This window comes from Tyto alba, unplaced genomic scaffold (assembly GCF_018691265.1).
Source record: "Tyto alba isolate M040663 unplaced genomic scaffold, T.alba_DEE_v4.0 Super-Scaffold_18, whole genome shotgun sequence".
Classification (NCBI taxonomy): Eukaryota; Metazoa; Chordata; class Aves; order Strigiformes; family Tytonidae; genus Tyto; species Tyto alba.
Genome location: NW_024881280.1, coordinates 32,528,384 through 32,650,279, shown reverse-complemented (window position 1 = coordinate 32,650,279; position 121,896 = coordinate 32,528,384). Strand labels below are relative to the sequence as shown.

Sequence of the window (121,896 nt, the reverse complement as noted above, 5' to 3'; positions counted from 1 at the left end):
ACGGGGAAAGCTGTAATTCGGTACGTTATTACTTGGTCTGTTGTGGATTTTAGTTAGTTGGGGTTTTCTATTCTTCTCATCCAACAGCCTGTTTGCTTTGGTGTTGCGTGGTTTTTACCAAACACCGACTGCCAAGCAGTTTGAAGTACGTGGAATTTCTTAGCATTTTGTATCACATTGATGACTTCATCTTAGTTTAAAAATCTTTGTAAGAAATCTCCGAAATCAACATGATTTTTTTATCTGGGCTTAAACTCTGAAAGTTAGCTGTCATTAAAAAAAAAGCATATGATGTAAAATATCCATTTTTTACAATGGAGACAGGATAGTGGTGATAGAATAATAAGGAATAGCACAAATTTTATCTGAACTGTGCTTTTAAATCAAAAACTCCTGTCAACAGGCAGGCTCAAGGAGGAAGTAGCTGTGGAGAAAGACACCCTTTTTTTATACGAAAATAACTTCCAGAATTCTCCTGGCATTCATGTGTTTTGTTTTCTGTGTTTTAAGTACTCTGCTTGACTTCTCTTTAAACCTACTTGAATTGGATAAAATACATTATTTAATCATAGTCTGCAGAGGATTAAGGAGGGTTCCTTTCTGCTCTATTTTACGTTAGAAATAGTCAAGAATGCCAATTTCCTTCAGTACTTCAGCTAAAATTGGAAAAATAGACCCATATGTTCTGACAGCTCCCACTGGATAAGACTCAACAGCTGCTCCTCTTCCTAAGCTTTTGTCACGGGATATAATTATTCTTCCATCCATAAAAAACAGAAGGATGCTCTTTCAAGGCTATAAAAATACCTAACACTGTAATATTTGACAACATGGGAATTACAGATGTGTTCTAAATAGCAACAGAGGTTCAAGAAAACAATTTGCAAACAGCTTAGGCCTCTATATCACTTTTAATCTGAAAAAAATTTGACTAAGGTTGATTTCAAAGAATTTGAGAGTGCTCCAGTTAGGTTTTTCTTCTTACACTGATTTTGTGGGCACAGTCACATTGAGGAAGATGGTTAAGTGCCTGCTAGAGTGCAGATGGAACGAGGGAGGCTGGACCTCCAGTGACAGACCTTCAGCTGCACACACACTGCCCTGGGCACAACTGAACAGGGAGTGGCTGGCCAGAAGTGGCTTCCCACGGCATGTACAGTCCTTGTTGTCTTTTATTAAGCAACGAGGACCATCTCCTTGTGCAAGTACATGTGATCCTAGGAGACTCTAACTTGGTCACCTGGCCTAACCCAAGTGTAACTGGTTCTGCACCTGCACACCTTGCAGGGGTTTGCAACAGGGCAAACAGGATCTGCGAAATACAGCACACAACCAAATCCGTCCACCACGGATTGAGGTGCCGGGAGGAGGCAGAATGGGGCCAGCAATGTATATTTACATTAATGATTTCCTTCCACAAGAGTGACCACATTGCCCACACATGGATGGAACTTTACATTTTTGGTGTGGTGATTCGTATGAGCAGGCAGTCCTCAGATCTGACCACTCATTAGCATTACAGGTATTCCTGTTCTGAGCTTTAAGTGTGTGTACCCCATCACAATGGGAAATTATGATTAAATGTTTGTTGTTTTTTTTTTTTTTTTTTTCCTTGCACAAAAAGTAAGAAAACTACTGAAAAGTAAGAGAGCTTTTGGAGATGTGTATGGGTAGAGGACAAGGAGGAAGAGTTCAGCTTGAAAACTGAATTGTGCATTTAGCAGTTCATATGACACCAAAGCAAACTGGGGTCCCTAATTGTAAAGGTTTTTGCCACTTACGCCCATCTTTTGGCAGAATTTTTTCCATGCTCAGAAAAAAAAAAAACAAAACAAAAAAACCCCCAAACCAACCCACAACCAAACACTTACTTGTTGATCAGCAATTTAATTTCTCTATAATGTAAATGAAACCCTGAGAAGAAGAGCAATCAAGGTAAAAAGGATGAGCTATTAACTCCATGCAAAGTAACAGGGTAATCTGAACAGCTGAACACTGACACTGGCAAATATTCACTGGCATTACAAAAGATGAGTGCAATGTGTTAGAGAACAGGTACGGTTGCAGCTTTTTCGTGGTCACTTCCAGACACAGCTCTGCAGGAGCGAAGCACCAATTTTGTGCTCCACCACTATTGTAATTGATGACTAGATATTCAGCAGGATAATTCCTCTCTGGTTCCAGAAAACTGCCATTTATTTGGGGATGTGACCAGGCCAAAGTGGGATGTGATTATTGCCTTCAGCTGACAATCCATCGGGACCTACACTAAGCCAAGGGACTTTCAAACTCCAAATATGAATTTACAAGAGCCACCCATTTCATTACTTGCCCTGAGCATCTATCTGATCCAGGCTGTGGCTACAGATCTAAGTCACGCAGTCATCGAGCCTGGAGGTTTGGTTATTAGCTACGTCTCCATGAGGAAGGTTCGGTCTCCTCACCAGTCGCAAAGAGACTGGTGCTGTCAGGCGATGCCATGGGAGGTGGGATGAGGGAATTAAAATTAACAGATATTGGAATTATAATAAACTGTGAGGTAGCTCCCAATGTGCTAGTTGTTGTAAATGGATTCATTCCAGTCCTATGTCCTACCTTAGTGACCAGTTATTGACACTCACAACTGAACCTTCTCCTACATCAGACATTCTATAGCAGGTAACTTGCTCAGAGCTTTCTCATTGTCTTACGTTTCCCCCCAATTTTCCAAGGACACAGCTTAGAGATTTTTACGTCAAATGTGATACAAATAAAAGCTGGAAAACAGCTGCGTGTGAGGCACAAGAAAAATTGCATTCGGTGTTTCAGCACCACACATTTCCCTTTGGTTCTTCATCTGTGGCTTAAGGATTTTGATGGTGGAAAAGAGTTACCCTGTATCAGCTGTTTCATCCAAGATATTTCAGAGCACTTTAAAAAAAATTTAGTAGTAACCAGTAACATCACTCAAGTGAGTGTTGACAAGAAATCAGAGCAAGACCAGCTGTCCAGCTGGTGAATAATCTGCCTTAAGCAATGGCAAAAGGAGATGCTGCCTAGGGAGTACACATAAACCCAACCAACTCCAGTAGTCCTTTCTTCTTCTGGGCCTAGGACCAACAAGGTCTGAGGGTGCCAGCTCCCTCATCGAAACGCAGCACTTTGCCTTTGGCAGGAAGGACGCTCCTGATAGAAACGACCGTCTCTGTGTGTGGAATGGTGGGACTTCGCTACAGCGCGATCAGAGAGCGCAGCGCTGTTCTGCCCACACGCTGCCAAAAGGATCACGTTTCTCCCGGGTCTTGCCCGGAGCCGCACGACAGTTGGGACAACCCCGTTCCCTCAGAGCCGTCTCTCCATGACCGGTCTTGTCTCAGTGGGAAGATCGGCGCCCCGGAGGGAGGCCTCGACAGCTCCTCTCCCCCCCACCACCAGCCGCCGCCCGCCTCCACACCCCCCGCGCAAAATGGCGGGCGCCGCCCTCGCCTCAGCGCCGCCGCCCGCCGCGCGCGCGAGACCCGCCCATGCGCGTGCGCGGGGGAGGGGCGCCGGGGGCCGAGCGCCGCGCAGTCCTCCGGCGGCGGGGGAGGGGAGCGCGCACACACACGTGAGCCCTTGGACCACCCGGCGGCTCCCCGGCGGCTGCCGTATCCCGCCGTCGCATTGGCTGCCTTGTGAACCTTTCACCTTTTACCCGGCTTCCGCCGCCAATCGCCTGGCTCCTTTCATGGCGTGGGAATGTGGAGCGTGTGAGCTGCGCAGGGTGGAATTCTCGGAGCGGGCTTGCGTTGCGGGCGTTGGGCGGCCCCCGTTGGTATGGGTGGGAGGGGTGGGGGAGGTGCTCCGTTTGCGTAGTGCCGGCAGCGCAGGGGGAAGGGAGGGGGAGGAGGCTGTCCCGGGCCCAGGTGAATGGAGGAACCTGACAGTTGGGGGGAGTGAGGCGGCGGCGGCGGGGAAATGGCGGCGGCGGCACAATGAGACGCGGCCTGTAGTGGGGGGAAGCGCCGGGCCGGGTCCCGTCCGAGCAGGTAGGAGATGGCGGCGCGGGCGCGCCTGCCCCTCGCCCCGGGAGCCGTATGGCGGCCGAGCGCGGCTGTGGGAGCCCGCTGCCCGCGCCGCCCCGAGCCTCCCGCAGCCCCGGCGCCGCCGCCGAGGGGGGGGGGCCTCCCGCCGCTGAGGCTCGGTTATGTCTGCCCCGCCTCCGTCCCTGGCCCCGGGGGGGGGGGGGGCCGCCCGTCGCGACCTCCGGGGCCGCGGGATCGGCCTCGGCAGCTTCCCGCGGGGCCGCGGCGTGGGCAGGGGCCGGGCCCCGCCCGTGGGGCGGCGGCGGGGGCCGCGCTCCGGCCCCTCGCGGCTTTGTCTCCGCTGGCTCCGCGCCCCCCCCCCCCCCGGGGGCCTGCCGGGCGGCTCGGGAGCCCGGCCGGGCCGGGGTGGGCTTGGGGGGAGGCGGCGTGCGGTGGTACCGGAGTTTCCACTCTGAAGTGCTAGTGCTAACGGCGGTACGAGAAACTCTGGGCTCTCCGCTTCCTTTCCGTCCTCTTCCAGTTTAAACGAGGGCAGTGTGTGGAGTGAAAAAAAAAAAAAAATAAAACGTAGTGGCAGCGTGGTTAAGGCAGACCTTGTGCTGTGTGATCTTAAGCTAAAAGGTTGAAAAGATAAGTGTTTTTGCGCTAGAGTTTGTTGCTGCGTTAGGTAATTGAAAAAAAAAAAAAAAACCAACCCGAATGAGTATCAAATGGATGGTGATACATCTGAAAAAAAAAAAAAAAAAAGGGGGTATTTTTCGTGTAGTATTATTAACTGGAAATTGTTATTTCAAAAAGGTGAATCTTAGGGGTTCAGTTAACTTCAACTGCTGAAAGTCGGGAGGATGTTTGGCACGTCAGATGATCACGAGAATTTTTGATGTTAAGATATTGAGCTTCGAATGATGCGGTGGGCTTAAGTGGTGACACGTTCAGAGAAACAGAACAAAATGGAAAATCAAAACAGCTGACTTTGCAGACGCTCAGTTTACATTCTGTTTTACACTTTCTTAATAAGCCATTTTGGATGCACTGTTGAAGCGCACGTTCTGGAGGTTGGCTGGTGCTTGTATTAACAAGTTGATATAGACTGAAATTGATCTCTATTATGCCATAATTATTCTCCTAAATCCTTCTTTTAAGAGGGTCTTTCCCATTGTCTGTCTCTGCAAGATACACTGTAGGCTGTTTAAAAGTTTTGCAGATGCTGCTAGAAGTTTTCAGCTGGAAGGTACTTTTACATGTATAATCATTGGATTGTTGCTTTATTATTTATTAATCCGTAGGATTAAAAAATATTCAGCAGTGCTGAACTCTGGATTGGCTACTGCTGTTCGTGAAAGCATCTTGGTGATACAGTTCTGTGAAAGTGGCAGATCAGTACTTGGTAGTCAAAAAGTGAATAATGCTGGAATTAGCAATTAATTGAGAAGAAAATGGCATCGGTATGCCATTGTGTAAATCCTTTCTGGGGCCGTACATTTAATACTAAATGCAGTTTGAGATGTTTTCCCATTATCTTCTACCTCAAAAAAGGTTGTATTAGGCTAAGAGAAAGGTAGATTGAAAATTGGTTAGGGCTTTTCACCCAGGGAAAGATACCAGTGGAGGGATAAGAGACATGAAACTCAGTTGTGAAAAAAGTGGATAGGAAGCTGTTGGTTTGTTGTTTTTTTTTTGTTTGTTTGTTTATTTGTTTGTTTGTTCCCCCCCCCCACCCCCGATTCTGAAAGATTTCTGTATTCTACAGATTCAAAGCAAATGAGATACTCCTTTACACCATGTGTAGCTAAAAGACCTGGTGCAGCTAGCAGCATGTTGGGAATGCTAAAAGTTAACAAGGAAGTTGAAACAATTAATTGGTGGGGAAAATCATCAGCGACTATCACAGGAGTATCTTCTCAGACAACATCAAGGTGACTGGTCAATGGAAGGTATTCCTGCTTGCCCTGCTACTTACACTCCTTCATACATGTTCTCCATTGGTTGCTGGTAGAGGCAAGGCAACAAGCTAGAAAGCTATTTTGCCCGATGTTGATGTTACACTAATGTTTTTATAGAAGTTAAACCTTTTTTTTTTTTGGTAAATACTTTGATCTTGTCTAGCCTATAAGAAGAAAAAAAGCAGAACCTGCAGTTCAAAAAACCTTGTCGTGGTTTTTGTGTACTCTATAGATATTTCTTATTTCCCACTTCAAAAATTTGTACAGTACTTTTCCCATTTTTCAGAAAAGTTAATTAATTGCACAAAGGTGCTTTAACACAGATGATCAGAGTCTGAGTATCATTACTTCACCCACGTACACTTCTAGTATGAACTGACTAAGTATACATCGATCTGTAACTAAATGAAAATTACTGGCAAAACCAAAGACAAGCACATATATCCCTCTTAGAAGAGCAAGGAGCCATTTAGTAAAATGGATATGGTAAAATTGGAGTTGCAATACTCTTGATTTTTCTTTGGATGTGCTGTAGAATATAAGGGAGAGCAAGAGTTTCAGGAAGATTTTGGAAGAGGTTGTACGCTTTAGGGGTGATGAGCGTTGTAGTAAGTGCTAAGACTACAGTCAGGAGTTTTATTTCAGGGCATAATCTAATCTGTCAGGCAGCAGGTAGAACATCAGAACATTCTTTGAGATGGGTTGTTCCATTATTCCATAATTCTTTGTGAGGAAATCCAGGTGTTTTTTTTTTTCCTTTCATGTAGATGGTACAAACTAGGGAGTATACTGAGCTTGATAGATTGTTGGCAGAACAGTGAGATGGTTCCTGTGTCCTAATGCCTAGCTGTGTAACCACTGACCATCTGTATCCCATCACCTTCATATGTTCAACAGTAATTTCTTCAGACTGATAGCACAGAAGTTTGATTTCTTTTTTTTTTTTTTTCCAAGAAGTGGTTCCCTTTAAAGAAAGTAAAAGTATAATTATAGTATTGTACAGAACAGGAGCCTCTGTAATTGTGTGTAATAGGCGTTTAGAATGCTGAAGGCTAAGCATGATTAGAGTAGAGGAGAAGCATGATTTTTCTTCACACCAGCCAGATGTATTTCTTCATCCTTTAGCCTTTCATGATTTCCATATGTATCGTGATAAACCAGAAGAGAAGAAACCTGATATATAGTAAAAATGAAAAGTTCGATTTTTTTTTTTTTTTTTTTTTTTTTTTTTTTAGCTGAAGTTACTGACGTCTTTAGTTGGGATTTCAAGGTTTGGTGTTCAAACTGTGGTGATCGTTTGGCTGGGTGGCAGACGTAGGAATGTAATTAAAATAACCATTCTAAAAGACTTAATGTACAGCACAAAGTAGTGCCCACTTTAACGCATGCCATGATATTATACCAGGTGAATTCTTGGTTTTGGTAGTTCTTGCATGACTTACCTGATAAAGTCATAATTTTCCAAGTTTGAATGTTGAGCACTATATCTTCAATTCCCTTGTTATTTCTGCTCTACATTGCAGACTGCATTAGGTAAGTAAATTTTCCCTGACGTTTGTCACCTTCAAATTCCTGCAGCTTTTGGAGTCATGAATCAGAGAACTGAAACAAGTACTGAGGAATTAACTAGCATTGTTGCACAGCTGGAGGTGTTGCAATGCCCTTCTATCCTGGGAAAGGAAGGAAGAGCAATATTCTCCAGCTTCTCCTTGCATAAATGTTCTTGAATCCAAGAGACTTTAGTACCACTTCTTGTGGCTTTTACTGAAGTGCCACACACTCTTGAATCGGTGATCCTTGCTTTGGCTGGCACAGGTGTTACTTTTGGGTCTCTTCTTACCAAGGGAAAAGAACCAGAAGTGCACTTTCTTGATCCTTGCTCTTACATGATAGTATTGAGAAAAAAGGCAGAACAAAACAAGGTTTTCTGCTTTATGTCTGTGGCTCAGTACTTGTGCTACACAAGGCGGCATGATCAGCTTTTGCTCGTGTTTGGCATCTTCTATTACTCTTTATAAAGCATCCTTTCCTTTGGGTTCACCTAAGAAGTGTGCATTTGTGTCTGAGATGCAACAGAATGGCTGCTGACTTGAGGGACTGGTTGGTGGAAACACAGGTGGTCAGGTTGGGCATCGGGATTTTTATTTTCTTTTGTTTTAAATTGCTCATCAGTATTCTCATGTCTTTTCATACAGAAAAACAAAACAAAAAAAAACACACAAAAAAAAACCCCAAACCACTCAACAACAACCCTTACTGTTAATTATTAAAACCTGGTTTCCAGTGCCTGTCTTTTGGAATCTGATTCCTTGTAAATTGTCAAGCCGTGTAGTGGCCTTTTCTTCAGCAGAGATGCTAATAAGTAGCTGGGTAGTGGTAAAAAAAGTCTGCTTCATTGAAAACTTCAGAATTTCGGAATTGTTTTCTTTAATCTTTCTGAAAACTTCAAAATTTTTGAAAACTCATTTGGCGTTTTAGACCTGCCCACTTAACTGATAGCATAAATTCCCTTTCCTTAGGAAGCGAGGCAAACACAGTGTGCTTTTTGAAGTTAATTTGCTTGACTCGATGGAGATGATTCGGCTATGCAGGCATGTCTGGGCTGGCTTAACTTTGCAATTCATGTTTCTCTTTTGTTTGCAAAGTCTGCTTTGTTTCTGATCTAGATCAAGTTTCTTAACAGCTTTCTTGCAACTGTTACTGGCATTTTGTGATGACTTTGGCTCTATGTTTTCTTATTCAAGAAGAAATGAACAAGGCTTACTTCCCTAAAGGTGAAGTTGCTTCCTAGATAATAGTAAAAACTAGAGGTCATCTAGTGATTAGGATGTTGTCTAGGATTCAGAAGACCTAACTTCTTACTGACTCACAAGTTTTAGCAAGTTAATTGAGGTATTTCTCTCTTCACTCCCTCCTTTGAGTTTAACTTTCAAGTGCTTAAATCAAAGATAGTTTTTAGATATTCTGCCTCTGTACGTTATGACATTTAGGTGTATTTAAGCTGATTTATTAATTGTGGTCTTATGAATTCATAATAATCATTGATTATATCTGATCAGGGTATGAGTGCCTGGGATCAATCTCAAGTAAGACTTTTAGTTCCTCACTTAAGCTTTGTATTTCTGAGCAAACCTGTCTGCCTTGCTACCTTCGTGGTCAGTGGCTAGGAGGTTTTCCTTTTTGGAAGAGAACATAAAATGAAAGAAAGTGCATACCATACAACTAAAAGCTTTGGCCTCTCATGCTTTCTGACCCACATCCTTTTGCCGTCTTTCCACTGAAGTTAAATGTCTATGTTGGCAATTTGCTATGTGAACTTTTAAAGAACTGAGATGAGGTCTGTGAAATTTTTTTTGGGGAACAGACGTGCCCCTCTCCCTGCCCTAGTTACTGAAGATCATTTTTTGTTACTTTTACTGTCTAACATTGTGGTGGCTCAATGATCTCCAAGACTTTAAAAACCAAATTACTATTGGAGGGGGATAATGGGCATGAAAAAGTACACTACTAAAAAAAAAAAAAAGAACCTCTGTTTCTGCTGCATATTCTATGAGTCCTCAGGCAGATGTGTGCATATTCTTCATTTATTCTTGCTACTTATGCTTTCCTGTTTCTGTAGGGCAAAATAAGAGGAAAATTGACCCTTCTAAATGAGTATTTTCTACCAGTGAACAGAATCAGCATGAATGGCAGAGACTGTATGAGGAAAATGACAGAAGCATGTTACTAAGAGCCGTGGGATTATCCTTCTCTCTTTCTCATTAGTTCTACAGTTATTGTAAGCAAGGTCTGCATTTTCCATTAGCTTGTGAAAACTTAACAAAATCCAGTGGACTGCCTTATAATTTGTTTACTACTTGCGAAGGGGAGAGGGGAAGGTTTTTTTAATTTCTTCATTGTTTCCAAAGAATATTGAACTCTTGTCAGCATCAGCCTCCTGAGTTGTATTATTTTGTCACTAAAGAAGCAGTAATCTGTAACTGAAAAGGCAAGAAGCAGCTGTCTGTCTGTATACTTTCAAAGATCATAAATAAAAATTTAAGGAACGTATACCCAGGCATTCAAATTCATAGTTTTATATGCTGAATAGATCAGTTGATTAGTTTACTGTGCAATCAGAAAGACTATGATTTAGTGAAATCCTCCTCTGAAGAAGTGTGGATGTACCACCTACTGAAGGATTTGAGGGGAGGGAGTTTGAGCTCTAACAGGTGACAAAGCTCTGGAGGAGGACATGTAGATTTTTATTAAGGTAATGGGCAAGGTAGGCCAGCATTTTTACCTTGAAGTAGTTCATTGAAAAAGGACTGGAAGAATGCCAGAAACATTTGTGAGCTCCCTGGGTCTTCGAAAGACTTACGATCAACTTCCAGGAGATGAGTAATTTTCCCTTGGTAATCTCTGCATAGTTAACGCTCTGCTGTGTTGAAGTTGAGAAGTGAAGCCTGCCTTGATTAATACTAAATTGTCTGGAAAATGGTCTTCTCAAGACTTTGCGTTGCCTAAACTGAACAGAAGATGAGTTTTCAGTGACAAAATTTGTGATTTGTTAAAACTGTCTATGGACCGGTGGTTATATCTAGATGAGTATCTACAAGGAATTACTGGATGATTTTAGGGTATGTAGTGACTGGCATAATGATGAAGCAGGTGCTGATTTCTAGCAAGCATTTCGAATAGCATGCCAATAATGCTACTAATGTATACATTGACTGCCAACTATTAGCAGTTGTTAAAATCTTTTATGGGTTCATCCTGTTATTCCCGTCCACTGCCACTAGGAGTTTCCTTTTGCTGCACTCAGTTCTGGACTAGACAGCAGTAAGTTTTGTTTCTGGAATTTTTAGGTTTATTGTCATTAGTGGAGCACGGTTCAGCAGCAGTTGCCGATAGAGAAGCTGGTGTCTGGTTTTGAGTGACAGTCAAAAACCTATTGAATCCAATTTGCTTGTTTTCTGTAGTGTGGGCAGTCTGTGGTGGCTGTCAAAGTGGGTGACAACTGTCTCCTCATGCCGGCTCTAATGCTCATCTGATCCCCATCAACTACTTAATTCAGCTTGCAGAACTAGCAGAAAACTTGCCTAGGTTAAGGGGGAAAAAAAAAAAAATACCCAACAAAATCACTTGGTTAGTGTGCTGAACATTTTTTTTTTTTCCCCAGAGTCAGACAAGTGTCAAAGCTGTTCAGAGAAGGGAAGGAGCAGTCTGCGGGTGGGGTTGCTTCATCTAGTACTTGGTTGGTGTGGGTTTGGATCTTTAGTCTCATGAAATAGAATATCAACATACTACTTTCCATGATACTGTCTTCCTTTATGAATACTGATTTATCTTCTCGCCTATTAATTAAAATAATTGTTTCATATTTTTCTCAACCTTCTACTTTCTCACTTATTGTTAATAGCTGCTATTATAAACAGGTGTATTATTACAGTAAATTTGTGTCTTTGTATATGAAAATCAGATGTAGTAATTCCAGAATATGAACCAAAGTAGGGGGAAAAGCTAATGGTCCGTTATGAAAACGGAATAAAAATGCAATTGGATTTAACTACATTTCTTTAGTGAGTACTATTCTGAGGTTTTAACAGCTTTTTTATAAATGCAACGGTCATCAGAAAGTGCAGTAATCAACACTGAAACACTTAGACTATAGCTATTAGCTTGGAAATCCAGATCTGAAGTTATGTCTGGTTTAAAACATCTCACTTTTATCTAGTGGTAGTTTGTAGTCGTGACTCCATAATTAGGGAGCTGTTCAAGAAACTGCTTAAAATTTTAGGACATATTTGGCAGTTTTCCTGAAATGTAGTGATTATGTATTCCAAGTTACTAATATATTCAAATGGAAATCAAAGCCTAATAACCTAAAAAAATGTATGTTTTCCTCTATACAGTTTTCCATTCTTCTGAAAGTGATGGGGGTTTTTTTGGTGTTTTTTTTTTTTTGCTGTGGTTTTTTTTTTTTTTTTTTTTTTTTGGAATGGTGTGTTCTCAGGCATACGTTGATTAGCTTTAAAAACTCCTGAAAGCAGGGTGGTTAGGCTTCAGTGAAGGAAGAGCAAATCATTGTCCTAATTTAAAAAAACAAAAAAAACCCAAGCCCAACCAACCCCCTCCCCACAAACAAACCCCCGAACAAATAAGCAACTCACTGGTTTACCACCAACATAGTGGAGATTTGTTATCCTTAATTTGAAATCAAAGTTTTGAGGCCTCACACTATCCACAACAGAAACCTAAATTATGTGGGAAGTTCAAAAGTAACAGGTTGGACTAGTTGAGAGAGAAGTCACCTTTGTAAATCAGGCAAACTTTGTGATTTTTCCATTTTTTTCCCCAAATTGAGTAAGGCTCTTTTTTTCCCCATCCCATAAATTTGCCTTCAGAGTAAAACTGGGAGTTGAGTTAGGCTGTACAAATTTTCCAGACCATGCTTTTTTTTCAATAGGCTAAACCCGGTTTTATGGTGAAAATTGACTGCAGTTTTTGTTAAATATGTAATTGAATGGTGGTAGTACTGTTAAGATACATTAAATCTTTGAGCAAGAATATCCAAAATGTATACAATGTGCCTTTCTATGTAAGGAGTTCAGCACTTAGTGTGGGCTAAACTTTTGTATCTCATTGGATTTATGGGATAAACAGTATTTACAAGTTCCAGTTTGCAGGCATGATTCTAAGAATATTCATTGTGACTGTAAGTGTAATTTTCATACGAAATAATAGCCAATACTTAATGCAGGAGTATTTGCCATTGATATTGTGATACTACATAGAGGGTTAATTAAAAAGACAAAAGCAGAAAAGTTTAAAGTAAAATATACATATTCTTTAGAAGTTTGCATTCTAGGTAGGGGATCATGGAGGTACTAGTCAAAGCAGTAAATCCTTTTTCCTGTTAGGCATCTGAGGTGCATAGGCTGATCTCAGGCTGCAGTTTGATCTGCATTTTAGATGGCATGTCCACATAGAAAGAAAATACCTGTGTGTCCCCAGGTAGTGGTATTTATTGTTACGTTTCAGTGGTGCAGGCATTTCTGAAGTTGTATGGTAGGGTGGATTAAGGAGACGAAATCATCTAAGAACGAATTATTCTGTGTGATTTCTTTAGTCTGTTATGGTCTGTCTCTGTGTGGTCACAAGTTACCTGGAAACAGTTGTGCCAGCATAAGAGAGGGTTGGAAGAAGCATGTGGGTTGAAAAATAAGTAAGCATTATGTTCTTGTATGTATAGCAGTGCTATATTAAATGCATGTTAAGCTGTGATTTGGGAGCCTTTGTCATGCAACATTTTTGTTTCGCTGCTGAGTAAAAAGGAAAGAAAAGTGGTAGAATACAAAGTGACTTTCCTGTATTTCGTCTACACCAGAGATACCATATTTCTTCTGTGATTCTTTTAGAAAAGTTTGACTGTACAACCGGACACAGATTTTTATTAACATATCTGAGAGAGCTAAAATGAAATACCAATATGGTGAAATTATGGTATGTTAAACCTCTGCATGCACTCTGTGTTTAATCCTACTAGTAGAGGAGTAATAAGGTCACTCTTCTCAGTGACAGCTTGCCCATAAGGATTTAACACACTTCTACTTTTTGAATGAACTTCATTGCCGTAGCTGATTAGTCTTGGTTTCTCTAAACTCTTGTCTGTGCAGCAAAGTCAAACTTCTAAAAATTATATACCTTTAAAATTTAATTTCAAGACTATTTTTATATTACAAGTCTTAAAGGCCTAGATTTATAGCCTTGGATTTTTTTTTTTTGTTTCTATTTTTTTTTTCTCACCAGTTAGTTTTAGTATGTGTTTGAAAGACGCTGAAGTATCTTGAATTGTAAATTCTGATCATAGCTATTTTTTAATGAGTTAGATGTAGTCATGGAGAAAAAGTTTTTGAATGTTGGAATTGTATCCTACCTTCAGTAAGTATCTGTCTATTCAGTCTTTAAAATGGTTGAAGCTAACTGCATTTTCCTAAATAATGCTACTTTTGAGTTTTGTTGTGCAAGAAATGTGTTGTAATTCATCTGAGAGATTTCCAGTTGTTCAGGGTTAAGAAAGCAATGCTGAGGAAGAAGGGGGAAATCTTTCAAATCTCCATTGAAAATTAGGCACGTAATCTGCTTAAATCATTCTGAAAGTCATACCAATCCATTATCTGCCTCTTTAGGCATCTTAGTGCATCTGTTTATACCTACTCAACTTCAGCTCATTAGCTGATAAAAGCAAATGATTAGTCGATGAAATTGAAAGCCAGTAGTATTTAAATATTAATTTTGCATAATTTAAAGTTTTATAGTTATTATTAGAACTTTAAGATATGTTTGCATTAAGGGAGTTGTAAATTATTTCCAAATACATTGTAATATGCATAACAGGTGGGGGGGAAAAATTGTTCAACATAATGGAATATACCACTTAACAAGCTGAATGATGTGATTACTTGAATGTTAATGATGGCTGTGACACTACCCTCCTAATTAATCAGTTGCCTGTATTTGATAGTTGCAAATCTAGGTAAATAGTATCAATAGGGAAGCACCTGTTTTTCAAGAAAACTACAAAACCAAAATAAGTTTCTAACTGATCAGAAGGTTAGTTATATAAGAAACCTTATATGTAAGGTTTCCCAATATAAATCCAGAATAAATTAAGGGGATGTTAATGCCTTCAGTTTATTCAGACTTGCTGTATTGGGATGTTAATGGTGGATTAATTTACCTTAAAATACTTGATTATTCCACTGCTTTTAAACCAAATTATTTTGTATTTTAAGGCTTTTTTAGTAAGGTGTGGGAGTTGTTTGGTGTTTTTTTAAGCAGAAATACCTCTGCTTTTCCAATTGATTTTGATTGCATGAATGTTGTTCTGGTTTGCTTCTGGAAACTTGCTCCTTTCCTTTGATTCCCTCATAACTAGCTTGAGTTCTTTGTCATTTAAATGATGGCAGTGTTTCTTCTGATCCTACCGAAAAGGTTACATACTCATTTTGGCTGCTCTGTTCTCCATCCCCTTCAGTGCTGCTTCATGGATGTCTTCAGAGAGTCTGGGTTTGATTGACCTCTGGAGAATTTAAGTAGTCAGTCTGAGCTGCTGGAATTGGTCATCTGCAGGGTACTGTAAGTCCTAATCCAGTACCCACAGCTAAGTGAAAATACTGAAGTGTTTGCAGGGTTGCCCGCATTGGAAGAACGGTATGGTGATAACTGAAAAGTTTGTGTGTGAATCTGTGTTTTCTTTTCCCGAATTCAAAGTGGTGGAGTTGTATTCTGCTGCTTAGTTGATTCTCCTGTCATCTCCCAGTCTTTTCTTGTCAATCACCAGGATTGCAGCAGTGAAATGTGCCTGCCAGGCTGTCACTTTTTTTTTTTTTTTTTTTGTTACATCTTAATGTATCCAGAGTAGAAGCTTAGGACACCGGCAGAAAGGGGCTCTGCTGATGTAGCTGTCAGGTAGACCTCACAGAATTTGGCTACGTTTTTTCTGAAAACTCAGAACTAATGAAATGGTAAAACACCTCAGAGTTTTTGCTCGTGGTTGCTTGTGTTGGCTGCTTAATGTTGTTGCAATCAAGCAACATGTAAAATGTCTGCTATTAGACTTCTGGAAATTAGATGATACTGGGCATAATGATGCGTAGTTTGACAACTTCCATGCAAACTACAACTGATGTGGTAAGAATGGGACAGAATTCTTTATTTTGCTTCATATTTTATATTTTTTGATACTACTGTTACTTGATAACCAGCACTGTGGAGCTGGTAATCAGTTCCAGGTAAAGCAAAATCTGCAGTGGTATTTTTAGAAAAGAGGCTCAACTGAAACTAGTATATTTGTGTTCTGCCCTGAAAACACCGTTCACAACTGATTGAATTACAGGATTGTATTTTAGTGTTACAGAAGAGGCGAATTCGCTTTCACTGATGGCTTTGCACCAGGATCTTGTAGGTATGTCTGTCTTCCCAGTGCAATAGCGGGCCAGTTATTCAGACATGGTTTGGAATTGAAAGAATGTAGGAATATATTAATTCTGAGTTGTGCTCAGCAGAAGAGTTAATTGGCAGCTGCAGTGCTGTATTAATTTAGTTATATTGCTTCCAGAACCCAAACTAGTGTCCGAAACCCTCGACTGCACCATTTGCAGGGTTTTAACTCCTTTAAAACATTATTTCTCAGCCCTGAGTGGTTTTAGAGAATACAGAAAAGCAGAATTGTTTAGCAATATTCTATTACCTTTCCTTCCTAACCTACCTCAATAATTATTAAATGAGTAATGCTGTATTCAGTAAACCACAACTGCTTTGATGTCTGGAACCATCCTTTCATTTGCATAGCTAGGAATGCTTTTACTTACATGCAGGAATAACTTTCATTCCATACTGAGAAATGAAGAGTACAAAATTATTTTATCTCTCCCTCCCCTGTTTTTTGTTTATTTGTGGGTTTTTCATGTTGGTTTTTTGTTTTTTGGGTTGTTTTTTTTTTTTTTAGATGGTGGCTCAAGCAAAACAGCTTATTTCAGGTTTTTGAAGCTTTTTTTTATCATTCAATAAGGAGGAGCAACTTGGATACTTTTTTTTTAGCCACATAGTATGAGTATCCATATATAGTGTGAAAAACTGGAATTACGCTGTGCTGGTCTGAAATTGCGCTGTACTTGGCATTAGGTAAAGATACCTACTCATACAGATTCAGAGAAATCTCTCAAGAATACCTGTTTTATTTCCAATTATTCTTCTTCATCTTGCATTTGTTCTGCTACTGTGAAAGATTGACAGACGGTTGAATTGGGAACGGGTCTGTTTTCTGATTTGTGTCGTGCACTGAAAGTGTTACTGGTATACCAATATTGGAGCTAAGGGACCCTTATGAACCGGTTACTTCACAACGCAAACATGGTAGGCTGTTTAACTGACCTTGTGCTAGCTTTCATAGTTGATTAGAATGTGAAAAGCTTTCAAACGAGGAAAATAAAGCAGCATTATGTTTTAAAGCTTCTCAGTCAATGTTTAGATGCCTATGATCTAGCTGTGTATTGTGGATCATTAATATTTTTATTTTTCAAAGTCAATCATGATTCTGTATTTACTTTTAAACCTAAGGCTTCCTTTTAAAGTGGCTGTTCAAAATGGTGAAGTCCTCAAATCTTTGCAAACAGTTCCAGTTTTTCTTACCGGTAGCTCAGCACTCAGAATACACAAAACAAGCATGTCTGATCACATACTGTTATTTTTTGCCACTTTGCCTCAGATAAGAACTTCAGCACTCCCATCACTACCTTTTCACTGAGTAAATTCTTGAAAATATCTGAATCGGTTTCAATATCATGTCAGTTGTTCTTGAAGCCTCTGCCTTAAAGATGACAGTTCTCTGTAGTTTGACTCCAATAGAAAGCATTAATTACTACTGGTATGTTAAAGGCTACAATAAAGAGAATATTCAGAATACCTGCAATCTCTGTAAAGTGCTTCATGGTGCACAAAGTTTTTAAGCACTGGAACGTTAATGCTGCAGGACGCAATACACTTGTTGATTTATCACCACACAGAGAATTAACACTGGCCTGGTTGATTCTCAGCTCTTAAAACAAGAAATGGCTCAACATAAAAGCCTTTTCCTGCTGCTCTGCACAGTAAGCTGGTTAGCCAGATATGTAGCGTAAGATGTTAAGAATTTCCTTTTCTAATTACATTTTCAATTTTGGAATTGATTCAGATAATTTTAGTCAGGCACATGTATTCTTTTCTTGCAATCGTAACATGGGAAATTCTGTTCGTCATCTTGTGTGAGAGCCCTTGCAACACTGTATCCCACAGAGCATTTTCATCTATACCTTTAGATATTCTTACATATTCTGAAAAATTTTGGTGGACCTATGGAAATATCTTACCAATGTTTCAGTTTTTTCTTTAATAAAATGAACAAATAAATGGTGTGGTTTGGGGTTTTCTGTTTGGTTGGTTGTTTTTTTTCCCCTCTGGTGTTATTCCTCTGGAGATGGGGTTCTGTGGCATCTCAGCAACTCTGAATATCTTCTGAATTTGGGAGCAAAAATAGTGTCTTTATAGGACATATTTTTATGAACTTAATATTGACTTCATCCTAGCTGCACATAAAAGAAAACTCTAGTACTGTGCCCACAATTTCTTTGCAGGGAAAGAACATGTGCAAACACATGGTGTAACTGGTGGGAAGCCTTTCTATTTTAGGAAGACAGATTAAAAACTATAAAGCCTAAAATGTAATTGGAGTAAATAATATGCTAATCAGTACGTAACACTTCCGTATGTTAAGGTTGTATTAGGATGAGTTAGTTTGATGCATCGTTAATAATAAATACGTTCTTTCTTGAAACTAAGCCTATCATTTCTACACTGATTCTTGGGTGTTAATTACATTGGTATGATCAACTATGGGAGATTTGAACTCTCCTTTTAGACTTGCTGGAAATTATAAAGGATGACTTAAAACCCAAATATCTGGAGGTCTTGCATCATAGAATTACTGAGTTCATAAAAAGCCTTTGGTAATGTAAGACTCTTAGTATTTTTGGCTGTTCTGACACTAGAGATAACAGGAAAGTGTTGAGGAGCTTGACTTTTTTGCCACATGGAGAGAAAGGATTTATGTTTATGCAAATAATGGGATTGAAATCCCCACATGGGGTTATATTCAGGGGGCAGCTGCTGTTTTTACTTATCATAAGCAAGAATAATTGATGCTTTGAAACTGTATTTGCCTCACAGCTTGCCTGCAGATTGGGGAAGAGAGAAATCCCTACCCTAATGTCTGCTTAATTGCCTTTCTGTCGAAAGACATAGGTGCCTGAAAGGCTTGAACATAACCTTCAGATAAACTAAATAATCACAAGTACATAATTTGGTACCCAAGTAAAGGACTAAATGTTAAATAAATTCAGAGATATGGTCAATTATCCCTTCTTGTGTTATTGATATAATAATAGTGTAGCCACCTACATAAATTAGGCTCTACAAACTTAGCTGTGATTTTTCTGCGGGTTAGTTTTTAAGCAGCAGCTTAAAAAAATAGAATTAAATATTGCATGGAATAATTTAATTCTAATTGCCATTAAATCTATTAATTGTGTTTCAGAATGTTCATATAGCTCAGATGCTTTTTATTTGGAGATGTGCCCGGATGTAGAGATGTGTCTTTTTTTTTTTTTTTCCCCCTGACTTCCTCGGAGAAGGCTGAGTTGCTTGGATGCTAAGAGTATTTTGTATCAGAGTTAATCTGAGGCTGTAGGGAGTTTTTACTGTGGTTTCTGACTAACTTTATTGTTTGTACCATAATAAACCAAATTGGAAATACAAGGTTGCTGGAATAACATGGAAGAGAAGGATGAGTTCTGTTTTACAGTCGCCCCTTCTCCCCCCGCGGCCAGCATCTGTGACCAGCAGTAATTATAGAGAGACAAGATGCCAGACCAGATGGACTTTTTCCTCCCAATCACAATAGTAGTTTTTACCTTACACCCTCTGATGCTGCAGGACTTCGATTCACGCTGGAATGAATTGGTATTTGCATGAAGATAATTTCCTTCATCATAGCTCTGTTGTGAGCTTAAGAGTCCAGTTGCATATATCTTCTTGCAAGATAAGAACTTCATTTTCAAGTTATTAACATTTTGAATAATGGTTTAATTAAATATTAAGATCATTATTGGGTTGGAGGGAATAGTTGTTTAGTTTCAAACTGCAGAAGATCTTCAAGAGCAAGAACACTGATAGTGTGAGTTTCAGATTCGGCCTGTTGCCTGTAGTGTGTCAGTAGGTCTTTTCCTATAAATTTCAGTCCTCCTTTTTCTGACAGTCTTTTTTTAATAGCAACAATTACATATATTAACATGATTATTTTCAAATATTGAATTGCAAACTCAGGAAATAAAAATAGAACCTGTTAACATATTCTTCTGTATACTCTTTGATACTTGTTTTTTTATATTAGCAAATATTTAAGTAGCAGATAGCTGAGATACTTGAAGATGCTGGCTGAGATTTGCAGAAGTAACTAGGGTTGCTTGTAGATACCTAGAGCACTGGAGATTTGCAGAAGTGACTGGTGTGTCCCTTCTTGGATGCTTCTCTTGATGTCTTTATAGGGACTGGAGGTTTTGGGTGGTTTTTGTTGTTCGTCTTCTTTTTTTTTTTTTTCCTTTCCCCTAATGTTGTTGCTATATTATTTGAGTATTTGATGTTTGGTGTGTCTAGCTAGACATTGCAAATGGCTAGTTATCTGGGAACTCTTGCCTTCTACCTTTAGATAAAATACATGAACGTTGAGCTCTTAAGAGAAACGTGGGTTGTTTTTTTTTGTTTGTTTGTTTGTTTTTTAATAATGATGGTGTTACTCTTCAATAGAAGACGTTCTAGAAATCTGATTTTTAGTAATGTGATTAATTTTTCCTTTCTGTCCCTTTTGCTTTCTTTTTTTTTTTTACAAGTTCCCCAGTCACTGTAGAGCGTGTGTGTGTGTGTATATATATTTTTTTTTTAAATGTGGTGAAAAAAACCTTGTCAGATTGGACTCCAATGTTATAGTTAATAAATGCTGGAGGGTTTGGTTATGTTACTTGTGGTGGTAACCCCTAGCTGTGTCCATTGTGTGGCTGGGACCATTGGCAAGCTGCAGATGCCTTTGGCCTGCAGACAGGAAGGATTGGCCGTCTACCGCAACAAGCTTTTGTCTAAGTGGGTGCACCAACACCATTTAGATGCTAATGTGATATAAGCTCGCTGTTTTGTACTAGAACTTGACTGCATCTCAGGAATGTGGCCTGTCTGGTTTTACGTTGGCTTCGGCATTAAAAGGACCTACTGTAATTCACGTCTGCCAATCGATTAAAGCTGCAATCTTCTGTTTTATGGCTTCGATATGCCAAAGGCAATTGTTGGGATTGGTGGAGAATTACAAACTTTTTTTGGTTCTTGCAGATCTTACCTGTTGATCTGTATGCTTTTTGCTTGCCATCTACAATTAGGGAATAAAGTAAATTTGCGGCGTGAGGCCATATATGGCATTAGTTTTACTGACAGATTTGAAGCTTTTTTTTTTTTTCTTCCCTTGTTCATGTTTGTTATATGTTGGGGTAACTAAATGCTATCTTGTTCATTTTTACTTTTCTTACAACTATAAAGTGGAATATATTTCTGTCTATTTCCCAGAGATGTGACAGTTTTCTGTTATTAGGCTCTTCTGTTTCAGTGGAATACTTCCTCTGGTCGGTGTTTTAGAGGTGGTGAATAAATGAAGTAACCTAAGCAGAACTCAGATATGTTATCATAAATTTAAGTTCTAGTCACTGTGTCTTAGCAGCAATTTGCTGTATTTTGTGCAGATAAAAAGGATGTATATGGTACGAACACGAATTTAAAAAGTAGCCCTGGGAATAAAATTTTTGTAGCTCTATTTTGTACACGAACACAGTACTCATCAGATTTTCTGTGCTGTGCTCCCTACACAGTTTCATTGTAAAATAAAACAATAGCTGTTCATTTACGTTATTTTCTTGAAAAACGTACGTTCTTTAAGATTTTTTTTTTTTTAATGTGTTAAATGATAAGTTTCTTCAAGTTTTCACTACTTCATTAGATGAAACATGCATGGAGGGAGCACAGGGGAGGAAAGCTGTAAATTTAGTTGGACTCAGCTAGCAATTACTTTAGCAGATAAAACAAAATATGCAAATATCTCCTGAGCACTCTAAGGCTGATCTTTCAGACATTGACTGTCTGTATCCCCCAGCCAGAAAAGGACATATGATAATTAGATTTTGAAGGACCATGTGCTGTTGCTACAGAGCTAAATATTAAAATGCAAGAAAGCAGACTACCACATGGCACAATCGATTTTTATGGCAGTTCATGTTAAAATGCTCTCTTTTTATATTGCCTTTTAGGTTACCTAGGGTGAAACAAAATTACAGGCTTGGAGACTCTGGAAAAGCTCAGCATCAGCATTTGAGGTAAAAAATGAACATACTGAAGTAATCTTGAGAGCGTCCTTCTTGTTCACTTTATGGAACTGATTGGAGTAGAAATTTTCATCAAGACCCATTTTGCATTTAAGTTTTCAGTATTGATTTTTTAAAAATTGACTTAAAAATCTCTTTTTAGACCTGGGAACACTCATACTTTAGGTGAAGATATCGTGTGAATTTTTTTCATTTTAAAGCTTTGAGAATACTGTAGATCTGCTTAGATATGGTATTTTTCTTTTAAGGTATAGTTTTATGGAATGGCTAATATATCTATGACATTCTTTGTCCTTTTTAATTTTACTTGTATAGCTAAATGTATTTTTATGCAAATCACCATCTTAATTGCACAATAATTGTACTTTTATTAAAAAACACGTGTTAACGTACTTAGGAAGAAATTGTTGCTTTTCATGAGTACTGTGTCAATTGCGACTTCAAATGGAAATACTTGAAGTTTTGAATTCAGTCCTTTTTTTTTTTTTTCAACGTTTAACTCAAGTGAAATGAAAATAGATGTGCATGGAGAAAGGAGTACAATTATACAGAACATAGTAAAATTATGTAGAACGTACCTCTAGTGTGTTTCTCACATGAACCAGTTATTAACATTAATCATAGTAACCTGTAGATAGGATTAGGGAAGTACACTTTCCTTGCACATTTCAACTACCAAAAATTAGCTTTTAAATCACTATTCGAAATTTTCATTTCTCATACTAAACTAAAATAATTCATGTTCAGGGTGGACTTAAATAGTTAATTTTATGTCCCCAAGTTATAGTGTAGGGTTGATACATTTAAGTGTTTATAAGCAACTGAATTGCCACGATCAACCCTGCTATTGTAGTTCCCTTTTCGAACCATTTTTATAGTTCATAGGTTTTGTTGTTGTTCTTTTTAAGAGCCGAAGCTTGAAAATTATGTGATTAGTCTACAAGCTGATATCATGATGTCAAAATGCAGTTCGGGGAGCATAAACACAGAGACTGCGGAAATTAAAACGGTAAGACTGTGCTTTGTAGTATGGGAGAAGCAGGATTTTATGTATCACTTCACTGTATTCTCCTATCTTATATTTAAAGTTTCTTCAGGACCTTAGAGTAAAGTAACTTCTGTGTGTGAGGTTATAGACAATTACTGTGAATTTATTTGGGAAGAATAATGAAAGTAGCTACTTTATCCATAGGTGGTTAGATACAGCAGTGGCATAGATAAAAAAGATGTTTGTCATGAGACACATGCTTTGATATTTCCTCTAAAGATGAATATGATTAGAAATGTATTCATTTTTTTTTTTGAAGGGGGCATGTGTGCTTAAATATTTCTTGTGGATTTTATATTCAGATGTGGTTGTGTTGGTGAAATACAATCAATTAAAAAAAAAAAGTGGGAAAAGGGGAGATGGGAAGAGTTGGAATTAGAATTTAATTTTTATGTTGTTCCATGTGGGAGGTACAAAGTAAATGGTAAGGAAAGTAAATGACAGGTAAATCATTAAGGCCTTAGTTTCAATAGCATGTTTCAGGTTGAATTATTATGAGTTCAACAAAAACAGGAAAAGGGGCTATCCGATTAAAGCTATATAGAAGAAAAATGGATAAGTAGTTTGATAGCATAGGGAAGACAGAAACGTATCTAGTTTCATTGGTCCTCACCTTGCTTTGCATCTTAGGTGCCACACACTTCACAATTTGCCTTTTGTCCTCTGTGTTAAGGAGGTAAAAGAGGAGGAATCTGCATAGCACCTCTTCTGCACCATTGGTAGAGCAACTGTGTAGTTAGGACTGTTGCACAGGGGCTTATAGAGATCACTTTTAAAAATTAAATAGCTTGTTCCAGAGTCTGGCTGCATGTCTGTGTTTGTTAAAGGGCAAACATCCCCCTTCCTAAATTTTTATTCTGAATCCCTTACGTGCTGCTGTCATTATAGATATACCAGAAAACTGATTTTTGTTTTCATATTTTATTTCTGTACTGGTAAATGCCCGTGTATGTTATGCTGATGTATAGTGGTGTAATCCTTTTGCTTTAGAGACTGTTACAATGTACAGCAGCATAATTTGTTGGTGTGAGCTGTGTCTTGCTGGCTCTGCTGATAGAGCTAGATTAATTGCAACAGAAGGTGTTTATTAGTCTTCTGCCTCAAATCCAGGTTTGGTCATACTGGTGACTGAACACTAGGTGAAGGACTTAAGGGGCTGTGTGTTTTTCTGAGTCTGCTACATGTCATTTTGTACTCCATTTCTCTCCTATATGAAGACATTTAGGAGGAGTCTGCCAGGAATTCCAGCCGTTAATTATACTGTATTGCTCATAGAAACGCTTCAGAAGCAGCTCATTCAAATGTAGAGCCTCAGTGTAATCTTGATTTGATAATCTCTTCAATGAAACTTTCCTGAAAAACAGAAACAGAAAAACAGTCTTTGCTACTTTTGTGTGTCGGGCCATGCTATTAGAGAGCAACATTCTGCTTGTGCTGTTAGACTGGTTCTGTGTTGGAAAAATACAACAAATATAATTCTTTTAGTTCAAGATGAACGTTCACAATAAATATTGATGATTATGCTGGGGAAATGAGGGAAGCTGGTTCTTGCAGTAATGCTTATGTTTGAGCTTTGTAAGCAGTTGTGCATTCTGTTTGCCCTTCTTGAAAGGGAACAGATCTGAAATATGGGGTTTTTTGTTGTTGTTTTGGTGGTGTGTGTCATCACCCCCCCGCCCCTTTAAGAATATTGTAAGACCAAATAGAAAAATAGCTGTTAGGCAAATGCATGTCATGAAGGTCTTTGAAGGATAACAGAGGAGTCTCGTGCAGCTGTGTTGTATGTTAAAGATAGCATAATATAAAAGAGCTTTTGGATTCATCTAATATTGTTTGACAGTATTGCCATACTTAAGACCTTCTGGGACACGAATGATGTCGGTTGCAAACTTTGGATTTTGAGTTGGGAGCACAAGTCTCAATGCTTCCGTTTCAAAATATCCTAGATGTTGTCTGCTAAATGAAGGGGAAAAAACCCTTTTCCCAGGAAAATGAAACTTTTTCACTTGTTTCTGAGATGTTTGAGTTTTGGCCTTTTTTTTTTTTCTCCCAAATAAAAACTGGGTGTGTTTGTTTTGGTCTTTGTAAGTTCTCTAAGAGAACTGAAGTTACAGGAGTAATATTTACAAAATACACTTTTGTAATACTTTAGAATATAACAGGAAAAACCAAACCCTTTTAGAAAGGAGACTTTTACAAGCAGGTTTAGAAACCAGATGATACAGGAATCTTGTATCTAGACCTTCACTTGAGCAAAACCAATTCTTGCCACTGAATGCTTACAGTGTAAGCAGAAGTCACTTCACTGCAGGCTTCTGCAGTGGTTGCTATAGAACATCTTAAGTGAATATTTTACATTTTATAAATTAACATTTACACTAATTTTCTACTCTGTATTTTATATTTGTAATAGTTTATGGTTTTCTTTTTATCTGTTCCTCCATTACCCAAGTAAGAATTTTCTGTGTTAGATCTGTTCCAACTTGAAGCAGTCCCTTGGTGCACAAAAAAAATTTCAAGGAAATACCAGGGAATACAAACCAAACCAAGCAGAGCACTCACCTGGAATAAGACATCCTGGATCTAGTCCTGCTCCAAAGATTGTTTAAAACACTTACAGAATGACACTCTAAAGTAAACAGAGAAGAGACCAGAGTCCTTGGGATGCATCTTTTAAGTTTTTACCATCGTTTGTGTGCACAGGATGTGTTATATTGGTACTAAGTTAATGCAAAACTACATCTATCTCTTATTAACAACAAAAGCATATTACTGCAGTGTATTTCATCTGCTTTCTTTACTAACATTAACTCTGGTCCCTTCTCTAGATCTACATGGTTGTAGACTGGGAGAAACTGTTAGTAAATGTTGCTGGCTGTTCATTCATGCCCTTCTGAAATAAAGTTCTTTAAATGGTACAACAGGGGGTTAGTTTTATCTCCGCAGTTCACTGTTCACATAAAGGTACATTAAGGACATAAAGTTTTGGATTTTGCTATTAAAACTGGCCATAAAACTGGACCTTTCAGTATTGTTTTAATAGAACGGATAAGCTTGGGCACTGTGCTGCTTTGTCCAGCTTCTGTAACCTAGTCTAAAGCCACGGGAAGCTGGGCTCGGTTCCTGTTTTTTCTCTCTCCAGATTTGGCTTCAGCAAGTTCTTAGTTTCTTGTTCTATCAGTTTTCAAAATAACGCAGTGGATATAGATGGAACATCTTGGCAGGTATCTTTGTTACTCACAGTGGCTGAGCTGGACTGGTTTGTTTTTTTCTGCTCTTCTGTTAACTAGTTTGTTAGCTAAGTTCAGTCCACAAATTCTGAACATATGTACTTACATCTCAGATGTTTTCAATTTAAAACCTGTTCTTCAAGTAGATGTGTTTTCTCATGTTTTATTTCTAGATGGTCCTGTGCTGCTTTTCTTTTATTGAGGAGCTTGATGTTTTTCCTTGCTGTTGAAATAGAGACTTAGAATGATACAATTACTTCATTATTCTGGCTTACTCCTGTAATAACGTTGACATTGATCTTGTCAGATCTTATATACTTCCAAAACAAATAATACAAATGAGGGCCAGGGCTAGGAGACTTCAGCACGGCAGGAAGTAGCATTGATGGTTTAGGGAGGAGAACTTTTTCTTTTTACCTGAGTTAGCGTACAGTGGGAGGGAGCTTAAGCTATTTCCAGTGTGTTCTGCCTCATGAGAACTTAACTCTGTTATTTTGCTAATTAACCGTGCAGTTTATCATAGTTAAATTACCTTTTTTCTTTTTTTGTTAGATTGCAGAGTAATAATGATACGGTGAGCAGTGGCAGGCAATTCTGGTTTGCTTGTGCTTCCTTTTCAAGTTACAAATATGAGTGTACTTCTTCCTTTGCACTTCAGAGGGGTTTTTTGAGAATGCCTTTTGATCTCAATGAGATGATTGTACTTGAGGGCAGGGCTTTCCTGAAGATACACAGAAACAGAAATTGTAGGTTAGAGTATATGTTGTTTCACAGCTCTTTCAGATCAAGCGGGAACGATGCATAAGTATAAAGCCCCTTGTTTCTTGCAGTGGGGTAGCTAAACTAGTATCACTGTCATGAAGCATGTAGCATTTCAACAAAACACTGGAGTCATGATAAAGAGTTTTGTGTTCTTCAAAGGATTTTTTTTTTGTGTGTGTTACCAACTCGCATGATACTTACTGGAATATAAAAAGAGAAGCTAGACATTGAAGGGGAGCTTCATTTATAAGCCTGCATCCTGGGGATGACACACCTCTCCCTATGTTTTCTCAATTCTCTTCTGCTCTCATACACCTAAACTGTCAGTTCATACAAAAGCTGCACTTAGGTTATCAATGCCCAAAGTTTCCAGATGCTTTCTACCAGTGGCTGGGGGAAGATTGTATGTCATGCTACTGTCCTTGACCTGTGACTGAGTTAGTTTGATTAGTCACATACTGATTAACGGCAGTACATTTGATGTGCAAATGCTCAGTAGATGAGGATGTCAAGGACAATCATCTTCCCTACACGCAGCTGTGTAGCACATACACATCTTTCCTGCTGGTTTTCTCCCATCACCCGGAGCTGTGGAGTCCCAGTGGAGGAAGAGCCATGAAACCACTAGGTCCAGAGAGGGATCGAACCAAAACATCTTTAGTTTTGCCAGATTTGAACCCTCTATAAAGTGGAATTCTTAGAAGAGAACCTGGATGTGCTTGTATGTGTTGTTTGAAATTAATAAAAACAATTTTGAAAAAATCTATATCAGTCTTTTTCTATTATAACTGAAATGAATAACAGTGTATTACAGATTTTACGATGTTTGTAGACTATGTTGTTTTCTATCTGCAGATAAATAAAGCAGTACCGATCCATTTTATCTATTTATATAATATGAAAGGCTCAGGCTGAAAGGGTAGCTTAGGTTACGGAACTGAAAAAGTAAATGAGAAGATATGCATGTTTCAAGATTCATTCAAAAGCAAATGAAAAAAAAAATCGGATAAAATATCAAGAGCATTCTTTAGTATGTCCTGTGAAAATGTACATTCATTCCTTTTTTAAAAAAAAAAAAACTTTTGACTATACCTTTTCTGGAGTCTTCTCACCCTGACAGTTTCTGTGAAGATGAAATTAAAATATGAGACAAAATTCCAGCAATATCAACACAGTTCTTTTAGTAAAGAAATACTGTTTTTGATGGAGAGGGAAGTACACTGATTGCTAAGCCAAAGACCATGAAGTTACATTTACTCTCTTCCACTAAGTGCTATTTACTCCTGAATGTTTGTCTTCAGAAGAGAAGTAATTCTTTATAATGAAACAGAACAAAGGTACTTGAACTTAACCCGTTGTCCTTCAGGGCCCCCCCTGTGTCTTTGGAAAAAACAGACACAAAGCTTTACCGATGACTGCTTTCTCTCAAGTGGCATTACTTCATGAATCTGCAAGAGAAGTGATCATGTAGTTCAGTGTATTGCCTTCTCCTTATTTCAGAGATATACCTGAGATCGAAAACTAGAGAGAATTGGTTTGATCTCTTTTGTCTGAGCTTCCCATAGTTATTTAATATTAGTGAAGTTAGAATATAAATCAGTGTTTATGCATGGCCCGAATTATAATATTCACCTTAAAAATGTGAATATACAACAAAGAACAAAAATGTTTTATTAGCTGAAGACTATGTTAAATAAAATAAAATTTCATCTTGGTACAAAAATAAATACCTTTTTTTTTTAATTATACTGCTTTATTTGTAAACTCTCAAAGCAGTTATTTCTCATAACCATTAGTGGTTAATATTTTCTCTTAGATACCATATCATACTTTTCTCAGTTTTTTTCTTCCCTACTGCACATTTGCAAAAGTTAACCAAATTTCCTGTTACATAGAAAAGCAAGGACATTTCTGTGCTGTAGGCTGATAATTAGCTTTTCCTCATGTATATCTAATGAATAATTAAATTAGAAAGCATTGTCAATTTTATGCATTTCTGGTTTTGAGACTGATGCTAAAATGAATATAGAGCATCTAGGAATTGTGAGGGAAACTAACTTGAAAATACTGTTTTGTTGAATGGGGTGTGTATCTGATTTAGGGGGGGAGTACTCAGAATTTCTTAGATTTGATGCAATAAGTTTGTATTATACTATAGCAATATTTTCCTATATCATCAGACCTTAATCAGTTTTGCTGGGTAAAGTAGAACTGATTTTTAGTTTGTGGGTTTGTTTTTTTTTTTTTTTTAACATTGATCAGCAAACATTTTTAAAAACCCCCAATGAGGACGATTTTGTAGCCGTAGTAGGAAAGTGTTTTCCAGTGCATAATTGTCATCAAGTTGTGAATGGTTTGTTTGTTTATCAATTAGAATATCTTTCTGGAAATGGTGGTTAGCCTGATAAGGCTCCCTTTCTTCATCAGTCCTTATCAGAGTCATCAGCAATTATTTATAATACTTCTGCTAGTTCCTTAAACAGATAACCTTTTCAGACTATGTTGATTTGAAAGTACTGAGGTTCTTATGTAGTTTCTGTTCTTTTCCCACTGATTAGAATAAAGTTCCTGTTGCATGTGTGTATGTAAAGTTTCAACTGCTCGGAGGGACTTTCTGGTTGGAAAGAAAAATGGAAAATGTGATACTTATTTATGCCTGTGCTCTAGAAAATAAATCTTCTTTCTTTCTTGAAGCTAAACCAGATTTATTTCTTAAAATTTGTTCTTAAAGACATTTTAAGTGGGATTCTGTCAGAACATAAATGGAACTTTGTGCGCAAATCCAAATGCCTAGAATGAATTTTGCCCCATGAAGTACAGCTCCTTTTGAATTGCTTTGGTGCTTTGATAAACAGGTATCTTTAAGCGGCAAAGTGGCTGTAAATTTAAAATTAACACTTTCTGCCGAAAACAGTATGACATATAGCACTTTGTGGAAGTAAAATCAAGTTGTGTCCTTAGGATAAATTTTCTCTTGCTTTATATTGTGGCTGTATCTAATACTGTTTTTTTTTTTTCCTCAAAGTAGGCTGTGCTGGAACAAAAAATGCAATGAAAGAAACACTGGATGAATGAATGAAAAGCCCTGCTTTGCAATCCCTCAGCATGGCGGGACTGCAGCTCATGACCCCTGCTTCCTCCCCAATGGGTCCATTTTTTGGACTACCATGGCAACAAGAAGCAATTCATGATAACATTTACACGCCAAGAAAATATCAGGTACTAGTGATAATCCTAATACAGTAATGTCAGAAAAAAGTACAATTAAAGCCATTAACTTAATAGACTAATAACCAGAGCAGCTGGAGAATGTGCAGGGTTGCACAGTCTAGGCAGGTGTCTCTCTCAGCTCCACCTGTTGGGGGTCAATTGTGTCTCTCTTTCTTCAGCATGGCTGTGTTCTACATTTGTAATATCCCCCATTCCCTCTTCTCAGTTTGCTCTAATGAGCAGAACAACTTTTATGCTGAGTATTCTCTTGCTGCTCTCTGCAAGATGCTGTTAGGGACAAATACAGTATACACTACACCGTGCATCTCAGTTGTATGCATACAATCATGTCTCCTTCCCCCTCTGACCTTCTGTCTTCTACATGGTAAATACTGATTTTTGTTTCACATATGGTTGAAACAGCTCAGTAATGTCAGAAACCCCATCAGGGCACTCTGATTTTCATTTTTTTAAGGAAAGCTATTTCCGAGTTCTCGAATTTCAGTTCTTTCTGCACTGCAGAGGTGGGTGAAAGCTAGCATTTGGTTAGTATTACTGAAAAGCTTAGATCACCTTGAGTTAATATACTTGCTTGTTTGGCCAAATTGATGTATACAGTTCGATTTAAAAGCCCTAACTTTTTTCTTCACACAATGTATCTAGCAACAGAATCATCTATTAAAAAGAGTTAGAAAGCTACTTAAAATAGCAGCAAATTATGATTCTACAGGATATTAGATTTAGAAGATAGTTTATATATAGTGTATATTAATTTTAGTTTTAAAGACTATGACAGTACATTGTTATGAAAGAGGTGTATTCTGTGGCACTGGAAGGATCTCTAGAGACACTACTGACTTGTCTGTAGTTTATTTACCACTGTTATTTTTTTGTCATCTTTTTCACTGCGTTGCTGCAAGTAAGGAAATCACTGTTTTTTAAACCTAGGTTGAGCTGCTTGAAGCAGCTTTGGATCATAATACAATAGTCTGCTTAAACACTGGCTCAGGGAAGACTTTTATTGCAGTACTACTCACTAAAGAGCTGTCCTATCAGATCAGGGGAGATTTCAACAAAAATGGAAAAAGAACTGTGTTCTTGGTCAACTCAGGTAAGAGGCAAAGTATATTAAGTTCCTCAGTATGCTACTAATATTTTCGTGGAATATTCCTTAATAGAAGTTGTGCGAAAGCAAAGCTGGGAGAAACTTTTACATAGTCTTCAACAGCAAGGATGCTAAACTGATTAAAGAATGTGATACCTTTCATCTTTTGCTTGTATTCCATTTAATACAACCTGTTTATGACATGGTCTGTTTCTGAGTTTAAAATTAAGACATTGAATCTGAAGTGCAATTTAGTTACCAGTCTTGTTTCCTTGCGGTGGTTTTACATGGAGGCAGTTGCCGTGTACGCGTGGTTTAACATTAGTCTAAGCTAAAGATCATGTTATAGAACACAGTGCCAGGTAACCCGACACACATTTTGAAAATCAATGTATGAAAAGACCTTTACATGATCGAGATTTTTTTTTTTTTTGTGTTTTTTTCTTAAGCAAATCAAGTTGCTCAACAAGTGTCAGCTGTCAGGACACATTCAGATCTTAAAGTGGGAGAGTATTCAAGTTTAGAGGTAACTGAATCATGGACAAAAGAGAAGTGGAGTCAGGAATTCTCTAAGCATCAGGTAATGTATTAAGTATAAACTATAAATCTAAGCAGTCTACAATAAGTTAGGCTCGATCAGAAGTGATAATTTGTCTCAATTATACGTTAACTTTTTTCTAACAGAATTCTGTGTATTGATATTCTTTGTATATTGATTTTGAGGCAAAACATGCATAAGGCTTCTCATGTTGTTTTTAAAAAGCTGTCCTTTTATTCCTTCGTTTTCAGTCTCCCTGACTTGTTCATCATGATTATGATTGCAGAAGAAATTTTGAGTGTGCATGGTGTACTTTAAATGCCATTAAAAGATGTTTAAATATTAGGTAATAAAAAAAGATTATAAAATTGAATGTTCTTTGTGGATGAAGCACATTGTCTTTGGCATGCATTTTATTTCTGCCTTTTTGCATACACTGTGTCTGTACAGTTCTCTTTTTAGATGGCAAATCATTAGGGTCTGTGGTAACATTTTCCTTGGTTGTTCTTGGACCCTTTCTGTTACAATTTTTTCCATGCTGACCTAAGTATCTTGCAGTAATGCAAATATTTGTAATTTCTGGGGTTTTCTCTCCAGCATTTATTAGTGGCTGATGAAATACTGCCCGAGGAACTCTGACAAGTGAAAATGTTACAATGCTTAGTGGAGTTCAAAGTTAGCATAAAAATGGTGCACAATTTTATCAAGAAACTCAACTTTTTATCCGTGATAATGTACAAGAAGTGAGTTTTCCTTTAAAAATAATTGAGATATCATCCTGCTTTTCTGTTACATCTGCAGGCGGGTATGAGTTTATGAAGAATTATCTTTGTCAGAGACATGATAATGGGACACATGAGGGACACTAACTTGTTCTGGATTTAATGACATTTGTTCTTTGTAGTCAGGCTGGTGTGGCTATATGTTTGTATAATTTTTTTCTTTTTCTAGGCATGTGACTGGAGATATATATATAAAACCTTCAGACAGATTACTTTCTCAAGTAGGAAGTGTTTTATTCTCTTTTATCCGTACCTGATGTATGTAGATTAATAGGAGTCAATATTTGCTAATACTGTCTAGCAAGACTTGCGGAAGGATTTCCAATTTCACCTTGACCTAAGACAGTTTGCACTTTTCTTACATTGACACTTTTTGTTCTTTGTTCCAATCTAGGTTCTGGTTATGACATGTCATGTTGCTCTGACTGTTTTGCGAAATGAATATTTATCCCTGTCAAATATTAATCTTCTGGTGTTTGATGAGTGCCATCTTGCAATCCAGGATCACCCATACCGTGAAATTATGAAGGTGGGCCTCAGCTGTATGAATGCTCTAATACTTAGTTGAGGAGGAGGAGTCAGCTGGGAGGGCTGGAGAAGTGGGAACTGTTCAAGGCAGCTTTTGCTACCAACTTAAAATATCAGTGGAACCACATTTTAGCATGTTCTGGGACTGTGAAATTATTGCAGTGAATTAAGACTTCAGTGATACGATGAGGTAGAAAAATAATATATTTACTGTAATACACAGTAGAGATTAAAGAAAAATCTGGCATTAACAGAAAATCTATATTTATGGAATTAGGGGAATGTTGTAAATTCATTGATAAAATACTTGAGTTTGGGAATGGGATGTACCTAACCGGTTTTTATTCTTTTTAAAATACTGATTTTCAAAGATGCTTGTAGAGCTCTTTTGCGATATTCTTGGCTCCATGTGGTATTTGGCTTATACAGTATGAGAAACCTGTATAATAGATATCTTTTTCCAAATCTCTCTTCAAGCTTAACCAGAGCATGTGTTGCAATTCTTTAGGTGATACTTCAGTTTTTACATGGTGTGGAAGTATTATGATATGTGTGTTGTAAATGTGGCAAGGATATGCTGTGCAGTGCTAACTGTTAATTTCTTTAGATTTTTCCACATTGTAAATATTTACCTTTAAAGGTGATTGCTGTTAAATGTTACTCGGTTTCTAATTTAACTTCCAGTCAGTAGAACAGATAATATTAATTCAACACTTGGGACCTTTTCCAACACCTATTATTGAAATACTGGTTTCTAACTAAGCATCTAAGTTCGCAGTCTGCTAGGTTGATGGTAGGTTTGCAATAACTGAAGTATCTACTTCTGGTTTACTTCACAGATCTGTGAGGAATACCCATCGTGTCCACGAATCTTGGGATTAACAGCTTCCATTTTAAATGGGAAATGTGATCCTGCCGAGTTAGAGGAGAAGATCCAGAAACTGGAGAAAATTTTAAAGAGCAATGCTGAAACTGCAACTGATTTGGTGGTCTTAGACAGGTATGTTGTACAATTATGGCTATTAAATTGATGCCTGTGTTTTCATTTTGGATAGAGGAATAAACCAGTAGAAATATTTAATCGTTCACATTTTAGGAGTTTGTGTGTATGTGATGCCATTACTTATACTTGGGGTGGGAAGGGAATGTTAAATTGCCTTTTGAGTAACCAGTGTTGAAATACATCTTTCTTTAAAGTTAGGTCAAAGGCTGATCAGCCTTGATATTCGGAGGTTTTCTGTAGTTGTTAAAGAAAAACAAAAACAAAAAACCAACCACAAACTACTAAGAAACACCCCCCCCAAAATTAAACAAACAAAAAAACCCCACCCAAACAAAAAAAAAAACAAAAAAACCAACACAGCACCAACCTAAAAAGTTCATACTACACAACATGTTTCTGAACTTGTAAAATGCACTGTCATAGGCTTGGAGAGCCACTGGTTCATGTTCGGTGTATGCTATAATGTTGGTATTTAATTTAGGAGAATGTTGCAATGTCCACAGTACAAAAAGATGTTCTTAATGCCAGAAAAGTTGCCTTCCCCCCCCCCCCCTCAAATGAGTAGCTTGTGTTTGGAGGCTGATGAAAGACATGTGAGGAAGCAGTAAAAACAATACTGAAGTAGCAGAGCAAGTGGGTATTTTCCTCTGTGTTCTTACAGAATGTAGAATCCTGTGAATAGTGATTATTTGTAGATGAAAATAAATGCGAAATGATTCATATGTAGCATCTTTTCTTGAACCAGCTGTACTGTGTTGTATGGGCTGAGTTTCAGACAAAGTCAGATGGTTATTTCATGCTGTGGAACACGTGTTTTGTGGTGTGTTTAAATGCATTTTTCTAAATTTGTGTGAACCGATTGCTTTTAAGCATTTCTTGCTTATAGCTCCGCCATTCAAGAAGAGTAATTATTGGTGTAAGTGTGTATCCATTGACCTAAATTGGACCTATGCGGACTGTATTCAAAAAATTTGAAAACTTTGAAAAACTGGAAGTGAAGGTGGTGGTCAAATAATTTCAATTTGCTTTGTCTTAAATTTTCCAATATTTGAAATGAAGACGGTGATATTAACCTCCTTTTTAGAGAGTGCCTTAGCAAGAACAGTATTTTAGAATTAAGTATTTGGGGTGGTGGAGGCTTTTTTACTTTTTTTAACTGTGTAACTATTCTTCATTATTAATTCATGGTGGGGAAATAAATGTACTTGAATACATTTCATGTTGCTGCTGTTATTTGCTGTATAACTTCTAACAAGCTGAAATAGTTCTGACTTTCAGAAGCTGTGTTTAACTTGATCTTTGCTCTCAATTAAGATATACTTCTCAGCCATGTGAGATTGTTGTAGACTGTGGACCATATACTGACAAAAGTGGCTTGTATGGAAGATTGTTAAAGGAATTGGATGAAGCGCTTGCTTTTCTAAATGACTGCAACATATCTGTACATTCAAAAGAAAGAGATTCTACCTTAATTTCTAAGCAGGTAAGGACATTAAGCTATATGAAAAACCTAGGGAATAGGTTAATTTTCTGCTGTTTTTCTTTGCCATCTGTGTTCCATTGATGAAACTTTCTAAGCTAGCCAGCCTAGACTATCTGAGCAAAAAGACTTCTGATTTTTGTACTCAGTAACAGTGTAGCTCTTTTCATACACGAGTGGGGCTTGAATGCCAACCATTAATTAGAACTTCATCTAGTTTGAGATTCAAATTTGCTTAAGGCTTTAAAGTAATTCTGCACCCTGATGTTTTGGGTCCTTATTTCTCAAGTCAAGAATTAGACATCTTTGCGTTCTCCCATGACCTTTGAATAATTCAGTGCAGAAAAGGAAATAATGCCTCTCAGGAATTACTTGGAAAACATGTACCCAGGTGTATTAAAAGATGATAAACTAAGAATTCAGGCTGAAATTCCAGCCATAGATCTAGGATTTCTACAATTTATCTTAGAACAATATTGGACTAGTGCCGTACCTTGCTGGAATGGAGTTTGAACCTCAAGCTTGCCCCTAATTTCCTATGTGCTTGCCGCTATGGTGTCATGCGAGATGGCAGAGTAGAGTCCAGAAAGCGATGGTGTACTGATCAGGGACCTGTCACACATGGGGTCCAGGCAGTTTTTTTTTTTTCCCTCTTGGGCTTTGTGGTTTGGAATTGCCTCCTGAGGTACAAGCGTGTAGGTACGTAAGTCTTTGTTTAACAAGAGGTCAGCAGTGAGTCACATTTCTATAATAATCCACAAGGAAGTTGGAGAACATATTTCTTCAGCCTAAAGTATTCCAGTTTCCTTTAACATTCTTAGAAAGCCAGCACTCTGATGCTGTCCAGAAAAACATTATTTGGGCCGGAGGTAAGGATGATACATAAGGCAGCCTATCACAGCTGCATGAGAAAATGAAGTCCTGGTTATTTTGTGCTAAATTTAAAAGGTAATGGGCCTAAATATATAAGGAATGCTGGCAGCTGGGGACAATTCCCAGGATTTGCAGAGTCCAGAAGAGTGGATTAATTGCTATGCTTTTAATGCACATAACCCTCTGTGCTTGTTTTCTGATCTAGTAGCTCTCCAAGAAAATGGAGGTACCCATACTAAGAAAAAATAAATCAGTTTTCAGCCTGAGGTGCCTTTTGTCTTGGCACTGGAGAGCATTAAGCCTCTGTGTGCAGTTACAATGAATTTAAATAAATTTTGCCCTTAATTAAGTCTTACAGCTGACAGACTGAAGAGAGGATAGTGTAAAGAGGATGACCACCTGTTCTTTACTTCCTCACAGAAGGGAAGAGGGAAGAGAAATCAAAGCAGAAGCTGAAAACTGTATTCTTCTGACTGTTACAGTTCTATCATAGTTCTTCTGTTGTAATAGTACCTCCAAATCCGAAGTCTTTTTAATAGTATTATCAGTGTACCCCATTTCTGGATTCCTAGTTTATTGTTTGACCACTTGACTCTTTGGGAGGATACAGTTTGCCATCAGATACGATGTTGGTGGTACTCAAGTGCCTATGCTGTGCTCTGAGTAGGATGTAGTTCTCTTTTTCCTATTTCACCCACACATACAAACCCCTCATTTTTTTTCTTTGCGAAGCTAGACTTGCTGAGATTACCCCGAGTTGTACCACTGTACAACTTTCTGATTATAAACTTCTGAAACCGTGGCAAGTATCAGTAACAAATAAAGTAAAAATGCCCAGTAAAGTGTTTTATTTTATTAGTTCTGTGTTAAATATAAGGGATGATAATTTCTGCTTTGTTTATCTAGCTATCTCAAGAAGTATTCTTTTTAGCATAATTACTTTAGGGTAAATTTCAAATTACAATTCCACAAAATTGTAAAATACTCTTTTAACTTGTTTTTTTGAGAGTCAGAAATGTACAAAGTTCAGGGTGTAGTTGTAGTAACTTAAGGAGAAGGCGGAAGCTTGCTCCCTTAGAAAGGCCAAAGTTCCCAAGGTCATCTAACTAACAAAAGCAGACTTCTAAATATTTTTACAATAGAACAATTGTGATAATAATCCTTACAAAGATTGCTGTATGAGAAACAAGATCCCAATATTAAATGTATGTACTCTTTGAACTGATATTTGAATTCATGTGTTGTAGATATTGTCAGACTGTCGAGCTGTGTTGGTTGTTCTGGGACCCTGGTGTGCAGATAAGGTAGCTGGGATGATGGTGAGAGAGCTGCAGAAGTATATCAAACACGAACAAGAGGAGCTGCACAGGAAATTTTTATTGTTTACAGACACTTTCCTAAGGAAAATACATGCACTCTGTGAAGAGCACTTCTCGCCTGCCTCACTTGACCTGAAATTTGTAACCCCAAAAGTAATAAAGCTGCTTGAAATCTTGCGCAAATATAAACCATATGAACGGCAGCAGTTTGAAAGTGTTGAATGGTATAACAATAGGAATCAGGATAATTACGTATCTTGGAGTGATTCTGAAGATGATGATGAGGATGAAGAAATTGAGGAGAAAGAGAAGCCAGAGACTAATTTCCCATCTCCCTTTACTAATATATTGTGTGGAATTATTTTTGTGGAAAGAAGATACACAGCAGTTGTTCTAAATAGGTAAAGCTTTTTATTTAAAAAAAGAAAAAAGGCAGACTCAGCTGCCAGCACATGTTTGTTAACAGCGTGAATATGTAGGAGATTGTCTTGTATTTTCAGAACTCGATTTTAAAGCTGGTTTAGGAGGTCATACTGGATCTGCGTAAAGAATTAACACAAAAAAATGATTCAGGCTACGTGTATATGGGGTGGTTGGGAAGAGCACGTGTGTTTGAAAATTGTACTCAGGGGCTTGTTTTGGACCTGAGTTTGTAATTTGATTCCTTTAGAAGCCAAAATGTGAAATACTATGCTTAATCTGTAAAATAGCCATATACTGTTCTGTCCTAATCAGTCTTTAAATTTATATTTGCAATGGATGCTGGAGACTTCTCTAACTGACTGAGTGCAATACTTCTGGAAATGTTACCATTACCTTACTAAATAACATTATCGTATGATCCAAGTCTACAGAAAATCAAATTTGCCTTTGCACGAATATCTCTTAAGATTTACCAGTACAACTTTAGCAGTTGGTGTTCATAAAATGCCTATTCAGTCAAACACTAACCACTTTCTTACAGTCTCCACCAAGAAAAATATGAACCCTGGACTATTTGCCAAGATACACTGTGCAGTACTCGAGTTCCTTATCAGTTTTTATTGCTGAATGTGATCCACGTTAGTTACACATAACACTTAATTGTTGAATGCTATTTGCTGCGAATTGTGAACGACATCTGATTTATTCACCTATCCTGATTTTGGGTTTTGGTCAGGTTTTTTGATCATGTGACAAACATCCTATGCAATTTTACTGCGTTCTGGATACCTCTGAATCTGACTCTTCTGTTGTTACCTTTTTGCCTGAATCAACAGTTTGAATGCATAGTATATTCTTGGATCTGTAGACTTGCCTATGTGCTTTTTGTGAACTTCACCTTTTTTCTTTGCGTTTTTTGCATTTTTAAATACGTTTACATAAATGCGCAATATGAGGCAAACTAAACCATTCAGTGAAATGAACGTTTTCTGTCAGTAACTCCTGAAGAAATAACATTAACAGATTCTCATAAATTTTTGCTGAGCTGAAATGAGTATTGCGTTATCCTACAGGGAGTGAAGAGAATTGTGAAAATTTTCTTCTTCTGTTAAGTTCTGAATGTGTTTTATACTCTTTTTCCACTGTGCATTCTTGTAGACTGATTTAGGCACTATACTATATCCTAACTGCTGTTGAAGCTGACAGAATATGATCTGTAGATTAAACAGGTAACCAAATTCTGCCATCTTTAAGCTTTAGGCACCTTTGATATAGATTACTGGCAGCAAAAAGTAAAGCTGTATATAACTTTTTATCTAATTCTGAAAGCTAGCTAGCAGATTCTCAGAGTGCTCCTTTGCCTCATGTAGCACGCCTGGTCTCAGAATACCTGGATGATAAGCAGGCCTGAGCTGTTGGAATTCAGTCTGAAAACCTTCAGTGGAGAACCTCACTGTGGTCTGACTGCAGTTGGGTAGATTTAGTTCAAGGACTTCTGCTGATTGTAAATATACTCGTGCCATATATACAGGTGGAGAGACCATCTCCTTAATTAGGAAGTCGTGCGTGTTTGAATTGGCATATCAAAACCACTTGAGCTTCCAGTAACCCAGTATAGATTGTTATCCAGAACTGAGTTAAAGCAGAAGTATAATTTTTCTTAAAATATGTTTATAGTAGTATGTGGAGACTCAAATCCCATTTTATGAGGTCCGTGGTGACTAAGGAAGGCCAAAATTCATGGCATGTTGTACTTTCTGGGCGAGAGAGGTAGCAGTTTTCTCTGAAGCAGTAATCCCTTCCTTTAGAGATCTTTAGCAACCATTGTTGCACATGTTGAAATACTGCAAATTAGAAAAAACAAACTCCCTCAACTTATTCTTTTATTACTATTCCTACACAGAACTGAGGAAGTGACTGATTTACTGGGTTTTTTTGTTGTATTGAGTTCTGGTGCCTATAAGCTTTTCAGAAAAGAAGACACTTCCTAAAGCCCAGCTTCCTTCCACTTCCATTGCAGTGCTTCTCAGCTCCCCTAGAGAGGGGTCTGAGTGCAGAAGTTTTTGTATCAATTTGAAAAACAACACCTGTTACCTATCACTAATAATACTTTTTTAACCGCAAGGTTGAAGTCTTGAGTGTTTCTCAAGAACTTGTCCAAGATGTGCACAGTGAAGTGTTTATTCAGATGTTTTTAAGTGTCCATTTCTGTAATAAGTGAGATACAATAAGAATGTTTGAGATGCTTAGTAGGTACTCAAGACTGAAGCTATATGACTTGACAAAAATGCCATGTGGAAAAAGAAATACATATTTAAAAAAAATAGTATTTTTGTCCAGTTATTAACCCATACTTTCTTAGCATGTCTGTTCTGCAGAGCCTAGACTGCACACAGAGAAGTGAATCTGTGTAGCCTTGAACTAACAAATCATATGCATTTTAGTACAGGTACTTCTAATCTGTTCCCATAAGGATAGCAGGCTCTTTGCCACTTCTCGTTTGCCTATACTCCCTGTCCATTCCAGTTTTAACAGACAGCAAAGGAAGGAAGTCTGCAAGGTGTTTCATGTTCCCATAAGTCTTGTTTAAAGCAGAGACCAGGTAAAGGGGAGAGACTTCCGTAGTTTTCCAGGGGTAGAAAGGACAGGGAAAACTTTGCCATTTTCCATCTGGTTTGGCAGCAGGTCACTGGGCGGGTGGTGGGCAGGTAGCTGGGAGCTGGCACAGCACCCATCCTACACGTGAGGCAGAACTGCTGGAGGTGTCATTGGGTAAGGTTTGCAGTTCTGTTGAAGGTATACAGAGGCAAGCTGTCCGTTGTGTGTGAGAAGCACTCCCTGATGGACATGATGGATGTGCTACGAGCAAAGAGGTACTAAGGTGGCTATAGTGAGACATGCAAGGGATGTATTTTTTTGTGTATGATCCCTTGATTTTTATTTGCTCTGTTGCTCAGAAATCTGTTATGGTTGAGCAATCCTAGGTTCTATCCGTGCTGAGAATAGATCAACTAAGGATGCTACAACATGATTACTTCAATTAAACAATGTAACTGTGCTTTTAAATGCCTAGGTCTAGATTCAGTGTATTATTTATATAAGCAATCTTCTACCTTGTCTGTGAAAGCAAAACACTTCAGAAGCCAGCCTTTGCTGCTTCTGTCACCTAAAGAAGGACACAGGGGAATAAACTGAGAGCATGGGCACTCCTCACTTCCCTGTGCAGTGTTCCGTTTAAGGAATTGGATTAAATCCTCCAATTGTAGATACATTTGAGTTAATTTCAAAAGTAGTAAACATCTCACTGGATAGGCTGAGCATCGCTCTCTGAAAAAGCAGGTCAGCACTTTGTCATTAGTATACCTGGACAGAATATGTATTTTAATATCAAGGAGAATAACAATCTTATGTTTTAACATAAAAATTCACCTTATATTGAGGACACATACTTTGAAGGAGCAGTTAGAGGTCTTTCTGCTAAAATCAGTCGGAATTTACAGAAAATGAGATTAACTAAAGCGGTTGTGAGTAATGTGCCTTAACAACAGGGAGCCTATGAGTAATAAATTGGTTTAAAAATACCTGGCTTTACCGTCATAGTCCTGAAATGTGTGTGATGTGTGCTGTGGATGTATGCAGTCTGTCTTTCTAGCCTTACAGAGATTTTCACTAGAACTAGTGTTTTTTAGAGAAGACCGAGGCAAATTTATGTGTTAGCATGGCTTAATTGTCATGCTTCCATTTTTTTCTTTTAATATAGGTCTTGCAAACAAATGATTGTCTTCCATTTTCTGGGTTGTGTGACTTCTGAAAATGCATGTGGTATTTTTAGGTTGATAAAAGAAGCTGGCAAGCAAGATCCAGAACTGGCTTACATCAGTAGCAATTTTATAACTGGACATGGCATTGGCAAGAACCAGCCTCGTAACAAGCAGATGGAAGTAGAATTCAGAAAGCAGGAAGAGGTAACGTCAAGAAAAATAATTGAAACTAGCAAATACCTTCAGAACCTTTTCTTCTTTCTTGTGTATGTGTCTTGAAAAACAAAACAAGCCAACAGGCAGAGTCTGGGGCACAGTCATTGGAAGCTCAGGGAGTACCCTTGGTTTAACAAATATGCATACTTCTTGGAGATACAGAGGATCTTCATAAAAAACAAAACAAAAAACCCAGACATGTTTGGAGACATTGCGATGTCACATTACACAAACAGAAATGAAAACTTCATGCGAAATCATGTTTGTGTCTAGTCAGATCATCAACGGTCTAATTCTTCTGCTTTGGGTTAGTGGTAGTACAGTAATACTGTGAAGAAAGTCAGGGTTCCTGACAGTTTCAACAGTTCAGCTGGTTTTAATACTTTGCTAAAAGTGAATTTGGCAAATCGTTATATGATGTAAATATAAAACCCTATGATTTTGACCTCACCTAAAGCATATAAAGTATTTTGAAAGCAAATGCATTTATCTGTCACCCCTGGCTGGGTTGTCCTGACCTCCCCCTGCCTCCTTTCCCACTCCCCCCCACACACACCCCCAAAAACCTTTCCTTATGATTGTTTAGTAAACAGTATAAGTATTGTAAGTACCAGCTCTAGAATGTGCTCCACCCTCCAAGGATGTTTCAACCTCAGAAATTATTGGAAAAGTGGTGCTGTCCTGAATGCTGCATTTTTATTTTTTTTATTTTTTTTTTTTTTTAAATACAGCTGAAAAATTGTAAATAAATACGTGGGATCCTCTCCATTGCTAGTGGCTGTACTAGCTCCTTGGACTCATGTAATTCCACATACCAGATTTGGTTCCTAGAAATCTGCCTGTTCTAACAAATAGTCTTGCTGTGTCTCTGAAAAGATTTTTTTCGTAATAGTTTTATATCTACATATTTAGACAAGCTTTTGGAATGTCTGACCCACTCTCCTTGTTTTTATTGGCTTTTGGTGAATCTGATGATGGCGACAGACAATTTGCCTTCATTACTTTTTCAGGTTCTTCGAAAATTTCGAGCACATGAGACCAACCTACTTATTGCTACTAGTATTGTAGAAGAGGGTGTTGACATACCAAAATGCAACTTGGTGGTGCGTTTTGATTTGCCTACAGAATACCGTTCCTATGTACAGTCAAAAGGAAGAGCTAGAGCACCGATTTCCAATTACATTATGTTAGCAGATACAGACAAAATCAAAAGTTTTGAAGAAGATCTTAAGACCTACAAAGCAATTGAGAAGGTATGAGGTCAAAGAAATTTGCCTGGTTTTGTTAAATGTACCATAGTATTTTTTTAAGGGGAAAAAAATCTCTCATGCTGTTCTGTTCTTGAAACGTTAAGATCCTCAGAAACAAATGCTCAAAATCTCTTGATACCAATGAAACCGACACTGAACCCGTTGTTGATGATGATGATGTATTTCCACCCTATGTGTTGAGGCCAGATGAGAACAGTCCACGAGTTACTATTAACACAGCTATTGGACACATAAATAGGTAAGAGGCATAGTCACTTTTTACTTCCTATCGTTGACTAAAAAGTTTCTCAGTCTGTTGTGCAACATGGAGGCATAGGCTGGGGCGTTGTACACATTTCCTCTTAGGACTCTTGACAGAATCTTCTAAAGAAAGCAGTCACAGCAGTATGAATGCATAACGTGCTTTCTGTCTCTTTGTCCTACAGGGATTCTAGCTCTGATAATAAACGTAGCGATGTCAATTCCTGTTAAATTAAAAGCTGCCCTGAAAGCATTCAGTTTCAAAATGGGTAGTAAGATTTTTTTTATTTTTCTCTTGACGAGCTAGCTTTAAAAATAAACAACTAAAGTGGCTTGATAAATCTGTAGTAAAATCTTCCAGTTCTAATATTCACAGATATAATAGCAATATGTTGTCATGCTTAAAAACAAAGGCATAGTAAGCGAGCTGAACAGAAATACGAGGCCACAAGACAGGATGGTGAGCTTCCCAAGGGAGCTAGCCAAATAGCGTCTTTGTAAGGCCATGGCGATGAGAGGAGGGCTCAGTGACAGGAAAAATGTTATGAGACTTCAAAAAATTCAGAATCCGGGGAGCTACAGTCTGGACAGTTTTACCTTAGTCATATGGATTCTTGTTGACCAAGTCCTTGTGGAAGCAGTATGCAGTCATGTAAAAGCAGCAGAGTTTTACGGCGGACAGTTTTTGCAAACCGTCCTTGTTGTCTCCTGTGCAATGAAGTGACTTGAGAGGAGAAAAGCAGTGAACATTACTTACTTTGGTAAAGCTTTTGGTGCAATTGCCATAGTACCTTAGGAGTCAAATTCTTCAGTTGCAGACCATTTTGGTGGACTGATTGGTAAATAAAACCTGGCAAAGCAGTCAGATTGGAAAGGTGTAGCGGTCGATGGTTCAGAGTCTAGCTGGCAGTTGATGATATGTGGCATTGCTCATGGGCCATTAGGAGGTCCAGTACATTTTAATATCAGCACATTTGTATTTGACACCACACTGGGAGAGGGGGAAATGAGTGCAGTAGAGGAAAGGCTACCATTCGGGGGGGGGGGGGAAGCATACCAGATAGGAGGAAGAGGACAACAGTGAACTCATGAGATGAAACACAAACAAAATGCAAACTCAGGCACCTGTAGTGGGATAGTCTTGTGCATCATTACATCCTTGGAACCACCCCACTGGAGACCAGCTTTGTAGTAAAGGACTTGGGGGTCTTCTGCTCGGTAGTTAGTTGAATGCAAGTCAGCAGTGTAGCCTTGCAGTGCTCAGAAGGGCCTGAAATAATTTCCTGTAGTGTTTACACCAGTAAGGCAAGATTCCACTGCAATGTGTTTAGGTTTCAATTTGCAGGTTTTGATGATTTGTAAAATGTTTTGTCAACTTAGGTACTGCGCTAGATTACCAAGTGATCCATTTACACACCTAGCTCCCAAGTGTAAAACCCGAGAACTACCTGATCATACGTTTTACTCTACTCTCTACCTGCCAATCAACTCACCTCTTCGAGCTTCAATCGTTGTAGGTATTTGGGGAAGGAAAAGCATGGAAATAAGTGAATAAGTTGGTATAGATGTATCTGTGCTGTTTCAAGAATTAGTTTCATTGTTGTTAATGAAAATCACTTTTTCCTTTCTTGTACTGTGCTCTGTAACTGTCTTTAGCTCACTGCTTGGGTCTGTTATAATCTGTTTTCCAGCAGTTACTGCTTCTTCCAAAGGCAAAAATATTTATATATTCTTCCCAGTGCCTTGTTTTTTCACACATTTGTGTATCAGTTGCAGGAAAACATCCTTTATTAGTTTTGATCAATAGTATGTTGAGTTCTTGTAATTTTGGCTTCTGTGGGAAAACGACGTAAGCCTGAATATGCTCACAAAACTGTCATTGATGTTTTGTTTTGTTTTGTTTTTTAATTTTTACTTACTTAATATGTTTGTATTAAGCTAATTAAACATTTACGAGTAATATGCTAATCAACCAAAGTTTTTAAGAAATACTTAAATGTTTATAGGGTCCTCCAATGAGTTGTGCAAGACTGGCTGAGAGAGTTGTAGCTCTTATTTGCTGTGAAAAACTGCACAAAATTGGTAAGAACTGGAAAAGCAACACCTCTTTGGTAAAGAGTATTTTATAATTGGAAAATTGAACATGGTACAGATGTTATGCATGCATTTCTGCTAGAGTCATCTACTATAGCTTCCTTTCTCTTGCCTTGTTTTATGATGCGATCATATACTGACTAATTTAGCTTACATCTTGTAAGCTAAAGTTACATTTTCTAGGGGAATCTTGTTATTGGACACATTTTGTCTTAAACAGCAAATGCAGCATTGATACAAGACATGCAGATTTTGACATTGAATATACTTAATAAAGGGGAAAAAAGTCCTGTCCTCTAGATGTTAATTACAGGTCAGGGACTACATCCTGCAACCGAAAAATAATTTGTTTTTTAAAGTAAATTGTAACAAAATATAACATACATAGCCCTAAATTAGTTGTATTCTCTACCATGTCATTAGTCATGTTCCCAAAATAGGACGTTGCAGGATTATTTCAGCTGTCTTGTCTGTAGTGAGCGTAATGGAGCACAATCTTTACTGTGGATTGTTTTCAAGAGAATTCCATGTTCTGGGTGCTTTGATGAAGTACAGAAGTATTTATGTATAGGAAAAAAAAATTAGTAGGTCTGGGGTTTGTATTTTTTTTCTGAGTTAAACCTTTTGATCACTGAATTCGTACAAATAAATGTATCCAAGAATAACACCATGATGGCTCAACTCAGTGTTGAGAGTGCACATTCAACGGTAGTAATGCCCTTTTTAGAAGGATGCAGAAATGTAACTCTTTCTTGGCATAACTCCATGTGAGTGATTTTTTTTTTTTAAATGAGTATTTCAGTCACTGGTTGTTTTTTATGGGCAAAAATAGTTTATTTTTCTTCATAGTACTAATTTTTTAATTAAAATTTCAGGGGGTTTTACTGTAAATACGTATTTTTGCTAAAAATTCAACCTGCATCACTCTTTCCCCAAAGTTACACTTACGGAGCCTTGCAGTGCTAAGTGTATTTTAAAGACCTAGGTGAGGTGTTTTCATTAACAGTTAAATCTACTGCATAGTATTTGAAGGAACCGAAGTTTGATTGTTCATAATGCTATTTCTTTGTACTCTTTAATAATGTTCAGGTGAACTGGATGATCATTTGATGCCAGTTGGTAAAGAAACGGTTAAATATGAGGAGGAGCTTGATTTGCATGATGAAGAAGAAACCAGTGTTCCAGGAAGGCCAGGCTCTACAAAACGAAGACAGTGCTACCCTAAAGCTGTTAGTATCACTCAGTGCTGTCCACAATCGTAGCTGATAAGAATCTTTTACAACCAGTCTTGCATTTGCAGCGGAAAAATTTTGCAGTTTTGCCTGTATGGAAACTTGAACTATTACCTGAATGAGCTTATGAGACCACATGCTTTGGAAGCATGCCTGTAGTTCAAAGAATATACACTTTCTGTAAAGCTTATTTGCCTCGTATAGAAATAACTGGGAGCAAAAATTGTCCTGCTTTCTAGACAAAGATTCGACGATTGAAGGAGGGAGGTGCCCACGGGGTCAAAGTTATATGCCAGGGACAGAATTCTTTTTTTTTTTTTTTTTTTTTTTTTTATTAGATGCTTGGTTTAGTTTAGTGACGTTAATGGTTGAACACAGAATTTCGTAATTTTTTTGGTTTAAATCTTAGAATATCAAGTAAATAAATAGACTTTTAATATTTTCTAATTTTAAAGTAGTTCCAAATATTAATACCCTAAGGGGGTCACATAAGATACTTACTAGAGCTCTGCATTATTAAGTAACTTATTCATAGATCCATTACAACAGATTTCAGCCACACCAGTTTGTAGATTTGGACTTCTTTGTATTTATGGGGGAATGTCAAATACTTTAATAGAAGATAAAGAAGCTTTGTCAGAGTATTTTGCAGCTACTCTAGAACCTGCCTTCCTTCTGTGGTTGGTACAGGTTCTGTCTAAGGTCCTTTGAACCGGGCAGGTAACTCACTCAGAGTAGGTTGCACAGTAGCTTCTATAATCTCTGCATTTCATGGAGAAACCAGTAGCCTTTAGTCACACGGGGGAATGTCAGCATACACATTCACTGTCGTACACCACAGTGCTGCGTTGTGCATTCGTGTGCAGCCTCGGTTATGGTGATAGCCCTTAAGTAATTCCATTCTTGGCATCCTCCACGTGCCCCTGTTTTATTAGCAGTTGAAATAATCGGTTAGTAGGAAAGCTTAGGGTACCATGGCATCACAGAGCATATTACAGAGGGAATGACAGATGGGAAAACCTTTTTCTTGCAAGATTTTAGAAACAGTTTGAATCTTTGCACAGTGTTTCTTGGTGCTTCTTGTTAAAAGCACCTTTCTCAGTCCTCTTACCTCACTAGTGGTTATTGGAATAGGGCTGACTCATAAAATGTATGACTGTGGTATCTCTCGTTCAGAGGAGTTGATTTGTCAAGTGATGCATCATTCTTTCTCAGTTATTTTTTTAATACAAAATCCAAGAATACTTTCCCTTGCTTTTGTACCAGCTTTTCACATCTGGAAAAGCAGCTTTGGCAAATGTTGAAGGTCTCTTGGGCTTAATACAGTTATTAAACTTAGAAGTAATTTTCCATTAAGCCAGGGGCATAGTTTGTGAACTTTAAAATCCGGGACTACATGTATTGCAATTTAGTTTTAGATAAATGAGAATAATTTCTGAGACCTACAAAACAATGAACTCCCACCAAACATAAAGCTTGGCTTGTTAAGGTCTATGACAGATACAAGTAGCAGAGTTAAAAGTGCATGTGGCTGTTGTGAGGGTTCACATCTGCAAGCTAGAAGTGTTACTAGAAAACTTCTGCAGTGTGGTGCCTTGGCAAAGGGGCAGTGTATTGAATTTTGGTTTTGTGTTTGTCCCAAACGTATTAAAAAAAAAAAAAAAAAAAAAAAAAAAACCAAAAAAAAACCCTCATTTTCATACTTTTAAACAGTTCTGTTGAGGAAAAGAATCTGTGTTAATGAAGCTGTAAGTTCAGCCGAGCTTATGTGAAAATTATAGTAGGATGTAGACTTTTTTTTTTCCCCTGTGCATGTACTTCTCCTTCTTCTACTGTTCGTGTCCAAAGACCTTGGCCATAAAGTGTGCTCCAGAGTTACTGGCTAAATACGGAAATTGGCATCAAAACTTCAGTTGTATTTATGGTGAAGTGTGCTGTCCATGTTCTACAGTTTGACTTGCATTTGTAACAATTACGGATACAGAGGAAGTTTAGGGACGTAATGGAAGTTGCTTCTTGGCAAACAGGAAGATCTGGGAGCATCATAGTCCCTTAATGCAACTGTTCAGACAGATCTCATGGCTGCCAGGCCAGACTGCTGATGAAACATTTTTGTTTAAGAAAGAAAAAGTTACTTAAATCCAGATTAATTTTTTTTTAATTATTATTATAATTCCTCATTTTTAGTCATACCTTGTCAATTAAACATGTGAAGCCTTGTTGAAAGAATAGTTTTCAGGTAAATTTTGCTGATTTTTATAATGTTTTTTTCTTTCTCTGATTTTCAGATTCCAGAATGTTTGAGGGATAGTTATCCCAAACCTGATCAGCCCTGTTACCTGTATGTAATAGGAATGGTGTTAACGACTCCTCTACCTGATGAGCTCAACTTCAGGAGACGAAAGCTATATCCTCCTGAGGATACAACAAGATGTTTTGGCATATTGACAGCCAAACCTATACCTCAGGTAATGAATCGAGCTCCCTTCCTTATTCTCCATGCCCTACAACCTGTCATTTTCCACTTACTTCCCACCCCCAGACAGAAGAGTTGAAAATTACTATAAATGCTGCTTGTGTCAAGTAGTCTCCAGAAAATAAGCAATAATATATCCATCCATCCATCCATCCAGTCACCACTTCATTTTCTGTCTTCAATGACGGAACAATCTGTTCTATTTTTGCCAAACTTTTAGTTTACGTTTTTATTTTTTATTATTTTGCAGCGGCAAATTCAAAATGTTCCTCCTTTTTTGTATGAGGTATGATAGGCGTGACGTATCAGCTACAGAGATGGTCTGCAGCACTACCTTCTCTATATGAAAGCTATGGTAACAAGTCATCTCAGTACTCCTGGTCTGCAACAAAAGAAAAACTAGGCCAAGTTAATTGAAATTGGCACCTTTTGCTTTGGAAAATTTTTTTAATAAAGGCATTTTCTGTTGATGAGATTGAGCTGAGGAAGATTTTTTTCAAATTTTATTTTCTGTTGTTCACAGAAGAAAACATTTCAGGAATATTGTTGTTCTTTTTTATTTCTTCCTCCATAACGGAAAAGACTTCCATTTTTACTTGATCTTATATAAAGAGAAGAGCTGTAAAACACAAGGAGAACTATTAAAACAAAACAAAACAAAAAAATCAGTCATTCTTTAAGCCTTGAAAATCTCTTAAAGGTAAAAATTCTGATCCAGTTTGATCCAGTTTGCTGTGGGGTCAGGCAAGTGCTACCTCAGCATCAGAGCTAAACAACCAGTCCTCTGTAGAGAAATCCTACTCTGGATTTTCTCTCTTGATTTCTTTTGTTTTTTCCTTATTTAGATTCCTCACTTTCCTGTGTATACTCGCTCTGGAGAGGTTACAATATCTATTGAGCTTAAGAAATCTGGTTTTACTCTGTCTCTGCAAATGCTTGAGCTGATAACGCGACTCCACCAGTACATTTTTTCACATATACTTCGTCTTGAGAAACCTGCACTAGAGTTCAAACCCACAGAAGCTGATTCAGCCTATTGTGTTCTACCTCTTAATGTTGGTAAGAACGGCGCTTTTGTTTTTGAAATACTCACTTTATATTCCTTTAGCAGCATGTTTTTTAATTATTATGTTAAATTTCAGGTGTTAGCTGTAGAAATAATACTATATGGGGTAGTATGAATGTTTGTCAGTTATATTTTTATTACTTCCTTACAATTCCAAATTAGTTCAAACTCGATGATGTGAGTTGATTTATAGTAGGTTTCAGCTGATTCCTTAAGGGTCCTTTGAAATTTTTTTGAAATAATCAACTTTTCAGAAAAATTCAGCCTGGAAAGCTCTCCCCCTGAATAACTGATACATGCATTTGCCTTTTTAAGTTGATGACTCCAGCACTTTGGACATTGACTTTAAGTTTATGGAAGACATTGAGAAATCTGAGGCACGTACAGGCATTCCCAGTACACAATATACAAGAGAAATGCCTTTTATTTTCAAGTTAGAGGATTACCAGGATGCAGTTATCATTCCACGGTGAGTACTGTATATATACTTTAGGTACGTGCCTATTGTATTTATACAAACACTTTAAATAGGCAGATGTTAGCATCTGCAACAGCATTTCTTGTGAGAAGTGTATGCTGTTAATCTAAAGGTATCTGGTGGTGTCTCAAACAATCCAAATACATTTTTTAGTCGACAGTTAATCTTATATAGTAGGATTTAAGTGTTTAGGCCTCTCAAGACTTACTACCTTTTTATTAGGAATAGCACAGTTCACCACAAAACTTACATAGTATTCTGATAAAACATTGCGGCTTCATAAAGAACTGCCTCGTGGAAACCAATTTTAATTTGGAAGATGGAGTGGGAATCCTGTTCTCTGGCTACTGCTTATTCACACCAAAGGCCTGTTAAAGGAAGGTATGCTGTTGGGAGATGGAAAAGTTAACAAGTGAAAAGACCAGTTAAAAGAATCTTTCTACTGAGTGGTATTTAGAGGAGAAATGTATATCATTTTATGTACTGGATATGCAGAGTTTCTCTGGAATTGGTAGATTTTGTGGAGACTTAATTATTCTGTATGTCCTGTTTGGCATGGTGTGAAAAAGAAAATAGACTGGCTGGCTTGTACCTAGTATATTGTAAATAATGGTAGTTGCAGAATATATACGGAAGATAAATATTAGTACTTTGTTTCGGTCTCCTCTGTGTAAGACTTTTTTTTTTCTTTAAATGTCTTCCTACTAGTGCTGATGAATACTATGGTAAAAATGCTAGTGTAAAAAACGTGGTGATGGCCCATCACTGTGTATAAGCATTATTTCATGTGGTCACAGTTAACAGTGTAGACGTAGCTCGTAGATGGTGTGAATTAGCACAGTTGCTGGACTTCAGTGGAGCTATGGGATTTCACTTGTCTGAAGATCTGGCCACAGTACCTAAAACAGCACTATTTTCTTCCCCTTCTCCCCCTTTTTTTTTTTGTTTTTACCTCCTTTTGATTGGGGGTGGAGCTGGGGTAGGTGGCTGAGTACATCTCATCTCTGATGGATTGTCAGTTGCCATCTGAAAATGTTCAGTCATGGGAGAAGCCGGAAAATTTTTGCCCTTGTTTCATACACTAGGAAATCACATAATTTCAATAACTTCTGTATTGAGTCAACAGAAAAATGATAGAAAACTGTACTTGGACTTCTCTACCCTAGTCGGTTGTAAGCTCCTCAGAGGAGGCATAATACAAAGAGTGTGTATTGGTACAGTTCTGATTTAATTCTTCAGAATAGGCATGACTGTGAATAAGATAAGAAAAAGGATTTCCTGAAAGCTCCTTTAACCAGCATGTTCTTCAGTGAAGATGTTCAGACAGCCTGGGAATACGGTTTTCTTGATTTTTCTCTTTGAAGAAAGCTGAAAAGACTTATTAATAGTGTGTTAATTTTATTTAGAGATGTCTATTTGTATATTTGAATAGAAGCTTGAAATGATAGATGCAGCAGATCAAACAATGAAATAAGATAATATGCAAATCTAGATACTGAATGTTGATTTCTTTTTTTTTTTTTTTTACTATTTTCCTGTGCATGTTTATCACCATAGTATCCGATGAGCATCAGTAGCCACAATAAAGGTGTTGCAGCGTTCTGGCTTTAGTTTTCTAACATTCTGCCTGTATTACAAGAACTGTATTGTCCTTGGAGGCTTGTGAATTTACCTTACTACGTATCTGGGGTTTTAGATTTTAACTTTATTTAGAAGAGGGCTTGGTTAAAATGCCAGTTCAGACGTGAGGTAGTACAATCTTTGAATGCACTAGAACACCATTTCTACTGACTGTAGCACGTAGGAGACAAGACATTAAAAAAATCAAATTATCAAGTTTAATTCTTAGGTGTTTGGAATTAAGAAACTATCATTTGCAGCATTACTCTGGGAGATTGTTGTCCAGAGCTTGATTTTGTATTAGATATTGAAGACATAAATTCTGCATTTAATTTAAAAGTTTCTGTAAGAGGGAATTACACAGATTATAGATTGACTTTATTCTTCATTATCTGATAACACAGAATTCATTTAATATTTGAGTTAGCTAAGCAAATGGTTTCTACAACAAAAACAACCACCAGTGAAAAAGGTCAAATGAGCTATTTAACAGTTTATCACCTGATGCCATTAGAACATGAAGAACTTAGCATTAAGCTTTACTCGAATGCTATAACATATGCTAAAATTTTTATTATTTTTTTAGGTATCGAAATTTTGATCAGCCTCATCGATTCTATGTAGCTGATGTATACACTGATCTTACTCCACTCAGTAAATTCCCTTCCCCTGAATATGAAACTTTTGCTGAATATTATAAAACAAAGTATAATCTTGACCTTACCAATCTCAACCAGCCACTGCTGGATGTGGACCACACATCTTCAAGGTAACAACAGTCATATTTGTGTCTGATGTTTGTTGCTTGACAATAAAATACTGTGCTCTTTTTTTTTTAATTAAATTGTGGGATAAAGATGAGGTCTTGTGTTTTCCAAAATAATTACTGATTTTTTTTTTTTCTTGAGGGGTACCTAACTTGTGTTGCAACAACTGTAACCTGAGTCTGTTTCTTTCCAGAGGTAACTGGGCTGTCACTTCACAATGCATTAGGGTTGAATACTAAGAATAAGTCATCGCTTTAGAAAGTTTAGGCTAGTAAGTTCTATTCATTAATTCTGTACTTATATGAAAGTATTTTTCACATGGTTTTTAGACTTAATCTTTTGACTCCTCGCCATTTGAATCAGAAGGGGAAAGCACTTCCACTAAGCAGTGCTGAGAAGAGGAAAGCAAAGTGGGAAAGTTTGCAGAATAAGCAGGTAAAATTGAAGTATCTAATTCCACTTGCCTCTCTCTGACGAGTGTTCTGACGACTACCATTACAGGTAAATTTCTTTTCTTCCTCCCTTGTCTCCCCAGATACTGGTCCCGGAGCTCTGTGCTATACATCCTATTCCAGCATCATTGTGGAGGAAAGCAGTTTGCCTCCCCAGCATACTTTATCGCCTGCACTGCCTTTTGACAGCCGAGGAACTAAGAGCTCAGACAGCCACTGATGCTGGTGTGGGGGTTAAATCACTTCCTGCAGATTTCAGGCATGTATTTTTTCAGTATTTACTTTTCAGTACGGTATCTGACTTGATTGGAGAACAAAGTGGAAACTTAACCATTACTGCATTAATTTAAAACTGATACCCTTTAACTCATCAGTTTTCAGTGAAACGTAGTTTAAAAAGACGTAATTGTGAATGGTGAAGTTAGATGCCGCAGTTCCCGTTCTTTTCAGAAGAACGTGGCTATTTTTTAAACATGTATGTGCATGTAGAGTCATCTTATCTTGTGATAATATTCTTTGTTAACAAAGTCAGCGCATGTATCTTTACAGATACCCTAACTTGGACTTCGGATGGAAAAAGTCTATTGACAGCAAATCCTTCATCTCTGTTCCGAACTCCTCTTTAGTAGAGAATGAAAATTACTGTAAGCACAGCACAATTGTAGTCCCTGAAAATGCTGCACATCAAGGTGCTAATAGAACCTCTTCTGCAGAAAACCATGACCAAATGTCTGTGAGTTACAGAACATTGCTCAATGAGTCACCCAGTAAACTCCAAATTGATGTCTCGGCAGAACTTGCAGCAATTAATGGTGTTTCTTATAATAAAAATCTTGCCAATGGCAATTGTGATTTAGTTAACAGAGACTTTTGCCAAGGAAATCAGCTGAATTACTGCAGGCAGGAATTACCTGTACAACCAACTACCTCATATCCCATTCAGAATTTATACAACAGTGAGAACCAGCCCAAGCCCAGCAATGAATGTACTCTACTGAGTAATAAATACCTTGATGGAAATGCTAACAGATCTACCTCAGATGGATGCCCCAAAATGGCAGTGACCACCAGTACTTCAAAAGCTATTAATCTTTCAAAAGACAGAGCAGATCCTGAAAAGAACCCTTCCAGTGGGTACTCCTCAAAAACTCTTGGTCCTAATCCCGGTCTCATTCTTCAAGCTTTGACTCTTTCAAATGCTAGTGATGGATTTAATCTGGAGCGGCTAGAAATGCTCGGTGATTCATTTTTAAAGCATGCCATCACTACATACTTGTTTTGCACTTACCCTGATGCTCATGAGGGACGGCTGTCGTATATGAGAAGCAAAAAAGTAAGTAGTCACAATCCGGTGATGTTATGTAAAAGGCATACTGCAACGAGCCATATATATAAATTTTTTTCCGGAAGATTGTATGGCAACAGGCTGATTTAATTCCACAGCTTTATTGATTATACATTGGGTAGCATGTTTATTGGGAATAAAAATACAGGACTAGTGTTGCCATAACTGTGATTGACGGAACCTGTTTTCTGTAGTTCATGTTGAAATCTAAACCAGCTGAATACCAGACTGAGGAAGGACAGGACTGAGTGGAACTGAAAATTCTGGGGTAGTGACAACGTTTGGACTGAACACTAGAGCTGTATTGAGTAGAAACTCTTTAACAGGAGGGCTTGAATGAGGGATTGAATTAGCAGCACAGAGCCATAGGTTGTAGCTTTATTTGACCTTTACTTTTTCTTCTCAATAAGTTCCTTTCCTTGAAAACTTTTAGCATGACCTTACAGGAACACTAAAAATGAAGCAACAAAAAAATCTTACAGAACCGTTGCATCAAAACAACTTGTAAGCAGTAGGGAGCAGAGTCTTCATTTCTACTGCTGCTGTTTTTAAATTCTGGAATAATCAATTGTGAACGTTTGTTTCGTCTGTTTTGGGGTTTTTTTTCCAACATAATGTGAAAACTTGAATTCAGTGCTAAGGATTTGATTGTCCACCTGTAATAAAGTGCAGCACTCTGAGAATTAAATGATTGAGTAGTTTAATCTTGGAAAATAAGGAAGGCTAAATAAGTTGCGCAGTTCAAGTAAAGGAAGTCATTGAATATTCAAGTTCAGATTTCAAGACTTTAAAAACAAACATGGAAAGTGTGTTTAAAATGAGAAATGAAGATCAGAAGTTAATAGTTGGAAAGGAACTATGTATGTGTATGTGACTGCTTTTCTTCCCTTCCCTTTAAAATATTTAAAAGAATTTTAGAAGCTAACAAAATAACATCTGGATTATGGTTGAACAAGATTACAAGATTATTTTTTTTTTTTTTTTTTTTTTTTTTTAATATGGAACTGTTTTAACATTTCCTATTGCCAAGGTTTAGGTCAGTCTACCCATATAGCAATCTCTTTTAATTCCAAATCTAGTCTGAATGTTGATTATTAATACTGGCAATTAACGACACTTGTGTGGGTTGTATTTACTGTTACTTTAGAAGTAGCAATAACTTCGCTTTGCAAAGAGAATTCAATCCATCAGATTTCTTTAACTGAAATTGTCACCCCTAATATGCTTGGCCTTAACAAAAAAACAAACAAAAAAAATTTGTACATTGCTGTGAATTGGTTGTACTACGGTAAGAAAGCTGAACTCCCTTTTGAGAACTAGAGAAAATGCATAATGCTACAAGATCTGGCTTTACTTTTAAAGTTGCTTTGCTCCTTTTGCATTTTCACCTACTTTTTACGTAAATGTATGCCCAGAGTTTTATCAGAATGCTTTTCTTGAAGGTCAGCAACTGTAACTTGTATCGCCTTGGAAAAAAGAAAGGACTGCCTAGTCGTATGGTGGTATCGATTTTTGATCCTCCTGTGAATTGGCTTCCTCCTGGATACATAGTAAACCAGGACAAGAGCAACACTGATAAGTGGGAGAAAGATGAAATGGTAAGCCTTTATTTAACTATGTTGAGGAATAATTATTTGCATGTCTATATTCTTTCAACCCTACCTCCTCCGACACCCCAGATATTATGCTATGTTTTCAGAAAAAAAAAAAAAAAAAAAGTAAATCTGTATCTTTGTTTCCTTTCTAAAATTTAATATTCTAAAAATAAAAACTATAACTTAAGATGAAAGGAAAACTGATCCTGAATAGAACCTGAAGTAAGGAAATTTACTGAACATAATCCAATAATGAGCGTATATATTAATGGAAAAGCAGAGAAGAAAAGTTTTTTTGCTTGTAGTTAGCGTGCTCTCAGGAGTTTTTCTGAAATTTTTGTGGAAATTTTAAATGCAGTTATCATTACTGTTTTTGCTGTAATATGTATGGGCAGAAGACTCTCTGCTTTTTAATATACCATGAGTTCCTCTTTATAGAATATGTGGAAAGCAGTTGCTGTTTTTCATAGTGCTGAGGCAGAATGAAGATTAGAACTGGCCTGAGAAAATGTTCCACACTGGTTGCTGTTAGCTGGCTTACACATCCCCACTGTATGTCACTGAAAGCTTCAGGGTGACAAATCCTGAGGAGGAAGGAGTCAAGTTACTTTTCTGACTAAACTCGTTGTATGTCAAGAGTCAAAGTGCGTGTATAAGAAATATCCCTGATCACAGCAGTCAGTAACGTAATCTTTAAGTGTTTGAGGCTGGTTTGAAGGTCAGGGGAAGGAGCTGGAGGGATTTTTTTTTTTTTATTTTTTTTTTCCCAATTCTGAAGACCACACTGGGATTGTAGAACCACCAGAGGGCACAGGAGAGGACTGTTAGGTAGAGGTACTGTGCAAATAAATGTTTATTGCAGAATAAAACAACCTGATTATTGTGGCTCTGTATTGTGCCAGGATTTCATTTCAAAGAGAGTTACTACTATACCTTTCTGAAAATAAGATAGCACATTTGGGACAGGAGCTAATCACTGGTTTTAAAAAGCTTGCAGTTCTTCGTAACTTTTCAGTGGCCTCTTCCTCTTCGCTAGTCACTAATTATTTGAAAATAAAACAATTCCAGACCAAAATGCAGACAGTGATGCAGCGAAGTGGGGTTTTTGTGCCAAGTAGATATTTTGCCTTCAGCTGTAAATTTCATGGGCGGCTGATCTATTAATGGGGTTAGAAGTCTCATATCATTATGACAAATTATTGCTAAAACATCTTAGTCAAATGTTGGGGTTTTTTTTGTGTTATTAAATAGCGATTTCCAAAAACCTTGAAAAAAGCACATATATTTATCTTCAGCTTGTAAGTGGCCATAACTTTTCAAAATGAGGGATTCTTTAACAAAAGGTTCTTTCTTCTGGGGTTCATTGTTAGTTTATTTTTGAAATGTTGTCTAATGATGAAAAAAAATCAGCTATCAGAATTGCTTCCTGGCTCCTTTACCTACTGTTTCTTCTTACCACTTAGAATTTTTTTTTTTTTTTTATACAAGACACAATATGGAGACAATGTTAGAGTAGTTCATGTAGCTGTCCTGCTAATTAAAATTAATTTTAAGAAACTAGTGAATGAAATTGTTGTGAAAATGAAATTTCTCATTTGTTAAATCTTTGCGAAAACGGGCACCAGGATCTCTTTTGAATCATCCATATAGACATGTCTCGTTCAGAGGGTGCATTTTTATTTCACTGACAGATAGGACAGGTGTGGTGTAACAAGAAAAAATCAGCACTAGCTTTAATTGGGACTGGTTAAATTAGTCTCCTTTTGAGCCTTATACTGCTACTAGTATCCAAAACAACTTATTTCAGCACAAATTTTGCTCTCCCTTTCTGATCAGTTAAAGTTACAGAAATCCCTGCTTTGTATATGTGAGATGGGTAATTACAGCAGCAGAAATTCTGCTGGCAAAATGTCTAAATTGTGAATTTTTATAGCTTCTTTTTCTATTTTTCCTCTCATTACTAAGCCTGACTAAGCCTGCTCCGACTTGGTGAGGGAACATCGTGATCTGTTTGAGCCTTAGATGGTTTCATGTGCTGCCTAGTGCACCTTACAGCTGCCACCCATCCACACCTCGAGGGAATTGTGCATTTGGCTCAAAGGGAGACATCCCCAGTGGTAGCATCTGCTTCACAGATTTGCAAGATGAAGTGACTGAGACCTACAGTATGACATGCATAGACTGAGGGCAGATACAGATTATTTTACGTGATTCAGAATGGCGTTGGCTTTCAGGACCCAATCCAGAAAAGCGCTGAATCTGGTCTTGCTCCTATCAAATTCGGTGGCGGAATTCCTGCTGATATCCGTGATGCTGGGTTGAGCCTGTGACTAGTCCTTTTGATGTCAGGAAGACTACTTGTGCATTTAGCTAATACGTTTAAGTGCTTTCCTGGGCTGGGGCCAAGGCAAATTGTACAGCACTATATAGTTTGGGTATATCTGTGTTCAATTTGTAATTTACATCAGTGCATACCAATTTGTTCTATAAGACCAGGGAAAAGACATGAGACGTTGGCTTTGCTGTTGTGGGTATGCATGTAAGTACTGGAAAATTGGTGACAACTTGAACTTTTAATTAGTTCGGGCTACAAGTATAGCCTGAAAAAACACAAAGCTTTAAACAAATATGTACTTGTTTAAAGGATAGGATTAATATTAGTTGCTTTTGCCTTGAGTTATTCTCCTACTTCATGATTTAATGTATATGTAAATATTCAGTTTAAAAACAAACAACAAAAGCCTGTGTTACAGAAGTGTGCCATTTCTTCTGCTGTTCCATTTTTAGACCTGCGATATTGAAATTCGGATGCTCGTAAATGTATGACAAACTAGAGGGATTGCACGTTTGTTAAAATTAAGTATTAACTTGCACTGTGGTTCTTACAGAACCAAAGATTAGCCTATATGTAATGTCCAATAAGTAGCAAGATCACTTATCCCCCACAAATGCAGTCAAGGCTGTCGCCCACATAAGCATTAGATTCTTGCCAAGTAACTGTTACTAGACTCTCAGTTTTGATCTGGAATATAAAAATCACCTACACTGCTTCGCTAAACTTTCTACTAGTTTGCCAAGTAGACTGGACTAATTTGCAGCTAACGTTGAGAGCACAGATAAATGTGTTTTGCTGCTTTGAGTGATGATCATTGAAGAACTAGGCTAAAGAAGTTTACAGTTTTTTCATTGAAGCGCTTTCCATTTGCGTGTCCCGAAGCTCAGGTGATTGTGACTATAGTAAACCCTTCAAGTCCCTTCGTATTTGCCATAGAAGGAGGTAGAAAGAATCTTCAAAATTGTATTGATTCAACATTTGTAATAGCCTTACTTAGAAGCTTGAGAGAAGGATGCACCCAAAACTGTTTATAGTACTTCTCAAAAGTTAATTTAGAATTCTTTCTTTTGTTTACTTTGGTGTGCAAGTGTGTGATGTTTAGTGGATTTGGAGTTAATTGTATGCACCTCACATTCACGTATGAGTTCCTGTGGAATGCAGCATGTGTTATATGTAGAACATACGCTGTTACAGTTTAGTAATAAAGGGTTTGTATTTCAACAAAATTACTGGAGTCTTAGAATGCTAGTGTTAATTGAGGTTGTATTGTGCGTCTGATCAGACTAATTAGGAACATTAAAAAATTGGTTTTCTTATTAGCAGACACTACTCAAATCCTACTCTTCTGACAGTTCTGGAATAGAAGTGTCTCATTTCCCTCTAAAGTACAGTTTTTGTGTTCTTTCGTAGACAAAGGAGAACTTGTTGGCTAATGGTAAACTTGATGATTATGATGATGAGGAAGAGGATGAAGACCTAATGTGGAGGTTACCCAAGGAGGAAACAGACTTTGAAGATGACTTTCTGGAGTATGATCAGGAGCATATCAAATTCATTGATAATATGTTAATGGGATCAGGGGCTTTTGTGAAGAAAATTTCTCTCTCACACTTTTCAACCACTGATTCGAACTACGAATGGAAAGCACCCAAAAAGTCATCCCTGGGTAATGTTCAGTTTTCATCAGATTTTGATGATTTTGACTATAGCTCCTGGGATGCAATGTGCTACCTAGATCCTAGCAAGGCTGTTGAAGAGGATGATTTTGTAGTGGGCTTCTGGAATCCATCAGAAGAAAACTGTGGTGTTGATGCAGGAAAACAATCTATCTCGTATGACTTGCATACCGAGCAGTGTATTGCTGACAAAAGCATTGCAGACTGCGTGGAAGCCCTGTTGGGCTGTTACCTGACCAGCTGTGGTGAAAGAGCTGCTCAGCTTTTCCTGTGTTCGTTGGGGTTGAAGGTGCTCCCCGTAATTAAAAAGACTGATTGGGAAGGTGCTTTGTGTGCTACCAGAGAGAATTGTACCAGCGAGCAGAAAAACCTTTCTCCAAACTCTGTTTCTGCTTCTGTAGCTAATTCAGAGCCTTCCCTGTATAAAGACCTGGAGTATGGCTGTTTGAAGATTCCACCGAGGTGTATGTTTGATCACCCAGATGCTGAAAAAACCCTAAATCACCTTATTTCTGGTTTTGAAAACTTTGAGAAGAAAATCAACTACAGTTTTAAGAACAAGGCTTATCTTCTTCAGGCATTTACTCATGCCTCGTACCATTATAATACCATTACTGGTAAGTTGTCTTCAAGAAAATAGGGGTTTTTTTCCCCGTATTGTAAATGTAAGAGAAGCAGTATATGTTGTGTTCCCATTCGTAGTCTCTTTTTAGACATCACATGGTACTTTAAGAAGTCAATAGTCTCTGAATACAAAATCTTAGAAAATAGTATCTTGCCCCTTATTTAGAGGGGGATGCTTGTTTGAAGCTGTATCTCAATGGTTATTCAGACTCGATGCAGATAGATTTACTGAAGCCTAACCAAGTTTGGGGAAAGAGCAGCATTTTTCATCTCTGTTGCTGTATCAGTAGTTGTATATGACTGACATTAGATACTCACTTAGCTGAAATAAGTTCTTGTGGAACTCTGGGAAGTTGCAGTGCACTTCTAGAAGTAGCAGTTGTGTTTTGCAAGTATATTTAGCAAATTTATCCCATAAATTAATCCCAATAATATTGCCCTTTGGCTGTGCTTCTGAAGATTAAAAGCAGACTGTACAACTCTGATTAGCTGAATAGTCTGCAGGATAGCAAAATACGGAGTCTTCCATTTGAAAGTTGGGAATTGGAATGCTTAATTTAAATCCAGGCATTTCATGGAGTAAATATTTAAAGGCAAAGTTTGAAGCAATTGACTAAATCAGACTACTAATTCCAGGTTAACTGCTTAATGTTTCTGTACATGATTTCACAGATTTTACAACAGTACTAATTTGTATTTCTGTAATCTTCTTGAATTACTTTTGCTTATACTAATTAATTAATTATTCATTCTAAAACTTGAGATATTTTCCTATGATAATATGCAATTAAAACCAAACAATGGTTAAATTCCAGCCTTATTTGAAGTGCATGGCAAAATCCTGTGCAGTCAACAGTCTGAATTTTTCCCCATAGTGAATTAGTTCCTTATTCCAAGGAGTGAGAAAGCTCTGCTTTAGTTAAAGAAATAAGTAATTTTGAAATGTTAGTACACTGAGAAATAATTGTGACAAAACACTGGAACGCTCCTTTGGTTTTTCATTCTAGATAATATTACCCTCATATATATTTACTTTTTCCAAATATTTCACAAAGCATATAGAAAGTAGATGATTCATATATATATATATATATATATATATATACACACACTAACAAACAGAAACTTTGAGGCATGGTGTCTAGGTGAAATTACATTGCTGGTAGCGGAAGCATTTGATTCCATTTCTGTTCACCAGGACAGAATACTGTGAGTTGTTACCTGTAACTTTTAAGGAGTAGCTTAGAGTTAAGATCTGGCAGCATCTTAAATTCAGCTGCTATAAAAGAAACTTAGCCATTTCACTCTCATGTTACTATTGTAGTAATTTTGTCTTCCTTCATTCTCTACCCACATATCCCTCTTTGCTTTCAAGAGGTTTTTTTGCTTCTATTCTAAAAATAGACCTTCATGGCTCTCCATTCCCATGTCCTGTCAATTTTCCAAATGGCAAAGGCTTGGCAATTTTAGTTTCCAGTTTAAAAGACCCATTCTGAATGGGAATCTTTGTTCAGTGCTTTTTGAGAAATCTAAATGTACGGCAAATTTGATGAAAAATCTCAGATTGTATGTTCCCCTTGCTTTTAATACGTTTCTTTATTAAGTTTTTGGAGGCTTAATTGTTACTGTTTTCACATCAGCATGCTGGTGGAATTTCTTGATTTTACTTTTTTGATGTTTTTCAACACAATGTGCAGTTCTTGAGTAAAAGCATTAATTGATTATACACACAAGTGTTTTTGCTAGCACGACAAATGAACACTTGGTTCAAAAGTGGCTTTATTATTAGATGTAGCTTCTGCTTTTTCTGATTAATCTTTTTTAGGGTGGGTTTTTTTGTGTTTTTTTTTGTTGTTGTTTTTGGTTTGGGGTTTTTTTTGTGGGTTTTTTTTTTGTTTTGTTTTTTTGGTTTTTTTTTTTTTTTTTTGTAATTCAATAACAATCTCTTTAAACACAAAGATACCTGTTTTAAAAAACAGATTGTCTTCTCTGAGCATTGGTTAGTTTGTGGAATTTACATGGCAGTGTACCAAACCTCTTATCCAGAAAGGCCTGGAAAGAATGTCTGTGTTAAACTTAATTGTGGTGTTATACATTCTTTTATTTCCAACGCTTTAAGATTGTTACCAGCGCTTAGAATTCCTGGGAGATGCAATTTTGGACTACCTCATAACCAAGCACCTTTATGAAGACCCACGGCAACACTCTCCAGGAGTTCTCACTGACCTACGATCTGCTCTAGTCAATAATACCATTTTTGCATCATTAGCTGTAAAGTATGACTACCACAAGTACTTCAAAGCTGTCTCTCCTGAACTGTTTCATGTTATTGATGACTTTGTGCAGTTTCAAATGGAAAAGAATGAAATGCAAGGAATGGATTCTGAGGTTAGTGGAAGTAGGAGAAATGTGTTCAGTAACTGATTTGAAGCATGTCACTGGATTTCTTAGCATGATGCGCATTTTTGTGATGTTTTAGTTTTATGCACGCAGCAGACAAAGAAGCAGGCTCCCAGTAATAAAGCATGCAATATGCAAAGTAAAATACAATCTGCAGAAAGTACAAGGTCAACGAGAACATTTAGAAAATAAGTAAATTGAAACCAGTTTGCCTCTAGATTTTTCTGTGACACACTATTTTGGTGACTATTTCGCTTTTGTGTTTTTAGAACAATATGGTGGGGGGGCGGGGGGGAAAAAAAAAAAGAAAAAACCAAACAAAAAAAGGAACCAAACACTTAGCTTGCTTTCTTCCCTGAGTGATTGGAAACACTACTGTACCATAAAATTCTGATGAAGAGCTACTGAGTCACATAATGCTGACTCAGGATAGGATATCCGTGCAACATCATGAACAGTACTGCCTTGGTACCATGCTGGAATTATTTAACGTAGCAGAGATTTCCACTGTTCTTCTTCTGATGATTTCTGCTGGAGCAGGTGTTACTGCACTGTACTCAAGTGTGCGTGACATGCCTCTAAAGGCTTTATATCTGCTAGCCAGGGAAACATTATATTCATCTTCCAAATAAGCCGCTTGAGAAGCAGTTTAGCTGAAGACCTGAAAACGCAGATCATACCTGTGCTATGCAGAACAGCTAATGATAACCAACATCTATTTGCTGGAGAAGGTACTAAAATTAATTCATTTATATAAGCTGCTCAGAAAATGTATGAGAGCAAGGACCTTGTGAGCCAAATGCTAACCAAGGTCCTGGAAGAGATGGACTTTCTCGTCATCCTTAATAGTTTGTCTTCTGAAACACTGTGACCAATCTCTTGGAAAATACTTTGAGAATACTCCAGCACTGAATAAACATGTTCTCTTTGTATTTAATAATTTCTTCCTTGTGATACATAATTTAAAAGCTTGAGAATTAAAATACTTCAGTTACGTATAGGTGTTTACAACCCTTGCATTCTGTTGCAGAGTGAAATCCGTATGTTTAAACGTGAAGATTCAGAAAATATTGACTAAGAAGTTTGTCACTGAAATTCAGATCATAGAAATTATTTTACGTTTAGAGATCAGACTCTGTTATCTGTCCTGTTTTCCTCACAGTATGAGTGAAAAGGCTAAAAACTTACTTTTAAGAGCTCGTAGCAGTGATTTTTAGCCTTGTTCAGCTTTTGCTAGTGTGCACCAAGATTGCCTACAAACTTCCACCAAAGCTATAACCAAATTGTGTGATAGCTGTTTCAAATAAAATTCTTGTTTCACTCTCCCTACGCCTGCTCCCTATCTTGGTCTGGCACTGAATTACTGAAACTCTTATTTCATCAGAGTTAATGCAAGAGTCTTTGTTTCTGCAGTTCATGCCAGCTAGACTGGTTTCCATGTGTGTCTCCACGTCATCTGCTTTTCTTTTTTCAAATCTCACTCCTGAAACATCTGTTGTCCCTTGCCTTGCAGCTCTTAGTTTCTCTCTCCTTCTGTTATTTCAGTATAACTCAAAAGTGCTTTAGTTTGCACTTGGTATGAAATATGCTATTCAAAACAGTTGAATTTGTTTTTTAACATCAAAATTCCCATTTGGACTGCGTACACATCAGGTCTGACTTCTTTGATTTATTTTAGGTAGAAATACTGGGTGGGACTGGTTTATGAAGTATTACGATGACTCTTAAGAGGACTGAATCAGGTTCAAAACCCCAAATAGGAGCCAAATGGAGTGAGAGGGGAGGAGACTGACAGAAACTTCCTTCTCTTTAGGTAGAGGAGAGTAATGGTCAAAAACTTTGTTGTCAGGTTACTTTGTTTGGACTTAGGTGAATGTATATTATATGTACGCGAGGTATTCTTACTAAAGGGTTAGGTAAATTCAAGACCTTTAAGGCATATACTGAAGGTTTAAATAATGAGCGTAGACTGTTGTCCTGAATTATTAGCATGGAAGACAACACTGCCTGCTACGTTTTAAAAAAAATACCTAAAGTGTGTCTGTTAGCTCAGGCTGAGGTGGTTGGTGATCAGTTATTAATGGCTTATTTTACTAATGCTTGTTTCGTGCTTAGCTTCTGGGGTGAATGAGGTAAGAAAAGGTACATCCCACTATCATCCAGAGATTGGATTTACAGATTTTAAAGTCCTCCTAGGAGAGGTTTAATGTATGAACTCTTCCTTTGTTGTGAGTAGATTTCTAGTATTAACTGATAGAGGAAAGCCTGTTTCTTATTGGAAAAACCAGACCCATGGTGAAATCTTACAGAATTACTAACAAAGGAATTCACAAAGCATATAAGGTCTCTGTACACAATGGTGTTTAGGAATTTTTTTTTTTTTTTTCCCCACACACATTTGAAAAATGATATACCCAGCAACTTGGTTTCATTGGGGAATAAAAGAACAATTTCACTGTGGAAAGTTGTCAATGCGAAACTTAAAGGAAGCAGCTCAGGATAGGATGTAATAAAACTTATATTTCTGAATCTTTGCTTTATTTTAAAAGAAGCAATTGTTTCTCTCTTGTCTCCTCCCCCTTCTCTCTTCCCTTCCCTCTCCCTGCCCCCCGTCGGCTTTTTAATTGCAAACAGCTCAGAAGATCTGAAGAAGATGAAGAAAAAGAGGAAGACATTGAAGTACCAAAGGCCATGGGGGATATATTTGAGTCCCTTGCTGGTGCCATTTATATGGATAGTGGAATGTCCTTGGAAATGGTTTGGCAAGTGTACTATCCAATGATGAGGCCATTAATAGGTATTGTCAGCTTTCAGAAAAAAATTAATTAAAATTAAGTGCCATCTGCTATGAAGAGAACAAAGCTAATCTTTTTCTTCCTTTTTTTTTTTTTTTTTTTTTTTTTTTTCTTCCCCAAATAGAAAAATTTTCTGCTAATGTGCCCCGCTCCCCAGTACGAGAGCTGCTGGAGATGGAGCCAGAGACAGCCAAATTTAGGTAAGAATACACTTCTTTTGGTACACATTGCCATAAAATGTTTTTAAGCTGCACTTCGTAAACCACCGGGGATTTTTAAATGTCATGAATTACTTTTAATTTCTTTTGCACTAAGCAGCTAGCGTGATCGTTGCGTTCACTGATTTATATTCTTTTTCCTTGCATGTCTTTTTGAGAAAAGTAATGATTTCTGTTGAACTACGCTGCTTCAGCTTCTGTAGAAAAGAGAATGTCTGTCTCTTATTTCATATTAACTTGCCTAGGCAGTAAGTAATTCTTGTGTATGTTTTTGCAGTCCTGCAGAAAGAACTTACGATGGAAAGGTCAGAGTAACAGTGGAAGTTGTAGGAAAGGGAAAGTTTAAAGGTGTTGGCAGAAGCTACAGGATTGCCAAATCTGCAGCTGCGAGAAGAGCACTACGAAGCCTCAAAGCAAATCAACCTCAGGTCCCAAACAGCTGAGACTCCTCTTAAAAATAAATAAAATGGGGGAAAAAAACACATACAAATAAAGCAAATTTTTAAAAACGTTGATGTTGAGAGGAACAAATTGGAAGACAGAATTTAAAGTTTGTTTGATAACAGAATAGATAACAAAACATTTAACATGTATAAAATTTTGGAACTAATTGTAGTTAATAGTTTTTTGCGCAAACACAATCTTGTCTTCTTTCCTCACTTCTGCTTTGTTTAATCACAAGAGTGCTTTAATGATGACATTTAGCAAGTGTTCAGAATAATTGTTGTCAGGTCTTTTTGGTTTACTTTTCTTGTCAGTACAGCTTTGCTTAGTGTTAGAAGGCCAGGGAGCTTATGCCTAATGCAGTTGCTAGATTTATATATAGTAATCTTGAAATTCTTCAATCTGTGCACTAGTGCCAGTCATAAAGCAGTTGATAAACTGTACTGGATGATTTGGTATGAGAAAGAATAAGTGTGCCAGTATTCTCCTCTTTTTTTTTTTTTTTTCCCCCCTTTTTCTTTCTTTTTTTTTTTTATTTTTTTTATTTTTTTGTCTTCTCCGTGTCATCTTTTTACATTAAGATGGCATTCCCGATCATTATTGCACTTATTTGTTAGGGACAGATTTTAATTGAAATGGCTGGCATACTGGTAGAAAGAAACTTCAGTTTCCTTATGCCACACGGTCTTGCATAAAAAAAGGTTCTTGCCTTAAAAATAAATAAACCCTCGTTAATAATCTTTAATTTCTGATCTTTTTTGGAACAAACTGTTTTACATTCCCTTCATTTTGTTATGCATTTTACAATGATACAGCTCTATATTTACAGTACAACTCATTACTATAGCTGTGACTTATTACAGGATTATAATAGAAGTTGTATTCATATATATGTAATTAGGTTATTTTTAACAATTCTGAGGAGGTGGTTAGTCTACAGTTTTTTTTATACCATAAACAAAATACGGTCTTTGGCTAAAATTCCAATTTTACACAAACCTGCAAGCTAGATAGTTCCAATACTGGAAACAATAATGAATAATTGCACAGTGCAAACTGTCACTCTAACAAAATAACCTTAGACATATCACACCTAAAATATGCTGCAGATTTTATAGTCAATTGGTTACGTATTTAACAAACAGAGCACCTTTACACTTAGAGATATTTCCACATAAATTTCTTACTGTACTTTTCAGAGTTGCATGCATATTTCACCTACCAAAGCTGTGCTGTTAAATAACATGAAAGTTGATGTTTGAGATATAACTGCCGTACTTTTGATACATCTGTGATTTAGGTCCTTAATTTAGAGAAACTAGGTCATTGGTGTTTTGGTCTACTGGGGGTGGGGGGAAAATCATACTTTTATTTTTTAGGCTTTGCCTATACTTCTTTGATTAGATTTTTGTAGGCACTCTTCACTTAAATACCTCAGTTCTTTTTTGTTTTCTTTTCTTTTCCTTCTTTTTTTTGCATGCATTGTTTTTTTTCTGTTTTGGTGCTATGTTTATATATTATGCTTGAAATTTTAATTTTTTGCACTGTAACTATAATACCTCTTAATTTACCTTTTAAAAAAGCTGTGGGTCTCGTATTCCCACCAATATCAGTAGAGGTTTGCTGCAATTTTGCCCTGTTAATTATGCTTGAAGTTTGAGAAAGCAGAGCAAGGTGTTTTAACATTTTCCGGCACAATAGTTTGAACTTGATGCTGTGTCTTACGTATTAAATTACAAATAAATACTGTATTTCCTGCTTTTAAACCCTATTCCTTTTCTCACAAAATGCACACTAAAACAAAACTGTCAGCTCTTGCTTTCTTAACAAAAAATAAAATAAATGCCTTAGTGACAAGGGGTAGATATTAAGCTTTTCTGAAATACAGTTTTCAAAAGTTCATATATTTTCTATCTCAGTCATTTTTCATTCCTGAAAAAGGACCTTTCTTGTGTTTGAAAGCAGCATTGTTACAGTAGTCAGACCGAGAATTAGAATACTAGCTTATAAAACATTTTAGCGTTTGTTTGGTACTTCAGTCATGAAAACGTGACAGGGAAGGACCTGCGCGTCCTGATGTACATAAAGCAAATGTACACGAGATGGGACAGGACAAACATGCGGTCTGAATTTTCAAAGGTAAATTGCTTTGAGTTAGCTGTTTAAAAAAAAAAAAAAAAAAGTCTCCAATTTATAGCTCTTTCTTCGTAGGCGGAATGAAGTTTCTTAGAGGAAATACATGGTGGCTAATGTTAACAGTCCTGTGTTTCTGGACGGACACCCATCAGCAGATAAAATCAGACCATCTAGAAAGTCTGAAGTAGTTTTAACTGCATTATGAAAAACTAAAATTCAAGTTAGTCTTTGAACGCCTAAAATTTCTTACTGATTGTTACAAGGTTATAGATTCTCAGGGGTCTCAGGTAATTGTTGGCAGTAAAGCGATGCGGAGTTTTGATGCAAAGAAAATGAACTGAACTTGCTCTGTGTTTCAGAATAGTTTAATGATCACTTTGTTACTAGATAAAGCCTATGAATTGGAAATCTGAAATGTTTAGTGGCTGACTATAAAGTAGTTTCTGCTGCTGATGTGTTTTTAAATGCGTTTTAAATGCCGTAACTTTTTCCAGTGTGACCTCATTGAAATATTTTTTTATCCTTTGAGATAGAAAACTCATATTAGTTTCCATGTTATACATCTGTGTGTTTTACCCTACAGTTGATATTATTTTGATATTGGACAGTGTATGCTATTAAAGACCTAAATCTGATCATTTGAAGGTTGGGATAGAAATCACTTGACATGCTATAAGCACAAGTGTAAGCGGACTGTTGTAACCCATCTTCAAAAATAACCACACAGGCTCATCGTAAATAGTGTGGGGGTTAGTTGGCATGAACCTTGTTTTTTTTTTAATCTAAGTCCTGTTATACTGTACTTTAAACAGTCCTCCTAACTATGCTGCGTTTTTATTTTTTATGGCTTTTTTTGCGCTGTTCTGTTCATGTAGCACAAATAAGCATTGCACTTGGTACCATGCTTTACCTCATTTCAAGGAAAAAAATGCTTAACAGAGAGGAAAAATGTGGTTTGGCCTTGCTGCTGTTCTGATTTACTGAATTTGAAAAAGATAATTATAATGCCTGCAATGTGTCATTTACTTGCACAACTTAAGTAGGTCATTTGTAATGTCTGTGGCATTTTTACTGTATGTGGAAAAATACAACAAAGATGTGTAACAACACTTGATTGTATTTTAAAGCTATTGTTTTTCTACTACATCATTTTACTGTTACGTGAAGTAATTAAAATTAGAATGACCTCTGACACTCCAGTAATTATCTCTGAACAAGCCAACGTATTATGCGTACAGCGTAGTTTTTGCAAAAAAACAGCCCCTAGTGATACGGTCAACCCCAGCTAAATCAAAATCTCCGCTCAATCTGAATATTGAGCGCCCAGTAGCAAGTTCTGAAGTGTTTGTTCAGCTTGATGCCGCTCGAGTCCACGCAGGGAAAAAAAAAAAAAAAAAAAACAAAAAAAACAAACCTGCTATTTTAAAGTCTCATTCCACGATAGAGTGTTGTGCCTGCCGAATACAGAGCTTGGAGAAGAACCAGCTTCCGTGCTGGGGAGGAATATAGCGGTGGCCCAGGGAGGAGGTGCCAGATCCTCAGCTGGTGCGGGTTGATGTGGTGTCGTTTGCACCCGTGGGGCGGCGCGCTTTTACGCACCAGAAGATCTTGTGCTTGCGCGCACACTGCTGCGGAGTTCGGTTTTTTTGCTCCTTGCCAGCAGATCCAGAGCCCCTGAACGGGCCCAGTGCTGCGGGGTTCACTTCCCCGGCTGTGACCCGAGCCACGCGAGGCGCGTGGGCCGAGTTGGGGCGGGAGGCGAAGCCCTCGGAGCCCGGCCGCAGCAGCACGCCTCACCCGAAAATGCCAAACAGCACCGGGGGCTGCTGCGACCCTACGCCTGCCTCCGACAGCGCCCCGGGGCTTGTGGTGGTTTGGGACGGGGTTCCCTGTGCAAACACTCGAATGGAAATCTCTTTATTTATTACATGAGTGAAGTGAGAAGGATTTGGGGGGGGGTTTGGTACTTCATTACTGACATTGAGCCGTTTCCATTGCTCTAATTTTCAAGAAGTTAATTTCTTCCGCGTTAGGTTTCAGATTTAAAACACTACGATTCATGACCGTGGAATGTAATCTAAATATCAACTGTAACTCAATCTGAACTGCGTTAGCAAATATCTAGAGGTCATTGCAGTATACTCCACTAGCAGTTAAAATTAACTTCTGTCAAAGCTAACTCCGTTTCTTCAAAATAAATTTCATCCAATAAAGTCCTTGGGTTTTTTCCCCTTTCTTAATTGAATGGCAACCACAGACTACTTTAATTGCTTTGTAGATGCACTCAGAATTTACTGCAGCAGCAAGTTGGAGAGCAAAATGTTGGTGAACAGGAATTGGAAATTGCAGGCATTTTTATTGTAAATAGTTTGACTGAAAAGATGGTTAAAATCAAGTAGAATGAATAACAAATATAATTTGATGGACAATAAAATATTTACCATCACATGCTGCAGCTGTCTTTAAGGGACATAAAATGTAATTCATTCATACTGTAATCATGCTGCAGAAGTTTGCAATCTGCACCTTATGGATCACAATTACCTTTAATAGTTTTTTGTAATAATTGTAGCTGAGTATATCTCCAATAAAGTTATGGTCTGTTCACCTTGTATTGTCTTTTTACTTTTGTTTTTAGTTCCTCTTAACATTCCCATAAACCTTCTGGAGTTTACGAAAATTACTTTCTGCTCTCGGGCAAAAAAATAAAAAATTGTGAAAACATTATTTCTTGACCTTTGAAGACAAGTCTGCCTGTCGTCTTCCTCCGATGGATGGACTGCCTTCACAGCTATGTGAAGACTCTGAAGGGAGGCTCAGGTTAAAAATGGTGGTTTACCTCCTACAATTTATCTCTGTGTTGACCATTACACCACCTGCAAAATTTCTGTTGGAGCTGGGAGCCCCCGGAGCCCAAGGGTTCAGTAACACAGATCTGCACGATTCGGCACGGGTTTTAAGAAGAACATGGTAATAGTAGCTGAGAGTCTCAACGTCGATAACGTTGATTTGAATTATTTTTTCCACTTGTTTTCCTATCACTGTTTCACTTACCCTGAGTGCGTTTGGAGAGTGTTCTGGCCGGCACACCGGTGTCGCGGCTGTGCGCTGGGGAGATGGCACAGACCCGCCGGGCAAAAAAAAAAAGATGAGGAGTCGTCTTCCTCTTTGAAAGCTTCCCCGTGCAGCAGTCGAGTTTCTTGGCGTCTGCGAGGGGCAGTTTCTACCACACGTTTTTGTCTTGGGTTCCAGAGAAAACCCTGCCAAAGGGCCGCGAGGCCTGGTGGTACCTTTGTCCGGGACTCGGCGGAGGCCTGAGCCAAGTCGTGCAGTGGTGTCACTTGGTTCCTCGGCTCGGCTGTGATGAAGCAAGCAGTTAGCAGCTGCAAATCCTGAGGAACCGTGGATCTTCTGTGGCTTTCCAGCTCTTTTTTTTTTTTTTTTTTTTCCCTTCTACCTTTGGCACTGGTGGGTAAGGCCCTTTAACTGCATCCCCCTGTAGTTAGGGGATGACAGCACAGCCCCCAAGTTCTAGCAAGGGGGTCAAATTGGCAAATTTTCCTTTCCCCAAATTTTCCATCGGAAAATAAGCTTGAAAATAATAATTAAAAAAAAAAAAAAAATGAAGATACTATTATCTTCATCATGGAGGAATGAGACGAGGGATGGCCATCTAAACTTGAGTCTCAAAGGAAGTGGTCCCTCTCTTGCTGGGTAGCAATTTGAAGCAGAGTTCTCCAGAAAGAGTGTAAAATCAAAAAAGGTTCTGCTTCAGCGGAAGGTAGCTGCATTTTCTGGCCAGTATGGGAGCATCACCAAGATACGATGGATTTTGAGTATATGAGAGATTTTGAGTACAGCTTTTTGGCACTGGTGTTGGAACTGCATAACGTAAAGGTCCTTGTAGTTTTTTTTAAATTTAAGCTGCTCAGAATGCAGCAGCTACTGGGTTCTTCCTGCCCCCAGAGTAACATCAGGCTTGACTTGAAAAAGAGGAATATTCAGTGATGCTGTAACACCAAGACACAAATTTTGAGGCTGGTTACTGTTTGTCATCCTGACAAACCTCGGTGGCCACTCTGAATAGAAAAGAGAATGCCTCTGTGTCTGGAGAAGAGTACAGGTACAGGTTTCTCACCTCCGTATAAGAATAAATGCGTTCCATAATTGCACCAACAGAGCCAAGAGATGGTTTTTGTTAGCTGCTATTCTTCTTAAACAAAACCACACAGAAAAAGGAATTTGAGTGAAAACTGAGGGGAATAACGTTTTGAATATGCTCGCCCTGAAAAGAGTCAGCCCCAAAACTGATCCTAACTTCGAGCCCAGCGAGAGAGGAGCAGATCTGGTGCTTGGCTGGGCTTCCCTTAACACTTCTGCTGGAGTCCAGGTGCAGGATCTGTTCCTCAGAGGAAATCTCCGTGTCAGCGGACACAGGCGGTACTGACATGTAAGTGGGGTTTATTTTTCTCATAGCTGTGATTATGTCTTTCCTTATTGTAGAACGTGAACAATAATTTCATTTTGGTGACTAAAATAACCAAGGGCTTTACATACGTTATGAAAACAGTATCATTTACTTTGCAGCTTAACCACCTCCACTTACCTGGCTTATATTCTTTTTTTTTTGTTTTAGCATTACTTTTTTATATAGATATTTTATTGGAAGCCTCATGCGAACTCTTAAATTGAAGTAATTTTCTTCTGTTAACTTGAAAATTTCCTGTAGTGTTGGGTTCCTGTCCAGCTCCCACCGAAAGCACTGGGAAGACATCCACTTGGGCTCTGTAAATTGTGTGCAATTGAACTTAACACAGAAGTCCTTCAGATACAGTAAGTGTAAATTCCAGATGTCAAGTAAAAGCTGAGAAACGCAGCGCTGTGCAGAGGTAGCCTCTTCTGCTTTGCTTCGATTTTTCGAGGCTCTTTAAAAAGGGACACGTTTGCCAGCTACTTACTTTTGCATTAGCCCCACCCGTTGTGGTGAATACCCAACTGCTCGCTCCGTTTGCTTTTGCCAGGAAGATTTAGATTTCCTTCCCTTAGATCACCCTTTCGGCATCGGGGGGACCCTTCCTCCCCCCCCAGTGCCGGCGCTCAGCTGATGAGCTGGGTCCCACACCACCATGGCTTGAAGCTGGAAACGTTCATTCGGGGAGATCCTCAAGGAGGAGAGATGATTTCCTCTAGCTCTGCGGCGCGGCCGGGCGGTCACTAGTTACTCCAGGGTGACGCTCATCTCTTGCTGAGGTGAGGATGGGCCCCTCTTCACCGCCGCTTGGCCTGAGGCAGGGGCCCGAGTACGGACTGTTGCAGCTGTTCCAGCATCTGTAACAGAACGATGCTAAGTTTGCAGACCTCACTTGCCTAACTTTGAAGCACTGAGCTACAGGAGGGGACTGTGGGATCGCCAGTCCAGGCTTCAGCTGCACGTTCCTTTAAGACGGTGGTTTTCACAGAAGTACCCAAGCGGCGCTTTGCCGTCAGTTTTAGGGTAAGGTTTTTAACTTTGATTTATAAATAAGAATCTGAGCCGCGTAGAAGCGCCCTGGTTGACCGAGCTGCCTGTTGCACAACTGCTGGCATTAGCACAAGTGCCCGTGAACACAGATATCATTAAGCACAGACGTCTGCTTCCACGTTCTTATACCCCAGCTCTCTGCACTGGCCATTTTCACTTTCATATATTCACTCTCCAGTCGCCTGAATTTAGATCCTAGTGTCAGAACAAAACCCTCCCTGCGTTCAGGCAAGCATCAGTATCTCGACAGCTCAGCTCCGCCCTGTTCTCACACATCTATAGCAATTAACAGTATTTTGCAGCGCCAATTTTAAGTTCAGAAATTATTGCTTTCAGGGCGATTCTTGCTGGAATAGCAGGGCGTTATGTTCCTGCCAGCAACACTCGTCACCTTCCTCCCAGCTTTACATAGTACATGTGCTCCAGGCAAAAGAGAGCTCATTGTACAAACAAGCATGGCACAGGCAGCTGTCCTCCCTGTCTCGCCCGCTGGCTGCTGTGCAGGTCCGTGCCAGCAAAAAGCTCGCTTAAAACACGGGCAAAAGCTCCCAGGACTCTGCCTTAACAAAACTGTTGAAGTTGCTGGTCCTGGAGATGGGAAAGCATCTGCGGAAGACGTAGTAACAGTTTGTTTGTTTTTTTTTTTTTTTTTTTTTCCGGACCAAATGACTTTGTAGGGCTTTAAAAAGTTGCCCTTTCTGCGGGATCCATCAGCCAGAAGAGTTCCTGGGCCGAGCGCTGCCTGGCACGGGGGGGCTGAGTTCCCAAAAACTGGCGCTGTCCCTGGCAGGTGCAGCAAGGCAGGAAACAAGGGCACTTCTGGCCCTCCTCGCAGAGCTGGATCCATCCGGCGGCCTCGTACGTGTGCACTGCAAGGGTACTCCTTGTTCTACTTAACGTCTGCTTGCAAGCCACTAAAATCGGGATAAAATAACCCCACAGCAACCTCTGTGGAAGATTTCTTGTAACATACTGTTGGTTTATTGGCAGTTTAGCTAAGGTGAAAGGCTACTTAATGCAGCAGCTAAATCGCAACAGAGCCTGCGGCACGTTGGCTGCAGGAGCTGAGCTAAACGTGAGTATATAACCAATGCTGGACATATAGCAGCTGCTTTTTGTGTAGGGTATGGTGTGTTGAGGCATGTCAGAAAAACCCCAAAACTGCCAAGGAGTGACAGGCCATCCGCATAAACACCCGAGGTGTATCAACCAATAGAGGAAGTTGTAGGCTGAAAATATCGAAAAGAAGAAAAGCCAAGATTCAGAGATGCCTCAAACACAGGAGGAAAAGGGAACAGGCCCGGGCAGCTTAGCTCCTCAGAAATTAGCTCCTCAGAAAGAGGTGAGCGTCGCGGAGGAGGGCTGGGCAAGGGTGGAAATGGTCAGAGCCGAAGTTTGTTTATCCCAGCATCGGGTTTTAAGGTGACAGCGGGACGTGTGGGAGGGATTGAGAAGCAGAGACCAACTGAAGTAGAGCCTCACAAGAAGTAGAGGTCAAGCTTGGCCACCAGGCACTGCAGAAATCACCAGGTTTTGCCACTTCCAATAAACTTTAAGCCTCGAGTGTGCCTGAACTTAGTCCCCTGAGGTCCAAACGAGTCTGTGCTCCGGGGCCCATCTTGCCTTTAACGTTGCCTCTTCCTGCAACAGATCAGAGCTAGTGGCTCTTTCTTGGCACGCTGTGAGGACTCCATGCCTTAACTGCAACAGCAAAAACTCTGCCTTGCGTCCAAAATGGGATTGTGGTGAGAAGAGACGTGGTCTGTCCCCCGTGCCAGCCATGCCGCAGACAGCAGTCGCGGTAGGGTTGTGTTTGATAAGTAGGAAACTGGTTTTGCTGTTAGAGATAAGACTGTAACTGTGACCTGCTGGCATCACTTGGCTTAAAATCCCCTGTTGTTTTTTACCTTATTGTGATTGCTCGCACTGAGAGTGACCTTTATTCATCCCTTACATTGGCATAGGCCAAAAATGTCTTTTTTTTTTTTTTGAAAAAGCATCCGTGTCCTGAGCCTTCACCAAGGTAGCGCGTCTCAAACTAGAGGGAAGCAATTGCAGCTTCGGGTTTCAGCTGTATGAAGCCTAACAGGCAGGAGTAAGCCCAGCAGTGGTGATTTTCAAGGGACAGCTTCAAGCTTTTGACTGATTTTCTTGTAAAGATAAATCTAACCTGCTGTTCAGAAGCTGATTCCTCGCTGTGATCAAAAAGCTTTTGAGAGAGTCCTGAGTGAGACCAGGCTTGGCGACGTTTGGGGCCGACGTTAAGCCACAGGATATTGCTTTGGCAATTATGTCGAGTATGAAGCAGCAGATGAAGCTGCGACTGCAGTCAGCCGAGGAACCTGTTTTTCAGTGCTGTAGGTAACAGCGGCTTTCGATGGCTAAGGTCTAACGGGGTCAGTGGTGTAGCCATCCGTACATGCACCTGCCTGATTCTCCTCTAACACCGCGTCATTTTGGGGCAGTTTCACCCACCTGCCCACCACGGAGGTCGCGGGCTCCCGTTGTCCCGCGGGTTCCTGAAAGCACAGCCGGGTTTTTTTTTGACCCTGCAGCAGGATGATGCTGAGGATGGAGCCTTCGAGCCTTTGGCTCGACCCCCCCCCCCAGCAGCCAGGGGCTCATCCCTTCCCCTGCGGTCGGGACTGGGCACCCGTGACCGTTCCTGCAAGGAACGCCCCGGATCGGCGCGTGTCCTGCCACGGCCGCCTACGCCCCTCCCTCACCTGCAGCTGGGGTTATGCTTTTTATATGACGCTCCTGAGACTTGGGTAGATTTTTCCCTGCTCCCCATCCCCAGCGAGCTCTCCCGGCTGTCAGGGTTTATAACCGCGGCGCACAATTGCTCTCCTCCCCTAGCCCCCTGCTCCGCCCCAGGGGCAGCTGTATTTCCACAGCGAATGAAGCAATTCCTGTATGTATGATTTTTAAAGTGCTCCAGGACCCTTTGGGAGAGAAGGTGCTATTGTACAAGTGCAAGATATTATTAAAACAGGAATCCGTGTAATGGGTGATAAATTTTGATACTGTATGTTTAATATAATATGACGGTTGTAAATCCAGTGAATTACCGTAGGCATTTGCTGTGGAGTGTGTTTATGAATTGTTTGGGCAGGTGTTTTTCAAGCCCCAGTTTTTCACACGAAACATGAATTATAGGACAGTTTAATAATATTCCTTGGTAGACTCCAATATGCCACAATTAGCTGCAGAAATGTTATCACTTGATGGCTCGGCTTGGCCGCCGATTGAGTTCATGTGTAAGAAGGTAAATGAAAAAAGCAGCACAGAGAAAAGAGATCTGCAGAAGGAAACTTTTAGATGTGTCTTTGATCTCTTACAAGCAAATATCTTTCAAAGCTGCAGAAATCAAGAGTTTTGGTATTGTCCAACTGCGTTTTACATGTGCTTCCATACAGGTTAGAAGCAGTTTATTTTGATTGCAATAATGAAATAGTTCTCTAAAAGTTTATATTCAATAGTTATACTGTTAATATTTATTGATGTGAAGGGATGTCTGTACTGCAGATGTTATTTGAATCAAACCTCGCTGGATAGTTTTCAAATCAGATCCACAATAATGTAATTCAGGATTACATAGGGTTGGAATTTCTTATTTTTATTTTTTACCGACTTCCACATAAAAAAGACTTATAAGACCCTACAAAAAAAAAAAAAAAAAAAAAAAAAGAAAAAAAAAAAGAAAAAAAACACGTTTTCCTTCTCTGAAGAAGAGAGAAGTGCTCTATTTCAACTCTTCCATCTGCTTTTGTACTAGGAGCTGAAGCTCATCCCGAGCTGACGCTGCGCCGAGCGGCACGGCAGCGAGCTGCCTGGAGGCAGGGCTGGGCGGAGGTTCCAGAGCGCCGCAGCTGAAGGACACCCCTTCTCCGTCACTTCAGGATTTTGGAAGCTCAAATTGGGCTGTCGCTGGCTTTACCAGAGCCCATCGCCGGTGTTCTTCGGGGCGAGTGAGGCTCAGGGCCCCCGTTTCGGAGGGGCTGAGCTCCCGCCGCTCCAGCTGCCGTCCGGGGAGGCTGACGGTGCTGGGGCTCACCGCCCGCCTCTCCAAGCCCCGTCCCACCGTGGCTCCTGCCCCCCCCCCCAACCCCCCCGGGAGTTCAGCACCGCCAGGATCAGGCCCATCACTGAGCGTCGCTGGATTTCACTAACACAACGTTACGGGCCGGTAGCTCAGATGGAGGTTTACTTAAACATTTTCTTTCCCCTTGACTGGCGTAAGGAAGGCGCCTGCAGCTCCCCCCCCCCCAGCTCCCTGCGCCGGGCCTTGTGCATGTGTAAAAGCTGCCCTTGGCCCCGGATGATATGTTTGCATTTCATAATTAATGCTGAACTCGACTTGAGGCAGATGCCAAAGGACGATTTTTTAAACAGATGTTGCAGGTCACTTGTAAGTTATTTGTCAAATAAGTTTCAGAGCGCAAGCCGCTGCTTTTGCCATTGTAACCAAAGGCGGACGCTGTGCAGCAGCAGTAATTACAAAGCCAGGGCAACGCAGGGAAAATTCATCTTATTTAAAAGTGTTTTAGTGTCACCAAACAGCTTGCTATGCCATTAGGCGAGTTTTGCTAGACACGTTCAAGTTGAGGCTTTTAATTTGTTTGAAGTATTCTCTAAAACAGAATTATGTTGGAGTTTACATAAAATGAGAGAATGACATGAAAAGTTTTAACTTAAGCAGCAAAATATAAAGGCTAATCTTATTTAAAAGTAATATGTGTGTCTTGATTGAGTGCCCAGATACACTCAACTGGGACATTTTAGTGGAATCGGTTCTAAGCTGTTACACTGAGTTATACAGAGTAGGTTTTCCTGAGCTCACATTGCCAGACCTGAAATACTCTTGTGGCTGCATTTAATAAAGAAACGAAAGTCTTGGGTAAGGGGATATGATTTTTTATGACAGAAGGAATGCAAATAACTTTTAGTCTCATTGCCTAGACTGGGTTTGGTCTGATTTGATGGAGTTTAATAATGACTTATAACCTGTGCTGACAATGTGCAGACCCGCACAACGTCATTTAACTCATTTATTCTGCTTGCTGTAAAAACAAAGAGATGGCAAATAAATATATGGAAAGTTCATTGTTTGTCAGAGGGCCCAAGCCAAAAGTTTTCAGTGACCTTTTAAAATATGGTCCCAGGCTAGTACTAAAATGTCTGTCACTCAGCGCACACACTTGCACAATTTGGCCTTTTAACCCGTGCATCTTGTTTTTCTCTCTTTCAACTGGTTGTATGAATTTCAAATCAGCTGCAGCTATTTAAGTTTTTGCATCGGAGGATTACTGTAAATTGCAGTCTGACAATTACAATGTACAGCGCACAGGAGAGTTATTAATGGATAGGCCTACTGATGGCCTTTCAGCGCTGACGAGGGCCTGGTGTTCCTCACCCGTAATTAGATCCAGTGGTCGGGGTCTGTGCAGAGGAGGCAGAGGAGGGGGTCGGCCGCGGAGCGCCGCTTTATCAGAGGAAGATATCAATTGATCAGAGATAGTTACTATCGGCGACGTCTAAATCTCTAATTCACCTTCTTCTTAATGACTTGTATTGGCTTAAGAAGCTAAGTTATTTGACAGCACGGAGCTCGGCTGACGAAGCCGCGCAGGTGGTTTTAATAGAGGATTGCTGTTGCTTGAGATTTCACTAAAGACGGAGCAACAGTTCAACAGACACAACAGAGGCCAGTAAAAACCCCGGTCTGCTGCTCTGCTCGCCGGGGATACCAGCAGGGCTCGGGCTGCGGCGAGCCACCGCTCCCATTTATGCCGCCTTTTTTTTTCCTTTGCAAACCCCGCACGAGGGTTTTCGCTGAGGTTTCAATATTTGTTTTAAGGAATTAATCTTATGTGGGCATAAATTATATTTGACAATGGAAAACCCTTTGAGGGGGGATTTTTTTTTTTTTTTTTTTTTTTTTTTTTTTTTTTTTTTACCGCCCTATGAAAAACATTCTCCAGAACATAATGCTCCCGAAAAACTAAATACGCTTTTTAGGATGAAGAGGGAGTCCAATACCCCGGAAGAACCAGTAAGCTTTGTAGAAGTTGAAGATAATGGTCATTTACCGTTGATAAACCCAGAAAATAAACTGACTGCAAGCCAGGTGCTCAGGTGAGACGTGCTATCATGAACCAAAATTTTAGCTTTTTAATGAAGCAACCCAAGAAGCAACAGTTTTGTGCTTAGATTATCACACTGTAAATCTAATAAAAGATGGGCACCTAACTCCCCAACGTGCTGCTGATCCAGCCCTGATCCTTTATAGAAGGATTACAACCACCTGCCAGGAAGTTTTCCGTGCAGTAAGGCTTGTAGCCTATCTGATGCTCACAGTACGTCTCAAAGATTTTTTTATTGTTATTATTCAGATTATGTATACCCATGGCAAATACAGGTTTGAGTCTGTTAAGGCTTTTTTTGAGGGCAAACATTTGTTTAAAATCTTGTTCCAATCTCTTAACAGATACTGAAGTAAAATCTAATGGAGTAGGTCACTGGCATATGAAGAACTTTCTGTTGTTGTTCTCCAGGGAGAGCTCAACAGAAAAGCAGGTCTGTGAGACATTGCATTTCAGTCGTGAGTGGAAACATATTTATCAGTACAAAGTGTGCTTTTTTTGGGCCATTTTGGAACTAACAAAACTGATGGACCTGTCGTCTGGTTTCACTACTGTGTTCGTGACCTCTCTCCTAATACCACCCCTGGGTTTGGCTCATGGGTTTCTACCTGAGAGCACAGATTTGCCCGTTTGTATTTCCACTGAACTTCCAACCCATCTCTGTAAGCTATGACTTTGCAGCGCCTCGGTCCACTGCTCTGAAGTGTTAAGAATAAATAACTGTGCGCCCGTAGCACGCTGTTATCTCGGGACCTCAAAGTGCCTTTGAAACTTGCTAATTATGCTTTATAAAGCTCTGGGTGTTATCCCTGTCAGAGGAGAAAACAAAGGCAGAGGGAAACGAGGAAATCTCCCGAAGGCAATAAATTGTTCAATGGTTCATTAAGTGATTTGCCCAGCTAGGGGTATAGACTGAGCTACAGCGGGGATTGAAATCCTGATCCTTTGATGCCAATGGCAAGAGTCCCGTTGACTTTAGTTTTGTCAGGAGCTCACCGGCACATTTTTTGTTTTACATGAGGAGAGCACCCAGGAGCCCAAGTCGTGGATGAGTTACCGCATAATTATAAACTTTTCTCACTAAAATGAGAGCTGTCACTTTTGTCTGACCTAGCCAGCTGGGGTGTCTGTGTCATCCCGAATTTAATGTGGATGTACCAGCAGAAAAGTAACTGGAGAGTGGTGTTAAGGTGGAGGCCTGTTATTCTGTACTGTGAAGCAGAGGAAAAGCATGGTGATAACAGCTGTCTTCAACCCCAAATGTACCTATTCTGCCACGGGCAGCGAGGAATGTCCAACAAGTCCTTTTTGGAACAGGTGTGTAGGTCAGCTGTTTGTTATAAAACATGTTTTTATTTTATAGCTGCGTGTGCTTACGCCCTTCTGCTCCTTGTTTTTGAAGTTATATTGTGCAGGGAAGGTTTCTTCACGCATGTTTGTAGAGTGACACGCACTGTGAAAAGCTATTTTTTGGATGCTGTTATTTATTCAGAAATTACGAGCGATGGTGGGGTAATAAGTAATGCGGCTCTACAAGATCCCAACGTGTTACAAAAAGGTGTTTTCCTCTTAGACCATGTCTTGTGTGAGCTGCCAGGTATTGGTGTTGGGGCAGGCCCGGGTCTCCACCATGATGTCTGCAACTACATTCCAAATAGGCAAAAGTTAAACTTCACACGGAGGACGACTGGCACCGAGAATCAAGCACAATTCTTTCTCCTGCCCTAAGGCTGTCTCTTTTTATTATTTAGTTTTCTTGTAAGTATGGGTTGGAATGTTTCAGTTACTTATTTTATTTTACCTGTGTTCAAGGACTTGCCGAAAGAATCATTTTGGATGCAAAGAGCAAACCTTGATCGCTCAGCCCTTGAAGGTGACAGTTTTGGCACATTTGGAGGGTTCAAAGCAGGGGGGCCACATTCTTTGCTCTTGTAAAAAGGGAAAGCTCTGCTGACTCAGTTGAGCTCTGTTCATTTACCCAGAGAAGATAGGGCCCAATGGTTTGCTCTATAATGGTTTCCAGAAGAGACAGCTCAGCCCCGTCCCTGTAATAGTCTGTGTGGTGTGAATAATCACCAAGCTGTTAGCAATTTTGAGCGGGCCTGTTAGCACCATGATCTGGTCAGCTGAGTTTTGCAGGGAGACGTCGCTGAGCTGTTCTGTCGCTCGCAGCTGCCTTGCTCTTGCAGTTCATGTCTTCCTCCGGAGCGGTGTAACGCAGGAGCCGATGCCGTTAGGTAACTCTTCCCCCTTTTGCTGGCCAAGGATGACTGTGCCCCACCGGGTAATATTTCAGTTCAAACATGCTGATTCGGTTCAATGACTCTGAATGTAGTTGCTTTCCTGCTTAATGCCCATCGTTAGCTAACAACATGGGTGTAAGCTGGTCAAAAGAGAGTACGTGGTAGGTGACCTTATCCTACCCGTGTGCCTATGAACCAAGACCAAAATACGATATTTTTTTTTTTTTGTGCATCGGCACATGTACCTATACCTCACGCTTCTTCCCCAAGTAAAAAAAAATCAGTAAGTCAATCTTTATATATAACTTTATACACACACACCCACTACATATGTGCGTATGCCTTGCTCATATATGACTTGCATGTCAAGCCATCTGATGACAAAGCAAAGAAAACAACTAGCTCCGCAGCTTCTGATGCGAAGCACTGCTGCAAAATGCATTATAATGAATAACTGACTGCTGTCTTAGTGGTGCTTTCATCTTTTTATTCCTTTTTAAAACACGGTCTGTTTTGACTGCTTTGCTATACTGTTAACAGACAGATACACTCAAAATGTTGGCAGTTATGTTCAAGGCTGGATTAATATAGGTTTGTTATTTTACTAGCATATCCAAAGGCAAATACTCCTACTGGACTCCACCCTTCAGCTGTGAAGCAGGTTGTAAATCAGTCCCTTTTTTTGTTGTTTTTAAAGTAGTTTAGGGGCTTTAAAATGGTATTTAACATTATTACAGTCTGCTTGAATATTGTACAATTTCTAATTATTTCTTCTTTTTTATATCCACTTTTCTGCCACTCAGGAACTTCTAAAGAAAACAATGCAGTCACTACTAATGCCAAGGTGTAGTAGAAGTGCTTATAATGCTCGTAATGACTGTTCTCCCCAAAGTATTTAGGTGCCATAATTTTTAGCTTGCTAAAAACCCCAACATTTACAGAGGGAAAGAATGAAGGCCAGGTTTTCAGACTTTATCCCTTTGTCTTTGAGGCTGGAATTGGTAAATATGTCCTTGCTCCTTTCCCTAGGAAAGCTCCAGTAGGTACGCAGCCAGCTGTCCTTTTCTTTGTGATGCTCTCCTTAGGGCAGCAATAAGACTATGAAAAAAAAAATGTTTTGGATCTAGAAATATGGAAGGAAATGGCTATTGGGTCAGGAGCCAGCAGTTCTGATGCTAGCACACGTTCAGCCACATCCGTCGAGCATTCCGTGACCCGTGAAAATTGTGCCCTAAAACATCCCTGTTCGTTTGTTCCTATTTTGAAATTGTGGTCTCTGGGTTTATTCTCTTTCCTCAAAAGTCAGAGCAATGTAATCTGAACGCCGGAGGAAACCGGTTTTTGAGTTGATCTTCTTAGATTCTTGACTGATTCTAAAAATAGGGCCCTCCTATCCATTAAGATAAGACTGAAACGCTGGTGACATTAAACATGGCTAACAGCTTTGGTGTTCTGCTCTGCGAAAAAATGTCCATCCCGTCTAGCAGGGACATTGCTCCTGTCTGGTCTCTCAGACCTGGGTGAGGGGCTCCAGTCTATCAAGTGTCACCTCCCACTGTGTCCTAGCAGTTACTGTCCCCAGAGGGAGGGACCCAGCGAACAGGCTGCTTGTGATAAAGTCTGCGTAGCCCTGGAAGACAGATCTGCTTCTACTCCACCTTGCCCTCTCCCGATTTCATGTCCTGAAACCCCCCTGTGCTGTTTGTTTTCCTTTTCTTTGCCTGGCTCCCTTTATCTGGGTGCCTGCTGTGTTTCACGTTGCCCTTGGCGTCCCGCCCCTGCGCCGGGGGGTAACGCGGCCGGTGCTGGGGAGCGCCCGGCCCCCCAGCTGTGTGCCCCGAGCCGCGCCAACCCAAGGCTGTTGGTATGTCAGAAGCATCTTTAGACCTTCCCAAATGTAAGGGCTAACAGGTTAAAAAAAAAAAAAATAAAAAAAATGCTTTTTCAGTCCCATGTAAGCTAACCCCTGTGTAGACTGACGTCCAGTTTTGCTTTCCTGCCCTTCCAGTGTTGCGTTCCTGCCTCTCCCCCAGTGCCAGCAGCAGTGTTTGCGGACTGCAGGCTGAGCCGGGCGGAGGGAGCCATCCCCGTGGTGGCATACCTTTGGGTGTTTTTCTGTTTTACGGCTGCATTAACTTCCAGTTGGATCAGGTTCCCCATCCGACCTGCTGCATAACCTCAGGAGCTCCGGCACCAGCACGAGGCGGAAGGCAAGGGCTGCTGAAGGTGGGGGAAGGACGGGCTCCGCTCCCCCGGGACGTGAGCTGCTGCGAGACGGCTGGCTGTCCGCTCCCAGCCCATGTCACACCGACCGTGGGAGCATCGCCAGGGCCGGCCCCTGACCCGGCGCTCAGGTTACCAGGTGAGCCGATGCGTCCAACCCGGCACCAAGAAAACGTCGGAAAAGGATGGGAGAAGAGCTGGGCCACTCCTCTTGGGACCAGTCGGTGGCTGGGTCAGGCCAGGTGTGGGGTGAAACCCAGCCCGCACAGGGGCACGGGTCAAAGCCCCATCTTCAGCGTGTTCACGTCGGACGCAGCAAGCGTTCAGCGAGTTGCTTCAGTGGTGAGATAGAAGGAGTTGACTTGCCACCCCTGGAAGGCACCGGGCTGTGCGCGGCGGCCGGCTCCTGCTCCCCTCCTTCCCCATCCGCTGGGCGCGCGCGACGGCTTCTGTGTTGGCCTGGAAAAACGCGCCACGGGGAGCTGCCCGTCCCAGAACGCGGCTCTGTTTGTGTCTAGAGTCACGATGGATGGCTGCGGGGGATCTTAAATCCCTGCAGCCCTCAGATCTCTATCAGGAATTGGGCGGGGGGGCAGCCGGAGTATGCTCCATTTAATGCAAACTACGTGCACAGCTGGATCCCTTACCACCTTGTCAATGCCACCCCCAACTGCCAAGGTCTGAGAGCCCCTGAGTCTACTGAAACCAAAGGGAGGTGAGGATTTTCTTTGACTTGGATGCAGGTTTTTTAAAGGGAACTTGGGAAATAATTAACACATAATTAACCTGTGGAACTTTCTGCCAGGAAGTATTACTGAGGCCAACTGCTCTGCGGGGTTAGGAATTTATATGAATAATAAGAGGTCCAAAGTGGAAAAGGCATCAGCCTTCAAAGTAGGGAGGACATCATTAACCAAAATGAGTTAAGGAGATGGTTTTCTTATGGATAAATTATTTCCTAGTGGTCTATTATGGGATGTCTCGCGCCTTCCTGTGAAGCCTCTGGGAATAGCTACTGATGAAGACAGTAGAGCCACTGGTCCGATCCACTCTGGCAAGTATGTTTCCTATTAAATATTCAGTATTGCAGATGTGCTCTAGAGCTAATAGAGCAGCAGTCACCCTGGTTCCCACTGTGCTCCAGGAAATAATTGCTTGTTCAAACTGATTTTAAAAATACATCTTATTTGATCCAAGATCTGTCACTCTTGTAGATTGCCACTATTTGAATGATTCACCGTCACTTCGCCTCACCGTCGAGTTGTTCATTAGAAATTAAAAATTACATCTGGAAGAAGCCAGTCTGTTTAGGGAATAAATGGCATAAGGGTGTGACATAAAGCTGTCAGAACAGGTCAGACTGAAAAGCCACCCTGCCCAGGATGCACTTTTGCATCTATAGGTCTATAGATGTCTGAGAAAAGAATGTCAACAATGGAGTTAGCGTAGAGTTATCCTTCCTGGGAGACCGTCTGACTGTGGCACTTCATGTCCTGTGGACTCCCGGAGCTTGAGCCTGCGTCCCACCACAGGGCTTCAATAGCCACTGAAGTTTTTATTCCTTCCTGAACCCTTTTTATATTTTGGCCTCCACTACATGCTGCGGCAGCGACATCCAATGTTGTAATTACACCCTGAATGAGAAGGTGACTCCTTTTGCTTGTTCTGAGCTTGTTTGGCCCACTCCCATGGGTGGACAAGAGTGAACACTCTTTTCCACAAGTTGTTATGGTCCCAGTGACTTCTCTTGTACCTCCTGCCTCCTCCCAGCTTATCATCCGGCACATCCCAAGACATCTCAGAGCCTCTGGTTGCTCCCTTACTCCCCTCTTCCAAAGAAGAGCTGAAACATCTCCTCTCAGATGGGCTCAGCAAGGGACACCGAGGCTTGGAAATATTTATCTCTGTTTTGCACCCTGTTCGCAAAGCAGTGGGTTTGACTTCCTTTTCTCCTTGTCCTTGCAACAGATCTAAGATTTTGCTATCTCGTTTCTCTATAGCCTGTGTGATTTTACACACTTCAATGTATGTCCTTATCCTCTCCACCCCCGACACACTTAGTCATTTCTTTTCAGGTCAAGTACCTTTTTCGCCGACTGCTTCCAGCTATGAAAGTTCAATACATCCTTGTCTTTTACTGCCCTCGGTGGGCTTTTCTCCAATATGCTTGCCCCTTTTCCCTTTTGCACCGTTCTGCTGCACCCTGCGAGGGACTGGGCAGCCGAAACGGCGTCAGGGATTCACGACGTGGAGGCACTGTGCATTTACACCGTGGGGCAATGAGCACCGTGGCTGTGCTCTCCCAACCCTAAGATCACGTTTGCTCTTTAGCCCACTGTGAATCCCAGAGCCGATGCTTTCAGAGGGCAAACCACAGTGAGACTCAGTTCTGTTTCTTAAACAGTTTTGGAGCCTGCTTAAGGAGCACAGCTCCAGGAACAACTCCTTGAGACAACTCCTTGTAGGTTTTTTTTCTCTCCACGGGGGAAACGGAAAATGGTTCTTCTGGGTTTTTCACAGGAATGAAACTGTGGCCATACTGGACCAGACTAGAAGTGCATCTTGCCCACAGTCCTGTCTCCCTGAGAGTGGCTTGTGGGTGCTTAGGGAAAGAACCACGTGTTACACTGTGGTATTTTCTGTGTCTTTTCCATATTATGCCAGCCTGTGGCTTGGAAACTTCTTTGCCAGGAGGTTGCATCTGTTTTGGTTCTTGGAGGTCCTTGGGGGACCTTTTCACTGTTCACTTTCACACGGATTTTTTTAATGCCCTTTATTTCAGCCATTTATGAGCCTGCGAGAGGAACTTGCCCTTATCCTTGAAGAGCCTAGGTCTAAGGAAAAGCAGGTAAGAATTCTTGGCTTCTGACCTTTTTCTTAAAGTCCAGACTCATTCATCTGGCAGCCATAATAGCCGTTGGCATAATTTCTTTGAAAAGTATCTTTTCCTAATATAGTCTCCTTGTCCGTTTGTCTATCCACGTGGGAAACCCAGGGGGACTGAAGCTCATGAAAGCGCTCCAACCTAGCTTGAAACTTGCAGCCTTAGGGTTCTTGGAGACCGTGGCGAGGTACACAGCTCTCGGTGGTATTCACCCTTCTGCTGCCAAGACTGCACCCTTATCAGTACCCAGCAAACCAGATGAAAGCTAGCTTTGCTGTCTGCTCAAGTTGTAGTCACACCTCCAGGTTGCCGTATAGACACCCCCTCTGTCTGAGAGTGTTACGCTACACGAGTTCTTCCAGTTACAATAAATCTACAGTGAAATATTAAACACTGGCATATACAGTTTTTTTGGCAAAAAGAGGCAAAAGTTGGAATCTGAATTTAAAGCTGTAATGCAACAAGTGAACGTGCAGATTTATGAGCTTAACAAACACATACAACTTTTGAGACATGCCTAGCAGACATCGTGCTTTTAAAATGTCACAGTTCATGTAGCTGTCACTTCAAACACTGAGGAAACTGGCACTCCCAAAGTGCTAGCAAGCTCTGGCTGGACAGTAACAAGACTCGGAGGTCTAAAATTAAAAACTGTCCAGGAAAATGTATAACTTCTTAAAGACCTCATTCTAAGTATTTTAAACCACACTCCAGTCTGCAAAGAAATGGTTGTCTGATCAGCGAAATAGAAATGAGATGTTTCCACCACACCTTTGGTAGAGGAAACAGAACTGTTTGTAATGGAGCAGCTTCCACAGGGAGCGTTAGGAGACCTGCTGATTGAAGAATATCTTCTCCTGTGAGGTTTGATTGCCTCTCTCTGGCAGATCTCTAGTCAGTGATGCTGTCGTGTTTTATGCAGTGGCCCATCTGAATGTCACTGATGAATAGGACGTATTCTAGCTCTGCGGCTATCAAAACCCTCGCTTCGGTTCACAGGTCAGATGATTTTTCTTTCTTTCACAGCATTTTAGTAATGTCAGCTTGGAAATCTCACTGCAGCCTGTTTCAGCAAACGAGGTACACTGGCCTAATTGAGACCTCTAGTATAAACAGACAAAACTCCCTGGGCTTTGAGACCTGCTGCCCTTCTCCTCCTAACAGCAGCAGACAGACACCCCTGTGGAAGCAACTTTGTCCTGCTGAAATGCACCAAATCATTTGATAAATGACCCTTTTTCTTCTGGTGCTCCAGAAAGTTAAAATAAATATCAGAAACCAGAATACAAGAACACGTATTATGAATTCCGAGCAGACTTCACCCTTTGAAGAAACATGTTTGTGTTTGAGTTTGGGAACTTAAAAATACAAATTTTCTGGTGAGCTGAGACGAGAGAACTCTGGAGTGAATTTATTCTCTGCTAACAGGATATTCTGCTGATGCACAGCATTAAATAATCGTAGATCAGATGTGTTAAATGTTCCATGTACCTGAGTGCAGTTTTACAACCGGCTGCCCCCTCCTCCTCCTCCTGGAGACATCCTGCTTGTATTGGATTTTCCTGTCTTTTCCCTTAGGGTTGATTGTCTGCCAGATCAACTCCCTCATCCAATTGACTTCACCCCCTTGAGTCCTGCCGCGAGCACGGCAAGGGACAGGTACATGTGGCTGAGCGCGAAGGAAAGATCATCTCGTGTCCTTTCAGCTGCAGGCTCAATATGACCTTCTTCAAGCTTCTGATGCAGCTGTTGGACACTAATTAGTGCACTGACTACCTCGTTCCACTGAATTCCTTGGTTCCCTCCATGGCTCCAGTCACACTTCCAAGCCAAAGGTTTCTATCGGGTATGGTGAGACTTTGCCCTTTGGCTTAATTGAAGCACATAACAGAAGCACAGTTAATTCTCGTCTATAAACGTGGAAACACGCTTGAAGCACATTAGGACGACCAGTTTTGTTGTAGTTTCCTCTTCCTTTTGCAAGGGGAATGGAAATAAAACAGAAAGGAAAAGGAATACTCTTCCCTACAGGGATGAAGAAGAAAAATAGGGAAGTCCATTAAAACCGTAGGACTAAAAAAAAAAAAAAAAAAAAATAGACAAGAAAAGAAACAATTCCTGCATTGCCACCAAGAGACACACTAAAAATTAGTGTAGCCTCTCACTGCTGGTCAAGTTCTTGTCTCCTCTTAAAGAAATCAAGACAGCAGCAAAAATCACGATGCCACTCTACTTCTCAGGTTTACTGATCTTCATTCCTTTCTCTACCAAACTACCAAAAAAGCCTTTTAGTTCACGAGAAGTTCAAGGATTGCTAGCTTGTACATAGAAGGACTGAAATAAGAGATTTTAGTTAAATTCCAGACTTGTTATCGGGTTAGAGTATTATCACAACAGACTATTTTGTTTTGAGATTTTTTTTTTTTTTAATGCAGCACAAAACTAAATAGGGGAAAAAAAAAAAAAAAAGAAACTTCTTGAAGAAAATCAGGAAAAGAGGAATCTCTAGCCTCTGGGTTATCAGATCCTTTTTGCTCAGAGTTTCTAAGAGGCACATAGTGTGATACAATGCAGTACAGTACTTTTTGAAAAATTCTAGACAAATACTTGCAAAAAAGTGGTTCTTACCTTGATGGATAACTTTCTTCTCATTTGGGTGGGCAAGGCTCCTTGCTCGTGACTGCAGCTGGAGGGTTACTGTCCAAAAAACACAGTAGCAATTTTATCAACTGGGGAAAAAGTGTACGCAACCTCAGCTGAACTCAAGGATTTGTCTTTCCTGAAACGGTTACCGGGAGACCCCATCACAGGCTTTTTAACATTTTTAACAATATTCAGGGTCACTGAGTCCCACGGTTGGATCCTTGGGAACACAGATGCCAAAAACATGAATTCTCCATGTATGACCACCCGTCTTGCGTGTCTTTCCCTTTCCAGTCCACGTGTATCACAAGCCTCCTGCTTCCAGTCAGGCTGATTAGGTGTGTGGCTAGAATTGACCGGCTAGTTGGGATGATTTCTTTAATTACTCCGCTGGGAAGATTAAACTATTTCCCTAGCTGTGTCCAATGAGCTGGCCATGTATTTGACACCCTCTATTTACAAGGAGATGACAAGGGAAAACATTTGGTATAGGGTGTAATGGATGGATGGATTATGCAGAAATTTGGAGGCAGAGTAAGCAACGTATTTGAGAGGCACAAACGTGTAGATTGAAAAGCTCAGATTAAAAGCGTCTGGAAGATTTGAGCCCTTTTATTCTTGGGCTGTCCTAAATACCAACATAAGAGTGAAATGAAAGAGCGGCTCTTCAAGAGCGTTTTGGATTCCTGGAGTATCTTCCCACAGACCGAAAGGGATTTGAAGCTGGCCTGAGGTGAGAAGGGAGACCAGTGAGTGGCAGGGGGTCCCTCACATGCCAGTGGCTCTTGTGGTGTCACAAGCAATTTCTTGAGGATCTCAAGTCTCTTCTGACAGCTTCACGGGGATCTGTGGTGGCTTGGCTGCAGGGTAGGTCAAGGTAGGTATTTGCACTGGCACCTCCTAACATTTAGCGTTGTGCTCACATCAACCCACTCAAAAAAGTGTACAAAATAAGCTGCTTCTTGCCAAAGCTTTTGTCTCTGGCTAAGCACACTTGTCACTTAGGCATTGCATATTTAATATCTCACAAGACTTGTATGATTTCCAAGACCCATACATCATAAATGAGATGAAATATCTTTCAAAATGTAAAAAAAAAAAAAAAAAAAAACAAACAACCATTTCATTCCAGGGGCAACAGTGCTGGAATTTTACATTGCTTCTATCATACGTTTCTCCTGAGCCCAGAATAACTCTGTGGTTTCTCTCGTTTGTTCATTAAGGGCTTTCATGACCCCTTTAGTGGCCCACAGGCTGTCTAGCAGAGCTTGGTCCTGCTTCACCAGGTGAAGAGGCTGTAAGTCTTGCTGGATGTGCCTACTGAAATTAATGCAGAAAGCTGCCCACACTGTCTTGAGTTGTAAAGCTCTCCCATAATAATAAAAAAAAAAAAACAAAAAAAAAAACAAAAAAAACAGATTTATGGACAGGAGATGCTTGTCGGTATATTGGTAATAGCTTTCTCCCTGTAGAAATATATATTCAAAAAGATGCAGAAATGTTGAGGTGTCAGAAAAGTGATTGAAGCAGCTACCTATTATCTTTCAGGGGAAAAAATGCTCATTTGTCACTGACCATCTTCTCTTGATGTGGTTATCCCCAATTAGGCTGAAAGCGTCAGAATTACAATATAGCGTCTGCCAATTTAGCTTTACAATGGCTTGATAATTATAGAGCAGGAAAATAGTATGTCTGCAAGGGTGTTAACTGAAGAGCAAGGGGCTGCGTAAATAAACTTGACAATGATATAGAAAGGCAAGAAAAAGACACTACTGGATAATAGCGTTATGGTGTGCAGGAGTTATTTACATGCAACCAGAGCTTGTCATAAATAATGAGAATTAGAGGAAAAGCCCTGCCCTTGCACGCCAGGCTCGTCATGGAACCTTTTTGCCTCAAAAATGCAAACATGGGAGTTGAGTTTTCTTTCTGTGTTGCACAATGCAGGAAACTGAAAACCATCTTCTGACTGGGCCTAAAACATGGTCAGAGTGTCAGCCTCCACACACCAACTCTCCAGGCAAGGTCCTCTCCAGAGGTCAGTCAGTGCCAGAGAACAGTGGGAAGGGGAATATGGGGCACGGGGGGAAGTGTTTTTCTTTTTTGTAGAAATCATGGGGTTCGGATGGTGGGGGGCCTCTAAAGAGCTATACGGCCTCATGGTAAAAACCTCAAGAGTTAGCAACACTAGACACCACGCTGGCCTGCCCTTCACCGCCAAATAGTGCTGACAGAAAGCTTAGACCAAAATTCTATTGATTTCTGTGGATTTCACCAGAGACCTTTATGGCTTCAGAAGGTCTTCAGCCTCTTTTATGTGCAAAGAATATGCAATTGCAGCACAAAATCCTGCATCCTTCACCTACTTAAATTAACAGCTTCTGCAAGCCACTTTTAGAGCTTGTTTACTTGTGAGCCTGGTCTGCCTGTTTTCTGAGGTAATATAACCTTGCTCCGAACAAATGCAAGTTTCTCGGCTATGGCCTGTCTTGACCAGAAGTTATGGCTAGTGCAGCTCTATTAATTATTAGAAAAGTAGATTAGCATGGGTACAGCACTGTGCTAACATGACCGCATTGCTTTTAACTTGCTCTGAGCATGTGCAGAGTGAGCTGGTGTTTGCCTGGAGAACACTGTGTAAATGTCCTTTTCCCTAAATTAAAAGGAAGGCTTGTACAGCATCCAGCAGAAGGTCCTGCTCTGTGACAAGGTCTTTTATCTGCACTGAAAAATAAACAGGATCTTATCCGTAGCTAATAAATATCTTCAGGATTTGGCGCATAGAAATGATAAATGAGATCAGTCTGTCAGATTATGAGGTGTACATAAGATTTCTCAATTTTTTTCTAACCATGGCTGTACATTAAGGGAGACGCTATGCCAAAAACTACCCAGTATCATGATATGCAGTATATTGCATAATGCCCTACTTTGTTGGTAGGGAAATAAAAATAATAAAAAAAAAAAAAAACCAAACAAACCTAAACAAAGAGTATTCCTTCACATGTAAATTTTTAGATGTAATGGTGACACAGAAAGCTTAAAAACTGGAAGCAAACTCATTATTCAGGATTGAAGATCAGGAGGGCAGGCAGCAGCTGTCCTGCATTTTTAAGTAAATCAATCGCACCGATTATTTTTAAGTCACTGTCCCGATTTTGTGGGGCCGCACTGCGGTTCTTGCACGGGGAGGATGCAGCCCACCGCCTGCTGCCCCCCTCTCTGCAATCACCTTCTCTCCTCGTGGTTTTCCAGGAAACGCTTCGACACAGGGTAAGTAATGTTGCGCACAGTTTCACAAGTGTATTTCTTTTAATGCCACGTAGCATCTGGGAATAGGGGGAGGGGAGAGCACCTGTGTCAGCAGCCAGGAGATGCTCCCTGGGTTGCCAGTGGCCAGCACAATGCAGGCTGGTTGGCTTCTTACCTACAGACGCTTCAGTAACATCCCACGTAGCATCCCGCGGTGTTAAACATCCTGGGGAAGAAAAGCTCCACCACTCTCCTCTAACAGCCATTTCCCTGCTGAGTGAGTCTCACACTGACAGTTTTCCGGAAATTTTCAGTTACCCAATTCACCCCCTTAGGAACTAAGGCTCAACTGTAACCGAGGTTGCTGCTTGCATTGCTGGTGGAACACTACCAGTGAGGGGGTGCAGTAATGCTGCAGTTAAAAGGCTGACTGTGTCGTTGATACTCAGCCTAGTGAGCGCTTTCACCATCTCTGATTCATCTCCCCACTTTTTAGAGCTCCTGCCCTCAGCTGTGGTGCCGAGGCTGCCTCTGTGGCTGCTTTGGGCTTGAACAGAGTTCCCTGACGTGGATAAGAGCAAAGTTTGCACATTAGTTTTCAGCTGGGGAGTGTACAAATACAGTCTATCACAGCTGTGCTACATTGAACGTCTTCCAATCTTCCCCTCCAGTCAGTTTTCATACCTCTATCTAGGGATACGTAAAAATTTCTGAATCTGGCTTTAAGAGCTGAAGGTGCCTCGATACCATCTATTTCCTTTGAAACAGGCCATATTCTTCCCGACGTCTCCGTGCTGAGGTGACACAGCTGAGCACCCTGGTCCCGTGCCATCCCCCTCAGGCACCTGTCCAGTATTTCACAAGGTTCAGGATGCCCTTCTCCTCCATCCCCCCGCTCCCCCAGTGCCGCTCTGTGCATCGAGCCTGGCAGCATGCACTGAGCACCAGTGGGGGGGGAGCTGCAGCCCTCCAGCCCCACACAAGTCATCTCTCTGGGGTGGATGCTTAAACCCCACGTAAAGCAGGACCTTCCTGTCACGGGGGCCATCTCCTCTCCCCTTACTTTGCTGTTGCCCCTTCGCCCCTCGCTTGCCCGTGGCTGGGGCCGGAGCTGCCTGCCTGGCTCCTGGGCAGCCTTGCCTTGGTGGGGCACCTCTCGCGATGTGTTTGTTCGTAGGAGACCCTGAACACTGTACAGCAACGCATGTTGTTCCCAGTAGTTTCATGCAATTGCGAACTGTGTAAGAACAGAGGTGTGTTTAGGGCTCAAATGTGTCATTCGAGGTCACTGCAGGCCTGGAACAAGCCAAGGTCTGAGACATTTCAAGGTTTCACATTAATGCCCCCTGGTGATGCTCCCAGAAACTGAAAAGTCCTTTTCAGGTCCTATTCTTCAAGACACATGTGCCCTGCTTTATACCCTTCAAAAGTTGGCTATAGTATGCCTTAAAATGGCAAAAATACTGGATCTCAGGTGTTAAATCTTCCTGGCCTAGCATCTTAGATGTTTGAGCTCCTCCTTCCCTCCTCTCTCATACTCCCATGTCTTGGGGCAGTCAGGCACATGGGCACTTTAAAAAAAATCCTTTTAGCAGTCTGTCTGCTTCTCTGGGCATTTAAATACTTAGAAAACTCTGGCCCGTTGGCACCTTAGCAAGTTTTATCTCTACATATTTCATCTACTTCCAGAAGCACCCAGAGTTCGGGAGCACAGAAGTTGGTGGTGTCCCTGCAAATTTTCTAACCAAACAAACTGGGTACCAAACATACTGAATAACAGAGAAAATTAACAAGCTAGTAGTATGGCTACTTTATGTCCTTTTAATGGTTTCTTTTAATTTCCATTCACTTGGAAAGAACCTGACTGAACGGCAAAAATAAATACCTCTAGAGTCCCTGGGCCAAACACATTCCTGATGTAAGGCCAATGAAGTTACACTTGGGACAAATTTAGCTCAGTGGTTTTAGGTATGCCTCTGTTTTCCGTGTCAAAGGACTCAGAGATGATAGAAAGCACATCTCGGTACATTCACGCCACCCGTGAAATGAACCCACGTTTCATGTTGTTTAAATCTGGAGACATGTTATATGTTCCGTATTTCATGTCAGATAGCCCTCAGAACGCTCTATCAGCCTACTTCTGTCCTTCATGATGCAATCACCCGTGAAAGTTGACATAGCTGTCCTTTTAGGGATTTCTGCCTCTGCGGGCATGCCCCAGTGAACGGAGCAGAGCCTGGGCGGGGGGGATAAACGCAATTTCCTTCCCGAGCACCGAGGGGTATAACACAGGGAGCTGTGCAAAAGGATTACAGTCCAAAGCACCTGAGCCTTGGTCCCACGCCCCCCTGGGGAAGGGAGCACGGGGGCCACAGAGAATGGGGAATGAGCTGGAGCAGGACCGATGAGGTTTCTCTTTGGGCCAAGCACACAGCACAAAAGCAGTTTGCGGTTACCTTCCTGCTCCCTCCTCCTCTCAACCCCCCTCTGCTGTCGTGAGCCCAGTGTGTCAGATCCCAAGGATCTATCCCAAAATATTTAGCTCATTTTGTACATATTACCTTCAAGTAATCATACACGACTGACTCATACATCATGGGATTAACAATCCTACACATGGTATAAACAGAACCTAAATAAAATCCCAGAAAAAGGATATTGCCTTTTAAATAAGTCCTGACAGCTGTGGAAAATATTATGCCCCAATACAACCCTCCCATACGACATACATTAATATGAAGAGAACCCCAAACTGTTCCTCTGGATATTTTGTAAGGTTTTATTTTATTATGGATTGGACATATTGAAGTAAGACTATAATCTTATTGTGCTCTGACCTGTGTTTTTACTGCACTGTATAAACAGCAGTTACTATGTTAGAAGGAGAAATGTTTACAGAAAGAAGAAATAAAAACAAACGGATTTATTGTGTTGCAGAAATTTGAAACAGGGCCGAAAGGCTGCCCATGTGTTTTGTGCTTGTAAGACCTTTCCCTGATGGAAATAGACAGCTTAGCCATGACAGAAGCACAGAGAGGTCCTGCACTATCAAAAATAAAATGTAATATCCGCACAGCACCAACTCTCCCCAGCCAACCTCGCCTACAGTCAAAGCCCTTGGTACAGCTCTTGCTGTTGTCTGTTCACATACAGCAGGTTTGGGATCTAATTTTTTTAATAGCTTTTGAAATTGTTTTTAAGTGCTAGTGAAAAGTGCCAGATTGACAGCTCTGGAGTCTGGAGACTCTTTGTAACCGCAGCAAGAGTGCAGCACGGGTAATGGCAAACCAAACTTCCTTCCCCAGACCCATCAGTGCCAGGGAAGAGAGAAGCACAGCGCATTACCCTTCTCTGATGGCTTCTCCAACATGTTAAAACACCCAGAGTGGGAAGTCACCAGCCTTCATGGGCTTCAGGATGAGAAGTCACTCGAGGCACCCATAAAACCAGACCAGGTACACAAGGCACCAGGGCAAGCAAGTCTCTACGTTGGGAAAGCCTTTCTCTCCTCCTCTCTTTGGAAAGTTGACTTTTTCTCAAGACAAAGATCACTAGAGAAAACTGGACTTCTTCACATGCCATGATTTGGCTTCTTTTTTCTGTTGACATTTTTATTGACAAGCATTATCAAGATCAATGCCAGCACGATCGTTTAGATTTTTCATTTTTCCAAATTCTGTGGTTTTGGCAGAAAAGAATGCTAATAAACATGTCAGTGATATCTTTGATAAGAACACTGATTAAAAACATTGTATGCAAAATCTTCAGCTATAAAAGACAGAAGTGATAAACTGGCCTGTTTTCAACTCTACAAAATGGAAACAATTTTGAAATTTTTTAGGATTTTTCTGTTTTACATTTCAACCAGCCTTGTGAGCCTCCAAGTCAAATCTCCACAGGCTGCTCAAAAAGGAAAAAAAAAGGTCTCTTAAAATGAAATCCTGGCCCCATTGAAGTAATCTGCAAAGCTCCAGTTGAATTCAGCCCAGATAGAATTTCACCCCTTATTTGTATACTGAGCAAATCTGATCTGGAGTCGGTAACACATAATAAACATGGGACCCTAGGATGCCATTTTTAGTCACTTTTCAGGGGAGAGCTGTGCTTTAATTTATTTTGTCAACTGTTTCCACTTAGGTTTTTCCTATTAATGCTTCTGTTACCCACTGCACAGTAAGGTTATACCTCATATAAGTTCTTCTCCCTTCATAGTTGTGGTACTTTTGCAAATGTTACTCTCTTTAATATGTGATTTCAACATAATGAATGCTTGTCAAACTGATTTTTTTGCTGTCTTAAAATGGGTGGATGTGTTAAGCAATTTGCGCTAAGAAGCAGGCATGGTATGACTTAAAAATGACAGTGGCACCACAGAACAGGATGAATTATCCAGAGCATCTTCCCAATAATCGGATGTCAGCTATTTGTCTGTTAAAAGGGTGCTTCAGAATTCGTGATATTCCAGATGAATTCTGTCCCTTTCAAAACCCCATCGTACATTGTCTGTGGATACGTGAAAAATGAATTTCTGAGATCAACTGTATATCGCATAAACCCCTGAAAAATTCTGACAGCCACCAAGTAGGATAAGGAAGGTGACACACATCCTTTCACCTTCATAGAAGAGTAGATCACAGGCCAGGTGCTATCCTTAATAACATCAAGAACGTTTCATAACAATAAATAAACCAGGGATGCGAGGGGATTATCCAGAAATAAGAATAAGCATGAAAACAGAAAAAAAAAAAAAATGATGAAGAAGTTTCCTGATTATTTTTTTTTCTCTTGCAGAAGTGAACAGTCCAAATCATCCCCATCTGAAGAGCTTCTTGAGAAGCTAAAAGCTAGATGATCTGAGAAAAGCTCATTGACAAATACTGCTTCTTGGGTGGAAAATTTTACTATGTAATAAATAAACAGCTATATCAAAATTAGCTTTTTTAAAAAGTTAAACCCATTCAGATTGTAACGGCTAATGCCTTGGTTGGATCCAGGACTGGGACAAGTCCTGGCTGGCCCTGCCATGCTCCAGCTCCATCCATCCTTCCAGCAGTGCAAGGCTCCAGCATCTCACCCTGAAGGCGGTGAGCTGTCAGCCTTTCTGCTGATGGTAGCCTTACATATGGAAATATCCATTACATGTTGAAAAGAATAGATGTCAAGAAATGATCATACTGGTAAAGAATCCCAAATTTTGGAGGAAAGAAAGAAAAGATTTTTCTAGTATATGTAGGTGTGTCTGTATTTAAAATGGCTGTCTGAAGTTGTTTAGAGATAGGGAAAGATTTAGGGATATGCCTAACTCACCGAATGCAGGTGATGGCATGTAAATAAACATTAATTAGACAGTCTTGTGAATTTTACGTCATTTAGACCCGTGGAAAACAGGGCTGAAAAGAAACTCAGGAAGTTAATTATTCCACTTTCTCCGCCAAAGTGGGATCGACTTTATCTGTTGTGTGGAGTCTGTTCTGCATCTTCCTAGCTAGTTGAAGGTTTTGAAGTGATCAGAAGTGTGTGATCTATGCAGATTGATGTCTGTCCTTGCTTTCAAACAGCAGAGCTCATGTGTTACTGTGATATAGGCAGGAATTAAGCGGTTCACTTCGATCCTCAAAAAGCTTCTTCGACCCAGAATTGAGAGCACCTTGCAACACCATTTCTTACTAGTCTGGTAGAAGACTATGACTGTGAAATTCTCAGAAATGTATGGGCTGATAAGGTTTTCAAAACCTGCTTTTCAGCAAAAATTGAAAGAAATGTAACCTATTTATTTTGTCAGACAGAAACTGAGGCATAGTTGCAGGTGACAGAGGACTGGCTCCAATAGCTCACTGCTGCTAAAAGGGATGGCCTGGATGCATGCCCCCTGCCCTGAGGACCACCTGCAGATCCAAATCCCTTATGGGGAGGAAATATTCAATATAAAATAGGACTCGATTTTATCTGTGCAAAGGAAATAAAAATTAGTGACCAAAAAGAGAAACTGTACAAGGCAGTGATGTTTTCTTCACAAAAAGAGGCCAGTTACTTCTGACTGCTGGGACAACTTCTCCAAGGCTGTAGTGGATTGCCCAAGCTGGAGATGTCTCTTAACGTTCTCCAGCTTAACCACAATTTAGCGGTTTGGTTCAGGAATTGCTTCTTGGCCTTTGTTATATTATGGCCTTTGTTATATCAAAAGTCAGAGTAGATGATCATAACAGCCCCTTTCAGCCATCAGATCTTTAGATCTATTATAGAATTTTAGAAAAACCCTACCCTGGCTCCAACGACTCACATATGGTATCAGCGAAAGTCAGTGGAGGATATTGCCTGTTGAGGTATGTGTGCTCTCAGTGGATCATACAAATAGGGACCGTGTAGAAAGAGAAAGGTGAGTGAGTGGTTCTGTGAGTATGTGAATGGAACAAGATGGCTGGAAAGCTGCCCGGTGGAAAAGGACCTGGGGGTGTTGGTCAGCAGCTGGCTGAGTGTGAGCCAGCAGTGTGTCCAGGTGGCCAAGGCCAATGGCATCCTGGCTTGTGTCAGGAATAGCGTGGCCAGCAGGACTAAGTGACTGTCCCCCTGTGCTCGGCACTGGTGAGGCCACAACTCCAACACTGTGCTCAGTTTTGGGCCCCTCACTACAAGAAAGACACTGAGGTGCTGGAGCACGTCCACAGAAGGGCAGTGAACCTGGTGAGGGGTCTAGAGCACAAGTCTTCTGAGGAGCAGCTGAGGGAACTGGGGGTGTTTAGCCTGGAGAAAAGGAGCCTGAGGGGAGACCTTATCGCTCTCTACAACCACCTGCAAGGAGGTTGTTGTGAGGTGGGTGTTGGTCTCTTCCCCCAAGTAACAAGTGATAAGACAAGAGGAAACAGCTTCAGGTTGCACCAGAGGAGGTTTAGATTGCATATTGCATATCCACACTGAAAGGGTCGCCAAGCACCGGAACAGGCTGCCCAGGGAAGTGGTTGTGTCACCATCCCTGGGGGTATTTAAAAGACGTGTAGATGTGGCACCCAGGGACATGGTTTAGTGGTGGACTTGGCAGTACAAGGTTAACGGTTGGACTGGATGATTCTAAAGGTCTTTGCCAGCCTAAATGCTGTTATGGTTCTATAGTAAGTCAAATTTCACTGGCCTGAGTATCCTTTCTGTGACAGAAGCAGATGTCAGGAAATAACATGGAAAAATATGATAAGTGTATACGTAACTTTACTGTGGTAGCATGTCCTGGTTTCAACAAATACACAGCTTAATGATTTTTGGACCTGAAAATTGTACCAACAACTACTTTGGGCTATTCTATTAAAAATGAAAGGATATTTTAAATAAAATAAAATACAAGTCTTATGAGGAGCAGCTGAGGGAACTGGGGGTGTTTAGCCTGGAGACAAGGAGGCTGGGGGGAGACCTTATCGCTCTCTACAACCACCTGCAAGGAGGTTGTAACGAGGGGGGTGTCGGTCTGTTCTCCCAAGTAACAAGACAAGAGGAAACGGCCTCACGTTTCACTAGGAAAGGTTTAGATTGGATATTCTGAAAAATTTATTCACTGAAAGGATTGTCAAGCACTGGAACAGGCTGCCCAGGGAAGTGGTTGTGTCACCATCCCTGGAGGTATTTAAAAGACGTGTAGATGTGGCACTTAGGGACATGGTTTAGTGGTGGACTTGGCAGTGCGAGGTCAATGGTTGGACTGGATCATCTTAAAGGTCTTTTTCAACCTAAACGATTCTGTGATGCACTACAGAGCGAATGAGAGCTCAATCAAATGAATCTCTATGTAAAACCAGGCATCTAATGGAAAAAGAGAGAACAGATGGTGAAATAACTCTCTAAACAAGCTGCTGCTTTAGACTCTGGCCTTCCACAAACAAGTTGCAAGTATTTCTGATCCATGGTCCAGTGATTAAAGAGACGAAATTCAAAGGAAAAAGTGGGGGAAATCAAAGAAGGGGGAAAAAGAATGCATAAAACCCCAACCCAGTTTAAGTTTCATAGTGGAATATCAAAGCAATATTGAAATATAGGAATATCAAATACCAATACTTTATTTTTATGTTTTGCATTTACTGAATCAGTTTCAATTGTATGAAGCCCTCTGCCCTTAAGCCCTATGATATAAATTTTATTGGATTTAAAGGAAACAGATTGGGAATCTGGGACAGAAATACATATATATTTTACCAGTACAGATTTTATGGCTTTGCCAGAGGAAGATTCAAAACCATTTGAAGTGCTGCTTATTCAGTACTACTAACATATTCAGGAGTTGGGGATGGGAAGAAAGAGAGATGTAAGGGAAGGCACAGAGATCCATGCAAAGAGCAAGTAATGTTCTCCGCCTGGAAGCAATAAAGCAATCAGAGGCTGCAAGTGTGCCTGGGGACATGTGAGAGAGGGAGCAAGAGAGGTGGAGGTGGTGGGGAGACTGAGCTCTAGCTGCTACCAAGGCCAAATAATACTTCCACCTAATTTTTAATTTGCCACTCTGAGGGTGGATGCTCTAACCTCATCATCAGACAGTCAGCGGAGATGATGATGGCCGTTAATGCCCCGTTGCTGAACACTTGCTGGCAGAAGGGCAGCCAGATCCCCCCTTTGTGGGTGCTGCCCAGGATGCTTCATCCCTCCCACTCGGGAAGGGGTGACTGTCTAGCACCTCCCAAACCCCCTGGGCACACAGTGGCACTTCAGAATGCATTAGCCAACATTTGATTTGTTTATTTCTGTCTCACAGTCAGTAATCCAGCGAGAGGAGAAGCAGTAAAACACCTGACTTGAAGCTTTGTTGTCCACCAGGTGTTGCAAGAGACCCTGGCACTTTGCTTGGTCAGAGGTCTTGCACGGGAATTTGGCCTTCAAGCCACCCTGGAGCGATTCCAGGAGATGTCCTGGGCACAGAAAGGGGGCTGCTCACCCTCTTTGCTTCCCAAATATTTCCCAAGTCTCTGAAGGAGAGGTGCCTGAGGCACCTGTCTGGCTTTCAGGAAAAACGTGAGCACAAAGTGGAAATCTGCTACCATTTGTAAAACTACCATTGTAAAACCATTTGACAGCCAGCGATGTGGTCGTCTGTCAACAGTCTCTGTCACCATGCAGGGGGGTTGTGTCATACGTTCATGTTTTCCAAAGACTGGCTGTCTGTTTGGCCACCTCCATTTCTGCCTCTTACCAAAGCCTTCTGGCCAGGGATAGAGGCTTTGCCACTGGGGTACTTAGAGCTGCAGCTTCCTCAATTTTAAAAATGTAAAACTCCCTTCCCTCTGGAAATCAGCTTTACTGAAAGGATGAGCAGCTCATCGCCCGTGACTCCTCACCCTGCCTACTTCAGCTTTGTGTCTCTTGAACTGGCTGGCGGCAGAGCCAGCTGATGGTGATGACCCAGATGCCTGAGCCCCTTCAAAGCATGAGTCATCATTTAGGATGTTAACGAGGAGAGGGAATTAGTCCCTATTTTACTCTTTCAACTCCTGTATGTAAGAAGGTAGGGGAGAGAGAACTTCTTCCTGGAGAATACAAGGAAAGATGGATAAATGTGGAGAAGGTAAGGGAAGCTCTAATATTTTCTGAAAGTTTGGACTATGCTGGTGCCTCCTGGCCATGGGGAAACTGAGGAAGCCACAAGCTCCTGGGCTTCCATAGGTGAGGCAGGTATGGGTATGAAGATGAAGTCTGTAGTCATGGTGGTGTGAGCTGTTGATCTGGGACGCTGAGGAATTCAGATGTCTCCAGCATCATTGGTTAAGTAGAGGGTTACAAATGGACCGACCTACCATAAGGTAGGAGAAATGGACTTTTTTCTGTGGGAGGAGAGGGTACATGGAGGTAGCTGAAACTCGATGCAGAATGGGTGTCCAATTGCCTTTCTTGAAACATGTGGGGCTGGGTATTTAGTTCTGCTGGTCAGTGACTGGTCTCCTTCAACCATGAGTCGCTCTGTGTTTCCTGAGTATCCCCAGAGCTGCTCCAGGCACGGGGGAAAATGGGAAGGCAGAATAGCTGGTGGAAAAATTAACATTATGAAGCCTTGTTTGTGGCTTCCACTTACGTTACTCAAAAGTATTCCAGCTCTGCCAGAAGAGGTAAGATCAGGCAGTTAAATCCTTTGCCGTGGATGGGAGGTCATGCAACTCTGAAATGTAAGCTTCATATCTGAAGTGCCTTAAGCTCACCAAAATGACTATTTGTATAAACACATATAGTGCAATCATCAGATTTATTTGGGCGTTGGTCATTACAAGTGTTTACTAATGTCTGTTTATGTTGCCATCACGAAGTACTGTTTTAAGTCACTCTGTCCTCAGAGTTTACTCTCACCCTTACGCTATTGTGTCACCACTTACTTGTCACTAAATTACATTTTATTTATGGTAACGTCTTAAATAAGAGATAGTCCCAGCAAATAATTTCTAGAGAAATATTTTTATTAAGCCAAGTCCTGAGTTCACTTCAGCTGTGTCTGTCTTCTGTGAATATTGTAGAGAACAACTTTGCTAACAGTGATGTTCTCAGGAAAAATGAGTGCCAAACAAATACTAGAGAATATCAATGGAAAATAAACTATAACTACGTAAAAGTGTGCATTAACACCTATCTTGTGGTAATCCACAAAGGCAATAATATGAAATGGTTCAATAAATTTAATGTTAGATATTTCTAATTGCTTATTGTTTTAACTGAAGATATATTTATTTTCAAGAGAAAAGATATCTGGATTTTTAAAAATTCTTTCTCCTTCTGAAGAAGCCTATGTTAACCAATAAATAGTTCTTTATTCTGGCCTTTTTTCCTATTTCAACAACCAACCTTTCTGTATAAAATGCTTAAAAATCTGAAAGACTTCTGGTGAGATTCTGTGTGGGACCTGAAAATCTAGTGACCAAGAGCTACAATAATTCATCTGAATAAACATATTAAGTAAAAAATTCCATTTGCCAATTATCTAATTTGAGAAAGAAAATATTTTGTGGAATGATCTGGAACTGATAGTGTGAAGCTAGAATAAAAAATTAATGTTTTCCAGTGATAAAATATTTTTCTTTCTTTTGACCTCAAGGAAAACTGTAACTGAATTCACTGGACTATAGTATCCAGGCTCTGAAAAGAAGGTTATTGCTATCCAGTGTGGAAAATGTCATCCTGTGGGAGAGGAGGGATAACCATAATGCCAGTAATGCTGGACAAAAAGTCATCCATGTGGCTGCTGAAAAAAAAAAAAAAAAAAAGTATAGCATTAAAAAAAAAGAAAAAAATTCTTTACTATTAAATTACAATGTGTACTAAAACTTACACTCCGAAACAGACTTTCTTGTGTATAATCCTGATTAATAAAATGGTTGAAGGGTTTGAATATTTTTTAGCTGATGGTTCTGACAAGTTAAGACTAAATATATATTGCAGCAACCACCATTGTATATACGTTTCATGCACAAATGGAGAAAATAACATGTTGACTGTAATTTCATAAGACCAGAGGGATCAGTCTCAGATTCGTATCTTAAGATAAAATGGTGCAATTACCATTGCAGTCCATCTTTCTGGAATACCTTCAATCAAAGAAAAGTCAACCATAATTGAGGATTTCAATGGAATATAGATGTAGCAAAAATGTTTCAGACCACTGTGATTACATCATCTGCGTCTTGAAGATCCCGTGTCATTCACTCCCGAGCCCAGCACAGCCACAGCTCACTTGGTGCATCGTGAAGATTAGTGATATTGTACAGCTGAAGGGGAAAAAAAAAAAAAAACAAAAAAACAAACAAAAAAAAAAAACAAAAAAAAAAAAAAACAACCAAAAAAAAAAAAAAACACAACCCCATTCAGGGCTTGTAGGGATTAGCGAGCCAGCCCACGCAGGTTTGCTAACATGCCCAGGGAGGTGGGGGGGTGAGGCTCAGGGGTCTCAAACACAATCCCACCCAGCCAGCTTTGCTCAAGCCCATGGTGGGTGGTGGAGGAACCAGAGTTGATGCCACTGCCCACCAGTGGGTCCCTCTAATCAGACTGTTGGACCAGAGGAAACTGCCTCTTTCTCTGGGCCCTGACCTCAGCCTGGGACACCTGAAAGTTTGACGAGGAGAGACTTATTATCCTCGGGGAGTGGAGTAAATGAAAATCAGACCTGATAAATGAATCCCCGTGTTACCAGGGCAGGGCTACGCCACATGTCCTCTTTCCCTCTCTTGCAACACGGGTGGACCTTGCTGAGATGCTCTTGTTCTGGCATCTCCTGCCCAAAACTTCTGCTTGCTCCGGGGCACAGACAATTGGACCCATCATGTGCTGGACTGTCAGGTCCGTGGTGGATGGGAGTGGGACAAAAGGCAGGAAGATGGTGGGGAGCAAGGGAGAGGGCAAGAAGGATGCCCTAACACCATTACCACCCTGAGCTTTTGGTTTCTTTTCTGGCCCACGAGGCACAGCTTGTACATTGTGTAGCCTGCCTCTCAGTCATAATAGACCAACGTGATGTGCCACCTATGGTGCCATGGACCCTTTTTATTTAATCCACCCTTGAAAAAAATGCGGCACCACTGCCATCACACAGACTTATGCAAGTTATAATAATCACCATTTTAATTTTTCCCACAACTTTGAGGCTTAATAGCTTTAAAATCTTACAAGTTGTAAAAACAATTAAAGCAATAATTTTAAAAATAAGCAGAATGGGACCTTCAAAAGAATGTGAACCTTTAACACTTCACGGTTAAATAAGGGCCTTGTAATACAGTCAGTTGAAGGCCAGCTCTGAGAAAACGCAGAAGCATCCTGTGAATTTGTTGATGCTAGTTCAGACAGACTGTTTATTTTCATGATTTCATGGAAGAATTTTAATTTAATGAGTGTTTTATACACTAATGTAAAGCATAGTTTCAACCCTATAATTATAGTGTCAAAATATTTCTGCTTAAACAGCAGCAGCTGACTATAGAAATGTGATTTACATCTGAATTGTATCAGGGGGACACTGCTAAAAATAATCAGCATGTGCCTCTTAATTGAATAAAAAAATTAACAAAGAATATCAATGTATCTCTCAGCCTAAGTCTTTCTGCCTTTCATTTAAATGCTCTCCTTATTTGCTTATTGCCTTTTTAGAGCTAAGGTTTCCAGAAAAAGCATAGGCGCAGAATGGGCGTGTGTCATTCTGCCCACCCGTTTCTCCCTGTGGCACTCATAGCGATGGGAAATTGCATGAGCAAATTGTCGGTTCCTGTCATTGGGAGCCTACATTTTTTGAAAATCTCACCATTAATCTTTCAGCTCGGTTTTAAAATAACCAACTGCCATCACGCAACAGGTTTCTCATGCTGCTTAAGGCTGTCAGCAGGTTTTGACCAGTTCAGGCCATATTTTGCTCTTGGAATGGGGTTAGAAATCGTTGTTTTTTTTTTTTTTTGTTGTCGTTGTTGTCTGTTGTTGGAGAATTCATCTTTTGAGGTAATGCTTCGGGCAGCTTCAGACGGGGGCGATCGGAGCTGTTTGCACCGCCGCACTGGAGGCAGGAGCGCGGCCCTGCTGCAGCTTTGCCTGCACCTTGTCCATCTGCAAGGCAGGATTATTCTCCGTTTGCCTCACAGTACCTTCTAGAGGCCCCGGAGGAAATGGCACGTCGTTGTGCTGGGTGGCTTCGGCGCTTCCCAGCGAGGGACGGTATCTTCCCGAAAGCAATTACAGTCTACAAGCCAAAGCGCACGGAGCAAGGACCTTTAGACTTATTTTGGAAACAGAGAGCTGACGTTGAGGCTACACCCATGCCTACTGTGGGGGGAAGGACACGGGATCCTTCTGAATATACCCTTCTCTCACGCGCTGCCTCCCTGCCGGGGAAGGCCCGCGGCTCCCCTCTGACATCTCCCGTGCCCCCAGCTCCCATCGAAAAAGAGGGAGAGGTGTTGAAGCGAGGGCACCAAGGGCCACGTCCACGGTTGGGTCAACTGTGGAGCACAAACTCGGGAGCTCATCGCAGAGCACACCTGCCCTCCCGTCTAGAAAACTTCCAGGATTGTGTTAGCTTTTCAATTCAACTGGGAAATCCGTGGTGAAGCAGCAGCTCTTTGCCCAAAATTTTTTTTTTTGTTTTTTTTTTTTTTTTTGTTTTTTTTTGTTTGGTTTTTTTGTTGTTGTTGTTGTTGGGTTTTTTTGTTGTTGTTTTTTTTTTTTTGTATTCATGCAGGAGAATTTGGGAGGAAGAGAAGCCCGTGACGCTGTGTCGCATACACGAGTGCCCCCGTTGTTTGTCTTGCCTTCAGTGGATGCAATTGCCTGATCCTCCTCCTCTGCGCTGCCTGAGCTTTTGTGGGTTTAGGTTAAGCAAATCCCTCTTGCTTCTTCAAAGAGGGTTTAGGGTAGCTAGCTAGTCGGCAGGAGATCCTCACTCTTTTCTCTCAGCTTTCGGCTTTGGGCCAGTTCCTTTGCACATGACAGTGCTTACAACCAGCACTCCCTTTTCCAGCCAGGACGGCCCCAGCAGTCATGCCGTGAGTGTCAGCAGCCTAGAGTTTAGCAAGGAGCAACACAATGCAGCCCCAGTGAGTTACTGAGATCTCCACGGCATGGACTTCTAGACAAACACCCTCTAAATCCGTTCTATGCCCTTTGGTTGCTATTTCTAGCCTGAGAATGTATGATTACAGCCTCGCACAACCAGTACGTGATCGTGAATGCATCTGCAAGTTAGAAGGAAGATTTTATTATGTGTGGCTAAATTGTATAAACATTGCATACGTGCATTATGTATCGCATACGGGCATAGAGGTATATGCATGCATACACATGTGTACATGTATAAATATTATGTTTCTCTTATTTGATGAAGCACAAATTTGGGGTCCTCTAGAATTCAAGGCCTGATCCTTATCCTCCTATCTGTACTGGCTTTAGTTCATTGTATTTCTGCAGCACCAGATGCTCCCCAATGCTAGCAATGTGATACGAAACCCTTTTCACAGGGCAAGATCCTAAAGTTTTGCTATGGCCTTTCATGACACTAGGATCAACTTGTACGGATGAATCTGGTATTCGTATAGATTTCAATGTCTCTGTGGGAACTGCATATGCTCTTTTTATTTTATACTAAGATTCCACTAAATTGTCCTTTGGATTTATTTCAAAGAAGGAAAAGGGGGGAAAAAAGGCAGTAAAGATTGCTCTTCTTATGCTTTAGTTGTTTTTTTAACTCAATTATATTTTGACAATTCTGTATGAAACTTTGGAGTATGTCTTTGTTTAAGCAGTGTACCTTCCATAGGAATAGTCAGTTAAATGTATATGGCTAGTTTCAGGCATAATAAGCTTTGACAAGGGCATTTAGCGGTTGTAATTCAAATCTAATTCAGAACATCTTAGTGCTGGACCTGTCAAGCACTTGAAATGCACTGTAGCTGCAAAACCAAGGGATATGGTCCCAGTTGTGCTCTGTGTGGCATCAAGCTGATGTGTCAACAAGAGCAGTTACAATTACAGGTTCTTTCAAGCATACTAAACTAATTTACAGTACTCTGAAAATGTGGGAAAAGGCCTTGCTAGCATATAGGTATATGGGACATTGAGACCGCAAAGGCAAGGCAAGGGACATGGCCATTTCATTCAGGAGTTTAAATATTACGCAGTTTCAGTACTATCTTTGGGGGTGGGGTGGTGTTAGATTTGTAACTAGATATTTTGTAGATAATAATAGATTTGCCTTGCAGCCATCAAATACCCTTGTCAAATCCCATTAGAATCACATTGCACGTTTATTTGAAACCTCAAGTTAAAATGCACGCGTTTTCTAAGTGAGGATGGGTTCCTAATTGCACTGGCACTGACTAGTCCTTTTTGTTTGCCTCTCTTGTTTACCTGATAAATACCACTTACATTGGCTGCAAAACGCTTAGGTTTCTTCTGCTTACAAGGATTAGAAAACTTAGTGCAAAGGGAGAGGTCTTTCCAGAAGCAGATCTGATCCAAGGATGTCCCACAAAAAACAAGACAGAATTACAGTAACCAACATGTAATTTTAACATCAAGATATAAAAAGACTTGATTTTAAAGTGCACCAGTGATTTAAAGCAGCTGCACACATTTAGAGGGCATTGCTTTAATGTGCACACAAAGGCTAATGGAAGCTTTTACAAAAGAAAAAAAAAAAAAATCAGGTTTTATGATTTATCTACTTTTTATGCACAACATTATAGGCCCTCCCCCCAGGGACTCATAAATGTGATTTTTACTTCCCAAATTACAAAGCTAGTCAATTATTTGGGAATGAGTCATTCATTCAAAAGTGTCTGTAACGGGATGTGTTAACCATCAGGAAATTTTACACCAATTGGAATTATAAACACCAGGGTAAAAAGAAAAAAAAAAAAAACAAAAAACAAAAACCAAAAAACCTCTTGGCCAACCAGCTATGTCTATTTGTGAAACTTTGAGTATGGAGTGCAGTGTAATGCACGCTGGAGAAGTCCTGAGAAGCTGATTTGGAGGGGAGGAAAGGGTGGTGAATTTTTTTTTTTTTTTTCCTTTTCCTTTCGATTGTATAAAATGTGTTTATTTTATTTTGAAATAATGTAGTTAGCAAGTCTGCAGCAACTTGCAGTCAAGGCTCCTAAAGCACCTTATAAACCTCTGTTGATTAAGCCTTGCAGCTATGTACAGGGTAAGGAACCATTAGCCCCATTTTATGGAACGAGAAGCTGAGGGCCAGAGGTGGCTGCTGGTGGGCAGACGCGCAGGCGTTTCCTTTGGTGGTGAAACCACTCCTTCCCCTACCGCAACTCCGTCAAGGCCAACAAGAACTAAAGGAGCTGGTTTTGATTTGCATCTGCTTCCCGCTATATCGGCTTGTTGGCCCTGAGGACTTGCGTTGACCCACCCAGAAGTTGTCCCCGGGGTTAAAGGCAAGCCCCCAAGCATGGATGCGACGGATGACTTGTGCTTAATCTGGTTGCCACAGGACGTATCAGTGAAACACCAAATTGCTCTTTTGGCCACTGTAAGCTGTAGCTGTATCCTAAGCCAAAATTCGAAAATCTCTGGGGATCTTCGTTAGACACTAGTGTCCCAAAGAGGACACCAGTCTGATTGAGAGGAAAGAGGAGTACATACAAATAGTCAGGGGTGTCTCTGCTGACATTTCCTTTGCTTTTGCTTGACTAGCAAGCAATCTACTAAGTCTAAGTCCCTTCTTGCTGTCAATGCACTTTTTTTTTTTTTTCTTTTTTTTCCCTACGTGCAGAATCCCCAGATGCTAATGTAAGGACAGAGGTACAGTCATGGAAAGCTTGGAAAGAAGAGAAGTCACCACATAGCAACATCCTGATGAGCTCATACACAGCAGGAACTTTGGGGATAAGCCGTGCAAAGAGTAATTCAGACTCGCAGAAATGGCCCACAAGACTTTGGCTAAATATTGTCAAGGAATGGGGGAAGCTTCAAAGACGGGAGTAACTGCCACGGATCTCGTCTGTGGGCAGACACAGAGCAGCAAGAGGTGTCATAGGACCTACGGCAGAAAGGTGTGGAGCAAGGGCTGAGCTGCCTGCTGCTTTATGAGCTAGAGAAGAGATAGATCGCAATCCTTATTCCCACTTAGACCACCTTCATAAGGTCCATTTTCTCAGGTTTGGCACAATGTTTTGCATCCTTTTTCGTACTTAAATCTAGACCACTGGAGTGCAGAACCGTGAGCTTTGCATCGGGTATTTCCTCACAGCTGTATTTCTGCTGGCTGGGTTGCAAATACTGTGAACGCAGGGCTGCCATGGTGAGCTCTGTTTTCTTTTCTCTGGAAATGGAAGAAAACCAAAACAGCGTCTCATGAATCCTCTGAAAACTGGGTGCTCAGAATCTGTGTCCAGATTGAAATTATGTGATGTAAGCCCATCAAAACGATAGAGGAATGTAAGTTATTTTAAGATAGTAATAAAGCCAAAGCACTCTTCTAAATAATTGAGTTCATTCTATATCCTGTTCGCAAGTAACGCCGTAATCCAAGCAAAGGCTGGATCCTACAAGGCCTTAAGAATGGCATTACCATTAAGCGTGTGAGCAGATACATTGCCTTCAGAAAAGCTATACATAACATAAAAATTAAATATGTATTTAGGTGTTCACAGAATTAATTTCTAATAAAGCCAGTTATGGGTTGCTGAATCAGGCCCTGAATAGTTTAGCAGTGCATGATGAAAGCTTTCCTTTTGTAAATTACTTTCTGTGAAGCACTTTAACTGAGTTCCAGACAAGTGGGAAGATTAAAAAAAAGGTGGAAAATTTCAGAGAAAAATAGATTTCCTGAAGTCTCAGTTAATACTTCAAGAACTTATCTGCTACATAAGGCTAGTGGGTCGGTTGTTAAAATTTTTAAATATTTTTCTGACATGTATTTTTCCAAAGAAATCTCAAAAATGTTAAATAGCTTGGGCTCAGGTATTATTTACAGTGCAAATCAAGAATTCTTTCTTTTCTACCAAACCTCACATGCCAGGAATCTGACATAGGATCTGAACCACAACACTTGAAAATTAAGGAAAGTAAAGGCTATTCTCTTTGTCATCACACTTCCACTTATAGTGATATGCTCTTTTGTTATTAAACAGGCCCAATCAAAACAAAAGGGATACTGTTTCTTTTATGAGTAATGCACTAACCCACCAGCAGAAAAAAGTTCACGTAAAACGTATGGGTTCGGACAGCATAAGATTTATTACGATGGCTACAAAAATTATTCCTTCTTAACAGCACTTAAATTGTCTAATTATTCACAGCTGTTTTCAATTTGTTTCAGGTTCTTAATTAGGGGGTAGGGTCCTCTGCCCAAGTCCTAAACTAGCACTGCAAAAAGCTAAGAATTGCCTCGTGCTAAACCAGCCCATCCCTGGGGCTGATTAGTGGGATCCACTGCAAGATAATTTGTTATTCATACTTATCCATCCACCTCCCGCTGGGCTAAGATAAAGACTACGGAGAGACACAATTTCCTTCTTGTTTGTATAATTATTTTGATCCATCAAGGCAATCATGGTCTCCATGGGGGAAAAAAAAAAAAAAAAAAAAAAAAAAAAGAAGTAGTGTTTGCTGCTCTTTTAGAGAAGCAATGCAGAGTAAACAAATATGTTTGGGAGCCAGCACCTGATAATCTTAATTAATCTCTGGATTTGGGGTTAGGAGATCCTTGTTAAAATTTAGTGTACCAGCAGGAGGCTTTGTGCCTGAAGTGTTCTTGGGGAGTGAATAGTTGTGCAACCTGCGGGTCGGAGTGACTCCTGGGGGTTTTAGACTTCCAGCTAAGACAATTTTCCTGAAGGATGTTACAGCAGGGCACAGCTGGTCTCTGCTGATTTGGGATGGGGTGCTAACAGTTCATGGCTGAGAAGAACGTGCCAGTTCTCTTTAGAGATGTGGGACCATAAAAAAAAGGAGGATTATGTCATATTTAGAAAGATGAGGACTCAATTTTTCTTTTCAGGTTGCCTCAGATTTGTCCTAGATATTTTCTTTCATTTGAATAGTGTCCACGCTTCAAGCATTACAGTTTTGGGAAGTCAAATGGCAGCAACACTCCTTGTTCTCCCTCTGCCCCTGAAATGGTTGTGCGTTTTGCATCTGCAGCATATGTGTAGGTGCAATTCCTGCCCTTGCATGCAGGAATTTGCACTTGGGTTGGATGGCTGATTTGGTACATGCAGTAAAGGGAGCTTGAGCCAGTTCCAAAGGAAGTCTTACTGGTTTAAATGGAAGTGAGATCAGGACCTGAATAAATCTTCCAGGTCACCAGCTGCACTTAGCTGGCCTCATTAAAATTCAGGTCCTTAATAATCTGTGGGTGAGTGTATGAAAGGGGTTTATGGGGTGAATTGGTCAACAGATTTTAGGTTTGTTTGTGCTCCCCGTGGACTCCCCTACTGAAAAAGTCCTAGAGAGTTTACTAGGAAAAAAGAACCCATGTTATTTTTTTTTTTTTAAGTATCCTATAGGATTTAATAGGGAATTATATCCTGACTATGGACATTTTTTTATGGTTCAGATAACTGTAGTCAAGACTGATTTGTGCATTAATGCATTTTTCTAGTGTGTCTCAATTATAGAAACATCTGCAGTAAGTGAACTTGAAACCTCTTTGATTCCCTGTGCAAATTCTCACTATTCAAAAGTCCTCATGTTTTCCTATTTCTTGTCTTTAGTTTAATAGTTTCAGAGTGAGTTGCAATAGTATTAACTGTGTAGCATAAAAAAGGAAAGAGGTATTTTTTAATATAATTGCTTAAATTCTTCAAATCTTGCATTCAGAAAAAAAATACCTTGCTCAGCACTGACTGATCTGGAGGTTATTAGCAGCATCTGTTATCTCTGGTAGAGACAAAGGTTTTCAGCCTAAACAGCAGCACCTCACTGGGCTGAGGAGGTTATAGGAATCCCCTCTTGCAGTCATGGTTGTTTAATAGAAGAGTGGAGTTTTGTCTGTTTTTCAGCCTTGTACACGGTGTGATTTTCTTACTCTCTGCTGTTACTCATACCCGTGCAAAATCAGCGTAAGCTGCTACCTCCCAGCTTTTAGGTGGGCTACTTCACAAGGTGTGGGACAGCAGAGAATTTTTCTTCAGCTAATTGGAAAATGAAATGCTACTATCTTAAAACACATCGTTAAGCTTGTAATGTCCTTTCCCGGGTTCATATAACAAGTTTATAGCAAGTTGCTCTTGTTTCTGGGCGTGTTGGACAGCACAGGCAAACTTCTGCAGGTCTGCTCAGCGGTGGAGGGTTCCGATTCACCGTTCACCCCGTGGTAGCTCCGAGCTGGTACCGGCTCCAGGCCACCAGCAGCACGCTCTCTCTGGTGAGATGGCATGAGATCAGTTTTGACTCAATTTGTGAACGGAGCTCAGGGGAAAGAAGTGCCTGCTTTCCAGCCACTCCTTCGCAACCAAAATTCCCCCCCCAGGGGTTTTTCCCCCCTGGTTTTGGCTCGCCTCAGGAGGTGCAGAGCCCCTTCCTTCCAGCTGCTGGTGGGCTGCAAGCGAGGGATCCTTGCCGTCATCTCACTTGGAAAAAGGCAGTCCAGTTCCTGGAACACTTTCTGTCCAAACACACACAAAAAACCACCCTGACAATTAATCCCAGAAACAAAGACGCTGAAGTCAATTACTGTCATTGCCATAATCAAGAGAATCACAGTGGGCAAGGGCTGGGTGCTATGGCTTTCTGCTTTGGAAGAAGTGGGCAAGACTTCCATTACGGTGGAGAATCTGGGGACAGACTAAGCAGGTTGCCCACTATCACCCAGGAGTCTGTGGTAGACTTCAAAATTGACCTAGAGATTCATACCTCATGTATAACTTCTCTGAGGTTTTTTTTGGTTGGTTGGTTGGTTGGTTGGTTGTTTTTTTTTTTTCTTTTAACTCTCCAAAATAGCTCTGCTTAAGCCTTTCTACCTAGATTACACATGCTGACACAGCTTTTCTTACTGGGGCACAAACCTCTGCTGGGTCAATGTATGTTGGTTATCACAGTTAGGTGGATACCTGTGGATATCCACTTCTCTCCTGTGTATATAAGGGCCAGTTCTCACTGAAATTGTCTGAAAGTCTGTTATTAACATCACTGACCTGGAGTGTTTGCGTGGATATTTGAAAACAGGTTGTACTGTGACTGTTGTTCTTCATCCTCTGCCCAAACTTGGCCGCAAGTGGATTTTGATAGGAGAAATGGCACTGTCAGCTTTGAGATGGCTGATATCTGAGCCTTGGGAAGGTTCAGTCCGGCTTTGGACTTTCATGATAGCAGTCTGGAATCTGCCCAGTAAATTCAAACCATTCTGAAAAGACTTCAGAAAAATTTGGACCAATATAATTTTATGCTTGTATGAATCATCCCAGTGTTTTGTAAAGTCTTAACTTAGTTTGCATTTCAGTTGTTCGCTGGGACACCAATAAGAAGGAAATATGCTTAAAGAAAAAAAAGCTGGTGTCTCAAAATCAAATCCTGCTAATATTTCTCTCCCAATAAAATTGATATCACTGATATGAAGGCAAATTCTTCACATTATATATAATATGATATACTATAATACATAATAGAATATATATGCACACATAAAACCCTAATACTTTAAGAGCTAGGATTTAGAAAATATATAGGGAAACAAAATTACATTCACTGCTGGGCAACCTATTACCAAAAAGGATCTAGATAAACTGGAAGGACTTCAAAGAGAAGATGTTAGAGTGACTGGGAATCCAGGGGAACTGAATTATGGGGAAGGATTAAAGTGCCTAAAACCCGTATCTAGGAAATAATGAGGACGTGACTCGGAGCTCTGACTCGCAGCAGAACTGCACTGCTTTCACCTGGCATATGAAGTAAATTGAAGCCAGGGCTGGTTTACACTGGGCTGTAAACTGCCATGGTTTTGAGATGGCTTCACAGGCAGCTGAGCTGTCCCCTCAGTGGGGCTGGAAACCTCGAAACATGGGGCTGGAAGGGGCATCCAGGGGCCGAAATGCCACCCTGCTGCCGGGGAAGGCGGCTCCGTCCTGAGAAAGGTGACCAGCGATTCCCAAGCAAAGCGCTGGCATCCAGGTTAGGGAACTGCACCCAACCCCCTCGTCGGGAAGAGCTTTGCTTTTTTTGAGTTGGACCCCGAAGGGCTGCTGTGCCTTGAGCCGCTGACAAGGTCCAGGTGCCACTTTCTAGACACCGTTGTCCCCGCCTGTTACCCCAGGTGTGCTCCAGCTGGGAAACACAGGGATGCGGCAGGAAAATACAAATATCCTGCAAATGGCTGAGACGTGGGAAGAGTGGAGTCGTCCGCTCACGGACAGACAGACAGTTTCCAACAGAGGCGGGGATTCAGCCCGGACCCTCAGCTCCAGGTATGTAAGCAAACCAGAAAGTTCCCTCCCCCTGTAGCACAGCCAGGCTAGAGGGAATGCCAGGAACATATACACATGAAATCAGAAAAATAGGAATTGTATCAAGAAAAATTCTTAATGGTAAGACAGCACCTTGTGCTTGGACAGCTTGTTCTTTTCCCCATTTTTAAATTCTTTTTAAAACAAACATTTTTCGCAAGAACACATTTATAAACTTTCTTCATGCTCCCTTAGGAAGTTTCTTGTTGTGGGACCCGAAAGACATGGTTCCTGTTGTGTGAGATTTTTATATTTGGATGCAGCAAAATCATGTTACAGGAAATAGCACTGCTCACTATGTTTAGCTTTGTCCTCTCAGACAGGTTGGTTGATTTAACACACCTTTTTCACTCCAAACAATAATTATTTCCTTTCAGGTATTATCTAACTAATTAGGGTGTATTTTCATAACGAAATCCCACCTTTTAGTTTAACCAGTCACAAAATAAAATTTACTCCTGCAAGAACATTAAAAAATGACTTAAAGGTCAACATATTGGTATTATATTGTCATTTTAGGTATGAGAAGACCCATTTCATGACTGGAGCTCTATTAATAAGGAACTCTGACTTGCATGTCCAGGCACATAAGACGGTACATCAGATGCTGATACCACTTCCCTCCAGTGTGGCTTTTATGGGGATTGTCTGATAAATTTTCCATAAAGTAATGGACTGTGTGTACAAATCCTTACTGAATCAGATCACCAGTTACTTCTGTTTCCCCCATATTTGGAACTTCCTCTTCTTATTTTGTTTAGCAAAAAGTGTACTTATCCCATTTAAAACCATTTCCTTTTCCCTCTTTGCAAAGTGAAAAAGCAGAGATGTGAAGTAGTAAACATAAAAGAACTATACATCTGCTGCAACAACTTATTGTTGGAAATCTTGAATTCTAATTAAGGGAAAGAAAAGAAACTGACGTTTGGAATGCGATAATGTTGTAATATTTTACGTATATGGGCATTTGGAGAACTGCAACCGTTTTTGTGTTTGAATTTATAAGTGAAAGGTAAAATATTATTAATGTAAGTGAAACATGCTTCAAGCAAAGAATGAAACAATGAATCACGTTAAACGAATTTTTAAAGAACGTGCAAAGGATGTGTTCCTATTCCTGAATGGCTAGTTTCTTGCAAACAAACTGTTAGATTGAAACCGTATCTGTGGTTTGCTGTTTAATGAAAGAGCAAGATAAACTGGGGAGAATACAACAATAATGAAAAAACAGAAATCCATGAGACAGGTTTTGTAAAGCACCTCCTCAGGGAGAGGAAAGGCAGGAGGGATGGATTGCTAATGACTAGAAGTAGAGCGTTTGATGGCATTACCAGGCAATGTCAACACGGGCTAATGGCCTCATCCTGCAACGCCTCTTCTGAGGTGCTGAGTGAGCAGCCTCAAAACTGACCACAGGCAGCAGAAGCCTCGATGGTTTTAGGATGAGACTTGGAGTTACTGGGAATATGGAGCAGGATTTCAGTCCCTGCCAGCGCTGCCGGTGGGAACGCGGGACACGCCAGGAGTCATGCCTAGGGTAACCTGAATTATTCCACGGGGCTCTGTAGTAATTTCTCCTCTAAAAACTCCCATCCTTACGGTTACTTAGGAAGACATTCTTGTCCCTAAATGTAGGTGGCTTCCAGCCAGCACTCCATCAGGGCACGAGTCTCTTGTAGGGGCTCTCTGTCACCTCTGCTGGCCTTGCACTAGTGTCCCAGGACAGCACGCAGTACCTACAGCTAGGCACCAGCACCGCTCTCTTAGTTCCAACAGGAATATGTGGATGAGAGAGGTAGGTTTTCATTTATTTCGGTAGCTTCTCTCTAATGTTCCCACTGCATTTGTGCAGGTGAAATGTGCAGGGCTTAGTCTTCTGGATGCTGGTATTCTCCCCCGAATAAGAATTGGTTTGGATGTAGCAACTTTTTTACACAAATATAACAGATCTTAGACATTGCAAGTCTATGAAGAGAAGAGTACCCATGGTTACTGCTGTCTAAAAAACCAAAACTGTCAATGTGCATCGGAAAAGAAAAGCAGTAGTTCTGGCGCTGGAACAATATTATATAAAAGTCTTCTTTATGGGTCTTGGGCCAAATTCAGCTATTGTTTTTATGCATGTGCTCCTTTTGAGCGGCTGGTTCTCTTCCCATGGATGTGAGAGCACAGTCCCTCTGGCAGTTTTCCCTTCAACTGCACAACTCCTTCTTCAGGTATGGCAGCTTTAAAACAACAAAAAAAAAGTACTCTTTAACCTGCCTGACCTTTAAGCACATGGCCTGTGAAAACATCGTCTTCTTTATATCTACCGTACTTTGTATATCCAAGCACACATTTGACATTTATGTTTTCCTGAGGCAGTAAATTTTCATTCTGCTGACATTGAAGTAAATGCTTTAATCAGAATAAATCTGACTCTTTAAATCAGCTAACTGCATCTATAGCAAATTAATTACTAAAAATGGCTGTGCTTAAGGTAGCTGGATGTTTCTAGTATTTATCAAGAGCATGACTCTTTTTTTCTGCAGTTTCTCAAGAGATTTAATCTCTGCACAAGTTAATAATTGCAGTTCACTTCAATAGGACTACTATGTGGGTCAGGTGTTATTAGTTTGAGTCCTAAAATTAATGTGAAAGCTACTGCAGGCAGCAAACTTCTGTGCTCCCGAAGGAAAAACAGGACTGGACAAAGATAAAGGGAGTCATCTTTAACTCACATTGTCTACAAAACGGATGTTCCTGGGAGCAGGTGATGTTTGAGCCCTTGCAGAAAGGGCCCTGGGGTTTGTGGTCAGCCTGGGGTTAGAAGTGGGATATTGCTGAGCCGAGCACGGAGCTCGAGGCACGGGCTGTGCTGGAACATCACTCCCTGCTACCAGCCTTGTTCCCAGCCAGGCACTGGACTCAGCCCGAGTTCTGGCCTCCTCCTAAAATGCTCCGCAGGTACAGCCATCGAGCTCAAAGTGAAACCTGTGGAAAATTTTCCTGCAATTTTTAACAGGAAATGCGTCTGGCCTCCATAACAATAATAACTGTCATAATTAAAGACACTCTTTAAAATTTCATTTGGTTGAGAAAGGACGCTTTGGCTGTTTGGAGGAAATGCCAGTCCAAACCCTTTTTGTGAAAGGAGCCTTTAATGACTTTCAAAACCTGCTGTAACTGTCTAGGATAACTTAGAAATCCAAACTTCTGAAGATCTCTTTTCTTCCATGCAGATGATCAAAGCAAGCTCCCTCTTCTTCTGTTTTTCATGTCTTTCAAAAATTTCTGTCAATTATATTGAAACCCAGGCAAGCCCTTTAGTTCATACTTTGTTATGAAAGAATGTATTTTTCAGTTTTTCCAGAGTTTTCACAATATCTTTCCCCTAAGTATGACTGCTGCTGCTCAGAAAGCAGTGAGTTTGGCCAAACCTCTTTCATAGATGAAAACTATAGTGGGAAATAAAAATAAAAGCCTCCCCCACCCTGACAGACTCCCATTATTTAGCCCTTTGTTTCTTTCCCAAAATACTTTAAGAGCAGAACAGGCTGTATTCACACCCGTCCGCCCTGGCACCGCCTGTAGCTTGGCGTCAGGCTGTTTCCCAAGACACTATTGAACATCCAATTTGTGGTGGAAGGATCTTCCTGTCAGATCTCCCACTCCCTTGGTTAAGATGATGACCCTTGGTGGCGGTGAGTGGGGGGGGATGTATATGCATGATGTCCTGCAGCCCTGCAAGGGCGCGAGGGGCCGACGTGGTGTAGCAGAGCTGACTGCGGGGCACACCACCCTAATGTCACACGAAGCTGGGGAAGGCTCTCCTGGGTTTCCCAACTGGCATGCCTGTGAGAGGCAATGCAAAAAAAAAAAAAAAAAAAAAAAAAAAATCAGGGCATTCACCAGAAACCTGGCATTTGCCATGTGGAAAAATGCCAATTTTTCCAAGCTGTTCCTTGCACGGTGCAAAGGTGGAAAGATAGCGTCACAAGATGCTACCTTCCCCTATAAAGAGTTCCTCTTTGCCAGATTTTATATGAGAAGAGCAAAGCGCATCTAAACCCATGCCAGGGTGTCCCATGCTTGCTTCTGGTTAAGTCTGAAAGGTTTGGAACAGCAGAAAAGCCCAGCAGCACTGGAGGAGCAATGTGCGTGGTAACTCCATGGGCCTTCTTCCCTGTGCAAATCTGAAATCTTCCTGTTAAAGTCAGTGATGTGACTGATGTTTCAAATGGACATCGTTCAACTGAAAGTGCTGACCCTGTGGATTTCAGCTCTTGTGAAATCTGGCTAAGGGTGTGTTTCTGGGGTAAAATTACCATTCTTTCAAAATTCACAGGGACCCTGGGCAATTCCTCACTCCGCTCACGTCAACAAAAAAAAAAAAAAAAAAAAAAAACCAACAGCAAAAAAAACCCACAAACCCAGAAGCTAACTAGGTAAAGAACAGACCTTAGCTGAATAAAAACAACAGCAGTTGTAGACTCTTTCCAAGTCTGCTGAATGAGTCATTTGACACTTGCTTGCAAGATCCTGTAAAATTATTGAGGTTTTCCCCTCACTGTTACAATGAAAAGCAAGTCAGAGATTAAGCCGCTGATCCACCAAAGAGTTCAAACTCTGCTG

General features: G+C 40.2%; 1 protein-coding gene across 7 annotated transcripts; it reads left to right on the top strand.

Annotated features, from left to right (window-relative positions):
• The first annotated feature begins 3,550 nt into the window (after window positions 1-3,550).
• DICER1 (dicer 1, ribonuclease III) lies at window positions 3,551-72,096 on the top strand. Of its 7 annotated transcripts, none has more exons than XM_042790799.1 (29): window positions 3,551-3,728; window positions 21,868-21,933; window positions 22,851-22,951; window positions 30,011-30,201; window positions 31,141-31,303; window positions 31,747-31,877; window positions 33,012-33,146; window positions 33,985-34,145; window positions 35,463-35,631; window positions 37,749-38,221; window positions 42,076-42,208; window positions 43,231-43,473; window positions 43,575-43,729; window positions 45,112-45,244; window positions 45,738-45,813; window positions 46,915-47,054; window positions 49,346-49,525; window positions 50,379-50,592; window positions 50,915-51,068; window positions 53,284-53,466; window positions 53,794-53,899; window positions 54,000-54,175; window positions 54,466-55,249; window positions 56,704-56,859; window positions 60,602-61,484; window positions 63,611-63,879; window positions 66,526-66,688; window positions 66,811-66,886; window positions 67,182-72,096. In XM_042790799.1, the coding sequence occupies exons 4-29, from the start codon at window positions 30,058-30,060 to the stop codon at window positions 67,345-67,347; spliced, it is 5,766 nt and encodes a 1,921-aa protein (XP_042646733.1). In that variant the 5' UTR covers window positions 3,551-3,728; window positions 21,868-21,933; window positions 22,851-22,951; window positions 30,011-30,057; the 3' UTR covers window positions 67,348-72,096. The 7 variants fall into 7 exon arrangements, with proteins under 7 accessions (XP_042646733.1, XP_042646730.1, XP_042646734.1 ...); XM_042790796.1 differs by having other exon boundaries at window positions 3,551-3,793; XM_042790800.1 differs by lacking the exon at window positions 3,551-3,728 and adding an exon at window positions 3,843-3,884.
• Window positions 72,097-121,896: the final 49,800 nt, after the last annotated feature.

What these genes read in the sequence shown, in the direction of transcription:
- DICER1 (XM_042790799.1), top strand. Translation starts at nt 30,058, where the DNA reads ATGAAAAGCCCTGCTTTGCAATCCCTCAGCATGGCGGGACTGCAGCTC. An exon ending in TGTGTTCTTGGTCAACTCAG is followed by an intron (nt 31,304 to 31,746) that starts GTAAGAGGCAAA and finishes TTTTTTCTTAAG; the next exon opens with CAAATCAAGTTGCTCAACAA. An exon ending in TGAAAAACTGCACAAAATTG is followed by an intron (nt 45,814 to 46,914) that starts GTAAGAACTGGA and finishes AATAATGTTCAG; the next exon opens with GTGAACTGGATGATCATTTG.